This window comes from Thunnus albacares, chromosome 18 (genome assembly GCF_914725855.1).
Source record: "Thunnus albacares chromosome 18, fThuAlb1.1, whole genome shotgun sequence".
Taxonomy (NCBI): Eukaryota; Metazoa; Chordata; class Actinopteri; order Scombriformes; family Scombridae; genus Thunnus; species Thunnus albacares.
The window spans coordinates 16,534,880-16,656,687 of record NC_058123.1 but is presented as its reverse complement, the minus strand read 5'-3'; the positions used below and the strand labels follow the sequence as shown (position 1 = coordinate 16,656,687).

Below are 121,808 nucleotides of genomic sequence, written 5' to 3'. Positions count from 1 at the left end.
TGTTATGAGCTATGTGAGATGGGCAATTAACTTTCAGAACACGATTAGTGGGACTGTTCAATAACTGTTAAATGGAGTGGTGTTTTCCAAAGTTGATATTGGCATTATCTGCTGCATAGGCTGTGATGTGTCTAATATCCAGTTCATACTTTTCCAGACAGTTCATCAGAGTGTGATGTATGCCATTTGCAGTTTCATCACTGTCTTCATAAAAGTCAAGTAACTTGCAGTGTAGTATATCAGACACACAGAAATATCTCACACACACTGGAAACATTTTTCTTTCCCTTGTTTGAGGCATCAGCGGCAACTGAGAAATACACAGGCTCACCTGGCTCAAAATATCCCACACAGTCTTTGGTCCTAAAACATTAATTGTAATCATCTCAGCTTTCGTTCTTCCTAAGTGCATCTTCAAAATATTTAGTCATGAAACAAAGCACCGTTGAGCTTAACAAGACAGTCGGTGCTGTTGTAACTGAGTCCATGTTTAACCATACGGTACATATAGGAGGCTTCACTTGCTACAATTTTGTCATTTTCCACAGTAGATGTAGAGAATACAAGAATGCACCAATATTGCTTGCACCTTTAGCTAGTACGGCCTTCTTGTGCGTTTCTTTGGAAGTATGCTGAGTGAGGTCATTCTCACCTCCATGGCCAATTGAGAGTTCCAGACGGCATAAAGTAAAGCAGACTCTTATCGAGTTGCCGCTGACAGGATTAACCCACTTCTTTTTTGCTTCCCATTGTTTGTTGTAGCTACACAGTCTTTTCTTTTTTGCAGGTTTATCCATATTTGCACATGCTAAACCGACTGAACAACACCAGACATCATCACCCGTGGCGTGATCCGTATGCCACTATTTTTTTTATTCTGTTGCTACTGCTGTTGTTTCAGACCTAGGATCTGTAAGAGTGCCTTCTATTGGTGATTACAGAGTAGCAGTCAATATAAAGGAGGTCCTGTATGGGACAAACCAATTTAGCCCAATATATGGGACGTCCCTGCTCGTACGGGACAGTTGGCAACCCTATCAGTTACCTCAGCTTGGGTTTTTGAACAGAAAGCCAAATGGAGGACACTATCAAGTTACATTATGGGAAATGTAGTGTTTATAGAGCTTGACCTGAATTAGTGACTAGAAGTCATGGTTTCTTGTCACCTGCTGCTTCGATTCTGACCATTCCTTTTTTTAACAAAGTCCCCCATCTTTATAGAGCTGAAATGTGTCATTTCTGGGGTTCATCTTTAAGCAAAAACATTTTCTGATTCCCGGTGGGCATTTTTCAGTATTTTCTGACATTTTAGTGACTAACCAATGAATGAATAAATCAACTGATTACAGCTCTACTACTTTAGTGTTCACATTTTTACATGGTGTATGTGTGTGTTTCTGTGTATGTGATTGTGTGGCAAAGAAAATAAGACAAACGTCCAAAGAAAAATGTAACGAAGAAAGGAGAGACAGGAAAGTCACTTCAAACTGATCATTCTAACAAATCATAAAATATCACAAAGTTTTATTCAAGTAAGATTCATCAAAAGCTTTGGAGTAAAGATAGTTTCTTTCCTTGTATATAAATATAACAAATACATTTTTCCTTTAAACAGCTGGTTCACTTTAAAATTGTAATATTGTAACTGATATTGATTTAACAATGAGGGCAAGCAGGTTTACTTTTTATTTGTTTTTTTGCTACAACTTTCATGGCTTTTATTCCTTATCTATCAGACAAGTGGTATGAAACACAAGCATACAGTAGGTACAATGCTCTAAAGCAGAAAACAATCAACAGAAAATGTGAGAGAGAAATATGTTTATCTATGCGAGAAAACAAGACAAAGAGTCTACAGCCACGCTAGCAGCTCTGTGAGACTGTGAGAAGAAAAATGTCACAAAAGTAAAGAAGAATTCAACATTATCTAGCACTAAAGAAAAACTATTATTTAGTTCACATCACATGCTATGACATCAGATTATTCCTACTTTTTTTCTAAATTGGGAGTATTTTAAATTATAAAATGTATTTCTAACAATTGATTTCATGAGTTATATGTTTTCATATGCAGTCCTCTTCATTGTCATTTACAGATTGTCTTTGCTGAGTTGCTGTTAATGACTGTCTTCTCTTAATAGCTGAAAAAAAGAGAATAAAAATCACTATAAGTATCAATGGAGGACACTAGAAATACTTGATACTGTTAGAGATGAACTAAGACATCATACTCACGTTGACATGTGACATCCTGACACGTAGGCATAGTTGCCAGTGTAGCGAACATCACAGCGCACTATGTTGTTGCTGTAGTCTGACTCTGGGACCTGATAGCTCGGATTTACGCTGATCTGTGGAGAGACAACAGAGGTCAAATAACACAGCAACAAAGATAAATGTAAACAGCACGTGAAACGTTCTTGTGTTAATGTGATTCCACTGAAGTGTAATTCTTTTAAAATGGTTCAGTGTCTCAGGAGGAGGCTAAATGTCATCTGTTATTTCCAACAAACCTTGAGGACATAGTTTCCAGGTTTCACATCTGTGATGTCAATCCACTGGCAGTCGATGTCTGCGTTGTAGGTATCATAACATCCTGGGCTCAGACCCTGCACATTAGACACCATCAATAAAAACATTATATAAACAAACAGACTTCTTATGAAATTTAAGGCACTTACACATATAGGACAGAAATTGTAACTTTAAGAAAGATTTTAATATGCTAATACATTATAATATTTACTGATAAGAACAAAAAGCTACTAATAAAATATTATATTTTTGGATGAAATGTCAACAGAAAGGAGGAAAAAAGAAAAAAAAACAAGAAAGACAAACATCAGCCAGTCAAAATAAAGAAAGAAAAAAGGGGAGGAAAAATAAATCATGTATTAAACAACTGATCACAGAAGTTCAGGCAGGTGGGATCATCTTACAGAGAAACAGGAAATCATTAAATCACCTTTGGCTCATGCAAGAAGGAAATACTAAAGCTGTTCTGTAAAAAAACGGCCACTGCAGGAAAAGATCATTTGACTCTCAGGTCCTCTCAGCTTTTCAAAAACTCTCAACTCAAATTATACGGCCAGGCTATTTTGGTAAGGTAATTCAATGAAATTATAATCCTTTATTTATATAAATGTCCAACAATGCATCATTGCAGTTTATAGTTCTTTTCCTAAAAGTGAACTGGCTTTATTTTGCAAGAGTTATGATACTATCTGGTTTTGAGACTCACTTTATCTCTCAACTGGTGCAGTTCCCCTTAAAGGTGCAGTGTGCAGAATTTAGTGGCCCCTAGCAGAACGGACTTGGCAAAAATGTAAGTAAGTAAAACATAAGTATGTTTTTGTCTAATCACCTGAAAATACGAATTTTTGTTGTTTCGTTACCTTTGAATGAGCCGTTTATATCTACATAGGGAGTGGGTCCTGTTCACAGACCCCACCATGTTGCAGTACCATGTTTCTACAGTAGCCCAGAACAGACAAACCAAACTCTGGCTCTAGAGAGGGCCTTTCGCATTTTTTGCGAGTTTGCAACCACCGTAGGTTCTCCTGCATGCTTGGATGGGGAGGGGGGTATTCAGTTGGTTGCAATCTACAACCTCACCGCTAGATGTCACTAAATCTTACACACTGGTCCTTTAAACCTTTACCACAAATTGTTCCACCCGCAGAACAAAACAAGAACATGTTAAAGATTAAAGCTCTAAACCTGCAGTAACTAATTTGGCCGCTTGGGGACAGCACGATGAGCTGTACACAATATCAGCTGTCACAATATCAGATTTTCACAACATGATTATCGTGGCCAAAAGAGTTCATGATAACAATGTTACTGCGATATCTATAGAATATTTGAAAAAAAATGCTATCAGTCAAATCATCTTTAACCTTGTTTATAGTGTGTTTTGCCTCTTTTCTGGCAAAATACAAATATAGGGAGGTGGAAAGAGAGTGGGTAATCATAACTGTACATACTACAGAAATTTTTTATTTTTCTAAGGGTATGTCTAAGCGTCTTCCAAAAAAAGGCCATTTAGAGACACAAAATAACCCCTGCTTCAGAGTAACTGAAGCATAAACACATTATAGTGCTTTGTTCCCCTGTTGAAACTATACCTTGTGCATATAAAAGAGTCAAAACAAGTGCTATGGTGGAAAAGCAGTTCATATAAAAAGTAAATCACAGTTAACTATTTATATTTACATAATTTCTATGTTGTGGCTTTATAAAAAGCAATAAAGCAGCATATGGTCATTTTTGGATTTTGAAGCGCCAGTCATCAGCAAAATCTGTTCCTATTGGCTCGGTCTTTACATGAAAGAAGAGGGGCAGGCACCAACTTTCAGCATGGACTCTCATTGGCTATTGTAGGCTGTGGACAGGACAGGGAAGCTCCTATTGGGTCAAGTGAGGTGTCAATCAAAAGGTCAGAGTTCAGCCGCCATTTTGATATGCTGACGTTTACATGCTAGTGCCAGTTACGATGAAGAATACGTTGGAAGATTAGGACATCTGCTGGCTAATTTAAAATGATGCAACAGCCATTCATGGATATTTATTGATGTAATAATGTGTTTTGGACTAAATATTTTACTGGATTGGATCGACTGGACCTTTGCCAATCTAATAAGACTGTTTTTGTCGGAGTTGTATCAGTCAGTGGAATAATATAAGATTTCATAGGTGAGTAGAGTGAATTTTGTTTGTTTTATTGGTGGTCTGACAGAGGCGTTGATTGTACCTGCTGTTGTGATTGTATCTTGAAATGGTTTGCATTAATCGAATCACAAGAATCTTAGCTTTCAAAAGATGTGTCGCATGAGTATCCACTTACAGACAGGAGTTGTGTACATAGCATAGTTGTGCACTTAACAGTGTGACCGCCCGTGGGCGGGCCGATGGAACATTAAGGGGTTTTAAGAGGTGCTAGATTATTTACACAATATTATCATGCGTGTATTATTAACATGATATCAATATTTAATTTTTTAAATATCACGGTTATCATCAATACCGGTATGTTGCGACACCCCTAGTACACAACACTGACATATTGTTACATTATAAAATTGATATGGTGGACATCCAGCATCCAGTAAACAACATCAATTTGGTGTCGTATTTCTGCTCACTTGTCGAATAAAAGTCCAATATTTACTCTCCTTTAAGCTCTAGTTTTGGTCTCCACCAACTCATGAGGAAAATATCTAGTCTTTTAGCAGCTAAATGCTCCACTATTTTCACCAGCAAGCGGCTAACTGTGTCTGTTTGTTGTTTGGTGCTGGGAAGGTAGTGTACTGTGGGTTTTTAGAGCTTGTTTTCTGAAAACAGCTGCCTGCTGCAGCTGAAGATGACACTGATGAGAGCAGTGAGAGCGAACCAATGAGCTGAAAGAAGCTAAGACACTCAGTAGAGGTGAGAGGAACTGCAGAGTTAGGTGATGATAGACCTTTTTCACAGCAGATATTTTGACTTGGCATGACAGGAAAAGCACAGGTGTTAGCAATAATATTAACGCTGGCTCAGTTCTCTTAGTAAGTCATGACAGTGTGACAGTGAGCCAGAATGTGCTTTACCAGGACCCTGAAACTGAAGCAGCTAAATGGAATTCAGCCATCATTTATTTTATTATTTACACCTTTCCTACTGTGACATGTCAAAATGTCTCATGTGAAAAAGGCCTGTTCACTACAAATGACACCTCTGACATCATGCCTTGTCATTTGATCTATTGTTGATGTAAATTAATTGATTGGTGAAGATTTAAAGGCAGTAATAACAACTTTTCTACAGTTATCTTTTAGACCTGGGTATGTGCAGTGCAGGCAAACCGCCTGTAGTAGCCATAGTCACAGGATGTGTCCTCCAGGCAGAAGCTGGCCTTGTGGCCCTCGGCCACCGTGTGCTGAGTGGTGGCATCCAGCAGGTCGTAGTGGCTGAACTCATCCATGCTGTGGAAGTGCCTGTGGATCAGCAGCACAGTGTTCAACAACGCCAGACATTTTTTTTGCCTTCCGACACATCAATCTGGGACTTTTTTAAAACAATCAGACGCTGTTTGTCATGCTGAGAGACCCACCAGGGATTGTTTCTGTTCCTCAGCTGTATGTATATTACTAGTTGACATCTAAAAACAATTTGTCAGACATTCATTGGTGTTCACTGAAATGGCTGAAATGCTGTGGCTGAAAACATCACAGGTGTTGGTTATCATGCACATGCAGATGCTTTCACTCTGTTATCTAAAAAACAAGTTTGTTTAAGGATACAATAACAGCCTGGATTTCAAGATTAGCTGACTTTGAAAACACTGCACAAAATCTATACAGTCTACATCAACAGTTTATTGGATCTCTCCCAAATGTGCTCCATCTTGGGGATTAGCACAGTGGATTGCTTGTTTCACAGCATAGCTATGGACTGAGGTAGTTTCTGTGGAATCAAGGAACTAGGCACCTTTCCATAACCCCAATAAAGGAAAAAAACACCAGCAGTTTTCCTTTTTGGCTCATTATCCTTAACACACACAAACGTTTTTACAGTGTCTGGCTTTGCGGTTGTAAATTTACTGAATTCAAAGGTCATGTGAAGTTCAGTCACATCATCTGGTGAAAGCCCAAAGAGGTTTTCACTGTCTTTATGTAGAGACTGTAAAAATAGAAGATTACATCTTTAAAAGTCTAAAGATACAAATAGAACTCGTGTTAAGATGTCCCTCCTGATATCAAATCCTCTGCAAAACAGTAAAGCAGCCAAAAGTAACACAACTCTGGTTCAACAGGGGGTGCCATACCACAGCTGCAGACTGGAAAAGACAAATTGTGATGATGATTTTATCTACACATTACTGGTAAAGAGAATAACCCCACAGATCTACATCTGACGTGTGAAGAAACTTTTCTATCTTCAGGTCAACCATGTAAAAATATGTGAATTAACACAAGAGTTAAATATTCAGATACAGCATGATTATCTGACATGTCTCTCAAAAAATTCTGACTTCACTTTCAGAGCAGGACTCTCAGATTGAGTCCAGATTTAAATTTTATATTCATGCACGACTTCTTCATGCAAATTATTCTAATCGAGGCCAGCATGTTGGCTAGTAAGAACAAAGAGATGCATGAGAACTGCCACAAGTCCAAAAGACTGTTTCTCTTAGTGATTGTGGGAAGCATCCGCATGAAGTGTCATTATACTCACTGGTGACAGCTGTGCCACTCCCAGGAGTAGCGTGGCCTGCTGGGGAGGAAGTCTGCTGTCCCCTGGTTCTTGACTCTCTGGGGGAACCTCAGCAGCATACGGGTGTCATAGTCTCTAACATTGGCTCTATAGGCTGAGCTGCAGGAACAAAAGCAAAGGCAGAACATAAAAACACAGTCAGAGTGACGTCACTAAGATTGTTTTTCCTTGCCACATCCCCTCCTCCGAGTGGAACAGACTTTGAGCCTCTGAGTGAGGGCAGTCTACGCATAAATGGTGGGTGGAAAAATAGTTTGTCGGCGCGTGTGTTTGGGTTACTTTTCAATAATGTGTTTACCATTCGGGCTTTCTCTCCTCGGGCAAACTATGATTAAACTTTACAGAAATCTCACCACTCTACCCCTTCAGCCATCAGTGGTAGGATTCGGTTAATTTTACCTCATCTCATGGTTCCACTAGGAAGCCTTCACCCACAAGCACTTTAGGTGGTTGTTATGGCTCAAAGCTCTCTGAATCACACTCAGACTTGGCACTAAACCCTGTTTTTTCTTCTTTTTTTCTCTCCCTCCCACTAGATTAATCCTGACGGCAGTCTACCTTGACAAACAGTTTTCTTCTGCTGCACATCTCAGGTTATACATTGGGACTCTCTGGGCATAAGCGGAGGCTTGAATGTAGTATGGGTCAGGTACGAGATCAGGAAGACCTGCAGAAAAACAGCAACATAATAATAGTAATAGGAGCTCAATAAGACAACGCATAAAAGTAATCGAATACACTGACAAATAAATTACTAAATCAATCATTTTTCACATACAAAGAAATACATTAACAAATGGCAAAAAGATACACACATGCAGAAATGTAGAGATAGGGAGGGACAAGCTAAATCCCTAAACACACTAAGTGAGTGACTGATCGAGTGTGAAGCACTTTAGCATCATAAACACCACTTTATGGGTCACGTCTATCTCATTACTGACTTAAATGCTGTTTAGAGAAGACTTTCCCCATTCTCTTCCCACACTTACCGTACTGATGATAACGTGTGCCATATCCAGGTCTCGATCTCGGCCTCGGTCTCTCGTACACATCATAATAATTGTAATATGGATTATCGCTATCAATGGACTTGTAGGGATCGTAGGGATCATCACCGACCATCATGTCTTCTCTCCTGGGCAGAGGCGGGCTGACAGTGACCTTTTCCTGGGTGCCATTGGTTCTGCGTCTCGGTGTCTCACTGGCGCGATGGTGATGCTGGCGGTTCTCGTGCCCTCTCACAAGCCTTTGGAGCGCGGGCGTGAGCGGATGAGACCCCGGCCGGGGAGGCTGCTGCCGCTGCTGCTGCTGGATCGGTGGCTGGCTAGAGGTGTCCGGATGTCTCACGTCTGCATCGCGGATGATGGTGACAGGTCGCGCCTGCACTTGCTCCTGAGGTGCGCCCCTCCGCCTCGGTGGCTGGTACTCCGAGCCCTGACTTAAAATGCTAAAAATCTTGCCGTTGTGTGACCACTGTAGTGTCTGCCGGAGAGCCGCTCTTTGGTTATTTCCTTGTGGATTCCCCGGATTCTGAGATTGGGCAGCTTGCAGGATGAAAACAAATAAATAGACGCATGCATACGCGTAAAGTGGCGTGCCAAATATGCGTAATCCCATCATGAATTCAATTAAAGGAAAGTGAACGTGACAAAGCGAAGTATTTCAAATGATCCCGGGGTCGCCACTTGTCTTTAACTTAAATATCCTTCATCTCCATTTGAAGGATGTCCAATGAGCAGAGAGGAAAAGCTAAGTTTATATGTATCCGTGTAAAGTCATATCGTTCTGCTCCTGCAGCCTGCAGATGCGCCCAGTGAGATGATGAAGAAGAGGAGGAGTTCAGCATTTGGAGTTTCTGAAGCTGTTATACAAGTCTGGTGCTGCTGCTCATATAACCACTGGATAGCTACGTGATGTTTGATCATGCTCAGCCAAGGGTGTTTGATAACTGCTCAGGCTGGCCCTTTGAAAGGTGGGGACTGGGTGTCAGTGACAAGTAGAGAAACTTTATTCCTGCATCACAAAGAGCAGATGCGCATTTTGACTAACAGCATTTATAAAAACAGTCAGAGTAACAAAAATACATCTTCCTTTGTTTTGATTGCATATGAATAATAAGACCCATTTCCCAGAATTTTGCATATTGTCTTCATTTTTTCTTTCACTTCCAGATGAACAAAATGTCATGATAAATAGCTTTTTCCCTGACTGCTGGATGAACTCCCAACCAAATTGCAACACACCCTGCCAGAAGTCTGTACACTCGTCCACTTTCTCATAGGAGGATTTCAGAAACCTAAACATGACTCTTTGATGGCCCTGCAACATTTCAGGTTTTTTTTCTGGGAAATCATCTCCCACAAACTCCCCTCCGCCCCAGCTGTGCCTTAGTCTTGTCTGCTATGGAGTTTTACTGAAAACGTGAAAGATTCATCACATGCATCTCGCAGTAATCTTGTATAAAGTCATAATTAGTATGTTCTGAGCAATAAACAACATGAGACTGTGGTGACACTTGATATCTGTATTACTGTGTCTGGTGGCAGACTGGCCGCATTGACTCCACACTCCTCTCTTGATACATCTAAGTCATTTGCTGCAGCCCCGTCAATTCACCGTCCTGGTGTTAACACCAGCACTATAATGCATAGCTTGGGAAACTAAATGCAAGGTTTTCATTTTCCTCTGTCTAGAAAACCAGTAAATTCTTTCATGCATCTACGCAATTGACTGCAGGGTGGCTGCTGCTAAACCCCAGCAAATTGTCATAGTTTCACAGTTTTTTTTAAGCAGAGATTTTTGATTACATCAGAGGAGTTTTCAGATATTTCTTCATTTAAAAATGGAGCCAAAGAGAAACAGAAAATAAAATAAGGCAGCAAGAGATTTTCCCAACAGACAAATACAGGACAAAATCATGTAAATATCTTCTGTGATCTTATAACAGATCAGTGACAGTGTCCCATATCAAGACACAAGGGGGCAGATGATTGTAACATTGGAGTGCTGCCTGACATCTTCTTATCAGTATCTGAGGCAGTATATCTGTCTTTTGGGAAGAGCTCTTAGATCATAGTCTCGCCTTAGACAAAGTATACACGCGTTATCTACATGTATTTATTTCTTCAGATTTAGTCTTTTTTTGTCTGTGACTATACACTAGTACTCTGAATCCATTACTGGAAAAGCACAAATAGTGCCAAAACCATAAGTAGTTGCTGATAGAAAGACAGAGACACTGTACAAACCACACAAAGTCAAGTGGCTCTGTCATTACCAACATAATACCATTTGGATCAATTCATTTTTAATGAATGAATTCATTTTATTTATCCAGGAGTATCGCTAAGAGCAACGCTCTCTTTTCCAGGAATGTTCACATTCACACATTTACACCTGGAAGCTGCCCAGTCAAATATGTCTGTGTAATCGTGAGCAGCTCCACCAGAGCAGTCGGGGTTAAGGGCCTTGCTCAAGGGCACCTCCATGGTGTTAATGAGGCAAGTGCTGCTCTTTCACTTTCCACTCAGATTTATCCAGCCACACCTAGGATTGAACAGGCGACCATCTGGTCACAAGCTGGTCTTTTACGGTGTCAGTATACTTGAACTGAAGTGCTTGTCGGACACACACCTCTTCGATGTGGAAATTGGGAGGGCAAAGTCCTGCAATTTTTGTAACTCTCTGAAAATAACAATCTCACAATCGCATCCACTTCTCAGTGATCGGTCAGGTGTGTGTGACTGAGAAATTAGACAGGGTTTCTCTCTCAAGCTCTCTTTTTTCTTTCATCACACTATTACTTCTGTCACTCTTTGCGTCTGTAAATGAGTGCAACATCATGAATGTGTTAGAGGAAAGACCGTGTAAAAGTGTTCATCATTATCCTCATTTGAACAATTATCGTGTCCTGCTCTTCTCTTTGTCCTGCCTTTGAGTGTGTCCCTCCAGAACAGCTATAAACACTTTTTCCTTAAGGTGTAACTAGTTCATTTTGAGCATGCCCTACTTTTAAACCACCACTGCTCCATAAATGGATGATGTTTTACTATCACTGATTGGTTCCTTTAAGAACACACAGTTTTATGCCAAATTTGAAATATTCCTGGCTATTTCACACAACAGATTTCCATCTGTGCTGTTTTTTGTTTGCTCCTCTCACTGACTTGACGCAGACTGGACGTACTTCTGTGCACCAATCAGGACTTCATCAGGACAACATTTGGATCTAAATCTGAGGGCAGTTGTTTGCATCTGTTACTGAGCCACTGTCAATCAGCCACATCCACGCTGCTCAGATGAAGCAAATACTTTGGATATTTTAGAAAAAATTTAAAGGTGCCCTGTGGAGTTTTCTTGTAAGATTTTGTGAGTTTTCATTGCATAAAAAAAGGGGGGCCAACTCATAACTTCTCCATTGCACTACAATTGGTGAAAAAGGGAACCTTTAACTTTGATTGTTGCATATTTTCTTATATAGTAAATACAGGTATTTTAACATAATAGAGAACTACTTTAGAGGTAACCCAGTTTTCAGGGACTTTAAAAAATACACATTGTGATGGTGATTTATTAATTAAATCAGACATTTAGGATTCTTCTCAAACTCTGTCTAAACAGTAGCTGAAAAAGAGATCAAGAACCAAAAGTGAGACTATAAATACTTCAGCTTGTGAGAATGGGCTTCTATTTAATGGTAGAGTATAAAGTGATTAACTCGTGCTGTAAATTACAGTTAAGCCAGTTGTATTGTTCTTGGATAATAGAGGGCATACAGTCACGTGCTACATTGCAGCTTGTGTAAGCTGTGGGGGTGAATATAAGCCAAGTGGAGTTATATGAACTCCTGAAAATGTCTCCTCCCTCCAGAGTGAGGATGCCTGTAACTCATGAATCATAGATAAACTAGACTTGAAAAAAGAGATATAATGGAAAGAACTGACAAAAAAATGATTGACCTACACACTCTTTTCAACATCAGCAATGAATCTAACTGCTGTTTTGTAAATGTTTCCTGTTTTGTCTTCAGAGATGCCTCCTAGCAGTTTTACTTTCAAGTATTTGTCCCCAGTATAAAACAATTAATGTACTTTTCTTGGCCAAGGCACCGTCGTGTTTTTGCTTTGAGGATGACTAACATACACTTCTGTGATTCTGCATACCAACTTTTCCTCCAGAGAGTGAAAACTATGTGCACATGTTTCTGGATTGCCTGCTTTTCTCTTTTCCCTGGAACACCAGACAGACAGTCAGAACCAGCTGTACTGGGTCACTGATGTTTTTTGCTCGTAATTCATTGAACTTTCTTCATGCAGGGTCCTCTTCTCTCCAGTGAGGGCAGCATAGTGCTCCCTTACACACACACACACACACACACACACACACACACACACACACACACACACACACTCACTCACAGCTCAGAGACACATCTGCAAGGAATTAGCCGAGTTCTTTTGTCCACGTTGCTAGAATTCACCCGATTTTTTGGGCACTTGATCGAGCTTAAAGAATTTGAATAAATCCACGTCTGAGTTGCACAATAAGGAGGGAAAATAGTGACAGGGCCTCCTGCATAAGACACGTCATTGAGTAAAGAGGAAAAAAAAGATCTCCATCCTTTCATGTTGCTAAATTTACCATAAAACCAACACCAATTTTTCAGTGCCATCATTGAGTCAACATCTGGCAGACATTTGTCATTTTGCCTGAGACGTGAAACCTACATTTAAGCACTTACAGCAGCCAACGTCTAGATTTAAGCCAGATAGACATATTTTATTAAATATATTCTTATGGGCATGAAATCCATCACTGCTATGGTAGAGGATCGACTCTGCTTCACATTTGGTAGCTTTGTTTTTGAAGTTGAGGACGTAGTGCGTTTTTTCGCAAATATATGGCGTTAATTTGAAAATATGCGCAATTTTTTTTCATGCGTATATGATTATGTATTGCCATCTGAGCACCATGATCTCATCTAAGTGAAACAGGACCACACACATCTATCAAACCATCCAGTGCAAGGCCTGCTTCCTCTGATCTATTCCCAGGACACTTCTATCACATATCTCTATGTAAAACTCTACAAGTACTATCGCATGACATCTCTGCTTCTGCTAATCTCCTTCACAGTTTGTTTACACTCTTAGATGCCCTTACATTTCCTCCTAATAGCAGATTTCCCCTAGTTTTTTTTTTTTTGTTTAAAACTCAGCCTCATATCAGCGAGATTCAGTTCAGCTGAAAGCTCTATGATAGAAACAGACAATTCAAATATTTTCTCCTCTTTTATAAATACTGGGTTTCCATTACTCTTGGTTAGGGTCCGCACCACACTCTCACACACATACACACACACACACACAGAGTCTGGTGGACTACGTGGCACTCTGCACATACACTGTACACTTTGCAACCAGGAGGAGGAGTGCTTCACCAAGACACAACCGAACAAACTTAACATTGTGCTGTGATTTACAGATGTCCTTGTTTTTTCACTCCCACTATCTCTTCTCATCACAGCCGCAGGGATGTAGACGGAGATTCCAGTTAATCCAATGACAAAGAGATTTATTTGTTCTTCTGTGACTCTGTGCAATATTGCAGTCTTTATTTCCAGCAGTGATTTATATGTCTATTTTCCATAGCAGAAGACCATAGCAGAATAAACAGTGTGGCTATGTACACATAAATCACATTTCAAGCCTTGAAACTCCAGTTTTCCAGTCTTGTATTTAAATGCTCATATGCTATGGTGGTTGGATCTTCCTGTTACATTTAGAAAGTTACCATGTGGAATGATGTGATTTCTAATTTTAATGAACTGGCAAACAAACCACAAACTGCACTGTGTCTCCTGAGGAATGTTCTTTAATGCAGCACTGAGTCTCTTCAAGTTAAATGAAAAGACTGTTTATTATTTTCTTCTGCTCACAGATTGATTCATGGAGTTTGGGATTTCTTGGCCAGGTGTTCAGGCTGCCCTGTACCTTATCACTGAACTAAAGCATTAAAGGGATATTCCACCAATTTAGTATTGCACTGCCATAAAGGGAGGGGACTTGTGTGAGAAGTATTAAAGGAAGAATGATCAAAATTGAAGCAGCAGAGGCAGCGATATCCTGACTTTTAATTCCCAGAATGAGCTCAAGCTCCAAAAGTGCTGAATCCTACATTTCCCATGATGCATATAGCATCTTTCATTTGATTCTTCCCACCTGGTGAATGCCTGTGTCTTTCAAACTTGACAGCATCAGTTTGTAATTCAGTGTTTCTGTTAAAAACATTTAGTCTCCAAGGCCAAGAAGTGTTTTTTTCAAACTTCTGAAAGCTCCCTCCAGCGCCACAGAAGATATTATACAACAGGCTTGTTGTTGTACGCCTCATGACCAGTAGACTGATCTTGATGTGTAAAATCAGTGGAGCTCCCCTTTGAAATATCAGGTAAATCAATTAGAGAAAATCCATCAAATGTCTAGATTCTTGTAGCATTGAAATTAAAAATAAGACCTTCAGTCACTTAAGCAACATGTTTAAAATGATTAAACAGTATAAATGTACATAAAATCTTACATAAAATCAAAGTTTTTCACCCAGCAGCAATTAGTATAGAAAACATATTCACAACTCCTAATGTAGTCTGAAACTTATAACTTTGTGTTTTGCCTTGCTCTTTCAAGGCTCAGTATTCAGAATGAACCAGTTATGTCACATTTATCATTCTTTTTTTGTTGTTTAAAAAAGAATGAGGGCTCCATCTACAGGAGATATTCAGAACATTAAAATCATTTTTACAGACGATTGCACATTGTTGTTACATTTTGATTACTGAAGACAATGGTAGAAATAACTGAGCTGTTTTGTTCAAATTGTAGAAACACATACATGGAGCTAAGAAAACGGTGTAAACTTGTAAACAGTGTAAACTATTTTCCATTTGTACACTATCTTCCTGTGTTTTTTTTGCACAAATGGAACTTAATGCTCTGTATGTTTATCCTTATGTGTTTCATACTGTGTTAAAATACTAAATAAGACCAATTTCACAGCAGTATATTACATTTTGGGTAGTCTTCTCCTCTCTCTTCTTGTGATAAACATACTGTAAGATGTACATGAGATAATTCTTGATGTCTCATAATAAGAACATGAACACACTATTTGTTGCAGCACAGTTTCTTTATTGCATTCAAAATACAACAGATAAGAAAGTTACAGTAAAAAAAAAAGCCTCACAAACAAAGCACAAGCAATATTTTCAAGGCTCACATAATTTTCATCAGTGCATAAAATATTCATAATAATACTGGTAAATCCCACCATTAAAATTGGTAACTAACAAGTTCTCTGTCCAATAGACTGCATGCTGTAACAGAGTGTAGGCATGATATAACACATTTGTGGCAATCATATTTCATGTTGATTAGGCTACTTGCTAAAGCTATTGAAAATTTGTTTGTTCTTCAGTAAAATGTAAAACATTGTTGTATGGTGTGCACTAATCTGGTCCAGTGGGCCCAAAGAAAAAGTAAATTGTTAATAATAGACATTTGATATTACCTGAGTAATTAGAGAGTGAAGTTCAGTGCAGAGTGGCTGAGTAATGAAAATAAACGTGGTTGTGTCACACAGTGAAAAGCAGGTGTCCCGAGAAGAAGCTTTTGGGGCTCAGGCCTGAGGTCTCGTCACTTGATCTCCCCTCTCCAGCCGGAGCGTTGTGTCCCCTGATGACAAGTAGCGGCCTCCCTGATACACCTTGAAACCGCGAAGCACCAATTCTTTGTTACACCACAGGTCTACACTTCCTGCACCGGTGAAGGATGTGCAGAGGAAGCTGAACTTATAGACACCAGGGATGATGCATGTGAATACACCTGTCTGTGTGCTGTAGTGGTTCTGTTTGTTGTGGATAACCTGACGGAAACAAATGATTTTCTCAGAGGATGGATTGTACTCGCCCAGGCGGATGGAGAAGGCAGATTGTGGCTGTATGGCATTGATGCTGACTGCTGGTGATCCAGGAGGGCCTCTCAGGCCAGGGGGTCCTGCGGGATCTGTAGAGAAACAAAAGTAAAGATTACTTTAAAATATTGTAAAACGTACAGCTTATTGTAGGTTTGTCACAATTAGGTTCCGTCTAACTACCCACATTTTCACCTTTGATCTAATTTGATAAAATAAATTGATTGATGCTATATTAACAGTTATTTGTTTGCTAATGAATTCCAAAGTCACATTTATTTGTTACACTGACCTGTAATCTTTCATTTTTTCTGTTTATTCTGTTTTAAATCCATTTTTTCTTATTTTTATATAGTATTTTATTTCATTCTTTTAAAATCATATTTAGGTGCCCTGTGTTTCTTTTATTTTCTTCTCTTAATGCCTTTTTAAACATTTTAAATTCCCTTGTGTTAGGCCTATACAAATAAAATTGCCTTACTTTGTGCTGTCAACATAGAATATTTTAAAAGACAAAACTGATGACAGTTTTGCACTGATCCAAAATATGGATGTCTCTGCTTCCATATCATGAACAACTCTAGAAAATTTTACCCATAGTTCAACTGGTTGCCAACTACTTTTTAAAATGATCTTTTTAAAGCTCCTGAGGGTCTTGATCCCAGCTGTATTTTTGGTTAACCCATCTGTTAACTCATCTATAACCCTGTGCTTATAATTCATTATTATAATTTGGCACCATCGTCATGTTCTAAGTAAAACTGATAAAATAAAAATTTAAATGACTGTGACTTGCTATGGTGTCACTATGTGTTTAGTTTTGATATTAAATAAACATTCTGAGCTTTTTATAAGATATGCAACAACATAATAGATGTGCAAATGGATGAACACACTACCTCATTGTCCAGGGGTTCCTGGTAGTCCACGGGGCCCGGAAATGAATCTGCAGCCTGCATATCAAGAAGAAGTATAAGTTAAGCTTATTTACCCATAGTTCAGCTGGTTGCCAAAACTACTTTTTTGATCTTTTTAAAGCTCCTGAGGGTCTTGATCCCAGCTGTATTTTTTTTTGCTAAAACAACCTGCAAGTCTAAGCTGAATAACACTGTTTGTGTAAATCTATTTGTTTAAAAAGTAGACTTGCAAAATCCTGCTGTTAACTCATCTATAACCCTGTGTTCAATGACTAGAAATTTTCATAAATGTGTTGTGCTAAATGAGAAGTGCTTTGTTACCCTTTTAATTTATTTATTATTATAATTTAGAATCATTGCCACGTTCAATCATTGTAAAACTGATAGATAGAAATGAAAATTTTAACATCTGTGACTTGTTATCGTGTCAGTATGTGTTTAGTTTTGATATTAAATAAACATTCTGAGCTTTTTATAAGATATGCAACAACATAATAGATGTGCAAACGGATGAACACACTACCTCGTTGTCCAGGGGCTCCTGGTAGTCCACGGGGTCCGGAAATGAATCTGCAACCTGCATATGAAGAAGAAGTATAAGTTAAGCTTATTTACCCATAGTTCAGCTGGTTGCCAAAACTACTTTTTTGATCTTTTTAAAGCTCCTGAGGGTCTTGATCCCAGCTGTATTTTTTTTTGCTAAAACAACCTGCAAGTCTAAGCTGAATAACACTGTTTGTGTAAATCTATTTGTTTAAAAAGTAGACTTGCAAAATCCTGCTGTTAACTCATCTATAACCCTGTGTTCAATGACTAGAAATTTTCATAAATGTGTTGTGCTAAATGAGAAGTGCTTTGTTACCCTTTTAATTTATTTATTATTATAATTTAGAATCATTGCCACGTTCAATCATTGTAAAACTGATAGATAGAAATGAAAATTTTAACATCTGTGACTTGTTATCGTGTCAGTATGTGTTTAGTTTTGATATTAAATAAACATTCTGAGCTTTTTATAAGATATGCAACAACATAATAGATGTGCAAACGGATGAACACACTACCTCGTTGTCCAGGGGCTCCTGGTAGTCCACGGGGTCCGGAAATGAATCTGCAACCTGCATATGAAGAAGAAGTATAAGTTAAGCTTATTTACCCATAGTTCAGCTGGTTGCCAAAACTACTTTTTTAAATGATCTTTTCAAAGCTCCTGAGGGTCTTGATCCCAGCTGTATTTTTGATGCTAGAACAACCTGCAAGTCTAAGCTGAATAACACTGTTGGTATAACTTGATTTGTTTAAAAAATAGGCTTGCAAAATCCTGCTGTTAACTCATCTATAACCCTGTGTTCAATGACTAGAAATTTTCATAAATGTGTTGTGCTAAATGAAAAGTGCTTTGTTACCCTTTTAATTTATTTATTATTATAATTTAGAGTCATTGCCACGTTCAATCATTGTAAAACTGATAGATAAAAATGAAAATTTTAACATCTGTGACTTGTTATCGTGTCAGTATGTGTTCAGTTTTGATCTTAAATAAACATTTTGAGCTTTTAAGAGGACATTCAGCAACATAAAAGATGTGCAAACGGATGAACACACTACCTCGTTGTCCAGGGGTTCCTGGTAATCCACGGGGTCCGGAAATGAACCTGCATCCTGCATATCAAGAAGAAGTATAAGTTAAGCTTACTTACCCATAGTTCAGCTGGTTGCCAACTACTTTTTTAAATTATCTTTTTAAAGCTCCTGTGGGTCTTAATCCCAGCTGTTTTTTGGATGTTAAAACAACCTGCAAGTCTAAGCTGAATAACACTGTTGGTATAACTTGATTTGTTTAAAAAATAGGCTTGCAAAATCCTGCTGTTAACTCATCTATACCCTGTGTTCAATTACTTCTACTACCTCGTTGTCCAGGGGTTCCTGGTGGTCCATGGGGTCCGGAAATGAACCTGCATCCTGCATATCAAGAAGAGATAAAAGTTAAGCTTATTTAGCCTCATGATTTAAGAAATTTCTCAAAATGTGCTTGCATCAGTGAACCATGAATGTTTTCTTTTGGAGTAAGGACCCCTTTCACCAAGTTAGTGACAAAAAGTTAAGAACAACAAGTGTTTGCATGATCTGAATGCGTAATTAAAGGAGGTGTGGCTTCATTGTGCTGTTGAAATGTGAATACCACTTGTTAACACCAACCTGTGATCTACTGACTTCATCACAGTTATCATCACCCGGGCCTGCAAGGTCAAACACCACATATGAAGAATGATTTTCATATATACAGGTGATAGTATATATGAAAGAATATATAGTGAAGAAATAAACAACCCATGTTAAACACAGAATGAAAAATATAGTGGGTGACAAATGAGTGAATTTGTGAATGTTTAGAGCTCCCCCTGCAGCAAAAATGTTTGGCCGTGTGATGTTTCACCTGAGTTCCCTGTACATGGTCTCTCCCTCCAGGCCGCCAGATTCAGACCGGGGATGGAGGTGCAGCGGGTCCTGCGTGTCTGAAGGTTGAATACGTCTCTGGGGACGGAAGTGATGGCGGTGTTGTCACAGATGATCTTGGACAGGGAAGCACTGGACAGGGTAGACCTCTGTCTCGGAGTGAAGACACCCGGGTTCAGGTACCACAGCCTATTTCAAAAGAAGACATTTATTTTGTGATAGTGTAATCAGTCAGCAGCAGACATTTGATATAAATTGATAAAATAACTGACTATATCAGACAAACATTGAAAAATGTATATGTTTGAAAATGAAAGAAACAAAACAAACAAAACAAAATGTATTAGTTGACATACTGACCTGTCACCTTGGCGGATATTCTTGAACTGGTTTGCGATAAGACAGGCAAACAGAGGCCCCACACGGCCACCGCGGACAAACGGCTCTGCAACACCTCCCAGCCAGACATCGATATTGTCAGGTGTACCGTAGAGCTGCAGAAGTCTGCGGGCCAGGTTGCTGTTGTTCAGAACCCGACCAAGCTCTACCTGGTTCCTGGGCTGTGACAGGCCACAGAACTTGCGCCAGGCGTTGTAGCCTAGTGGAGTGAACAACAAGAGCAACAAGAAGCATGAGGATAAATGAAACTTTAAGCAGAAAATTCAAAGTCTGAAAATCAGTGAGGAATGTACCAGGCAAGCCATGATCACGTCCCCTCTGCATGTTGAGAGAACCCAGGTCCAAAGCCATTTCCATCACAAACTGGAACAACCTCTCCCTCAGAGCATCAACCATCATATGATCCTGAGTGTTCAGCTTAGCAGGACGGTCAATCAGACCCCTCAGCAGAGGGTCAATGCCACCTGGAGAGAAAAAACAGTATGATATATTAAGGTGACAGTTTAAGACAGAGTGACTCATAAGTTAGATTTTTTTTTGTACAACTCACCCTCAAAGATGATTCTCCAGGGGGTAAAGAAGGCCTTGAACAAGGGGACATTAGGGAACTGACGGTTTTCTCTGAAGTTGGCATCCAGACGGGACAAGAACGGCTGAATGGCCAAGTGGGCGAAGCGGTAGGCTGCTGTTGCAAAGACATTGGAGATGCTGGGGTCAGTGTTGGGATTGTAGCCTGGGTAACGGCCAAGCTGTCTTTTCATTGCTTCGTCACCCACAATGTGTGGCAGGTAGTCCCGGAACACAAACACCTGATAGACACAGAGGGGGGTTTATTATTGTTTATTCTGTATGACACATACTTTGGAGATGAAAATATAAATGTATATGCTTAATGATTCTCAGGTTTAGCTACCTGTGTGTAAGCACCCATGATCTTGCGAGCCTCTTGGTAGAGCGTCTCACTGTCCCAGTGTGGGTTTAATCTCTTTAGTTGTCGAGCCAGGCGGTTATGCTCGCGCAAAAACAGTGTGTGGATGGAGGTCAGAGCGATGTTCTCATCCACACGGGTATCACCTTAAGGACAGAAATGCAGCAGGCATCAAATATTATCCTTGATCAGAGGAGTTAATTTCCTCTTTAGATTCAGATGTTTGGCACCTATTTCTATTGTGAGTTGTAAATAATAAATTATTTAGTGAATTCATTAATACTTTAGTAAATAATATAGTAAAAACAATATCTGTATTCATGTCTCCCCTAAAATATTTTGTTACAGAGGTGGCTTGGTCTGAATATTTCTGTGATTGCACGTTGCTACTCATGAAGGTGACACTACTCTATAGAGTATATAGACTACAATATAGTATATAATTGACTATTTATAATATATAGTTTAGAAAATATTGTAGATCCAAGATGAAACTAACAGAGGGGCAGGACAGAGAGAAAAAGGTGCAATTGCAAATCCGTCTGCTACTTCAGCACCACAGATAGCGCCATGGATTTATCAATACACAGCACAGTTATGCTACTGATATTTCAGAGCCATTGACTGGGCCATAGATTCTAACTTGCACAAATCTCAGTCAGATAAAGGATCAATGTGTCAGACCGACCAGACTAACATATTCAACTAAACAACCTCTCTATCCCTGCACTCTCTCTGCTACTAGGGGATGGAGAGGGGGGATGGAAGGTTAACAAGGAGGTTGCATTTTGGTCGTTTTGCTAACAAGGGGGATGGCATATCCCCTCATCCCCCCCTCATATCGGCTACTTGCCATAAATTAGAAAAATGTAGCTTGCTTTCTCTTTTTAATTAGCTTAGTTAATTTACTTTTAATGGCCCGACAGTTTTCACCAGAAAAAAAAATGTTTAAATGCTCAAATGACCTATGTTTACATTTCCAATAGCAAAGACCTGGAGGTCAGGGTGCATGGCTGTGCATGCAAAATGTGTGATTTTGACATCAAAGATAGAAGTTCACATCCTGTTTCCTACCAACAGTCAACCTTGATTTCTGTTGAAATCAAGGTTTCCTAACCTCAACAAAGTAGATTTAGATGCCTAAACGTAACCAAAAATACAGGGCAGCAGATCAGAAAAAGTTCATATGGATCATCGTGAAACGGCCATTAGATATGAAGACTCTCATATTTCTTGCATTATTTTTTTGAACAGTTTGAACAAATTATTAAAATGCACACTTGATGGATTATTATATTGAAAACTACCACCATGATTTACCAACATTTATAACTGCAGACCTGATGTCTTTTTTATAAAGTGACAAAAACATGACGCTTTATCAAATATTTATTTTCTAATAAGCCATCAAGGCTGTTATAAAGGTTAATAATTCATCAATAAAGGATCATGGTTTTCTCACTTTTTTTCCAATCATCAAGAAAATTTAGACAGATGTTATGCTAGAGGAGGCACAACAGTTTTTTTTTCACAACCTGGCAACTCAAATTATTACTATCTACTAAACATTAATTAAGTATTATTTATAAAGCCAAGATGACTGACCTGCAATGAAACAGGGCACTTCTCTGGCATTTGTGCTGTTGGTGACTCTTCCGCGAGTGGCACACATTTTCACCTGCATAGGGTGGAAGGGCAGCAGCTCACGCCCGTTGTCTGTGAAATTTGTATTCACTCGCAACAGCCCACCATCCCTATCGAGGTCACGAAGAAAGAGGGCAAGCTTGTCCTCAGAGCCGTAAACCTGGCTGAGATCCAGGAAGGCTGTCAGGGCATTGATCTGCTCTCTCTTGTTGGGCTCTCCGCCAAAATTGTAGGCTGAGAATCCTGTTCCACAAACAGGGGCTGATCTAAACGAAGGGATGCAGCTCTCTGGGCCTGGGGGAATACGGGGGTCATTGGGAGGAATCTGTTTTTAGGAGACAGAAGTCAAAAGGTTATGGACAGAATCTTTTAGTGAAAACAACATCCAAGTGTTTGGGTTTGAGTTTGAGTTTTGACACCAACCGCGATGGGGATGCACGGCTCAGTTCGCTCACAGCTTTCATCACAGTTCACCCCATTACTAAAGGAGCGGATGCTGGGGGAGAAGGGCGTGAAGGTGAGATCGTGGTCGTTCCACTGGCCAAACAAGGTCACCATGTGAGTGAATTCTCTGTCGCTAACCACACCTCTGTCATTTGTACTGAGGATGTTATTGGACACTTGTCGGACCTGAGATCAGAGCAGAAATGGTTGGTTTCAATTCATATCAGTATTTCTCAATAAAACTGTCTTTTAAGCGACTGTCATCAAGATCGTACCAGGGGGAGCAGGAAGTTGTTGATCCTTCGGTTGTTCCATCCTTTTGGTTGGGAGATGCCATCGTCATATTCAGCAGGCAGCCAGCGGCGGAAGGGAGTGTTGGAGGCTCCGAGGCGAGGTTTGTTTCTAAAAGCGAACAAGAAATGTCCATGTTTAGAAACACTGCTTGAGAAATCCCAGAAAAGTGGACACATCTTCTGCGGTGAATGGCCTAAGACATTTTGGTGTATTTCACAAGCATTTTCTCTCAAAGTAAGCACTGTTAAATCTAAGAGATTCTGTCACAAAATCAACCAATTCTTGCCAAGTTGCCCTTAATTAAACACAAACTTAACTTTTTTTCCTAAATATAACTGGAAAGCAAAAAGTCAAAACAGGTGACCAAAATGCAGAAATTTAGGAAATTAAAATATGCCTGGTTAAGTTTTTTGAGAAAAGAATTTAAACTTAAGGTTTCAGTTTACATAAAAATAATATTTGCATGTAAAACTGTATGTATGATGGTGTTATAGCAGACAAAATACAGAAGCAAACCCTTTTCACTCTAACATGTTTAATATAAAGTATGATATTCAAGTATCTCTTACAGGTTGTTGCAGACGCTTGTGATTGTGCGATACTTGTTAATGTTTTGTGTGGTACGGCAGGATGGAATTCTGGTTCGAGCAGCACATCCAGTTATAGCGGCAAGCCTTTCCAGGTCCTCTGTAGTGAGCAAATCTAAAAGATTCAGAAGACACATTTAATGGGTTTCCAGTGTGTATGCATGTCTGTCTAATTTATGTCTAGTCCTTAATTACAGCTTTGAAGTGCTTCACAATGCCATCTTTATGAAAGAATAAACCTCAGACCCTCAACCAGAACCAGGAAAAGTTGTCACAAAAACAATATGTTTGTGTGTGTCTTTTTTTGTTTGGGTGCTGTGTGCCGTGTCTGACCTGTTGCGTTGAGTGAGCGTTTGTGCACATGGTGCACCCTGTCGTGCACCAGACGGAGGGTTTGTCCCATGTAGTCTGCAGATCTCACAGCTGAGCGTGTGTCTCCACGAGGCTGCTTCAGGAGACGAAGAATATCTTGAGGTCTCACCACATCCCTGCGGACTCGACGCAGACTCCTGGAGGAGAAAAAGTCACACAGTTGAATACTTAAGTCCTAAATTGTGGTCCTAATGGAGGTTCTGTAACTTACAATTACTGAGCTACAGAGTTACTGTAAATAATAGCTTGCCTGCCAAAGAAAAAGCTTTTAATTTTACATTTATGCAGAATTAATCTGACAAATAATCTTGTTTTTTACTCTGTGAGATGAAATGAAGCCTTAAAATGAACTCACTCTTCCCTGGAGTACTTGTATGCATCATCCACAATTTTCTTTGCCTCCTCAAAACAGTCTTGAAGGAAAGGACTGCCGAGATATTTTCCTGCAAAGAAACAACGCATTTAACCAAAGGATTTGAAAGTTGACTATACATTGATGTAACACAGACAAATTCAGGTATAAATAGAAATTAGAAATGTGTCTGCAGTGTGAACGATGTAGTCTACCTGCTTGCTCGGCGTGAGCCGGCACCAGGCAGATGCCCAGCAAAAGAAGGACAGAGAAAAGCATCTCTGAAACAAACAATCAAACACAATTTATTAGCACTAAAACTACATTCACTGCATTTGTTAAGATGCACACACAAATACGAATAAAAATCTATAAAGCATCCAAACAAAGAAAAAGAAATCTCATTACCTGTGCCAGTGAAGGTACCTGTGAAGATTGCAGATGATCTTTGAGATCTGGAGTATGCTGTGTTGTCCCGACCTGTTGTCATTCTTTTTTATACACTGAGGCCTCGCCCCCCTGGGTTGTCCAGGTGAAGTCACAGGCGGTAAAAAACAGTTCCTTGTTCCTTGTCACTTTGCTGAGGGAAATCTTTTGTTCTTATCAGTTATTGTTTTTGGTCAGTTGATAAGAGATATGTTCTTTATTATTTAGAAAACAATATAATAAGGCACATAACAAGTGCTACTGGAAGTGGTGATAATGGACATCAGTAACAGTAACAGTGATGATATCAGTTTGTTAGCTTTTTAGTATTTTAACATGAAGCTATATGAATAAACCATACTCTTATTGATTATTATAATTTTAATATAGATGTGTTTTTAAGGACCATTACAGACAGATTTTAGAAATAATGTTGTCTACTTTTTTGCATTAATCTTCTAGCCTTCAAGCCTGTTTTTTATCGTGAAGGAGGTTTGGACTGTTTTCTTATATTTTTTAAATTTGATTTTTTAAATTAATTTAATTTAATTGGTTCTAGTATTTTTCCCCAGAGCAAATAGTCTTAGGAGAGGTTTTATTGTTGCCTTGTTCATTTTTGTTTTCATAAAGGGGATTAGGACAGTGTTGTGGTGGTGTTTACTCATCTGTTGTTGCCATATTGCCACTGTTACCACACAGAAACTGATAAACTTGAGAAAGTCAGTGAGAAGAGGAAGTCATTAACACTTGTTTCCAATGATAAAAAATACTAATGAGCACAGTTTACCCATCAGTTACTTTGAATAATTGTTGGAGTGCAAACAAGTGTTGATGATGTAATATGAGTGAACCGCAGAAGATTTCCAGTGTTCATGTACCCTGTGCCTGTGCAAATGGCCATTAAGTCTCTTGAATCTTGAGTTAATCCATCATTAGCCTCTGAGTAAAATCCCTAATCACATTTTTATTTACTTTTTAGTGAGGAGTTCAAAACAGTTGTGTATTAACTAAAGGTGTTAGTCACACAGGAACACAGGTAAATAAGTAATAGGTTGTGTGAGATATGGTTGCACAACAAGGAAAAGGAAAGCCAGATATACGGTTAAACACAAGTTTACCTTGAAAAAGTGTTTGGGTGTGGAGCCCTGTGTCTGAGGTATTTATATACAATGGTTTTTTCACAGTCATCACACAAAATGGTCATTGATAATAAAACAAGGAACCTGGAGGTTTGAGAAATGAGCCCTTGAAAGCCTGGCATTCAATAACTAACTGATTGTTACTGATAATGTGAACAACTTATTTGTGGGCCATTCTGTCATCATATAAGCCCAATACACTAAAAACCCTTAAATAACCTCTAAAAAACACCATTACAAATTAAATGACAGATTACGGCAAAGTGTTCGGGATTCTATTGTTAACTAGTTCAGACTACAGGATCTCATTGGGAATTTGATTTAATTATGACTCTTCTGACTGCAAAATTTGAATCAGGATCCTAAACACCCTGCAGATTGATCGGACATCCCACCTTGGCCATTGTTTAAACCTAGTGAGGTGTAAAAATTATTTAAAGAAAAGGGAAAGGTTGGGTGCACACTGAAATGTGCAAACTCCCCAAAAGTTCATTGATGCAATGTTTCGACCTCTGCCAATTTGTATGCTGTGTTTGTCCTGTACCTGAACCCACTATGTGCACACTATCCACCCTTTTGACTTCAAACTTATTTACAGACAAAATTTTAACTAAAATGGTTTAAAAGGAGACACAATTAAAAAGCTGAGGAACAAGTTGCACTAAAGTGAATACAAGTGATTGACAGTGAACATGATTCTTTGGTTTCTTCTCATGTTAAGGGAATTTTCATGCACCAGAAAGACTATTTTTAATTTCAGCAGTTTCAACATGAGATTTCAGTTTGTCTGCTTGCACAGGAGAGTTGCACTAACCGTGTCCAGTTCCTCTTTTGAAGGAAGTTCAAGAAGTAGAAATTTACAGCGATGGCTGAAACATTGTTGGTCAACTTCAGGATGTAGCAAGAAATCACATTTCACCAGTGAGATGGTTGGTGAGCGTCCGCTTTCTTGTGAACTTGTTGAGAAATTTGACTTTTACAATCAAGCAACAATTCTGTACAGACAGAAGCAGAAACATTGTATAATTAAAAACACGAACACCGGGTTTTAGCAGTGGCAATAAACAAATACTCCATTACAAGTCCTGCATGAAAAATCTTACTTAAGTAAAAGTACATAAGTATTAGCAGTAAACTATACTTAAAGTCTTAAAGTAAAAGTACTCATTTGGTCCCTCTGACTGATATATCATTATATATGACATTATTAGATTATTAATTACTGAGGCATCAGTGTGTAAGCAGCATGTTACTGTTGTAGCTGCTGGAGGTGGAGCTAGTTTGAGCTACTTTAGATACAGTTAGCTAGTTTAGCCCAGTGGCTGCCAACCTAGGGGTCAGGCCCCTCTAAAGGGTCACCAGATAAATCTGAGGGGTCATGAGATGATTAATGGGAGAGGAAAGAAGAAAAAACAAAATACTGATACATAAATCTGTTTTCAGTTTTTGGACTTTTTCTCTAATCTTTGATTTTTGGTGAAATATCGGATCACATGAACATTTATTGAAATGAAGGCATGTGAGAAGTTTAGAGGGAAAAACCACTATTTGGTGCAGCTGTTAACAACTCATAGACATCTGAAATGTGACTCCGACTACACACTGCTTTTTGTTAGACATCAAAACCTAAAAAGACCACTGGTTTCATCTTTAACAATGTGTTGTATTTTAAAAGCTTGTCCGTTGTGTCAAATCTTCATCTGAAAAGTAACTAAAGTTGTCAAATAAATGTGGTGGAGTAGAAAGTACAATATTTCCCTCTGAAATGTAGTGAAGTGGAAGTATATTCTCAAGTAAAGTACAAGTACCTCAAAATTGTATTTAAGTACAGTACTTGAGCAAAACTACCTAGTTACTCTCCACCACTATCATTTAGTGAGGCAGAGCGTCAACAATGCCTTATAGTGCTGTTGGTAATAAGAGTAATTCACCCGGTCCAGGAAGCAGAGGTGATGAGTCATTTGTGCCATTTATGACAACAATAACTTTGTATACAAGCCGGTTTAATGCAGACCTCACCTTTTCCATGAACACAATAAGGAAACTGTGAAATTCATAATGATGGCAATAAATTCAAGGCATCTTCGCCCAGACTGACACGAAAAGGAGTTTCCCACATGCAGGAAATTTAATACTACACCAAAATTGATGTGACTGTAATCAGTTTCATTTAGTCACTTTAATTAAACCCCATATAAAAGCTAGAAAAGAAGAGCAGGAGCTTGTGTCCATCCATGTACATCACTGAGGGCTTTATGCATAACATCAGTTCTGTCGCAAACATCCATGTATAAAAGAAACTTTCTGCTTCCTCATTTAACAGACATTTTGTCTGAGTTTGTCTCACCACAACGATCAAGATCAACAGATTTGAGCAAGAGCTGATGGCAGCTGTCTCAAACAGCCAGGAAATGTTTCATTTTCAAGATGGATATTAGGGCCTTTATAAGCCATTAAACAAACAGCATTACTTATTATGTTTGACTAATGTATAAGGTTATGTAGGTCACGTGTAGGTCATGTAGAGTCTTGCTAAACTAAAAGCCAGTTTGAGGAAACTGTGGTCATATCTTTCTTTCTGTTCTTCATCTGTATTTCCTTTTTTGACACAAATTCATAGGCCAAACGTGGAGACATGTGCACAGCCTTTACACTTCACATGCTTCATTAACTTACTTATTTTTTCTATAAACTACTAAATTACAGCAAATTAGCAAACGTATACATGTACCTCAACTTAAACTTCCTACAGCCCTTTAACCTCAGTGCTTCTAGGTTTCATTCCTAATTTGAGAGACATAATATCTGCGTGACAGGACATCTGACCATTAGATCTGAAGTTATTGGGTTCCTCTTCTCCTTCTCTACCTTTTTTTATGTAACTGAAAGTTGTGGGAAGACTTAATCCTTGACTGGTAGAGCTACACATATATTCATCTAGGCTCGTGGGATTTTTTTAACCCTTGATGAATGATGAACTGGTACAAGGTAAAGGATTGATTTAATAGCTTTTTACACACAAAATCCACTGAAATGTCAAGTGAATATTTCAAAAACAACTCAGGCTATCAGCAAATTATGTTCTGTAGTGTCTGTGTGGAGTTCCTATGTAGCTTCAATATTTGTGTGCATATCTAATGTAGCTATTTATATGTATAATTGGATTATTGCAACAACAAGCGTAGTACATGTACAAAAGGTATTATTGGACATACAGCAGACGTTTGTTGTGTATGTCTACAGCTTTGCATATTATACAGAATAAGTTTTCAAGTGTGTATCATTAGTGGGACATAATACAAGATGCATTTTGTCTTTTGTACAGATATTTTTCATCATAAAAAAATAGGAACTATTATTACTGAAGCCTTTTCATGGAAAGATTTTGCCTGGAATTAAGAGAAACACTTTTTTACTCATGACCTCTTCCCTGTTACAGTCATTAATAGAGCAGTTCAGTTCAGTTCAGTTTTATTAGACATATGTGGGTCATTTGTAGTCATACAAGGTCAAGGGTACAATCAAATGTGTTGGACAAGAAAACAGGTCAGCTCAGTAATACGAACACTAGTCGTATAAAATATAGAATATAAGATAAAAAATTAAATAAAGATGGGATGAGATATGAATAAAATATAACACTATATACAAAAAGAGATTTTATGTATGAATGTGAAAGTGACGAGTGTATACAACAGTATTGTGCATTGGGTATGTAGCAGCAGTTTCAGTAAGTTTATCCACGTCATACAACTGAACACGTTTACTAATGTGAAGTTACATTTTCACCTCTGGCCCTTTTAACATCTGGATGTCTGCTTTCCAGCATTGATTCAAATCAGTCACACAGAACAGAAGTTTGGTCGAAGCACAGAAACGTGTGTCGATTAGGTGGATAAACTCATGTAGTATAAAATTACTGTAAATAATGTATCATGTACAAAAATCAAGCCTCTTATGATGATTTATAATCGAGCAATTAAAATTCTAGACAGAAGACAATAAGATCATATCACTGTCATGTTCTTAAGAAATTAAATATGTTACGTTTTGATAATTTTATTAAATGTGCTAACCAGGCTCCTCATGTGCTCAGTGACATCATGGTATCTCTCTCTCAGGGTTGCAGTAACAAGAGGTGCGTCTACCGGGAATTGTAAGGTGCTCTCTCGTAAATCCTCACTTGGACAGGCGGCTTTTTCTGTCCTGGGGATCAGCGTGTGGAACTCCTTACCCATAGAACTCAAAATGGATCATGACTGGGATCATTTTAAACTCAAATTGATTGTAAAGAGGGATCATTGGTGTAGATGTAGTCGTGAATGATCTGGTGCTTGTTGTTCTATGAAATTGTTATTGTATCATTGTTTATGTTGTGCTGTTTTGTATGTATTTTCTTGTTGAGTTTTGTGTTTTGTGCTATGTGTTATGTGGCATTGGTTCATGCTATATGCTTGTCCCTGTACAAATAAACATTAAAAAACATACAAATAGGTAGTAATTTCTTTGTGGTGATTGGTGTCCACAGCTCAGTCAAAAACACTGCAGACAAAAGGCTTCAATGTCTCCATGTTCAACTGTAGGTGAATTACATTTTGCACAGAAGCACTTGTTATTCACCTGGAGAATATGAGCTAGCTGTGTAAAATTCGTAGCAGGGGGGAAGCAGCCATGTGCAAGATAAGCTATGAAAGAAAGACAAAGAAAAAGCACAAACATGTAAGGTGAGGAGGAAGAAACTGACAAAAACGTTGCAATGTGTCATGGAATCCCGCCCACTCTGTTGATATCTCCAGCCCAGACAAAATCCGCCCAGTACTCCAGATAAAAAAAAGCAAATGGGGGTCAATGTGCCATTCATTGAATGTTTTTTGTTTGGCTGTTGGGTGAAAACTGACAAAACAAACCACATCAAAACTCATGCAAGTCAATGGGGAAAAAGAGAAGAAAACACTAAGAAGGGAAAACAAGTGTGTATTTCCGGAAGTTGTATACAACAACACCTGTTGGTAAAAAAACAGTTCCACTCATTTGGCACCCTAGGCGACCGCCTATTTGACCAATGCCGCGGGCCGCCCCTGCTTCAACGGGTCTATTTTTATTTCCATATTATAAAAATAAAACGTGCATCATAAATGCTTATTAGGCAATGCAATTCTCTGTTGTAATGTTTAGTGTAAAACAGACACACTAAAGACTTTTGAATTAATGACACACATACTCTGCCATAAACTACTGGTCATAAAGATAAGCATGTGAAAACATGTCTGGGAAACCTTAAATCAAGATAAAAATAGCACCACTTGACACACACGTGAGGTTTTGTTTTTTTTACTGCACATTTACTGTTCAAGTCAACAACTACAATCTGACAGTATTCAACAAAACAAAACAAACAACACCGGAGGTTTATCTGTTTTCTAAAGAAAATAGTGCTAACGTAATTACATGATTTCTGTATTAACTATTGTTATACAGATAATGATTCAGTGGCTTTATTTGTATGATGGACTTTGTTATAATATGATTTTTGCTGAAACAAAAAAGAAGATTGTCCATATTTCTTATAACAAAATGGATTCCCTGATTGATTTCATACTTCGTAGCTCATTCACTAATGCCAGAACTGACTCTTAGACTTCAGGACTTACTTTAAAAGGGTCCCATTACAAACATTTCATTAATGGTTTATAACATACTATAATGTAGTTAAAAGCAAATATAAGGACATTTAAGTGTTAATTAATGACTGTAACCTGTCCTATGAAGACATTTTATATTATTACAAATGTATTATTTTGCCATTTATTATCTGTATATACATCAATCTCCACTTATGGGTGCCCACAGGAGGAGTTCTAGTTATTGACAAATACATTAATAAACACTTATATATTCTTACAATTTCATTATAGTGTGTTTTCCCCAGTTTCAATGTTTGTATACTGCTTATAAATGCTAAATAGGGGACTTAAAGTAAAGTGTTACAGAAACATGTTAATTTAGATGAGAAGTGTTTATTATACTCAAGAGAATAAAGTTGATGAATGAAAGAAAAGTGAAGAGGCAGCTTTGTTATTCTTAGACCCTCATCATGTGGGCCTCAAATGTAAAGTTTAGCCTGAGGGTGGCGCCAGAGAAAGCAGCCATTTTGTTACATATCAGAGACATACTAGATATATTCTGTACAGTACATTTAGGACATCTCAGATGCAGCTTATAAGGCATAGCTTTATATTGCTGGACTCTGTACAACTTTCTGCAATATAAGCTGCACTTTATACTTAACTTTGATCTCTGAGGCTGAATGTTAAGATGCTAAACTTAACATTCCCACTGTTAGCATAATAAATATATGTGAAGGCAAGACAAGTATTGAATATTAACATGCTGACATTGAGCATGTAACATCTGGCATGCTGGGATGCTAATGTTCAAATGCATTTACTAACGCTTCCATTTGAGACACTGATAATGTCCACAGAATTTTAATAATAATTATCAAACAATGTTCTGTTATGTCCTCAAGGAAATGGATAAAAAGCAATACAGTTTTCAAAATGTTAAGAGCTGTGTTGTCAAACAGATACTTTTAACAAGCTGGTTTAATAACCCGCATCTGTGATTTGTTGACATTAAGAATAAACCTAAATTGTATGACTTAGGACTGCATTGGTAATGATTGTTCTTGTAAATATGCAGACAGGTTTTAAGTTCTACCACTGGCATCGGCGGGTGAAGATGAGATTAAACAAAAAGCTTTTGAGGAAATCATATCTTACAGACACAAAAGCAGAACAAGATCGACTGGGTAAGATTGACATTTGATTTGCCACCAGGCTTTCTAACAATTACTGGCAACACGTCAGTGATCATACCTGACATAAGTCTCTGTTATACTGATAGTAAAGACTGTTAGTATGAAAAAAAGCAGAAAAACAAGACCAAAAAATAATGTACATAGTAGAGTATAATAGTGAAATAAACAATGAAAATGTTAAAGCGATAACACAAGACTGTATCTTTAAGTGAGATAATGAAAGTATATTAATAGAGGCAGCAGAGGATAGTGCTTCAACATGAGCTACGGGACATGAATCAAGACACATGGTGAAATGTGCCAAAAGTTTGGTGAGCATTTCTATGGAAACCCAGCACTAATGGTAAATGATCTCTTGATGTATCACAAGATGTCTGTTATAAATGTCTGACCAGTTAATCTTAACACAACTAAACCTATTCTACAGTATAATGGCCAAACAAAGGCTTGTACTCTATAAATCATTAATTAAAATAATTTATTTGTATCCTTTTGGACAGCATGTTTAGTTCAAAGCACAATTTATTGTTATTATTTATTATTCATTGTATACTAGCTGCATATGATTATTCTAGATATCCTAGTAAGACGCTACAGAATCAACTTTTACACATTTACGTGTGTTCTCATAACAACATTTGTAAATATGATAAGATCTGTTTGATGTAAGGACATTGGATCTGATTGCTACACACACACACACACACACACACACACACACACACACACACACACACACAGACTTTCTTAACTTTCAAAACATTTTATAATTAAAGATGTGAAAACTGCTGCTGGATTTAAACCATGGATATCCCGGGGCCTTGTTTTCCTTCATGTTATTTGAAATTTGAAAATAATTTCAAAGGGAAGTGTATGTCTGTGTCCTGCACACTGGGCACAGTATGAGAGCAGGAGCAATAAAATGGAAGTTGCATTAAAATGAGATGGTACTGACCTACATCAGTGGGTGATTTATGAACGTTTCTGTAGACTCTGATTGGAGAAAGTGCTGCACATGAGAGTAGATACTGTGTATATATGTCAATGTGTAATTTGTCAAGTGCCCCTCAGGTTGGACTTCAACACCCGGAAAATGTATTTGGCTCATTAGTTTGCTTCAGGACAGAGATAAAACTTAGAAAAGGCACGTGACAATGCCAGGATATCAATACCGTGGCACACTTCCATCAGCCTTCCTGGATTAGAGATTGCACTCACGACCTTCCCAGATTTGGTGATATAGTTCAAGGGCTCAGTTCCAGTGCCATCCAGTTGCTTAATTAACCCAATCTGCAATGTCCACGTCACCGGGTTACACTAGGTTAACATCACAGCAGCTTAGTATCAGGAAGCCAAAACAAATAAACTCCAAACAACAGCAAACCAAATCCTGCCTTATTAAGTCTGCTCTCATTGACATAAATGGAGTGGACGAAATATAAAAAATATCTCTCAACATAATGTTATTTTATAATGTGAATGTGTGCCCTTTATATAAAACCTACACAGTATGTCTCAGCTGGAATGAACCAAACTATAGGATTTGATGAACGGACACTTTATTCATTGTATATAAATGTATAAATGCATCTGTGTACACATAAAACAAAATTGTTTACATTTTTTGTACTTTGATTCCAGACACTGATTATGAAACTTTGTAAACAACTAATATTAGCTTCCCCTTTGACCGCAAGATTAGAGAAATGTAAACAAATAGCTCCCTGTAACATACTGGAATGAGGTTTTTTTTTTTATTTCAACTTCTATTTTCCACTATGAGCTGAACTCAGTGTTCCCACCAGCAACTAATTAAAACTGGACAAGCCATGGATGCTGCCCATCTGTCTCACTCAGCCTGAATAGCTGTTTTGTGACATGACTGACTGAAATGTCAAAAATTGCACCTATGTAGCTAATACATACCTTTATTTCAGAGAAACCTCACAGCCTTCCTTGATATGCTCTGTGATGAGCTATCAGACCCTTTTGACAAAGTCTGCAAAACAAAGATGATACCAGTGGTTACTGGCGTGATCACTGCTTATCTGGTAAGTTGCAGGCTTTAATGTTTCCCAGTATAATATTCCTGAGTCCTGTTGTCTTTGCTTTCTGTATATTTCTGATTCTTTTGAGAGGTTTGTCCTCAACAAAGAAAGTGTTCGATCCCTCTCTTTGTAGAAATCACAGTCTCCCTGCAGATTCCTTCACTTCTGTCACTTGGTGTCTGAAGATGATCTATTGAAAGAGGTCAGTTAGCTAAAACTTGGAGGGAATATTTGATAAAAGGAATATTAACTGTGAAATTATAACATTTTTATCTCTTTGTGCTTAACTCCACCTGCCATTTCTGTCTGTCAAAAAAGGAGGACCCCACATGCCTATTCTTCGAACGTATTATCAAATGGATGGATCTGATTGAAGCAAATCACATTTTCGCAGTGAAGCAACACATTCGTGAGCACATGAACAAATAGTATCTCTTTGTCCTGCACACCCATACAGACACTTTACTTCCATCAGACAGCACTGTAGACTGTGTGTGTAAGATATGCAGGCTCACTATTATCTTTATTTTACATCCTGTTCTTCTGCAGGACATTCTGACTAAGTTACTGGATGAATTTTGTCAAAATAATCCCGACCATGCAACGTGTCAGGTATTGGACACCAAGGATCACAAGAAACTGGTGCATTTACTCTTGAAAAAAGCCATGCCAAGGATCACATGTATTGCTGTCTGAATGTGTTAGCTGCAGGAGGCACCTGTAGGTGAGTCTGATGATTTTCATGATCAATTGCATAAGAGATCAATTATTTTTTGACAAATTAATCGTTTAGTCTATTGAATGTCAGAAAATTGTGAAAAATTCCCCTTCACAATTTCCCAGTATTGAAGGTGGTGCAAATCCTCACATTTGAGAAGTTGGACTCAGTGAATGTGTGACATTTTTGGTAGAAAATTTATTTCAGTTATTAATCAATTATCAAAGTTGTTGTCAAGTCATTTTCTGTGACAACTATTGCACTACATGTGTGCAGTTATACAGATTTATTGCCCTCAAATGTGATGCAAGTATACATTAGTAGTTAGTATACATGTAATTTTTCAAGCAAAAATGGCAAAAAAAAAAATCAGATTCCAGCTTCTTAAATGTGTATATTTTCTGATTTTCTTAGTTTTCCTTGATAAAAAAAACCAATATCGTTCATTGAAGACTACTACTTTTTCAATTTATAGACCAAACGATTGATCGAGAAAATAATTATTAGTTGCAGCCCTGCTCTCAAGGTGGAAAATGTTAAGATAATGAAACACAAATTTAATAGATCATAAAACATATTATATCCATGCTCCTCTTTTCAGGGTCGGACTAAAAGTATGAGTCAACTTTGATGCCCAGATGGATGATCCAGGTCTTTCAACATCAAACTGCAAATATTTCTGTTAGTGCTCTACAAAGTGGCATCTTGCCTTGTAATTATTTCACAAGTTGGTACTGATTTAATATCTTACTGAATTTGTCATTTTGCATCATATATTTTGTCTACATTGAGTTGCTTAGCTTGACAAAATATTGTAGACAAAAAGATTATCTCAGGTAAAAGGAATGTTGAAAACATACTGTATGAACACATTAACTGTAACAAATAAACCTTTTAAACAACTATTCTGTGCACTTAGTCAGATTTTTTACTAACTATGATTATGAATTTAACTTCTTTTCTATACATGAATTATGCCAAACTCAATCTATGAACTTCTCAGACCATGATTTTAATCATTAGATGGATTTGAGGTGAATTCCTTTATACAAAAAGATGCACATTACTGATCATGTAAAGCTGTGTGTAGGTACGTCAATCTACATGACTGCTGTAATTCACCTGTTGTTCACACAAACACACACTGTAAGTAGTGAACTACTCTTGTGGTTTTATGTCAAGAAATGTAAATACCGCCTGAGGAAGTGATCATTTTTACAGCCTCTTTCTACTGTGACCAACTTCTGGCTTCATGTCCTCAGGACATTTTTTATCTTAACATTTTCTCATTCGTTACAAAATCCACTAAATCAGTTTAACTGTCGTGCCAATCATTGGCATTAAATCTAATTAATCAAGTATGGTTTAGAAAGGATAACTGACTGATACAAAGTAACACCAAACCTGGAAAGTCAGCCATTAGATTTTATCTTTAGACTTTATGCCTCTGACTTTTTTGGGGGTTTTATTCATACTTATGTATTTTGACCCAGTAAGTCTACAGATTTGCTCGCAGCTCTGTCAGGGTTTGAGCTAATGCTAACATGCTAACATCTGCTAATTAGCAGTAAACACAAAGTGCAGCTGAGGCTGATGGGAATGTCAGTATACCTTTGCAGGTATTTGGTCAAAGTATTACATTACTGCAGTTCATCCTGAGGGGGACGGCGATTTCTCAGCCAAATTTCATGGGAATCCATCCAATAATTGTTGAGACATTTCAGTCAAAACCATAAATGTCAACCTACTGATGGCACTAAAGGAGAACTCAAGTGATCACCAAAGTCTATCGGCTTCATCCTCTTGGGAACATGGATGTCTGTAAAAAATTTCATGACAATCAATCTGTTAGTTGAAGTAAAATGGTGGTGTGCTAAATGGGTAAACCTTAGGATGCACTTACTGTACTAATAACACTGCTTTTGAAGAAAAAGGGTTGAAATTTAGGAAGACGGGAGTCATGAGTATATAAAAGAAGTTTCTTGATGAGATGTGAGGTGGCACTTCATGTTTAGTCTATTTACTGATACAGTACAGTGGAAATTCTGGAAAATTGAGGGTGGTTTCAAAGCATAAGGATCACATGTCTCACTTGTGTTTCTCAAACTAAAACTGAGATTAGAAATCAGCCTGTGGTGCTGTGAAACATTTATTAGCTTCAATGTAGGCAATGAGTCGTGTAGATGTAGAGAATATAATTTTAAATAGTACTGGTAGAGAGAATATGGAGCCTTTTTCACTATAACACCAACTCTGATTGTATTTGATATTTAATTGATATAATTCAGTGAAGTGGATGATATTTACAGATAAACTGAAAAATATATCTCAGTATTCACAGCTAGAATGCACCAAACTATGGGATAACATGATATGACACAGTGCAATCATTGCATATTTTAAATATAACTACTGTACAGTACATCTGCAAACACATCTGAGTCTTTAAAATAAATGATGTCAAGTTTTTGTACCTCGGTGTGAGGAACTGAAAATGCAACTTGACTAATATTAGCATTTTGAGAGGCAGAGAAAAAAAAAAGTTCCGCTATGCTGCAAAACAAATCTTATCATACTGGCCTGAGTTGGGTGGGGGCTATAGGTGGCTGGAGGATCCTGTCAAATATAAGCTGCATTTTTCTGTTCCCGGCACAGATCTGAGGAGGGAAGGCAGTCAACTAAAAACCTGAGAATACGTAACTGATGATGGCCTCATTCCAGTTTGCATTACTTCTCTTCATTGGTCTCCAAGGCTGTGGTAAGACATTGGAAATATTATTAATAAGATGATGAATTCACTATTTGAAGCATATAAGAAAAATGTCAAATGATGCTACAAATTACAATAAGGATGATTAACGGCAAATAATTTCCCTGCAGCTCTGACTTTTAATATCAATGGTTTGGAAAATGATGCACTGAAAGCAGTAAGTGATGATTTTTGATTTTTTTTTATAACAGTCACTGTCTTTTGCATTCAAAACATGAAAAAAAGATAAATTGTGCATGTATCCTACAGAAACACAATGTATTAAACAACAAATATTATTTCTAGAAACAAACATAGGGGTATCACCCTAATTCCTGGGTTACTATTTTTTGTGTATATCAAGTACTACGATTGTAAAACAATGTGTTCTAAACGGCCTATTTTGGAAGTATAACAACAGTGTTATGTGATAATAATGGTGAGAGTGGAATGATGGTTCAGCACCATTATTCCACTCTTTAAGAAAACGTTGCAATTATTAAAATTAAAAGTGATGCAACAAACGTAAGGAAATAGTGTTGACCTCTTATAGAGAACTAAGATTTTCGTTTCTTCAAAATCAGGAAGTTGATCGTCTCTCGAATTCAACGTGACACAATGCCACTTTCAGGAAGATCAAAAATATACCTACTCTCATATGCTTTTTCTAATGTTTCAGTTTTGAGTCTAATTGAAATGACGCAGCTACTAATGAGATTCTTCTGAACATAACATGTTTTCAACCACAGAAATGATCGAGCATCATTCACAAATGTATCTCATGCACACATTAACTTAGATTATGAAGCCTGGCACATGTGCATGATAAAATCAGTTTAAGGAGCTGATTCAATTTCAGTACGTGACTCTGACTTTCTACTCAGACTGATGACGCCTGCCAGGACTGCACCAAAATATTTGAACTCCTTGCTGACCTGCTTTCCAATGCAGATCTCCAGGTGAGTACAATAGTTACCTGAGCAGCAAACACATTCCAGAGGATTATTTGCTCACTGATTGTTATATTGTCAATATCCACATTGACAAGTCAAGATTAAAATACACACTGTGCAATCTCAACGGCTTGCTAGTATTTGTCGATGAATAGTTTTCACTACTGTAAATACAAAAAAACCCACTTAAAGTTCCTGGAATTATTTTACACCTTTTATCAGCACATTCTACTCATTCAGAGATGTAAATCATTTGTAATCAGTCATGCATACATTGATATATATCACACTTGAATGCACATGCACAATAAAGGAAAGGTCCCTTTTTCTAGGTGGTACCACACACCACTTCCTATTTTCTATCTTGAACTAAAGTTGAAATGAAATTTACTGTAAGTTTCAGTTTCAGTCAGCTCACCTGACCTCAAAGATCTGCTTTTCTCTGAGCCCAATCTGGTCTTTGGGGAGTCCCATCGAGTCCAAAGAGAGAAAGCTTTAACTGGTTAATTTCTATGACCATGAGTAACTATTTTGAGTCACACATCATACAGGAAGACATTTCACCACTCTCTTTACGCTCCATTTTGGTGAAAACTGTGGGTTGGAATTGGGTAGCTGTGAACAGAAAAGAAAAAAATACATCAGTTCTGTAACATTTTATCTACACATCGATTACATTGAAACCATCAATTACAGGACATAAAGTGTAAATGTACTATGTATGGGGGGGAAAAAAATGACATTATAAAGGTAGAGCTGAAACAATTAGTCGATTGCCAGAAAATTACTCAGCAGCTATTTTGACAATCAAATAATTGTTTCAGTCACGTTTTAAGCAAAAATGACGTCGTTCTCTAGTTCCAGCTTCTCCTTTGTGAGGATTTGCTGCTTTTCTCTACTTTATGTCATTGTAAACATTGTAATCTTTGGGTTCTGCAGACCAGGTTTTTGTAGTCAGATAAAACCAGACATTTGAAGATATCATCTTGGACACTGTATTCTGAATTTTTGTAGACAAAACAATTTATTAAGAAAGTAATCTGCGGATTACTATATAATGAAAATAATCATTAGTTGCAGTAAATTATCAACTTAAAAGCATTTTTTTAAAAATTCAAAGTCTAAATCACTGTCAGATCTTGCTGTAAACAGTGTTCATGGCTACAGGGACCACTGGGGGTGGTTTTAGTTAAATAAATGATAATGATAAGACATTACGAATTAAATAATCATATGAACAAATATATAAATTAACCAATAAATTGTGGGCTTAACAAATTACCAAAAACCAACTCATAATCATGACGTTTTTTTTATTTTAGTAGTTGCAGTGCATTTCTACACTCAGCAAGCACTTTATTAGGAACACCTGTACAATCTAATGCAATACAACAGCTTCTGCTTTATGTTTATTATTGAGGTTGTAGTGGGTGCTGGTGGTTTACTGGACTCCATTATATTGAAAAGTGTCCCCCTCATGTATGTTAATGGGGTAAACACAAAGTAGAATTATCACAAGTGTAAAAGCTCGTATTATTAAATTTAATTTATGGCAGAGCTGTTGCAATTGAAATGGTCTTTTGCAAATGTCTGTTTTTACTTCATGTCATCAGTCATCGCCTTCTCATCTCTCAGTCAATCAAGCTCAACAACTTCAGCCAGCTAACACCTGTTGATAAGTCTACAAAGCCTTGGATTTTTTATTTTGCATTAAAGTAGCTTTTAAAATTCAGTTACCTCAGCAGCTTTGTGAGTCTACAGATGCCCCTCAGTAAGAGAAAGACACAACTCTGTGAAGAGCAAGAGGAGTTTTCTCTTTGGCTTCTCTGGTTTAAAGGCACTAGACAGATACCCGTCAGATGGCGAGCTCAAAGATGACATGTAATTGACATTGTTTGTCCACTATCTTGCCTACTGTCTGTTTGACTTGATTGTAGTTGGCAGAGAGGACGATTTTGTCAACAATCATACTCTTGCTCAGTGTTTAGATTTAAGTAGTGGTTCTTACACCAACTCATCCATAACAGGTCCACTGTCCTGAAGACCAACATTAAAGACCTCCTTTTATTCCAGAAAAAGATCATGGATGGCATCGAAAATCTGTGTGACCACCTGCCCGGGCCAGCCAGTACTGCCAAACTCTGTAAAGAAGAGGTGGAGAAGATGCTTCCAGTGGCCATCACCTTCATCACTGGTGCTGTAGTAAGTTGCAGGCAACAATAATATCAGGAGTAAAATAATAATGATGTGTCCTTCACTCTTTGCTGTCTGTGTACACCGCATTTCTGATGCTAGTAAGAGACTTAACACATAATCTCTCTTTCGCTGTAGAAACCAGCAGAGATCTGCAAAATCCTTGGGCTCTGTGGTTCCTGTGAAAAGCAGAAAATGCTCAGCTATTTTGTCAACGAGGCCCTTCAGGCTGCTATGACAAACCAAAATGTCAGTTAAGTACAGCCAAGAGGGACACATAAGAAATTTTAAATGGGAATATGCCCCAATTTTATCTCTCAGTGCTTAACACTCTCCCACTCTTGTGTTTAATTTTGTCAATCAGGCGCTGCCCACATCACAATGCTCCTTCTGCATTTTTCTTGTCAAGACTTTGGAGGACTTGCTGCCTAAACAAAGGACTGAGGTGAGTCACACAGCAGCAAAGGAACATGTACACGTGAACAAACACAGTATCTCTTTGTAACGCACACCCACGCAGACACCTAAATGCCACCAGACAGCACTGCCGACTTTGTGGACAACTCTTGTTTTACATCCTGCTCTTCTGCAGGGCGCTGTGATCAAGCTGCTGGAGGAGATTTGTCATATCGTGCCCTCCTCCTACCGAGCTCAGTGCGAGTCTGTCATCGGCAAGTTTAGCAAAATGGTGCTAGACGCCATCTTGGGCTACGCCACCCCTCAGTCCATCTGCGCTCTCATCCACCTGTGTAAAGGGCAGGAGACGCCACTTGTAGGTCAGTTGACACAAGTGCCTCTCCTTCAAAAGATCGTGAAAAAAGTCAACACATTTTCTAACAGCCCAGTGTTACATTTACAAATTACTCGTTGCAGCACAGGTGTAACTGATAACATGAATAACAGCTCTGCTCCACTTGTAGGCCGTGCCAGTGAGCACATTTTTACATTTTCTAGAAGCCAGAACCAGCAAATGTTTACTTGATAAAGGATAAATTAATCAACTTCTTGCATGTATGTAATCAAGACAGAGATCAGACATGAATGGGACACCGTTCTGTCATTTAAACTTTCATTTCAATGTCTTTCTCTCTCTCTCAGACCCGTGCACCTTGACGACATACAGGTGCAGTGACTTCAAGACTGCTGTCAAATGTGGAGTAAGTAAACAGCTATTAAGTTATAAAGTTGTTCAGCTTATGAATGCTCAGCAGTGATCTCATTTCTACGTACGTCTACTCTATGCAGACTGTGTTCTACTGTCAGAGATTCGCCTGGAAGCCCCTCAACTAAAACACGCTCTAACGTGTTAAGGTAGATGGAATTTTGTGTAACAATTTTGTGAAAATTGAAATAAATTAAATTAAACATAAACATTCAGTCCCATATAAAATATCTACAAATTCCTCTTTTCAGGATGGGACTGAAAATGTGAGTCAACTTCAGCGTCCCCGCGGATACCCCGGTCTTACAACATTAACCCGCAAATATTTCTCTTAACTGTTTGATTCCTTGTGGCTTCCTGTTTGATAGTGCTTATTTCCCCAAAGTTTTTTTTTTTTCCCTTTCAGATACTGATTTAATATTTTACTCTACTTTTTGATTTTTGCATTGGATATATTGTTTGCACTGAAATGAAGGAAAGCAAGGCTTAGCTTGACAAAATATTACAGACAAAAGGATTATTTGAACTTTGAAGATATGAAAGCTTGGTTCAAAAGGTCAAATGCTTAGTATAAGTAAAAAGAAAAAGAGTTTCACAATAATTCTGTGTCCTTGATTTTTTGTACTAACCCCTATTCTGTACATAAAGATTTGATGACTGTTGGCTTTAGATGAAGTTTCTTTCACACATTCAGATGACCTCTGGAGATTTTCTGAATGAATGTTAAATGAAATGAGCATTAAATTGGCTGCGAAACATCACTGGATCTGAGTGGTCCTCTCACTTTAAAGTAGCACTACAACTATTTTCAAATTTATCTACTGTACATGCATTTGTCACAGACTGGAAACATTTGTATTATTTGTTGGTAGGCTCTATTTACAAGTCTGAATCACGAACCTGATAGTAATAAACGTGATAGTGGTTTCTGAGCTTAAACCGTAACATTTGAGGTTTCAAAGTAGTGAAGTGAATGTGTTTTCAGCAGTCATACACTTTAACACATGCACATTAGAGGTTGTGAAAGCCAGATAAGACACTTTTACTTCAACTTGAGGAAGTAATCCTTTTTAACAGCGCCTTTATAAGGACACCCACCTCTGCCCTCAAGCTTTACTGTTCCTCATTTTCACCATTTTCTCATCAGTTGTTGCAAATAAACTCTCAATATAAAAAGATCATTTCACAAAATTAAAGGTCATAACATGTAAAGTATGTTTAGATTAACTCATGCGTGTGAATTTAATGCGGAACCACTCAAATCTGCTTTATAATGATACAAAATACTGTACACAGCCAAAAAAAAAAGAACATGTGTGAAGCAAGAGTGCAATTTATTTGAAGGGTTTAAAAGAGAAGCTCAACAACCAATCAGACTCCTCAGTATGAACTATTGAACAGGGTATAGGAAGAAAGTGGGGCAGGGGGATCAGTAGGTATGAAGTCAGATATAGTTGGGGGTATTGCAGAAAATGAGAAAAAGGCACTTTTACACATTCAGCAACCACACTGACAACTCACTTCTAATCGTTTAAAAAATAATAATTTAACAGAGAAAACGTGTCTCCTCAAAACCTCCACAAGAGACCATGTAAACAGGCTGGTTTCTCTGTACAACACCAACCAATCATCTGTCCCGTCTGCGGATGTGATAGAAGATGCAAACATATTGTGTAAAAAAAAAAAAAAAAAAAAAAAATCTTTGGGAGGTCGAGTCATTTCACGTGATGATCACTGACACCATGATTAGGATCAAACATACTCTCAGCTCTCAACTCTGTGGCTCCCCTGAAGTTTCTCTGTAGTACACTGAAGGAACCACAAGGTGATGCCAAAAGAGCCAAACTATAAAAATGAGATATCAGTGTTACCAAAGTAGTGGTGAGGAGGGGGGGGGGGGGGGGGGGGGGGAGTCTAGTATCAGTGTTATAGATGTATATGTTGGGACACAGTGCCACCTAGCTTCATGCTGAAAACATTGCAGACACACTTAACTGCACATAGCTCAGATCAGAGACCAGCTGTGGTGAATTTAAAAGTGAATAACAATCTCACTCAGGCTTGAAGCCAGTTTAGCTTAAAATCTGCAATTATATTATGCAGATACACATCCAGGAGTAAAGCCAAAGTGAAGGACAACTTGGGAAGCATTCAAAAGGCATATATACTGTGTATCCACAACTTCTTAGGTTCAAATCTGGCCAAGGCCTCATTCCACTCTTCATATGTATTTCCTGAAAGTAAACTCTGCAAAAATATCTTTAAAAAAAGGACAAAGAGAGGAGTCAAGAACCTTGACATACTCCGGTTGTGTCAACTGAACTAATCAGGAAAATTTAGACTTGTGCCATCTATCACCCATGGTTTAGTAGACCAGTCCTGGTGTAACGAATGAACAGGTTTTTAAAAACAAATAAATAAATAAATTAAAAGAAAGGCTTCAGCTGCAGCGTTCATTCAGGAACCACTGTACAGCCCAAGAGAAAATGTGCGATTCCAGTGGCAAATTCAAAATCTACAAGCGTTACGTTACATATCTGATCCCGCATCGTCATCTGTACAAAACTGACTACTATACCATGTCTTACATTCACTATGCTGACTGAGCGCTGCCTCTTATGTCTTTGTCTTGGTCTGTCTGTGGCTCTGCTCGTTCATTTTCCACTTGGGGGTGCAAGGTGAGGCAGAAGGTGTTAGGACCCTAAACATGTACGACTACAGTAGGTGGAAAACCGTTTTTAGATACAAAAACTTGTCACACATTTTTTCAGTTGTCCTTCCTTGCTGGTCAAACTGTTAGGTCCCACAATAGTCAAACACCATTCTATAAATTATTTCAAGTACAGTGTCGCCATGGGATAAAGGCAGCCCATGCCCAAAAGGCCACTGAGTCCGGGTTTCTCTGTAGCTACACCCAGATTCAGTCTCAAGAAGGCTGAGCGCTGTACCTTTATCTTGGTCAGCAGAACATTGACACATTTAACATCATTTGGAACATTCACATGACATTTAAACCAACAAAATAAATTACAAAAATGGAGTGATTTCATTGTGCAGCCCAACATAACCACAAGGTCATTAGCAGCTTCTGACTTCTCTGTAAAACGTCAGAAAAAAAAATGGCCTGAAGGGACAGCACAGAGAAGGAAATTAGCAGATTTTATCTCGCTCGACAAAGTGTATGCTCAAATCAGACAACTGGCATTTCTTCTGAACAGAAATGTAAAGCAATCTTCAACCTTATTTGTGCCATCAAATTTGCAAAAAATGGAAGGGGAAGGGGGAGGGCTGTGAAGAGAACAGAGTTGATGTTTTTGTGATGGGAAACCATTATTAGCCCAACGAAGTTAGGTGGTGGGAAATGACATAAAGCCATTAAAGAGAAAGCAACAGAAGATGCCAGCCGCTTGTCATTACTACAACTCTATAGAGATTGATTTAAAATGGAGAATACTGGCAAAACACCATCATTACTGGTAAATACTAGCATGGTCCTGTTGGACATCTGCTATCTAACAGTTAGTCCACTCTCTAACAGAAACCAGACGACCATTAATTATGCAAAAATGAGACAAGCCACTAGGATACAGACAAATATGAGGTGGCAGCACTGCTCTAAACCGTAAGCACAATTTCTCTCATAACTGTATGTCTAAATAACATGTCTGTTCCATTTTTGCCTTGGCATCTGAAACTGTTGTTTTCTCTTCAAGGATGTGGAAAATACTGAGTACTGAAGGGAAAAGGGCATCTTTCCATTTAGTAGAGGCTGTGGTGATGTGGCTGTTTATGAAGAGGGAGAGAAAGAGAAGGAGGACGGAGGAGGGAGGCAGACAAACACATAGGTTTCTCTGTAGTACACCTAAGGCCCACTGGGAGAATAAAGGAGGGGTTCAGTATTTGAGGTTCTTGGGCACCTCCCATGAAAAGACATCACGACCAAAGTGACCATAAGCTGCTGTGCGCTGGTAGATGGGCTTCTTCAGGTCAAGCTCCCTGTGACAGAAACAAAAAATATGTATAAATAAGCAAATAATCTAAAGCTAAATTAATTTTGTAAAAAATAAAAATCTGAAAATGCCAACAATGGGAATATTAACTGCACAGGGGTCATCAAGCAATATTTGTTGGCAAAAATCTGAAAGTTGACACCACATACTTCACGATAACTCCTGGACGGAGATCAAAGTTCTTCCTCACAATGTCCAGCAGCTCCTTCTCGTTCTTCTGGGAGGTGCCATAGTGGAAGATGGAGACAGAGAGCGGGTGGGCAACTCCAATAGCATAGGCCACCTAAAACAGTTTACAAACACAGTTTAAGCTCACATATTAGAAGTTGCACAATCCTTAACGTTTTTTCAACACTGAAAATGTTTATAATTTCTATTCTGGATTAGAAAAACAACAAAAAGAACAACTACAAACATGAATTCAAGTGAAAGGAAATATGAAAACTAAGACCAATAAATCAGACAGGGTAATCTATCAACATCAGTTTACCACAGATAAATCAATAACAGCTGCCATATGTGAAAATGTCAGTACAGAAAAGCCAAAGACATGTTCAAAGTGATCTAGAAACAGTGTCTCCATTGCATAGTACACAAAAAAGCACTGACAGATGTATTCTTCAACTGTGGCCAATATATTGTTATTTTTAAACTCAAATATCAACATCAGCCTTCAAAAACTAGCATCAGTAAGTCTCTATTAGCAATGTAAGGTCTAAAAAAATACAATGCCCAAAAAAATCTAATTCAGAACAGAGGAAACTAAGTAGTAACGCACACAAACAAACAAACCAAGGAAACTAAACAAAACCATTTATTTGCTTAAAACAATACACCACCCATGTTTCCTTGCTTTGTACAATTAGACAAATCACCTGCAGGCTTGAAAGGCAGTTGTTTAAAGTTGGTAGTTTTCTGTTTCACAGTAAACAGCTGCTGTAGTCAGTCAGAACCCACATTAATTACAATGTACCGCAATGACAACATGTTTTCACAGCAGGAAAACATACCAAAACATCTGAAAAAATTCTAATCGTGACAGGCTGGTGCGTGAGCGTTTAATGGAAGCTGACCACAGCTGCTGCTCTTTGTGAAGTAGGAAAACTATTAATTTCTAACAGCCACGTTCAAGCCTTTTGGGAGGAGTATCACTTTAACACAGTGAACTGTACACTCACCTGGACCAACACACGCCTGCAGAGCCCAGCTTTCACCAGAGATTTCGCCACCCAGCGGGCAGCGTAGGCAGCAGAGCGGTCTACCTTTGTGTAGTCCTTTCCAGAAAAAGCTCCCCCTCCGTGGGCCCCCCAGCCTCCGTAAGTATCGACAATGATCTTACGCCCAGTCAGACCAGCATCACCCTGTGGGAAGTTACAGGCATATTACCCAGAGGACTTTGAGGGCTCGGAATAAAACTGAGAATAACGTGTTCAATGAAATTTTAGTCTAAATCCCCCAAACGGTTAACAGATGCAAGTTGAAATTTTAATTTGCTGAGGTGTTTATGACAACTAAAGAGGGACAGAGAGATGTTAAAGAAGTTCTGTTCTCACCTGCGGTCCCCCAATGACAAAGCGGCCACTGGGCTGCAGGTGATAGATGGTGTCATCATCAAGGTACCCACTGGGAACCACAGCTTTCACCACCTGTTCCTTCAGACAATGACGCATCTCATCCAAACATACACCTTCATCGTGCTGCACGGAGACCACAACGGTGTGGACACGCAAGGGCACCATGGCGCCTCGATCCTGTCTGTACTGAACAGTCACCTGAAGGACAAAAAAATATATAATAAAGAATAAATATTTAACAAGAGTTTAAAGTTTGTTCCACTTAAGATTTGTTTTACTTCCAGGGTGTCAGAACCTTTCACGTTTTCACAAATACATTCAATACGGCTTGTAGAAACACACCCTTGCCTTAAGTAATCTATATAATTGTTAATTATAGTTAAATTATTCACTGGTTTCAATTCTTAAATGTGAGGATTTGCTTTTGCTTAATCAATAATGAAAATAATCTTTACTTACAGCCATAATGTTTAGTAGTAGCAGTATGTCTTTGCACACCATTTTAAAAATTTGGACAAAAACAAATCGAGCCCAGGAAGTAAGAAAACCTGCATTAATAGTGTTTTATCTTGTAAGTAAAGCAGATGGACTGAGTGGATGTGGAGGCACAGTTTCCTTGTCTTACCTGAGTTTTGGAATCTGGTCGGAGCCATGGCAGCGTTCCATTTCGGCGTAGTTCAGCCATTTTGGCATTCAGCTTATGGGCCAGGATGATAGTGAGAGGCATACATTCCTCTGTTTCATCAGTGGCATAACCAAACATCAGACCCTGTGAGAGGTGCAATATGATCAGTATCAAATTACAGCATGAATAGAGGTCAAACTGATCACAAACTATGTTACCATCACATTTCTGGCTCAAAGTTACCCAGCTGTGGAGGATAAATAGATAGATAGCTTGGCCAGACAGGTAGAGTACTTTATTAATCCTTAAGGGAAATAAAAGTTTTACAGCAGCCACTTGACATAAATCAAATATTAAAACAATAAATGTAAAAGAAACAAATACAATTAAAAGCTAAATTATATACAATAATTAAATAGACTAACTGAAATATTAAAAAATAAATAAAAATAGAAACTACTACTTCTATTACTATTTGCTGAGCATGCACTGTTCAATGATGTTAATATATTATAGTATAGTACACTGTACATTAGTGCAAGGAATTAGAAAAAGATACACAAACATAAATGTTCACACGTATAAACCATCACTGACCTGGTCACCGGCTCCCACATCCTCTTCTCTGCGATCCAGGTGAACACCCTGAGCGATGTCAGGCGACTGCTGCTCCAAAGCCACCAGCACATTGCAGGTCTTATAGTCAAAGCCTGTGGGATGGGACAACTCAGCCTCAGTGAACTGTTTCACATGCCGATCCTCACCCTTTAAATATGTGTAAATTCTCTGGCAATTTCAACTTAATCTGCCTGAATCACGTGTGAACAAACTACATGAATCAGGTCTGTTTAGATTTGTCTCTTCATCCACGTACAATAGTACAACATCAGGAAATGAAGCCATTTAATTAACTGTTGTTGTGGAGCTGAAGACGTTTCCTCATTCAGCCAAGGTGGCATTCATTGTAGCAGTTTTGTAAGAAGGTGATGCACACTGGACCTCGGCATTTTTCCAGGAATCTCTCTGGTTCAGCCTGGAGGGTCAGAGCATCCCCTTGGGGCAGGGGTATTACTGAGACAGGATGTTTGAGCGCCATGTTTTCCTGTTTGCATTTAGAAAGCTGCTATTGTACAACCTCCTTTACATTTTTCCCCAATGACCCAATCTGGGGGACAGGACATTACGTAGGAAGGGCAAATAACCTTCGGTGCCTTTGTGACAGGTAGCCTGAATCTTTTAGGATATCAGCTACTTAGGCTGTGTAGGAAATTCTCTATAGTGTGTCAGATGGCAAAAACCACAAAACTATCTCAGACACATCTCAAGTAATTACTCACATCCGTCTTTATCTTTATTTTTTGCTGCCTTTGCAATGCATGATGGTACTTGGCTCTTGGTTAGTGACCATCAACCATTGTAACGATAGACAATACTATCATTACTACTATTAATCTGGAGGAAATGCCTAACAATCCATGTAACTGATGAAACTCTTTAGCTTAGGTTGCATGTTTGTTAATGTCTTTAACTGCACAAAGCTCAAACTGAACTCACAGTTTCTTAATCTCATTACTGTACCTTTGGAGGAGTCGTCGTAGCCAATATGCTTGACTGCCTCCCTGACGATCTTCTGGTAGTCAACATTGGCCCTGGAGGTGATCTCCCCCGCCAGAAGGATCATCCCCGTCTTAGCTACAGTCTCTGAAAACACAATGAGTGTGAGAGATGAGAGTCAGACTAAGTAAAGTAGGTCATTAAGAATAAGGAGGTGAAGGTGAATTGAGTACACTGGCTGACACACTGAAGCAGGTTTAAGTAACATGCTGACAATTCTTACATTTGTGTTTAGAATAATTATACTTGATCGACATTAAGAAAACTTGTTAACTGAGATTTTGATACAAGCAACACAAGTACTAACAGTATGTTAATTTAAAGATACTCTACGTTGATCATGTACGATGAAGCAACAACATTAAACTTGATGCAGGATGTGAACTGTTAGTCTGACCAGTAGCTGCACGATGTCCCACATGGGTATGTTCTGTTTAAAGGCTTTGTAATCTCATTGATATAGAGGTATGGTAGTGTTTAACGCCCTGTATCACTAGTTTAACAGACTGTCTAGCCAACTAGAGCTACAATGATTAATCAATTAGTTGATCAACAGAAAATAAATCCCCTACAATTTTGATAATTGATGAATGGCTTTGAGTCATTTTAAGAAAATATTCTGGTTTCAGCAAATGTGATAGTCAAGTGATTATCTTCTATATCTTCTATGAGTCTATGGACTATTTGTCAGGACAAAAGACATTTTTGGTTGCATCGTGGGCTTTGGAAAAGGACGATTGACATTTTTCACCATTTTCTGACATTTCAAAAAAGGTAAAATAATCACCAGTTGCATCTCTAAAGCCAACATCTCGTTCTTCCTCCTTATCCCCTCCTTCCTCAACTTCATGCTCCAACACTTGTCACTCATTTTTTGACAAGCAGGTCTACTTTGTTAAATAGCCTAACGCTGAGGTAAAGCCCCAAAACAAACAGCAAATTCAGCTAATTTGCAATTTAAACATCCAGTCCATTAAAGATTCTATTTCAAGCTTTCTGAAACCTGAGAGCTTTTCCTGCTTTCATCACCTGCAGCTCTGATGTATTCGCTCAAAAATTAAGGTGCCAGAGAACACTATAAAAATGATAAAAGAGGACTTTCAGCTCCTGAGTTTAGTTCCTGGGGCTCCTTAGTACTTGGCACAATTTGATTAAAATGGGGCTATACTCCACAGGAACCATAAGATACATAAGAAAATATTTCTCAACAGAGGAGAGAAAAGATGCAATAAATAACACAAGTGTACCTGGTCAGATCCAATTTTTTCTTTTGCCAGATGGCTCAGATTGCAAATGCATGTTTCAACAATAAATTAACTGTCACTCTGTAAAACACCAGCCCTTCAAAGACTTACCACATGCTACTTTGGCATCAGGGTCTTGTCTGAGGTGTGCATCCAACACGGCATCACTGATCTGGTCACAAATCTTATCTGTGGAATAAAACATAAGTATTATACAGAACTCTTGTCAACTCTCATCATGGTTGTGCCTCAGTTTTTCTTATGAGTAAATATGCACACATTGTAGACGTATTACGTCTTGATGGATTATCCACCAAGCTGAGCTTCACTACAATCAAATGGTTTACACTCTTGGCAACAGAAGTGTTATTAGGTTGTTGGAAGGACAGGTTGTTTTACGGATTGTTTTACTGGATGTATTCCAGTTTTTGATCAACTGGAGCATTAACTGTTTCCATGCAAGACTAATAAGAACATATTAGATTCATTTTATTCGAGTTCAGAAATGGCGCATTTGTTTTACAATGCTCATACATACTAACCAGAGTTGTGTTTTCATCTCTGGTGTTTTAAAACCCAGATAGTGCTAAAACCTCCGATTATACTGTGATACTGAACTTGCACCCATTTCATGATGTAGCTTTTTTTTTTTTTCTTTAAATCAGAGTTGGTTTGACATAGTTTCAGTTCATTCAAAGTATAACCAAAATGGACAAACAAAACAAAACAAAGCAAAAAAAAAACAGGCTGACAATAGCATAAAACAGTCACAAAGAAGGTGTGGTGTTAAAATTCAATGAATGCAAACTTAACACTTCCAGCATTAAAATGACTGATTTCTAGAAATTATTTAAAAATATAGTCGCTGGTGGTACCTCAGTCGGGTTTTAACATAAGACAGAGTTGGCCTGAATCTACATTTGGAGTTTCTTTGGCATCTTTTCTTTCTGCAGGCCTTCACCTCACAGTGAGGGATCCATAATGGTACAGACAGCCATCTCATGGGCGTCTACAGGTCTAATGATGACTGATAAGTGATGATCTGAACCTCACTGAATAGTAGTTTCCACACCGGGAGCTCTCCTTCTTGACAGTCATTCCCTCCACACACTCATTCAGGACTTTGTTACAACATCTCAAGGACAGCTGAAGCTGTTCAGATGCGTTAATACAAAAGATTTTATTCTTTTCTTAAATACAAAGTGTAAAAGAACACTTTAAAAGATCATTATTTGTATCAAACTCTGCAGGTGCTTCTACTGTCCTGTAGCTATAAAGTATGTGGATGTGACTACTTTACTCCTACAGTTGAGCAGCAGCCCCTGCAGTACCTATATTTAGGAATACTGGTAAGCCTATTATCTGCGGCAATGGAGCTGCCCCCACTGCCCCACTGTAAGACTGAAAACTGCAGTGTATTGTACTACAAGCTGTTGAAAAGCTCTGTAATCTAAACGTTGTTTGTGACTTTCCATGTCAAGGTGCAGTTTTTAAAGCTCAACATGTGTCACACTATATCTGTGTTCTTCTGAAATAACAACATTTCATTGTTAATTGTAAAACAACAGCTTTTTACTTGCTTATGGGCAGATTTTAAGACACTTTAATGAAGGCTTGTCAACTGAGAAATTTCTTTGGACAGTCCAAGGTTCATTCTACATTTTTTATACAGTAGTAGTTTAATACAGACAATATTAAGGTAATTTAATTCTGAATGTGGTCTGCCAAGTTACCTGGACATTTCTTACATTGACCAGATAATAACAAGCCTGAGCACATGTCACATTAATTAGTTAGTAGACACTGTAATGATGCAACACACAGGGACTTTACAACTGCCTGGGGCCCCCAACTAAAAGGGCCCCAAACATCTATAGAGTTATTATGATGTTTAGATATGAAAAATATTGAATTATGTTACTATTCTGACTTATAATACCCCGAAATAACTTACAAAAGGCCCCCAAAGAACTACTACTTCAGAGGAAAACGTTGTCCCACTACGTTTACCTGACAGATAATTGTTACTGTTTATGTTGCAGATTCAGATTTCCCTCACAACATATAACAAATAAAATATGATGCATTATTATGGATTAAACTATCCAGCATTATGTACGAATTAAAAGCTCCACCTTGAACAGACATTAAGTAAATTTAAGTACGCTGTGCTAATTACACCTCTCACCCGCTTCACTTTTAAAGTTACTATGAAGAACTTTCATTTTGTGTTGATTTTAGCGCCCCCTGTGGACAAAAGCAGTGGTGTTTTCCCAGAGTGAGGACTGCATTTCCCATGAGCACCCCCATCTCGTGTTGTAAAGATCTTGGCTAGCGCGTGCATTTGTTTTGTAAGCGAGTGAAAGAAAGACGCTACTTATTTTTAATACTATTTTTCTTTTTTAAACACAACTGTTTGCAGGATGCATAGTGATGACATAATCTATCTATTTGTAGCTATGTAAGATTAACAATTGTAATACAACTTTGTTGTAGTACCGTTCATACACCTAGGTTACATGTAAGGCTGCATTCACCACCAAATCCGGCAATGTGGCACCTTCCTGTAGGGTTGTCCTTGCTACACTGTCACTTGCTCTAGTCATTCACTCTCCAGCTAGCTCGACCATCGCTGCTCTCTCTCTAGACAAGAAGCCTAACTTTACTTCTAATGCTATCTAATGAAGAGAAATGTCCCCCTCACGTTGTAGTAGCGTCTTTGCACTACCCCGTGCTACAATGCTACATGTAATGTAAACATAGGCTCTTCCAGTCTAAGTATCGTAAATTGTTTCATCTGATGTTGTGGGGAACCCGAACTGCTGGCAGGCATTTAGAATAACTATATAGAAATAGCCAGTCTTCTTCCTGATGGTCTTGTTTGTTTATTTTGGTCATATAGCATCAGAGGCATCATGAGACTGTTTCATAACAAGTTAAAGGTTGTAGTGACTTTAAATATAAATCTACATACAGGACCTCTATTTTCACTATGTGGTATTTATAGTTTTAATTAAGGAAAAAAGTTTTAAGTACTTCTTCTACCACTGCCAATACCAACATTCCCAGTTAGGGTGAAAATAAAGCAAGACGGCATTTGAATGGGGCCCCCAAAGTCACTAAATCCGCCCCTGGTAAGGCAGTATGGTGGTTAAGCTATCCTGTCTGAATAAAATAAAGACCAATTACGGTTATAACCGGCTGCATACACAGCTACTGTGGGCGTATATAGACAAAGCATGTTGTGAATTTAACCGTGAGGTTATCTGCATGTGACTGACAGGCACCAACAGTCTTTAACTAAAGTGATGCAGCTTTAACAGCTAGCAGCCGCTAAAGGTGCCACTTAACTCCCCCCAAAATGAATTTCCTCAGCCTAAAAAGCCTATATATGGGTTGTTGTTGGGTTATGGAGGCTAACCTCACACTGTGTAGACCCACTTTTTAACAGAGCTGCCAGAGGTACAAAGAGGATGACTTAGTGGACAGATAACAACATGCCCTTGTTTGAGAGGCTAACAGGCTGCTATCAGGATAATTATATTGGTAAAAAGCGTATATTATCTCCCACAAAGACAGCTACTAGTTAAAACTTACCGGGATGCCCTTCTCCGACTGATTCAGACGTGAAGAGGAAGCAGTCTTCATCAATGAGCGAGTTGTTATGGAAACCGTTCAGCTGACCGTTCATTTTTTTAGCCAATAAACACGCTGTTAGCACACAAGCTAGCCGTTCAGATAACGGGTCCTGCTTTACAGTTCAGTGACAGCGGACGGGTTTTCAAAAAGCCTTTTAACCCAAGGTCTCCTGCTCATAAACACACACACAAAACACAACACGGCCACGCTGCTGTAGGTTTGAGCTCACCCGGTGGAGTGCACGGTGGGTCAGACTGACAGCTGCTCTACTTATACGGCTCAACAACTTCTCCAGACCCCTCAAGTCGTGTCTCTGCAGCCAATGTTGCTGCTGAGCACAGACCATGTGGTGCAGATGGGCGGGCTGGAGAAGATGCCCCTGAGGTGAAACTACTAAAAACCCCTCAAGTGATGACCACCTGAACAGCTGTCTTATGTTTACATAGTAAGTGGCTCTAACTTTAGGACATTTATAGTCCAAGAATTCAGTTTTTACACCTAATTGAAGAACCTGTAGAAGACAGAAGTATTTCACTATTTATTTAGATAGATAGATAGATAGATAGATAGATAGATAGATAGATAGATAGATAGATAGATAAAGCAGGTAAAAGAAATAAATGCAATTAAAGTCTAATTTATATACAGTAACTATACAATAACTTGGTACTGTGGAAAAACCCTGAAACACTATAATACCCCACTACCTACAAATTAAATATATTTATTTTAGTCTAAAATACAAAATGTGCAATTCATTTCACTCACTACTGTATATCTGAACAGGCTGTATATACTGTACATAAGCACCTATTATATGTATATAAATTAACTAATTAATTCTTTTTTTTTTTTTTTTTACCATTTAATATTTATCTCAGCACTCTTCACTTCTTTGCAATATTTGTGTCCTGTTTACAGTTCATAGAAACTGTTTCACCTGTATGTAGTTATAGTTATTCTTGTATGTGTAAAGTATACTCAGCCAATAAAGATGATTCTGAGCTAACTCAAATATAAAAAATAAATAGAATAGAAACATTGTTTATGAATTGTCCATTGTCAGAATTGAATGTAGTAAATATTAATACCTGAATAATCTACGCAAAGCATATACATATGATAACAGCGGCATATATAGACAGTACCCAAATGAGTCAAATCAAATCAATATCCTTTAAAATAAGTCTTTTTAGTGCCAAATTCTATCTTTTTGTTATGATCCTTCCACCGCAGCTGAGAAAACACTGTCCGTCAAGACACAAAGAGGGAATTTTATACTAAAAGGACTGTAAAGGTGGAGGATATCCGCTTTATTTGACTAACTCAGACGGCTGAAGGTTCATATTTGCTTTACATAAACTTTTAAATACATTTTTGCACAGAAGGAGGCTTGTGGATTTTATCCCCCATCACTTACACTGTAAGTGCATTAGGAAGGGATCTTCTAATGGTCAATATTTACAGGAGGAATGATTACCGCAAGGAAAACCTGTTTCAGTGCTAATGTGGGCACCTGAATCTATCCTTTAAAGTTTCAGTATTGAACTTATTTTAAGGATTTTTAAAGACCTGAAAAGGTGAAATTATTCAGTATTTCACAGGATTTATCAGATTTATCCCTAGACCTCATGGTATGTGGATAGGGAACCACTGAACCTCCATTTTCTTATTTTAAAATCATACCAGGAAATATCTCATCCACTACCAAACTTAATAGAAAGTATTTGTTTCTGCTCAACATGTGGATTGCAAACCCTTAGTGGCAGTTGTTTGAGTAGATTTCCACTGATGATGCAGTTGACACCAGATGCCTTATTTTTGGCTGTCTGTCAGATAAAAACTTATTATTCCTGCAGGGAATGATTGCAGCTTGTTGCGCCTCTTCTCCATGGTGTCTGTCTTTGGTTTTAGATCCACTCACTAATCCAAAGAGTAATTATCTTGATTACAAACATCAAGGCAATCTATAAACTGTGCACACTAATCTGTACCTCTGTAGAAACCTCAAGATGTTCTTTGTATTGATTTGACAATTTTCAGATTCCTTCATTGCATCTATCTGTGACACAAGTTGTTTTCTATCTGCTGCTGTCCTGTATCAAAGGTTCAACTTATAGACTTTCCATCCAGACTATCCCATACATACAGATGCAAAGATGGGACAGAGTCATTGTTTTAAGCCAGAGGCACGTGTCAGTCTTGGATATGAAATCCTAAGTCAAGACCAAAAGGTCCTAAACAGGTCATTGTCCACCTTTCACTAACTTAAATGCCATTTGAAACTGTTAAATTCTAAAGATTGTTAGATTTTACCATTTAAAAGCACAATAATCAGAGCTATCTTGGCATGATGTTACTGTGACACATTTGTAATATCTGAGCTAAGTGTTTTGCATGTTCCCATTTGCCACACTCACACATTCAACATGTATTTTTTTATCTTTGGGGTTGGGGAGAATATAAAGTCTTTCCAAGTCAAACGCCTGAAGCCCAAATGAAGTGGTGAATCATCAGTTTTTTAAGTTTGTCAAGTCAAATATACGCTTCTCCCCGTGTGCGTGTATAGTGGTGTTTATCCAGTAAACTGTATTTTTTTCGGTTGTTTTTCAGTTTGTTCTTTTTATTTGCACATTCACACAATCAAATAACAATGTTTTCCTTGAAGCAAAACCTGAAACACATTAGCCTAAACATCCACTCACTGAGCTCTATAGAACAGGGGCTGTATTCACAAAGCTGCTAAGAATAAGACCATTGATCGAGGATTACTTTTCAAGTCACACAGTCACATATAAATGGTAGATTGACTGAAGTGGTAAAATGCTCTTTCGCTACTCTTGGTAACATTACATTCAATTTATGAATACAGACCAAGAACTATAGAGTTAAATTTTTACACTATATTTCACACTTTTAATTTATGGTTTAACACATAAGCCTATACAAACACCCCCCCCCACACAAACACACACTCACACACAGCCACAAACAAACACACTCTCTCTGTTGTGGACTTTGATACCATCAATACTTCAGATCCAGGGTCCTTACTTTGATACAAGACTGTTTACATGGATCCATATTGCTGTCAATAATAACTGGTCACATCCGCCACAGATTTACTCTGACTTTGGTTTCACATTCAATATGTTTGTTTACGTATGATATAGCTTATGAGTCTATAAAAGCACTTGTCACTGGGAGTCCAGACACATCTTTGACTCTGAGATACACACAGTGTATGAGATGATGGTAGATTCAGAAACAGAGAGCTGCAGGGCTACAAGGCGGAATGTTTGCAAACTACATTACCAGTCATTAAATGTGCTGCTTCTACGAGCACAGTGACAGTGAGGGGTCAGATCAGACTCTGGATGCATGGGTATTGCCATCGTTCTCCTCACTGAACCTCCTTTTTGATCTATTGATGTTTTATATTCTATGAAGTGTCTGTTTCCCCTGCTTTTCCTATCTGTTTGACCCCTGTGGGGCTAACCTGAGCTGGTCTGTGTTCCCCTAAGATGGCAGCAATCAGGGCCTCTGGTACAGTGACGCTGCCACCTGGAGACACGGGGCTTCGGGGACTGAGTGGGCTGATGGTGGGAGACGCAATAGCGTCAGGGGAGACCAGTCGCTCCTTCTTAGCGGCAGAGCAGGGTGAGCGACTACGTGTCTGGGCATCTTTGGAGCGGGGGCAGAGGCTGAGGCCCTGCAGGGACGGGAGGGGTTTGGATGAAAGAGCTGGAACAGCAGGGCTGCGGCTACGGCGAGTGCTATGGTGGTGTTTGCTGGTTTTAGGGCTCGGGCTGCGGGAGTCTGGAGCCAGCAGAACCAAGGTGCTGTCATCCTCAGAGCTTAAGTCTGAGCTGTCGGAGCGCCGCGCGGTGGGGCTGTGGACTGGAATCGTGATCTATTGAGGATGAGAACTAAATGAGCGAAGGTGCTGAAAGGTTACACTATACATGTATGGTCACATACAGTCACTATGTGCACTTTTGCACATAAGTACTGGAAGTCCAAGAAGAAAGTTTTAGTCCACACACTTATGGCCATGTACACACTACCGGTCAAAAGTTTTAGACCACCTCTATTTTTCCAGTTTTTATTAAAATTTACATAGTTTAATGTCTCAGTGTAGAAAGAGATCATGGAAGCCTTTTATTTAACAAAAGTTAAATAGTAAACTCCTCCAAGTAGCCACCATTTGCAGATATAATAGCCGAACACACTCTTGGTGTTCTTTCTACAATGGAAATCAAATGTTGTTCCCAACACTGTTGCAGAAGTTCCCACAAATGTGTCACACACTCTGTCCAGTTCATCCCAAACCAGCTCGATGACAGTGCTGGCCGTTCCATGACTTGAAGACTACTGTCTTGTTCTTTTCTTCTAAGGTAGTTCTGACAGCCGGGAGGTATGTTTTGGATCATTATCTTGCTGTAGGATGAACCCATGACTAGACGTAGACCAGAGGGTGTTGCACGGCTCTGCAAAATGCTGTGGTAGCCCTTTTGGTCCAGGGGGCCGGTCATTCAAAAAGAGCCCTGGACCATCAGGCTTCCTCCTCCATGCCTTCATACAGACACCTGTAGGAACTGTTTGCATCAACTTTCAAGGCTTAATTTACATCCATCGCTAAACTTTTTTTTTTATTATTTCTAGCAGTTTACCTCTTACCTTTGTACCATTTAAGGTTATTCACTGGACTTCTGACCGGTAGTGTACTGTATATACAGTGCTGCTTGAAAGTTTGTGAACCCTTTAGAATTTTCTGTATTTCTGCATAAATATGACCTAAACGTGATCAGATATTTACACAAGTCCTAAAACTAGACAAGGTGAACCCAATTAAACAAATGAGACAAAAAAACATTTTTTTCATCTTTTTCATTTATTCATTGAGGAAAATTATCCAATCTTACACATTTGTGGGAGGCAAAAGTATGTGAACCCTTGCTTTCAGTAACTGGTGTGACCCCCTTTCCCAGCAATAACTTCAACCAAACGTTTCCAGTAACTGTTTATCAGCCCTGCACATCAGCTTGGAGGAATTTTAGCCCATTCGCCCTTCTTTGCATGAACTACATGCTTCAGGTCCTTCCACAGCATTTCTTTAGGATTAAGGTCAGGACTTTGACTCAGCCATTCCAAAACATTATCTGTCTTCTGCTTTAACCATTCTTTGGTAGAACGACTTGTTGTTTAGTGTCGTTGTATGACCCACTTTCTGTTGAGCTTCAGTTCACAGACAGATACCTTGACATTTTCTTGTAGAATTTGCTGGTATAACTCAGAACTCATAGCTCCTTCAATGATTGCAAGCTGTCCTGGTTCAGATGCAGCAAAGCAGCCCAAAACATGATACTACCACCACCTTGTTTCACAGATAGGATAAGGTTCTTATGCTGGAATGCAGTATTTGCTTATCGCCAAACAGAACGCTTCTCATTCAAGCCAAAAAGTTCGATTTTGGTCTCATCCATCCACAGAACATTGTTCCAATCACCTTCTGGCTTATCCACGTGGTCTTGATCGAACCGTGTACGGCAGCAATGTTCTGTTTGGAGAGAAGTGGCTTTTTTCCTTGCAACTCTGCCATGCATACTATTGATGTTCAATGTTCTCCTGATGATGGACTCATTGACATCGACTGTAGCCACTGCAAGAGAGACCTTTAGTTTCCTAGACGTTACCCTGGGGTCCGTTGTGGCCTCCTGGATTATTACACGCCTGCTCTTAATGTGATTTCTGTTGTCCGACCACTCCTGGGAGGGCAACAATAGTGTTGGATGTCTTCAATTTGCATTTGATCTGCCTGACAGCCGACTGGTGGAGTCCAAACTCTTCAGAAATGGTCTTGTAACCCTTTCCAGCCGAGTGAGCATCAACAACTCTTCTTCTAAGTTCCTCAGAAATCTCCTTTGTTTGAGCCATGACACACTTCAACAAACCTATGCTGTGAAGCTCAGAGTTTGACGGTGAAGACCCAGATTTCTCTTCTTTTAATAAGGCAGGGCCTCCCAGACTCACACTTGATTGCCATCCCATTGATTGGAACACCCAACTCTAATTTCCCCTTCAAATGAATTGATAATCTTAGGGGTTCACATACTTTTGCCATGCACAAATATGTAACATTGGATCATTTCCTCAATAAATAAATGAACAAGTGTAAAGTTTTTGTCTCATTTGTTTAACTGATGTCTTTTTATCTAGTTTTAGGACTTGAGTGGAAATCTGATCATGTCTTAGGTCATATTTATGCAGAAATAGAGCAAATTCTAAAGGATTCACAAACTTTCAAGCAGCACTGTACGTACATCCTTCATAAATATACCATAAGAAGCAGTGAGATAAATACTTTTCCTCTGAATCTTGTTACCTGAATGGGTGCTGACAGTCCAACAATGCTGTTCATATTATTACTGTAGTAACCCAGGATGTATTCACAATCATCTCTTGGCAAATCCTCCTCTGAAAATGTCACCTGGTGGAGGGAGAAACAGAAAGAAATTAACCCTGAGTTCAGTTGTGGCACAAAATAAATGCGTGAGTTTGAGTTTCTGGCACACCTGTGTCACATGCTCTCCCTTGGCCCACACGTATGCCTGGTAATCTTTGTGATGTCTAAATCCAACCTGTGCAGAAACAAAGACATTATGGCCATAAGCAAATTTATCTCAAGCTCATTGAGAGAATTTAATTAAAACTCTGCTCTTTACCTTGTATATCGCGACCCAGTCCCATGAGCTGCGCTGATAAGTTGATGCCACAGTGAACCTGACTGTGGCATCAGAGACTTTACACCACTCCTTGTTCACCTGCAGCTCCACCAGTGGCATATCCACCTTGAATGGGAACTAGAAAAAAGAACGCAAGGCATAGAAGGAGAAATAAAACATAAGCAAGCATAAACAAACACAAAGAGAGATGCCATTAGGAGATTTGGTTGCAGCATATTTGAGAAAATGTGTAAAATATCGTCTCACATGCAGTGTAAACAGAGCAGAAACAGGCTTGTGGTCACTGATGGTGTAGCCCATGTGACTTCGGTACGTGTGCTGCGTCACTTTAGTTGCCCCACCCAACCACGAAGTGAGACCCCGCTGCAGTGCTGCATTGTGGGTAGGAACTGGGGAGCCAGTGCGACGGAGGCGCCAGAGGATGCGATCTGTCCAGGCTGGCTTCCTCTTCTTAGCACTGACAGAAAAGAAGCGAAAAGGGACAGATGGTCATCGTTTTGCTTTATAGACAAATAAAATCTGCTGATTGTCATGGAGACACCTGAACAAACCTGGTGTCGTACGTGTGAGTGCCCACATCAAACTTATAAGTAGGTGGGAATTTTAGTGGTCCCTCCATGAAGCCTTCCAGGATGGACTCTGTGTTTTTAGCCATGTTGAGCTGCAGAGTAAAAAAAATGATGGAAAAAAAAACAGAAGAGGAAGTCATTCAGCCTGACAGACTGTTGATGTTCCATTTGTGCTACAACGCCCTCTGTTGGTGTGGTCGGTGATCAAAAGACAAACAGGTGGTGTAAATCTTTCCAGAAATATCCATCTGTCTCTGTGAATGGGTAAACGTTTTAAAATGCTGAAGGTGACTCACCTGATCTCGCTCCCACAGCAGAGGCAGCTTACTGCTGTCGATGGCACATTTCACCACATGGATGTCATAGTCTTCAATGCGGAAATTTAAATCCCCAAACCAAAACACGACACTGTGGACAGAAAAAAACAGGCCCTTCATGTACATGAAGAAGCAAGTAGAAATCCAAATAAATAAACTCATGCAAGATTCTGAGATAAATGTAGCATTTTGTTGGTCAAATACAGTGTTACTTGTTACACATGAAAGGTTAAATAATAAGGCTTTAAGATCATGTCATATGGCCTCCTAAGATGCAGCTGAAGCAGATGTTGCAATTTCAATCTTAAACCTTAAATCTGTTCACAAATTAATTTGTGCATTTGTGTCATTAAACCATTGATTTTGACAACCGAGTGATGGTGTGCACCTTTTTATGGGTGTAATATGTACAGGTAATAATATCTAAGAATCACGCCACCCACTCATGGTCCAGTACACCAGTGGCCGTCCCTCCTTCAAACTGCTGGTGCTGCAGGATACTCTCAAAGTCCTCCATCCGCTGCTCCAGGTTCCTCATGTGAGCTGGCAGGTGACAGTTGAGGAAGCACACCGGGTGGCCAAATATTGTCATCCTCGCGCTGACACCGCCTTTGTTCCCCTTTGAGTGATGGAAAAGGGCAAAAGGAGGACACAGGCAGAAATTGAATCCTTATGCTTAACATCTTTAAAATAAAATTAAAACAAAACCCTGGCATGTATCAGCTGCATCTGTGCTCTGGGACAAGGTCGGGATGGTTTTTTTTCTGCCACTGAGTCACAGAACCAGAAAACCAGACGGCCTGCTGCTGCACTGACCTCAAAGAGAAGGAGACTGCACCAGCAGCAGCCAGGGGTGATGCTGACATCAACACGCATGGGACGGTCACACACTGACATACACACCCACGCATGCACGCGCTTTGCTGGCAGGAAGCCATCCCCTCTTCCCTTCCCCCCCATCCCAACAAACCCACTGGCACAAACCCACCACTAATTTTGTAATAAATCTCAGACAGCAGCTCTCTTCAATGCGTAGCACGTACCCAATATCCCCCAAGTCCTGTGCGTGTACTCTCTCTCTGCACACCTCTGAGAAATGGAAGATGGCAGAATTTAGAGAAGACCAGCAGCAGCACTCCCTGCATTCGCTGGGATGCCACCTAAACGAATAGGACAGATGAAAATATCAGTTACATTTATAAAATACCTTAATTACTGAATGTCTTATATGAGCGGCAACAGACTGAACTCCTTACTGACCAAAACATATCCAAAGGGACTGAGTGTGTCCATGCAAAGCTCGGTCCACTGGTCTGAGAAAAGAACATCCTTCAGCCGCTTGTTTATCATGGAATTTACTTCCTGGAGTCTGAAGAAAGTAGAGAACTATCATTAACAAGCAAAGAGGAAACGGTAATAGAAGGACAGTGATAGGTAACAGGAGGGGACGGATCAAACTGAACACAGATGACTGAGAGAGTGAGTGGGCACTCACGGCTGTCTCTCCGTCACTGCTAAGCCTGGTGGGAATATTTGCTTACCCGATGATAAACATGTCAACACTCCCATCTGAAACATTTGGTCCGAACAGAGAAGTGATGTCATCTGGCGGGACAGCTGAGCCCACGTTCCATGTGACGATGTACACCCTTTCAGAGGATAGTGACAGTGGAAATGCCGCATTAGGTTTAAGTACTATATACTGTAAGGCAAAAGAGAACATAATCTGTGCTGTAATCCTCAGAGAAATAGCTTTCGCCGCTGTTTCTGTATATAGAAAATAAGATAAGCACAATTAAGTACCTCTTTGTACCTTGATGATGACTAAGTATTCTGTGTGTGTGTGTGTGTGAATACATAGGAGAGAGAAAAAGAGAGAGATGGAGCTAACTGTCCTATCAGCCAGACTATTTCATTACAGAAACACGTCATTGGGGCCACAACTAATTATCCTTTAATCTGTTGATCACTTTCTCAATTAATCAATTAATAGTTTTGTCTATGTCAGAAAGTAGTGAAAACTGTCCCTCAAAATTTCCCAAAATCCATGTTGATGTCAGTTCAAATGTCTTATTGTTCGACTGACAGTCCAAAATACAAAGATATTCAGTTTACTCTCACATTAGACAAAGAAAAACAGCAAATATTTACATTTGAGAAGCTGCAACAAGCAAATACTTGTCATTTGTGCTTGAAAAATTAATATAAAGAAAGTGGCCAATTAATTTTCTGCACCCTTAGCTTCACAACTCATTACATCTGGATTGCTGATTTCTGCCATTAAAAGAAAACTGTTCTATTAATAGATACACAGATACGAAGATAGATTTCCAGATCCTGAGGGTAAATTTGCAGGGTCAAATGATGAATTTAATGTACCATGAAGGTCTTTTTGAATGTTTTAGCACAATAACTACAAATCCAAACCATATTGTAGGTTTTTAAATTGATTTCCTTCATTCCAGACAGCCATTTGTTTCCATTCATTTCAAAAGAGAATGAAAATCAACTTACAACAACCTGAAATTAGGTTGAGATAATCCATCACAAGGAAAAGTCACCTTCATTCACTTGTTTTTGTCTTTTGTCTTGTTCTGTTATTATTGCATGTTAATGCAGTTCTGAACACAAGACAACTTTCCCTGTTGGTGAACGGCAACATTTTAATGTCAGAAATGACAAAAACTTTTCAAAATGTCCTTGTTTGCTTATTTTTTGTTTACAGGATCTAATTTCCAGAACACTTTTCAACAGCAAATTCTTCATTTCTAATGTTGGACTATTGTTTAACAGCCCTCCAAGTCCAATTTTAAAACAGAAACTGCTCCCATTTGTATTACGTGGTGACAAGGCCAAAATCCTGTCAATAAAATACAATAAATGTAAAATATACAGGAAATAAATGTAAAACATAGAGGAAATAAATGTAAAATATAGAGGAAAACACAATCAGTGAATTATATTTTCCATTCAAGTTGATTTTCATACGATGCTGAAATGAATGGAAATCGATTGTGGCCTAAAAGGAAGTTTCTGGGATAAAACATCCAAAAATCACCAGAATGATCCTTGATATAAAATCTGGATCAGGAAACATGTCTTTGACAGTAGGACGTTCAGAGGTTGCTCCCATCTGAAGACCTTCAGGCATATTTTATCCCTCATATAAACACTGTTCCACAAATTTAAACCAAGTAGCCTTTGTTTATGAGTGAGGAACAAAACAAAAGTATGCCTCTGGGAAGTCTGCCAGCAGAATGTGGCTGTGTCACTCTGTCAGGATCATAAAGCTCTTAGTGAAATTTGAAGCTTTGATTCATGTGACATGGTCTGGCATACGTCAGTTTGCTTACAGTAACTGACTGCAAGACGGCTTCTGCAAACTGAATTTAGACAAAACAGGGAACGATATTCATAATTATTTAAAGCCATGTTTGAAACGGCACAGCCTAAGTCATCTAAAAATGTTTTACCTGAAGTCATTGTTATCTCCACTTGTCTTTTCAGACTGCACTTGGCTCTGTGTGGTGCTCACAGGTGAGGGGCTCCTCTGTGGCTGAGGACTGAAGCTGGGTTTGGGGCTAAGGCTGGCATTGGGGCTCAGGTAAGGCTGAGGGCTGTGGGGACGTTGAGGACTGTGAAGAGGGAAGGAGGACTGCGTTGGGGAGTGCGGCAGGACGTTGGGACTCTGAGGTCCTGGGATGCAAACTGGAATCAAATCTATTTCCTTGGAGGGTTCTAATGAGATTCGGGTCGGCTTTGGAGCAGGTTTAGTTCCAAGAGCAGTCGGTCTGGGCCGACTTATACTAGCCAGTGTTGCTGGAGTGGATCCAGACTTTGCATGGCCTGACTGCATTTGATCTGTCACTTTCATAGGTGCAACCGCAGCCTGAACTGGGCTCAGTCCAGACTGTTTCTTGTGCACCTCTGATGGGCTGATGGGAGGCGGTTTCTGGATTGCGAGCTGTGGAGGTAAGACTGGACCATTGAATGCACAGGGTCTGTGTTGCACTTTGGGACCACAAGGGTCTGTGCTGATTTGTTTCTGCTGCACGTGATCCATTAACCTGCAACAGACAATATGTGAATAATTATAACACAACCTGATTCTTTTAAGTGTTTGAGAGAAAAGACATTATGAGATTTAGTGTAGCTTACATAAAAATGAAACAAGTGGCTTTTGTGTTCTTTGCCCTTCACAATGTCGTGAACCTGTCTTCACTTGAGGTCACAAAATCTCTAAATTAACCAGCGTGTCCTTGATGTTCAGGTGAAAGAGTACAAAGGATTTGCCTGCACTGAGCGGAAGCTGAGAAAATGCATCAAATTATACTGAGCACCTGTCCACATGATGGTCCCCAAGCGTCACTGATGATGATGTTACCATGAGTTGGCAATTGGGCTGAGGAACTAACTTTGGACCTCTGTCCTGGATTACATCGCTGTTGCCTAGCAACGTTAATTAGCCCCTGACCCTTTTAAAAATCAAAAGACAGAATTGTTGGTAGTTGTTACGGAATAGGATCGCAATTTAAGTGCTTTCCTTTCTCCTTTTCCTACATACCCACCAGGGAAACTATGTACCATGAGCTCAGACAGACAGATACATGAGATGGGACACACAGCTGCAGATAATGGAGCACATCAGACAATGTCAACAGATACTATAGGTCCAAAGGTAGAGGATGCCTGAAAAGACAGGACAAGGGCCTCCCACCATTTTGTTTATCTGCCCTTCCACACAGACATTATACACCTCTTTCAATTATTCATGATATGCAAATTGGGATCTGTAACAGAGAATTTCATGTGACCACAGTAGTATCCCTGAAAAAAAAACAGCCCTAAGTGATGGTGACCAGACATGTTTGCATTAAAAAAATCACTTTAAAAGTAAAGTCCATGATCCCGCAGGTCTGATGAATGATAGCTCCATTATCTACAAATAAAGAGGTCCACGGAGCATAATTTTACATGCAAAAATAACAGAAACACGTAGCTGCGGCGCACAGACCTCGTGAAAACATCTGTCTTACCTTTCATGCGTTTTCTCTTGTTTGTTTATTTGTTTATTTAATTTCCAAGGTGAACCGCAAAGGTGATCTCACAAATCCACAGAGAGGAAAAGCATCAGTCACCTTTCTTGTCACGCACGTCAATCAACGCTAAATACAGGCGAGAGTAAAATCGATGTATGGTCCAGAGAGAGAGAGAGAGACAGACAGCCTGCAGGAGGGATGAGACCCCGTCGGTAACCGGGGGACAGCGAACGTCTCCGTCACGGTGCAGACCGCGCAGCAGCCGGGCTGTCAGGACAGGAGGCGGTCACGCTTGATGTGTCCGGACTCTTGCATGCTGATGTTTGTAGGACAATATAGCGGGACAGCTGATTATACCTCATCCTACTTGATATCAGTGTCTATATGGCAGCGCAGTTGGCCGGAGCAGCTGTGCACTTCTTCGGCCAGCATCCCGCCGCATGTACCTCCTGCACACCGACCCATCACGCACACTCACAGTGCACCTCTCTCTCTCTCTCTCTCTCTCTCTCTCTCTCTCTATCTCTATTTTTCTCTCTGTCTCTCTGTGTCTCTATGCACTCTGGGTAAAACATATGAGCACCTGGGGGCGGGCAGGAAAGGCACAACAAAATATCAGTTGCCAAAGTGCAGCCAGACAGAAATAACTGAGCATCTGTACTAAGAGTGACGCACTGACATTAGTGCGTCACTGATAGGGAGAATTGATCAGCATGCCAATAATTAAATTTCAGTCTGGCAAAAGCTACCCTATGTGCTCAGGCTGTGACATCTTTCTAACAGCTGCAGGAGGCTGTGCACTCCAACAATTTAATGCAGTCGATAATAAAGTGATCCAGCAATTAATACTGTCTCTGTGATTTACATTAGGTCAGAGCTCAAAACATGATTATATTGAGTAGAACTAGTGAATTAGTTATAGCTAGTTGGTGAATAAGTGAAGCTTAACATGGTAGGAAAAAAGTGATGTGTTTAATGTTTTAACTGAATCATAAAATAGAATAAATTCATGTTAGAGAACATTATTATATTCTGTTAAGTTAGAGTAAAGCTTAATAACAGACTTAAACAGGTGTTAATGTGTTCGACAGTGGTTCATTGGCTTTGCACTTCAATGCCACTGAAATTCTATCTGTACAGTTGTATTGTTCTGCTCTGCTCGTGTACTTACCCATAATGGCATTGTATTCTTATTTTATTTATTTATTTCCCTGTTCTATTTTAAACTCTGACACTATTTTCCTTTGTATTCTGATGCAGCTGCTGCTGCAACATCTGAATTTCCCCCCAGGGGTTTTTAGTTATGATGTTGTGATAAAATTAATCAATTTAAATTTTCAACTGAACAGCAACAGTCTGAAGCCTAATAAGCTTCCTGAGACTTGTGTGTGTTGTGCTCATTATATTGTTCTGATCCCTGATATACAAGGACTGGGACAAAATTTCAGGCACATCGTATAATATATTGCAGTGAGGTGCTACAAAAAAACATTTTACAGCCTCAAAATGACCTTATTATTTACTGCAGGGCTGTTTGTAGTCCTACCAAACATTCACTATAGCCTGGACTGGCCTTTGAGCCAGCTTTGTGATTATGATAATAGTAGCTGCAGTATGCAACCTCTGTGAGATACACATTAGGTACATAAATCATTCTGCACATAAAGGGTGCATTGTGTCAATAAACCGATTAGAAAAGCTAATGCAATTAATTTAAGGAAATCTATATATCCCACATTCACACAGCATAAAAGTAAACCATGAAGTAAGTGCTGCACAAATAGCTGACACTGTAACCTCTGTTGTCCTTTCCTGACTAAATAATGGATTATTCATTCATGCCTTGACACAAAATGATTGTACTATTTCTATTAACTGTCAGTTAAAGCTGTTATTTGCCAAGAATTACTTGAAGAAACTGCATTTATAAGATACATGATATTTATTAAATGTGTCTTTAACACTTACACACTCAGGCCAGCAGCAACAGCATCATCATAAAATACGTTCCCAGATTCTCTTTGGCTCTGACTGGGATTAATGCAGATGTGTAATCTCAGTGGAATGTACTGATCCTAAGCTCCAGCTGTCCACTGAGAGCACGTAGAAAGTCGCTGCTAACGCACAAACCAATGCAAACGCTACATATTAGGCACTGTGGATTTATACATTCAAATAATGCATCAGCTGGAAACAACAAATACTTAATCGTTTACTTCATGGTAAGTCAAGCATCATAGACAATGAAAAAAAGTGTATAATATTATCTATCAGACCTCAGCTTGTGCTAATGTGTGTATTATTTGCAGAAATAGAAATCACATCCAATCATGAAAGCTAGAGTCGGCCTTCTCAAGGGTCTATGCTCGCTTCTTGGTTTTGACCAAGCCCTTTTCCACCAGGCAGCGGTAGAACTCCTGGATGTAAGTGTACACACACTTCCAGTCAGGCTCTTTCATCCGGACTAAATCGTCTGCATCCAGCAGAGGGGGGCAGCCTGCCAGCCTCCTGCAGAAAGAGACAGAGAATGTGTCACTGAAAAATGATAGCAGACAATGACACAGAAAATATGTCGTCAGAGGTGTAATGTCACTTTGTTCTCAACTGCAGGGCACTGCTGGAGCTGGAGCTTGCACTAGACAAGACACATCTGTGCCTTCATATATGGAATGAGAGCTTACTCTGCAGTGCTGAAAGCCAGCTGGAAGTTTTCCCTGGGCGCATAAGGATTGAGGATGGAGTACTCGAACGCATCAGGGAAGAAACGGTGCACCAAGGCGCAGAAGGCTATGCCATCTCTCCAACTGGAGGAGAAGTTCTGGATGTCTACGCCCTGTCAGAAAGGAATCAGTTGAGAAGAAATAGTGGCAGCCATGGAGACATAAGGGCCAGAGCTATGTATAGCTCCATAGAGCAATAATTCACAGACAAAGTGAGCCAGGGCATATTTACCTCATATGGCTCTGTTTTGGCCCTGCACCAGTCCAGAAGCATTTGTTTGACATTTTTAACATTGGGTGCTGTAGAGGAAGGAGATGTCGGGGGTGTGGCTCCAGCTGAGCCAGCCTTGCTGAGGAGAAGGAACAAAGATACACACCGGATGTGCAGAAAATATGCTATGTACAAGACAAGTTTTTCTTTTCTTTTTTGGTGAGATAACAAAACATACAAGAGACTTTACTTTGCAGCATTTGGTCTCTGATTACATGTTAAGACACACACTTCAGTAGAGGCACCACATGAATAAGTCCTAGCTGAATTAATCTATATAACATTAGGATTTACCATATAAATATGTAAACAAATATGTAAAGTTTGGTGGCTGTGGCTTCAATGTAAGTTTCAAAAATGGTGTTGCATGCAAGGCCAACATTATGTTAATAAAATCATTAATTAATTAATTTGCAAAAAGAAGCTAATTTGCTCATTTAGTGGGCACGTTTGTGATTAAATGACTGTTCTATCTGTTCATAGTTATTTTTTAAATCCTGTTTAGTATAGTTTATGAACCAAAACATGCTAAAAAGATCACTTCTTAAAATTGACCGTAACAAATTTTCACAATCTCTGCCACTCTCTCTGAAATGTGACTCACCTGCCCACTGTCATGTTGAAGGGAGTGGAGGCTGATGGAGACGGCAGGCCTGACGGCTCTAACAAGATGCAGAAAATCAAAATAATATCAAGAACCTTAAGGAGTAGAAATTAAATATGAAGTGCTATGTCAGAGAGCATCTTTATAAATCAGGCTTACTGTTTTTTGGTGGCTGCTGGTTCATGGACGCTCTTCCTATGCTAACAACTCCACTTGTTGTTCCTCCTTTGCTCAGACCCTGCTGTTTCAAGTCCTGCTGCCTGGACCCTCGCTCCTGCTCCCGTTTATCTGATGAGGGACGGTGTAGAAGTTTGAGAATGAGCAGAGCATCAAAGGAAGAATGTCACTTTATTAGACGGTTATGTCCCGCATGAGTGCAACTCCACTTTTACCTCTCTTTTTCTTGAGCAGGTCCCTTAACGCAGCACGAATCATTCGCCTCTGTTCAAAATCTACTGTACTGTCCAGCTAAAATGATAAAACACAGGTTAAAAATAGAGACAAATCAAAGTAACTGCAAAGCTCTCCATAGCCTTAAAGATATATTTTATTTAATACTTTATGATACGTCTTCACATAAACTCACATGTGTAGCACATCTAAAACCAAATACCAAGTTAGCGCATTACTCACAGCTGAGAACAAGTCCCATGCATATGTAAACAAGGCAAGTGAAGCCAAATGACATCACCCTAACTTTTCAAAAATAAGACATGAGAAATCTTCAGGCCAGCAAACACAAGAGGCTGATTTATATTTAACATTCAGCAAGATCTGCAAGAAACCTTAAACCAAAAAAAGGAAAACTTTCCACAGTGTCAAGTTTTTAACGCACTTCCTGCTCTTAAAAATCCTTTTGCACAATATTAGATGATGAGATTTTGTCCAGATTTCCCATACACAACAGTTGCATGACAAATATTTACTAACCATCTTGTTGAGAACCTCTTCATCCTCAATAGCAGCCAATTCTTCACTGGTAAACGAGCCAGAGGGAATGTTGGGCACTGCTGGTCCACCGTCAGGTTTTGACTCCATGTCTGAGGAGTGAATCTGGTTAAATCATGTGAAAAACAGCCCAAGATACACATTTCTTGAGTGTATTTCATAGGACAAGGACTGAAAGACAATAAGTATGCATAAAGACACACTTGTGAGACACCTGAAAAGACTTGAACTTGGACTTAATAATCCAAAGTTTAACATTCACACATGATTGAAAATATCTGAATTATTTAGACAGACCAAACAGCACAAACAATATTTGTTTACACAAAAAATGTGCAAAAGTCTCAAACAGAGCATAAAGACCACATCTGTTGTACCTTCAGCCTGTGAAGTCATTCAAATATAAACAGTTATGCGAGTTTAAACAGACATAAACTATTACCCCGTGCAAAGAAATGTGTTTGTCTTATTGCAGTACCCCTCATTATAACTCAGCAACATGGCTGAGTGCAGCACAGAAGGGGCAAGAACACGTACAAATATAGTAATGTAGTGGAATGAGACCATTACTGAGAGAATCTGATAACAGTATGTGCTCTGACACAGGGCAAAGGGGGTTAAGTAAAGCCCTAATGGCTCAAGATAAATTAAATAAAATGTGGAAAAATAGAAATTCAAATGAGGGATTGGTGGCTGTTGAGATGTAGTGTCACTCACCTGTTTTTAGGATCAAACTGGTGTGTCTGGTGGCAGTCTTGGGGCTTCTTGGGAGTGTTCAGTGCTCCCTTCCCCTCTCCTCAGTCCTGCTTCAAACTTGTGTGGAGAATGTGGCAGCTCAGCCCTGATATCACACCTCACACCGCAGCGCTTCATAAGGATGTACGTTTGGAGAGTGAGTGGAGGTTGCTTACATGAACCACCCAAGATGGGAAGGAGGAGGAGGAGGAGGAGGAGGAGAAGGAGGAGGAAGAAGAGGAGGAGGAGGAGGAGGAGGAGGAGGAGGAGGAGAAGGAGGGAGAAACAAACATATCAGGTCCTGGTCCATCAGTCTCTGTCGCCTTCAGTGGAGTCTCGCCGCCTCTTGTCACTGGATCCAGGATGATGTCATGTGAAAATTTGTGGGCCAATCTCGCAGCCAAATTCGGTTTTCGGGCGCAGTTTTCACTTGATCACATTTTATTTACTGAGTGCTGCTTGTTCAGTAGGGAGAACAAAGGGTTAACAAGGACAAAAAAGTGAGGAGCACTGCCATATTCAGGCAAAAAAGGCTGACCAGTAGCACCCTGTTTATAGAAGTGGAACAGTTTCTATGAGGGAGAACAGACAGACATACATGCAAACACATACAAACACACACATCTGGAAGGAAACAACATTAGCAAACTACTCTTCAACTTCAACAGTGATCATTAAGTGTTTAAAAAGTTAGATCAGATATACTGAAGGAGCTCAGAAATCAGGAGACAGATAAATTGCTCCACCAAGTGGTGAAAACTTACAAGTGCTTCAAATTAACCACACGTATGATGACATGCTATCACTCAGTAGGCCTTTTCCACAGCAGACAATATGATTTGTCATATTAAGAAAAGCATACAGGTGTCACTAATGACATAAATGAGGGATCTGTTATATTCTATTGTTCCAGTGAGTCATGACAATGAGCCTGAGTGACCCTGAAACTGAAGCAGCTAAACTGAATTCAGTCATTAATTTTATTATTAACACCTGAGCTTATTAACGCAGGACTTTCTACTGTGACGTTTAAATGTCTCTGGTGAATAAGGTTGGTCCTCGTTTCTGGAGAGGCATCTAGTGTGGAAATGATTAGTCGAATGACAGAAAAATAATCAGCAACAATTCTAATAATTGATTATTAAAGACATTTATTAAGCAAAAATGTTGAACATTCACAGGTTCCAGCTCTCAGATGTGAGGATTTGCTGATGTTTTGCTGTGTTATATCATTTCAAATGTAATATTATTGAGTTTTCTGCTGTAGATGTCACCTTTAGCTCTGTGAACTTTGGCTGCATTTTTTTCTGTTTTCAAACATTTAACAGACAATTAATATAATAAATTAAACTTTTTTTAGATACAGATTATAAATATAATGATCAGTTGCAGCCCTAAAGGCAACTTTGTCTGTAACTCATTTTACCATCTAAATGTATTTTCTGAACATTTCTGAAAGATTTTATGCATGAATGTAAAATTATTCACTCACAAATGTGAAATCTTTTATAGCCTCAGTAAAAGAATGCCCTTGACATTATCTAAAAAAAAACAAAACAAAACAAAAGGTTTGAATTAGCCCCAAACCAAACTTTGACACAGGACAATTACAGTAGGTTTTGAATTTAATTGAAATATAAGGAGGTGTAACAGTGGAGTCTAATAACAACGAACAAATAGGTTTTCTTATAGTTTATTGTATCAGTCCATTTTTTTTCAAGCAACTGCAGATCATGTATATATGCATTGCCCAATGTCTTTGCCCCTAAACAAGAGCACCTACGGCCGCTGTTGGCATTCAAAGTTTTATCCAAACAATTTGACAAAATGACAAATCAAATCACTCCTTGCTCATCTTTGTCCAAATAAGGCATATGAGGCAAAACATTTCATTCTTAAACAAGTCGAGTTTTAACCAGCCATTTATGACTATAAAATACATAAATATAATAAAATAACTATTTACATCCAACTAGCTTTGCAAACAATCAAAACCAGTATGTACACAGGAACCATAGGCTTTGAAGGCAGCGTCTTTGTACCTTTGTCAGTGCAACAGTTGCTTTGCCCCATTGCTCGTAATCTTCTCAACATGATATCCATGAGAACAAGCAGCCGAGACTTTAACTGAGAGTATAAATCTAGAGATGACTGCCGACGATGTGTCTCAAAAATCTGTTGTTTTAAAATATGCTGACATCTGTGATCAGATCTCTTTCTATCGAACACAATAAAATCCATCAATCACACGCTGAAGTTTTATTGTGGTTGTTGAAAAGCTGTTTGATCTCAGTCCAATAACTAATAATTAATGAACCTAAGAAGTCCTATTTAACAGTTGAGGTATTCAATAATGTAAAACCAGTAAAATGATACAGTATGCTGTATATAATATTTAAACCTGTAACTGAGGACTGCTGACAACACCGGTTATTTTTAAATATTAAAACCAACAAAGCCATTCATCGAACTCCAAAATAAAAATGTTTTTTTCACTATTTTCAACTGACTGGATGTGTATGAAAAGCATCTTAAATTTAAATTTTCATTTCTAATATGTAATTTTATGAATGGCACCCTTAAAATGTTAAATCCGTGACACATCCAGTAAAATATTTCAACATCTTGTTAACTGCTGTGCTTATGGCAAAATATGCAGAAAATGTGGCGAATGTCAACAAAAAAAAACAAACTTTGATGTATGGCTTTGTTGCTTGTCGTCTTGTGAGAACTTATGGTCTCTGACAGAACCAGTAGAGCGACACAGTGTAACTAAAAGAGCTTTCAAAAGTGAACATTTGGCATACCATACATGTAGGAGGGAATCCCAGACCTCCTGGATCATTTAAGATGCTTTCAGGAGCAGCAGTAGCGTGCAGTCGCCTGTCTAATTATACCTGACTTCTCTCTTAAGAGAACAGGTACAGGAGGGACTAGGGTTGTCTAATATTACATGTACGCATGTGCAAGACACTTCAGGACCAAAATCTACAGCATTACAAAGCCAGATTGCTATGGCCATTCAAAAATAAATATTTTCTTCCACATAAATATTAAAAAAGGGGGAATAAAATATGTTTCATCATAAAATAAAGTCAATTAAATGCTTTTTAAAATACTGACGGAAAACATAACACTGTCCAGCAGAAGTCAGTTTTTCAAGCTGTGCTGTACTTTTTAAAAAATGTCATCCACACGGAGGGATAATTTAAACTGAAAGAGAAGACACTGGTTAGGATTTAAGATATAACCTTAAAGGACAGCTCAATGTTCTTCTTCCTCGTGTCTTCCACGGGGGAAAAAGACAGCTCAAATTGAGTGACACTCCTTAGAGAACTTGTGAACCTAATTATCGAGGTATGCTGCAGTGAGCGCACTGTTGTAAAAGATGGAAATAATTGGACTAATTCTCCAGAGACCGTCTTACCGAGCTGGTATGAGAACAAAATCTAGGCCCTTGAGTGGGAAGCCACACCGAGGTTCAGAGGGGGAGGACAAAACACGAGCTCAGACCTCTTATTAAATGTGTGCTTCAGGAGAGGAAAAGAGGCATTGCACAGAAATGTTGGCTTTGTCCAGAAGTTTTAGCCCTACGACAACCCCACAGTCCATTTTTGACAAGCTTCCCCCTTCACATACAACCAAAAAAAAAAAAAAAAAAAAGAAAAAAAAAGAAAAGAAAAGAGCTGCCAAAAAACCCAGTTCCTCACCATGACAGGACCAGGTAAATGTCAGGTAACAGTACCGTTAATATATATATATTTTTAATACAAATTGTGCCCATTCAGATTTGCGGCGGAGTGCTTTCTAAGTCCCGCCCCCCCCTCAATGTCCCATGAGTCTCTCCGCAGCCGACAATATCCACGACCGCCACCCGAAACATTGATTAGAGCCCTCTGCAAATGAGAATATTTTCACAGTGGAGTAGTAGGAGTGACAGTGTGAATACCTCGTGAGGTATCAAACAGTTTAGTGTGCTCATGCATGCATATACCGCTATAGGCTATGTATGAGTGATATACAGATGAAGGAGAGAATTTAACCATCATCGTGATAAATGAAGGAAACCTTTTTCTGCATCTGTCCTCTCTGTGACCACAGGAGAAGTAAATTGGCACAGTGAGGAGAGATTTCAAAAATTGTACCTTATAAGGTCACACTCCCTCTGTTGCTCTTGACTACTTAATGATACAAACAGTAGAAGGCTATTATATCACTGTATCTTTCACCGTCTCATTCTCTCCTCCATCCTTTCAGTTCAGTCTGTCTTGTCATCCTGTTTCCCGTCTGTTCTCTGAGGATGATATGTTGGTTCAGATGCACTAGCTTTGTCCTCCCCGCGCGTAGTGTCAAACTCCGCCTGCCCGGACCCTTTCGCTTTGGCCTTGCGTGCGTCCAGGTAGCTGACGATGAACTCTGAGTTCTGATAAATGAGCATGCCGGATAACGTCAGCACGGCACCGGCGCAGCTGAGGGTGGACAGCTCACTGCCGAAAAGCAGCTGAGACAACAGCAGGTTCCCCACCACGCTCAGGTTGCCGAGGATATGCAGAGTGACAGCGGAGGTGAGCGTGATGACGCAGCAGCTGGCCAAGTTGTACATGACTGAGCCAAGACAGCTGAGCAAGATGAAGACCCACAGGTGTCGGTCGTAATGGAGCGGCGACTCCAGCAGAGCCCAGTTCTCTAAGGCCAGAGCCGCCACAGCTAAGATGCAGAAGCTAGGAATGGACATCAGGTAGAGCAGGAACACAGAGTTGATTTTCTCCTCCTGGAGTAAAATACCTGAGTAAACAGAGAAATATATGCAACAGTTACAACCGTGACACAATATTTATGTGAAAAACCTGTGAAAATTGAGGCTTTGACTGGAGAAAATAAAAAGACTCGCTCTGCTCTACCAATGTGAGCATGTTCCTGTGCTTTTCCATCATCCAACAGCTAACAGAGAGCTTTGTTAATGGTCTGATAGCAGGAAAATTGCAGGGAATTATGCAAAACACCTGTTTGGAAAGTTATGTGTAATCTGCTTTGCTGTCTGGACATGTAGGAAGCAAAACACAACTATGAAAATTCTTGATGTTTTAGTAAGAGCTCAGACAGCTCTAACATTGTTCACACACTATAAACACTTAATTGTGTTTAGTGATATACGGTGTCAAAGCTGTAAAAAGTCTTTCAACAAAAAGACATGCAGGACCAAAGTGTGTTGGAGAAAACTTATGAGGGAAACTGTTACAACAACAAATGAGGGAGGATGAAAATAGCTTGTTGAAACATGAGACAACATCGTCCAGCTAGTTTGGCACCTCAAAGTTTAGCCATGATTAAAAATAAAGGTTAGATGTCGTATCAGTGTACAAATTCTGCTCCGAGTGCCAAAGAAGGACAGAACTTCTCCTTCCTTTATTTAACAAAGCAAACAGGCAACTTTCTAAATACATTTGGAGTCCTGTACTGTTTGTTACCGGGCACTAACACTCCTCTCTTGAAAAGCTTGCCACTACTCTTCCAGGTACAAAAGTATGTTACATTACAGACCTCTGAGCAAAACTGAACATCTGCTTTTGTGTAAAAATTAAAGACAAGGCATCTGGATATTTTTAGAAGCTCATTACTTTCTTTTTTCCTTCTCTGACAACTTCAACATTACGGAGACTTAATGATATTAGAGAGCCTGATCAGTTGCACACAATACGCTCATCTGTGGTGGAAACAGAAACCGACTTTAAAGCAGAATACCTCCCTGAGAACAGCGGATAAACGAGCACACTGGATAAATGTAAACATCATGACATCAATTCGAGAGAGGAATCTGCAGCCTCTTTCCGAAGATATGTCGAATTAAACTTCTGAGAACATTCAGGTTGTTTCACCACATTTTGTCTTCTTTCTGCTTAGGAAATATGTTGTAAGCTAGAAATACCACCCTGTGGTTGTTTGCCTCCACCTACCAGTCAAATTGCAGTTTACATCCATGTCTGTCCAGACTCATAACATTTGTAGTGAAGACTTTGAAGGAACGTAATAAAAAGGTATTAAGTGTATTTTCCTTAGCAAAAGTTGTAGCCATGACAGTAGACAAAGTTTCAGATATGGATGTTGCTGCAAAGAAGCTACAAATACTAAAATGTGGATGCTTCACACACATCCCGGCAGCACAGAAGATCTAAACAATCACCACAGTTTCATGGAGGGCACCCAAGATTAATGTCACCAATTCAGTATCCGACCAAATGTGAAATACGGTCACAATCTCCCCTTCTGTTCCTGAGTTATGGCGTTGAATAATGGCCAGAAAAGTGTTTTTGCAGAACAATATGATGTCACAGTGAAGCTGACCTTTGACCTTTTGGATATAAAATGTCAACACTTCATCCTTTTATCCCATAAGACATTTGTGTGAAACTTTGTCATAATTAATATATGAATTCTTTAGTTATGGCCAAAAAAGTATCTTGGGACGTCACAGTGACCTTTGAACACCAAATTCTAATCAATTCATCCTTGAGTCCAAGTGGACGTTTATGCCAAATTTGAAGGAATTCCCTCAAGGTGTTTCTGAGATATCGCAATCAAAAGAACGGGACGAATGGACAACCCGAAAACGTGATGCCTCCAGTCACGGCTTTCGCTGGCACGGGGGCATAAAAACGGAAACATTCTTGGACTGCAGCCAGTCCGATCCATTACTGAACAAGTGTTTCTGACCCTTCTCTATTTCTTTTGGAATTTCTTGAACACAGTTGTATAAATAGCTTATTCAGAAAACAGAAACGTGGATTGAAAATAAGAGAAAGTTTAAATAAGCCTTCTCAAATCTATCAACTAGCCAAATGATGACAATGACATTCAACTTGAGCTACAACGATTATTTGATTAGTTGCCGACTATTAAATTACTTGCCAACTATTTTGATAATTGAGTCATTTTTTAAGAGAGAAAATGTCCAAATTCTCTTATTTCAGCTTCTCAAATGTGAATATTTTCTGGTGTCTTTAGTCTTCTATGACAGTAAACTGAATTTTCCATCCATCCTATCATTTGCTGACCACCAAAAACCAACATAAACAGACAGACACGGCAGATCAGGGTTGTGTAGTCACCGGGATGTGTAGAAAGAATTGCTGTTTGTATCATGTTCCCTAAGAAACCAGAAAATATGGCTCTGTGGGCGTGTTACTGAACTGGGCATGAATCACTGAGTCACTAAAAAGTTCCAAAACCGCAGACTGCTGTGGTGTCCGAGGAGAAACACTAAAATACCCTCTGATGTCAGTGGCATGATAGTTTCCGTAAAGTTGTAAAGTCAATAGATACAACCAAATCCAAATAAAACTGTTTCAACAGTCTAAGGTGACAAACAGTGAACTGGGTGACACAGGTAAACTTGTACTTACTCTGCTGAATGGTCTTGACACCCCGCAGCATAGTCGCTGCAAACACAAAGAAGCAGCCAGTCTGATCGAACTGGACTTCTCCCATGATGCTGAAGGAGGCGCCCAGGCAGATGGGCATCATGGCTGTATATTTGAGGATGTGATGCTGCTTGCCCAGGATCAGCGTGGAGATAGCCAGAGTGAAGAGCGGGGTAGTGGTATAAATCATTTGTGCAAATGACAGCTGGACATAGTTCAGACCCATGTTCCCAAAGGCGATACTGGCACAAAATGTCAAACTCAACAGGAACACCTTACACTTTGCGCTGGGGGTCAAGTCCTGCTCTCCAGCCCCTCTGTGGCGTATCACTTGCAGCTTGATCAGCCCATAGTCCACCACTATGGCTGTCAGCATGTGCAGAGCTGACAGCAGCAGAGGGTACCTGAAGTTGTAAACGGCAAATATCCATTTGTTGAGGCTGGAGATGGTGGTGCCGGTCACCAGCCAAACAATGACAGCTGACAGCAGATGGAGCATCTCTGCGGGTGGCCTCCTCCTGCCTCTCTGTTGCAGAGTCGCCTCGCATTTTGAGAAGCCATCGGCGTTGATCATGTTCGTATCATTGTCCTCTCTGTAAGGAAAACACATGTTGAATCCTCAATCCTCTCATATCCCAACGTGACGCATAAGCACACCGGCACGATTAAAAGCTACAAATCGTGAAAACAACCTGCGACACAGCTGTTTTTTTCTCTCTTCTTCTCTGCGGTGCTTAGCCAGTCTTTTGTTGTCAAGTTAACCAGCGTTTTTTTTCAGCACCGCCTATAGACACGTGTTTCTATTTTGCATGACGGGTTGGTTGTGTAACGCACCCCTGCGCAGGGAAAATGACATATGCTGGAGCAGGAAAGGCAGGCAGAGGAGAGGACTGAGAGGGGAGCGGAGAGCTGTTCAGGGCGGGCTGGAAAAAACAGAGCGCGCCTTCTCCACGACGGGGACGGATGGGATTGGTTATTATCCCGACAGCCAGTCATGGACTGACGGTGACGACTCGGTGTGATGCACCAAAAACACTCGGCGGTGTAGTAAACATCATGGGACAACCTAGGTACTGTATGTGCCTGTAACTCAATATATTCAATATCAAGCAGCAGCTCACTAATGTTATTCACCTCGCTGGTTTAAAATAGCAGCTTACTTCACTGCCTGCGGTGAACTTGTGATTCCCGTTCCCACTGGAGCAGAGAGAAACCCCTGAAAACCGTGTTGTCGACAAAACATAAACTCACCTGTTAGCTGCCGGTTACCATTTCATTCATGAGCGGCTTTGAAGTAACGTCGCTTTATGTCAAACAGCTGGGCAGCTCGGTAACCGTTAACACAAAGACAGAACAGTCCTTTGTCGGACAAAATAAACGGAAAAAAGCTGACCTTTGCCGTGGACTGAGCTGTCACTTGACACCAGAGAGATGAAAGTCTTTCTCTCATGCTACCGCTGGCTGGCGGTGCTCTGTTGTGCTGTGAGGAGGTAGCGCCTGTAAGCTAACGTTATGTCAGCTGCGAAAACAAGCTAACTGCCGTTATTGTTAATGTTGTTTTTTTTTCATAGGATGGCGAAGTCATGACCCACCCTACTCTAACTCTGATTGGCTTATGATGATATTCTCGCCCTTACCCTAACCAATCACACTCCTCATGCCTAAACACTAACCAATCTAACCAACGGAGGCAACGAGTACTAGCCAATCAGAGGCAGAGTAGGGCGGGTCATAACCTCGCCATTCTAGGAAAAAAAAGGACTTACCGTTAGCTACACAACTGCCGTCAGTCACATTTTCTCACGATATGAGCGTCATTGTTTTTACCTTGTTCTTCGACGAGTACCTTGACAGCAGTGACACAATCTGGCAGCATCTCCCAAATCTCCGTCCGTCCGTCGGTCAGTCATCCAAGCTGAGGCGGTCAAGCACCTCAGTGTCATTGGATGGTTTATTTAAAGGGCAATAACACCAATTTAGCTGTGGCTTGCTTAGTGCATGCTGCAATCTCAATGCAACCTCATGATGAACCAATGAAAGTGCTGAATAGTGTTTCTGCCATCATATAAGGTCTCAAGGATGAATTAGGAAAAAGTAGGTGCATGAAGGTATAATTTGCAAAATGCAAATAATTAGCTATATAAGATGCAAATGTTCATCGTCTGTGGTTAAGAAACAGCACAATATAGCGAAAGTAAAACAAACATCACCTCATACTGCTCAGTGTTCCTCTAGACTGTGACAAAATGGAGTACAATCATAAATGAAAGTTTATGGACAGTATAGATTTAAAACTGAGTCTTTTATTTATTGTCAGATGAGAGGTTTCTGGCTGTTTGGCTGGTTTATTTTTCCACTTATGACAGCAGCTAATATTCAACTTCACCCCAGATCAGAGACACTGTCCCAGGAGAAACTGATTGCTGGCTTTGAGGCAGTGTGAAAGTCTTCTGTGTGTGTGTGTGTATGTGTGTCATATGTCCCTTGTGATTTACAACATTTCAACAACACTAGTTTCACAGTAAACAACAGCGTGGTGACATCTTTATGTTTTTATTTGAGCTATAAAATGCAAAACTTTTTGAGGTCATTGGGCACAAACGGTGAGTTCACATCATGTTTCAGTATAGAGTCCACAAACAATTAGCTAGGTGAAGAGGCTTCTCACTACAGAAGTGCTTGAGCACTCTAAAACCATGCATAGCTATATGTTGCCATGGAAACCTTTAAGTTGATGTAACATGTATCATTACCTGCAGGTAAACATAACATTGTGCTTTATTCGAACAACACTTTATTTGCATCATCAATATTATATATTGCATCCTATAAATTCCTAATTTAATTTCCCTCAACATCTCATTAACTGGTATACAATCTTCACTCTTTAATGTTATGTATACACAAGTAGAGTTTAAATAGTGACCAGAATATGAATGTTCAAGTAATGTGAAACAAATATTTTCTTACAGTGATTATAAATGAGGTGATTCTATATAGTTATGTATATTCTTGCTATATACAGGCCAAAACCAACCAGGCAGTCATACAGTACATGTGCATCATGCCCTATTATATAGTACACAGTAAGCTTTAATCTATAAATAAACAGATTATTACTGTTTATTAAGAGAATTTATATTTACTACTCATGTACATCAGTGCTTGCTTGCACACAAAAACCTTAGCAAGTGTATTGCTAAACCTTTCCTTCATTGTTTTCTGGTCCTAGACTGTATAAATCTCATTTCTTTACAAACTATCATTCAGTTCATACTGTTATTAAAACTTTTTTTGCGCTGCATAAAACACCTCTCTGACATGGGAGTATTTTCTTCTCAAGTGCCTGTGCAGTTGTGTAATTGCTGACACAAAGATAAGGATAGAAATCACTCATAGAGCTAGCCATTTCTGATTATTTTAACTAGGGGACACAAATTTGTTGCTACTTACTGGGATGATAAACCCTGATTTTAGAAGTTTAAATAGCAAAAATAAAACAAAAGGGAAAGCTGAAGTATTCAATACATGTACTGTAAATCCCTTTAAAAGAAATAAAAGCCTGTCAGATTTCTATAATCTCTACAGAATCTCAGTTTGGTTGAAGTTGTTAGAGGGATTTACTACGTCATTACATAATTAAGGCTAAAATTACCATCAAGCACCAATATAATCCTTTGTTGAAGAAAATCCCCCTAGTTTAGCAGATTTATACTTCATTGAAACTCCCATTGTTGAGTCTGAAGATACTTGAGGTGGTACTCCAGTGATTTACTATCGCACTTTCGTAAAACTTGGAGAATTGTGAGAGACAAAAATAAAAAAGAATGGTTAAAATAGATACAGCAACAGGCAGAGATATTCTGACTTTTAGTCCCTAGTATGGGTCACGCTTTAAAAATGCTGAATACAACTTTGTAATCTCTAAATCCAAACCAAGATTCCTCACGTGATGTCGCTTTAGTAATTTTCTTGGACAGTGAAGACATTATACAACTGTTTTCACAGTCTGTGTAGTGCTCTTCATTACAGGTAAATTTACTGTAACATGGAAAATTGGTGGAGTGCCCCTTTAATGCAAGCAGAACCGTAATTTCAAGATCATGTGGGGGGAAAAGCATATAAAACAGCATGGTGTTCTCAGTTAGCTCTGTCCAAAGAAAATAACAACTACCTTGGTTTTTACTGGCCTTTTAGCTGCTCTTTAAAGACCTGTCAGAGTGGAATATAGCTGTAAATGTGCCAAGATACAGTTTGTGCAATCTTAAGAAACAGAGTAGTAAAAATCCCCAAGAATCAGGAGGGATCACTAAATGAAGTTCTGCTGTGAAAATGTCTTTTAGCGCAGAAGAATGCTGTGTCCTGCAATGGTCCTTTAAAAGCCTCACGTCTCCGTCAGAGCCCAGCATGCGGAACATGTTGTTCCAGCTTTGAGAGAAACAAGACATTCAGTCCTCGCACCAAAACATCTGTGGCACTCCTTGCCCCCAAGTTATCCCCACACACACACACACACCCAAATGAAACAAGTTTGTTTTGGCGCTGAATGTTATCTTCTATTTTATCTGTAAAGCATAAGCCATATCTTTCACACCCTCAACAAACACACATACACTCATGATTTCTCTACAATGCTGATTAAGCACACCCACAACACACACAAACTGAGGCCATGCACTCGGAAAACACAATTATAATAGAGCAGGAGAGAGTAGATTAGTAAGTGGAAGCAGGAGCTTTTTTTTGTGCTTGAAGTTCAAGAAGTGGCGGCTACTTTCAGTCGCTGGCTCACTCACTCACACACACACACACACACATGCACAGATCAACTGTCCACAACTCGGTATCCTTACATCACGAGGAACCACTCAGCCTGTCTGATGTCACGGTGTGAGGGGAACTTTTGTCCTAGAAGATCTCGGGGCATTGGCTCCAGTCTTGTCTGTCTTTGGCTTCCCAGTACCCGCCCCTGTAGATGTAAGTGCTTTCTCCTGTTGTATCATCTGTCCTCTTCTCAAACCACATGGGCTGGTAAACCTCGATGTCTTGCCCTGATGACACAGAATCATATTTTCTCATTATATGTGTACTATTTTCCAGAATACCACAATGTCTTATTTTCTCCTTGCACTCTAAATGTTGCTCCAGAGTACCTGATTATTGAGATAAACCTTCACAGACATAGCAAAACTTCATTTTATCCCACACACCAGCTGTAATCTGGCTTGTCAATTGCTGACAGATCTGCAGTTGTGGTCGATTGTTGGCCCTTCCTCCACTAATTATGACACATCATCAGGTAATAACAAATGTCTGCATAAAATGTCATGGGAATCCATTTGATAGTTGTAGAGATATTCCAACAAAGTGGACCAAAGCGGTGGACTGACTGACTGACTGACCAACAGATCCATGCATCATTTGACAGTGTTGCATGGATGCGTGGCAGTAACCTGTCTCCCATGACTTAAGATGGGCACACCAACACCACTCATAATACAGTGTATCTAAAGTGGTCAACCCATCCTCTTTGTTACAAGTAGTGGAAATGCTGTGAAAGAGATAAAATTCAGATCCGCTATCATCCTCCTTGTTCTTCTTGATTTACGTTGTGCTCACCTTCCTCCAGTGCCTGATTTGCTTGCGCTTCTCTTTTTTTCCTCTCCAGCCTCTGACGCTCCTCCAGACGCTGCTTCTGGCCGTTTGCTTCATCCCACAGACCCACCTCCATGAGCCGCTGGTCTGGCCGCAGACGACTGTCAGTGGGCGCAATACCCTCTTCCTGCTCATTCAGAGTCAGAGCCAGGGAGGAGAAAAAATGCATGTTCTCTGCATTATCCCTAAAAAGAGCAAAAGACAGAAGAAACAACAAAGTAAGACAAAAAGGTCAAGGGAAATGGGGAAGGACAGATCACAAAGGGGTTGAGATGGCACATTCAATCATCAAGATGTGGTAGAAATGTGTTATTATAGATAAGATAAACATACGGAAGAGGATATTTCTTCCACAACAGTTTTGGCTGAAGAGTCTGATAAACTGTCTTCTGTTTGCCCTCAGAGTTTCCGCATCCTTGGCTGCTGTCCACTATTTTGGCACTCTCCATCTTCTCATCCCAGGTTCCTGACAGGATGTAATGGGCTGTGCCCTCTCTGTCCTCCACCACTCCTGTCACCTAGAGAAGAAGACACACAGGAAGAGATCAGTTACTGCTGGGCACTGACACATTCACACCTGGGTACTATGTTCATTTTATTTTTTTTTTTACCTGTGTTGTTGGATCATATTAAACAGAACAAATGTTTTAGGGATGATCTTTCTAGGTTTCCCTTTAGCTGAGGAATCAGTGACTTCAAGTTCTTTCTGACTAGATACTGACACGAGGTTTGTTAATCATATTAAGAGGAACCAATTATGGGCAACAGAGATGCTAGATTTGCTAAAGCAGTGGCTCATGTAACTGTAAACCTTTGCCTTCTGTCAAGTGTAAAATATGTGTAAAATCTGTGAAATGTGAATTAAGACAACAAACAAAGATGCTAGCTGTCTGTTTCTTATATGAAACAACCGATTACAGAATGAAAAGAAAGCAGACATACTTTACGTGGGACTTCTCTGGAGAAGTAGCTGTAGGGGGAGAATTTGAGATGGCAGGTGTCCTTGGTTGTGTTGTTTACTATGTCAATGTCGCCAGACTGCCAACGGCAAAAGACAGGAAGACAGCAAGAAAAACAGATGTGACTTAAGTGTACGATGACCCAAATTACTTTTCCTCAGTAACACAACCCATACACACACACACACTCCTACAAAAAATGAGTTTCATTTCATTTCTTTTGTCCTTTAGTGTATTCCCAAACTGTTACCATTTCTGTTACCTAATTCAGTTCTTAATCATTATTTGAATTGTTCTTAAAAGGTCATTTTGTCCAGAATCTAGTATAAAAATATCAACGCACTTACACGTAAGTACAGAGACAGGTTGTGTGTTTGACAGCTTCTATGTACAACTTCCTTACACATAATGCACAGCATGAAAGAAACTCACCTGATCAATCCAAAGTTTCCCTACAATAATATTGTGCACCGTCGAGGTCACTTTGCTCCACACGTAGTGGTTTCCACTCGAGTGGAACTGCAGGTGAATGTTTCCTACAGTGAAGAGGAGGACATACTGACATCAAAATATGTAAGACAAGTTCTGTAATCACTTAAATATGGTAAATCTGATTTTTCTAACAGATGTTTGCATGTATTCATACATCATATCTGGCCTGTAGTAGCTTTTACACTAATATATACTGACTGTCAGCATGAACTGCATCAAAGTTAATTCCAAACTTTTACATGTCTCCTACCTAATGGCACGACAGAGATATATTTCCCACGAAACTTGCTATCAATAGTGATATGCTGCCACAGAGTCCATCCTCGCTGTGATGTCACATGGTGGGCAGCAGCTGGTGGGTGATGACTGACCTGACAGTGGATGTTATCAGCTGGTGTCAGTAGAGGCAATGTACACATCATGGTGTATTTATATTTTTGCTTTTCACCACATCATCATTTTATGTTTGTCTCACCTGCTCAGAGATGGACCGATAACCATACTCGTCCAATCGGTCCAGCTCATATGTCTCCCCCAGCAGAGGGTTGAAGGGCTTGGCTGTGCGATGGACTGTGGTGGAGTAGGAGGAGACAGAAAAGGCAGCCACTAGGCACATCTGCTCCAGGGAGGAGTCGCAGCGAGCTGCCCGGTCCAGAAGCTCACTGTACTCCAGATCTTCAGTCAGACGCTGAAGCATCGACAACGGCTCATTGAAGTTTACCTGCAATCACAGAGAGAGAGAGAGAGATTTCTTGTATGTAACCAGACAATTCCACATTTTGAATATACATTTACTTAAATTCACATGTAATTAAAACCTATATTACAGCCAATTTGTGTGTTTTGCATTTACAGGCATGGGTATCTTGGACAGGTCTTTTCCTATACAGTTCTTCATGATGCTCCACAGATTGAGGGAATAATTAGGTTTGTCAGGAATACGGCTGCGCCTTGTTCTTCGTAGCTGCATGTGGTTTGTGCCTGAGGTGTCCTGAAAAGAATAAGACAAAACACAAAGCTTTAGATATGTGTGCAAGAAGTGCATCTACGTGAGTATAGCAACAACTAGTGTGAGCCTGGCAGCCTGAAGTGATTAAAAGGTTACATTTACTGTATTAAAGTCCAAATAAAATCACATTTAGTCAACCTTTTCACAGTCAAAAATAATGTCAATATTAATTTCAGTTGAACACAACAAGCTGGGGACCTACATTCTCGTTGTGAGTCCAGTCATTGGGCACGACTCCGCTCATCATACTCTGATTACTCCCTGAGCGCCTGAGAGAAAGCAACATACTTCAAACACAGTTCACAGTAATTGTGCTGCTGACTGATTTAGAACACACACACAGCTCTGAGATGACTCTGTATAGACATGATGTCTCACTTGTGCTTTATGTCGCCAGTAGCAGTCACAGTTATGAATGCAGGTGACTCTTCCATGGCATCAAAGAACTCGGCCTCATCATTCTCATCACTCGCATCCCCCTCTTGAGACCTCTCCACACCTATACGGTGACACAAGACAAGGAGATTGGTAAAATGAGTGTCTGTATATATATATATATATATATAAATATTACATATTATTGTACTGCTATACAGGGGGTTGCCAAAATTACAATAACAATAATACACAGCAGCTAAATAAACCTTACAACATCATAGAATAGTCCTGCAGTAAATGTTATTGGAGCTCATAGTGTTTTAAATTTAGACTTGATTAGACTTGATTAACATTCCTGAAGTAGGAATGAAGCAGAAAATATCTGGCCCATTTATAGCCCTGTAAGCTGCTTTATGTTGCCGTATTGGAATGTGAATGGAAACTTCATATAAGAATCACTTGTGTTTTAAGTTTTGTAATTGTGATTTAAGGAAGTTGCTGAAAATCATGAGAACATTTGAAGAACAGAAAAACTGCTAAGACAAGGAAGGAAGTCTAGAGTGAAATTAACACCTCTGACAATCTCAAACACAAATATTGTACACATCCCTAAACTGCCAGTTTAGGGACGTGGTTTATTTCACTTTGTCTACCCTTGTAGATAAAGGCCCCAAAAATTGAGATATTATAAGTCTGATTGAGCCACGTGCTAGAAATGAATCACTGCTAACATCCAGAAGAGGGCCACATTCGTTTCTGTGATATTATACTACACACTACACAGTGCCTTCCCCTCCACACTACATAGAAGAGCGAGGATGACAGGAAGAGACAGAGAGAGTGATGTATCTTACCTGTATATGAGGTGGGATTCTCCCTCCAGGCTCTCTCTAGGTTGTTATGCTGTTTGGCTAACTGTTCGATTGTCTCCTCCAAATGGTGACGTTGTTCTCTCTCATACTGCAGGGCCTTCTGCCACCTCCGGCTTTGAGATTCTGCTACGTCCAAAAAGTCACGACAAGCCTGAGGTTTGAACACACATGAAAAAATGCAGGAAGAAGAAACCTCAAGATGCATACGCTCATCAAAAGAGGGTTATACTGGCTGTGGCTTGTGACGTGTGAACTCACATTGATCATAGCATTGGAGGTTATACGGAAGAGAGTTGCTCGCTCATTAACTGCTTTCACTTTGTCTGTGCTGTCACAGGACCCACGGAGTTCCTCGAGTTCGCTGAGAGAGCGCTGGAGGGCTGCGCCGTGCTTTCCTATCAGCTCATTACAGGTGCTCAGGTCATCTAGCTTGCTGGCCAGACTCTTGAGCACCCCTTGGGTTAGGGCTCGGTCCTCCTGCTGTACGGGGCCTTCATCTCCTGAGTCATCTTCTCACAGAGACAAAGAACACAAATGACATTGTTTACAAGAGATATACCATCATTAGAGGTTATTATGTCTGAACAGTCTGGATGAAATCATATATATTGTAGTAAACAGCACATGGGAAGTGAACGTCCTTTCAGACAGATTGAGAAAGATATTTTAAATACTCCAAATTTAGACTGAGACGAGTCGAGTCGAGAGAGAGCATTAGCGGGGAACGGATGGAGGAAGATAATAACACTTCACACCCTGAAACCCACCACACCCCTTCCTTTACAAGATCGGAAAGCTGTGAATGAACACGGTTGCCCTGGAAACGGAGTCCTGTGCAATCAGGAGGCTTGGCTATTTTTAGTACTAGAGGGAGAAAAAAAAAAAGATGACGCACTACCCTTTTCCTCCTTTCTTTCTCTTTCTCTCTCTGCCCCACGTTAGCAGGAGCTGAGCCATCAGTCTCAGGGATTTTAGAAGGAGGGAGACTGGACTCAATCAGACACCATAAAATAAAAAATGATGACATTAAATTCCTTATTTACTTGACCCCTACAGTTGTCAGTATCCTCTTAAATTCTCCCCTTTTAGCCTAAAATTCAGAAAAACAAAGCTTCAAAGTTAAACAAAACATTTTTCTGTATATCATATATAATTTTATACACGTTTTCTTGTAATTTAGTCTGACATATTTGGCACTAAACCTTGATCTTAAATAGATCCTGGAGCTTTGAATAGAGTTCATAATAATGGACATGCCAAAGCTGGTTGGAGAGAGGGTAAACAAACAATGCGCTATTAAACACTTTTAGTGGAAAAAATACATCAGTTTGAAAGAGATCCTGGATTCAAGTCACCTGAAAAGCTCCACTGAAATGAGGATAAATTTAGATCGTAGGTGATTATTCCAGACAGTCATAAATGTCTTCACAAAATGCACAAAAACCACGTCTCCATCACATGCAACGCAACTTTTCTAGGTCAAAACATTTCTTCTCTAAAACAGATTGTGTGAGTAATCTGAAAACTCCCGAGTATGTTGACTGAATCTAGGCCAGCGTCTACATTGCCCGCCATTACCAAAACAGAGACAAACTACTACTCTCTGTTAGAGGGGAAAAGAAATAAAAACAATCAGGGCAAACTGGATTAACAAAGTCTCAGGAGGAGAAGATTAAAAATGAGAGAGTGAAAAAAAAAATCCTTCAGGCATCTGTAATGGTTTCATGACCCATATGCAGTAGAGAGAACAGGATCTCACTTGAATTGTAGAGTAGATTGTGAATTTGAGAACACCTTTATATGGAAATACACTTCCTCCTAGACCCACAGTCACATCCGTAAATAACGTAAATGAAGGGGGATGGCGTGTTGGCCTAGTCTGTGTATTAATGAGTTATTTTTCACACAGGACATTGGAGAGCCTGAGACAAATTGGTGACTCATCGCTGAATCACTAAAACACACCCACAGGTGATAGAGAGAGCACCAATATGGACACAGTGTGGGAGGAGAGAATCAGAGTGGGGATGCTTTGTAAGCTTCTGCAATACAGATGAAGCAATCAAAGTCCGACAGTAATATGCTGAAAGCTTGCTGTGCCACAACCTGAGCTGAAATGTTTTCACCATCCATCTTCCACCCTCTGTATTTAATGGTTGTCGGAGGGGATTTGAATTTTGTTTCACAACATAATCTAGCAAAATGAAACACTTGTTTTGGTTATGTGATATCTATTACAGGAGAGGTGCTTGATAACTTCTGCTGCAACATCCACTTAATCACTGCTGTTCTAATCCACTTTTAGCCAATTAATTGGCCCCTCCATTATTGCCACTAAGCCGATGACAAGAGGCTCATGCAATAATAATCTGTAATCACATAACACACACACACACACACACATCACCAAAGCACACAGAGATTTGTGTTTGTGCTTGTATGTTAAAATAAATTAGTTGTCCTGATTTAAATTTGGTGGAGCATTAGTGCAGCAGTATTATTAAATGTTTGTTTAAGAATAAGACATTAGATGAGGAGGATATTTACATACATAGCTTTGGAAAAATTATAAATCTAGGAAAGATGTAATTACACAACTAAGACGAAACCCCCACAGTAACTTCTTTTCAGCACAACACAACAACTGCTGAACCATGTGGAACCTCAAAGATAGTAAAGCTGCTTAAAACCATCTAAAAATGGACTCAGCTATTTAAATCCTATTCATTATTTTTACAGGAGCTCCAATCACTGCCAGTTTCTAGTAAAAGTAAAGTCAATTTCTATAAAATGACATACATTGATAGATACAGTATGAACACACATCAGTCATAGTCACCATACGCTAATGTGGTCAGAGTAACAGAGAACATTGATTTGCATCTTGCAAGTGCAAAGCTTTTACTCAGAATTAACGGCTGCTTAAAGGCACATTCCTCTAATAATCCTGAAGCAAGTGAGACAAATGTGGCACGTTTGACTGAGACCGACTATTAAATATTGTTCTGTTTTTCTGCGGTCACTTTGAAAACTACGGTACCATTTTGTTAACTTTAAAACAAATTCTGTCCTGTGAGAAATCCAATCAGCATATTTACACAGACATTTGCACAGTAAAACACTGGCCACTGACAAACTTACAGTACTCCACAAGCTTACACACACAGCGACAATCACACACATGCATGCAAGCAAACAGAGCTGCACACAGCTTCTATTGAAATTATTATTCTGTCATTAGTAAAATAATAAAGACATTACTTACAAGATGACTCTCAGTGAAAAGGCTGCACCCATCTCTCCCTATTGTCCACAGAGTGTATGATGAAAAATATTTTTAATGAAAATCCTCACACCCTTCCTTGCTCTCTCTCCTGCTACCGGAACAGGAGGAGGAGTCTAAAGGAAGGTCATTTCATTCAGCTCTCGCTGTCGTCATACAGAACAAGACAGGGAGGGAGAAATGAGAGAGTGGGAGAGAGGTGGTAGGTGCATGTGTCTTGTGTGTGAGTGTGTACATGTGTGCATGCACATTTGTGCACAGAGAGAGGGAGGAAAGGAACCCACTGCGCATCTTCGCTCGAGCATCCACAAGGTGTAAATAAGGCTAGACAGGAGCGAACACAAAATGTCTGTCTGGCAATAAGACACAAACATGTGCTGAATGCAGGACATTATATTATGTTATGTTATGTTATGTTATGTTATGTTATGTTATGTTATGTTATATTGTGTTATGTTATGTTATGTTATGTTATGTTATGTTATGTTATGTTATGTTATGTTATGTTAAAAGTGAATATTGAAAGAATGACAGCTGAAGGACGTCATGAATAAATGTAAATTTGCATTAGCTCAGCCTGTTTCCACCTTGAACAACACTGCCCTCTTGTGGCCTGTTTTTACATAACACACACACACACACACACACAAATGTGTATTTAGGTAACTGGGTCTTGGTTGTATGAGCCTGCATTCAGGATGCAGGACTGCATTATTTTTAACATATTGTACTGTCTGAAACATATGGGCCACACAGAGTATAACGTGTGTGTCTCACCGGAGTGATGCATCAGGAGAGTGGCACTGGCTTTAGCTTGCTGCAGGGCTGACACCCATCGCTGACACTCTCCCTCGGAAGTGGCCTTCAGGTGGTAGCTTCGGCCCCCGCTAGTTAACACCATATGGCAGGTGTCACCCACCTCGATGTGTGCGGTTGCCAAGGGAATGGTGCCCCGGCAAGTGTGCGCCATCTCTGCCTGAGTCCTGAGGGAAAACCAACATGGACACAGTTGTTAATAGTAATGTATAATAGCAGAGGAATTCAGCCTCTTTGTTCATGTTCATGTGTTCCATTTTAAAAATGGGACAGCTCTGTTTTTGAATGGTTTCAAAGTGGTCTACTGTTAAAATAGCATCAGGTCTGTGTCAAACGATCCAGCTGCAATGATAATATGATAAGCTTTTTCTCTAGTGACAAGCTCTGGACTATTTATAGCCTACGTTTCTCCAGAGACAAGCTTTGTACAATATGTACTGTAGCCCTACTGTAACACTTTGACCTTTAATCTTATATGATTATGGGCCCTTTCATACATATTTCGAGGATTCAAGGATTTATTTTTCATATGTACACAGGTTATATATGTAGTGAAATGCAATGTGGAATGCTCCTGCAGTTGTGCTACATATCATCATTAGTAAAAATAAATATAAAAGATAAAAATTCAAGACAAAAAAAGAGATTTATATACTGTATGTAAAAGAGTAAAATGTACATATGTTTAAGTGTAAAAAATGATTAATTTCACCTATAATTATAATGAATTTTTTGTTTGTTTTTTTACAAAGTAGTTTAGTCACTCATTATGTTTAGTACATGAGTAGCAACATACAAAACAAAGAGATACACAGCGCATTTTATCACATTGCATGACATGTCGTCTGTGTAAAATGATTAAATACATACATGGGATAACTGCCATAATGAAAATTTAAAATTACAAACAGAACAAATATGTCACTCTTCATCAACTCCATTTATCCAGAAACTTCGACTTTGACCTGTTTAACAGGTTAGTTTACTAGCTATTTATTTCTTTATTATTGTGAATAATATTTTAACTATCTTATTTTAATAGAGGTAATGAAAGGCTCTTTTAAGGGGGCTTGTTTTGTTCTCCCTGCATTATTTATCATCGCTGTATAGAGAGTAATGTAATTTCTTTGCAGACACATAACACTGAAATTCAACTAAGCTGTAACTAAAACAAGTGGTTCCCAAACTTTTTCACGTCAAGGACCCCTAAACTTATACAAATCAGACCACAGACCCACATCTGATAAGATTTTGTCTCAGGGTCAGATAAGATTTATGCTTTTAGATGTTTTATTATAGAAAATGTATCAGTGAATTTGAATGTCATTGTGTTACTTATGGATGGAATTATAGTGTAAATAAATTAACGTTATTCCTCTTTGTTGGAGACCATACTGGCTGGAGACCCCCTAGAACACTCGCAAGGACCCCCCAGGGGTCTTAACATAATCTTGTATGAAATTGCATGAAATGGGTCAAACTAATGTAGTTCTCCTATATAACTATATGTACACTTGTTAATTTTTAGTGTCATTATTATTCATAAGTCATGACTCGTCATTTTTCAATTTACAGCTAAGCTATGACTCTTGTTGCTAAGCTAGTAGTCATGGTCATCATTCACGACACTCCCTCTTCTTCGGCCAGATGACAGATAAGGTAAAAAGTTTGATTCCCCATTTAAAAAATAATTATTTTCAACAAACCTCTGTCAACATAAGGCTAATAAATTTAGTCATTATAAAGTTTTTATGAATATATATAGCGTTAAGCTAGCGTTAAACGGTGTCGGGTCGACCACCAACGGCCGCTGTAACCGTTAGTTACCGTTACCTGTAATAGGACAGCAGGCCGTTACTGAGGACGAACCACCGCCTCTGGTAGCCCTTCAGGTAGTTGGTCCATTTAAAGAGCCAGCCTTTGCAGGCATCCACACACGGGAGATGGATCCCCGGGAGAGTCGGCGAGGGCAAACTCTTCACCAGCTCGTTCATTTCGCTCCTCTCGGTCGGTAACGCTACTCCCAAAGGGGGGGATGGACGGTGCAGTTTCTGTGGAGTTACCGTTAGCTATCTGCGTGTGTGTGTGTGTGTGTGTGTGCGTGTGTGTGTATGCGTGTGTGTATGCGTGTGTGTGTGAGCCAGCTGCACTGCACTGTATCCTCTGCTAAAAGCTACAGTTAGCTTGCAGCTGTTTGGAGAAGCTGAGTCAGTGAGATAGTTTTACGTAAAAAAAAAAATCTGACTAGCGCGCAATGTTTTAGCTAGGATGAAATAACAAACCACATTATTACACGAAACTATACGGTCGAGTCTGCACTTTCACTGCGCTGTAATAATAGAGCCTGTGGATGTGAGAGAGGGAAGCTCATGATGACGTCCTTATTATAGGATCGTAGCATATGCAGGTTTCTGTGTGTGTGTGTGTGTGTGTGTGTGTGTGTGTGTGTGTGTGTGTGGTCCGGGTAGTCCTCATGTTGTGGGGACATGAATTTGTTTACACAGTAATGTTGAGGGGACTCGCCTCCTTTATGGGGACAAAAAGCAAGTCAGTAATATAAATAATTAATTTTAGGGTGAAGAATTGGTTTAAAGTTAAGGTTAGTGTAGGATTATGTTAAGGTTATATGAAGGTTAGGGTTAGGCATGTGGTGGTTATGATTAAGGTTCAGATAAGTCTCCAGGAAATGAATGTAAGTCAATATAATGTCCTCTGAAGTGATGGAAACATGACTCTCTCTCTCTCTCTCTCTATCTCTCTCTCCTTGTGTGTGTGTGTGTGTGTGTGCGTGTACCAGTTATTCCTCATGTTGTGGGGACATAAATCTGTTGGCACATACTGCATTCACTGCGATTTTCTATCATTTCAAGACCATGTTTGAGGAAGAAAAACCTACCGCCTCAAAAAGAAAACATGGTTTGGAGATTCATTCTTTTTATCAAGACCGTGACAAAAAAGTTAGAAATTGAAAATTAGCTTTACGAATTGATTTTAAAATCAGAGTTTTGAGGAAAAACATTCAGGTATCTGAGAGAAGTTTAAATGATGAGATTGAAATTCAAATTTTAACAAGGCTCAATGATGAATTTTCAGAAAAAATAAAAATGAATTAAAGCTGATGATCAGGCCCTTGCTCCTTTGCTCACGTTGGGGTCGTGCGGCAGTCGAACTACACCGCAGTTGAACTGCTCTTATTGCAGAGCAACACAATACAGCAATACATTTACCAGAGGGCAACTGACATGTATTTACATATTCATGAATATTGGACATTGCATGTAGGAGATAAGTATCACTTCCTGTGTCCATTTTGTGGCACTAGAGAACACCCATCAACTACACGTCATGTTGCTGTACGTCATGTGTAGACCACACCATGTAAATTTCATGTAAATCAGATGATGTTTGTCACATAAGGCTGACTTCCTTTTGTAAGTAGGTGGCGCCTTGACTATGACTCAATATTGACATGTAGATGTGTTCAGGCCTGGACTCTTATCAAACATGAGAAATTTGGGGCAGATTGGACAATGTAAAGTGGAGTAACAACAACTTCCTGTTTAATGCCCCAAACATGTTTTGGGTGAAATTGACTGGCACGCCACACCAAGGGCGTTCAATGAAAACTGAAAAGCTTTGCAATTTAGCATCACAAAGGTGTTTAGATGTAAAGTACCAAATTTTAAGACATTTGGGCTAAATCTCTAGGAGGAGTTCCTTAAAGTACAACACCCGTCAATGGCTTCACTTTGCAAAAAAAAAAAAAAAAGCAAAGTTGATTCAAAATGGCTTACTTCCTGTGGGGCTTAAGGTGTTGCTCCAAGAGGCTCTTTGTAAGTCTAGACATGAAACATGTGCCTACCAAATTTGGTTCATCTAGGTGAAACCTAAACATGGGGGATTCAACATTGAAATTTCATGGGGGGCGCTATCGAGCCATTTTGCCACAACCATGTCCAAGATCCATAAAACATGTAAATGTTCACCACTTCTGACGCATGTACAAAGTTTCAAAAATTGTGATTGATTTGGACAAAAAACAATAATTCTTTGCATTACAATAATAAAAAAGAGTGTAATGGAGAAGCAAAGCTCTGAAAGACTGTCCATCAGTCAGGTGAATCATCCTGAACTTCTGTGAATCCAAACAAAACTAATAAATATGTCATCATTAAATAAGGAATAAAAAAGTCCTTAGCCAATATACTGTATATGCAGACACTGAAAACAGTCATAAGTTTCTCACTGGAAGGTGAAATCAGTGACTTTCAATATGCTGTTTCTCACTCTTATACTTTCCTGCGTTTTTCGAACCACAACTAGTGTGACATTCAATCTCAGCAGCCACAGATGAGCAGAAAGAGAAACCAAATGAGATTTGAAAGTGAGTGTGGAATGAACTCTTGTCTCTCTCATGGTGTTCTGATTGTAGATAGTCGAAGATTACTATTCAAACATTACAGTTATCTTAAGAGACCCTTTCACCCTGTCACTTAAAAACATTTTTTCTTTTAATTTTTAAATGTTAAATCTCTGTTGAGCTGTTCTGGAGTTCTGGAAAAAAAGTTGTGTATTCATGTACCACTTATTCAGATGTTATTTTAAAATTACACAAGTTAAAGCTACTGAACAATATAATATTCAATTAGACAATAACAAGCAAACATAAAATTGATCTGTACTAACTAACACAGACTAATCTGGCCATAGTTAAAGTTAACTGGCAACTCTGTATTTTCATTTTTAATCAGTTGGTAAGTGCACAAAAACTATTTTTGATCTATAATCGCTTTGGAAATCAAAAAAATGCTGGCATTACCTTTTCAGATGTAAATTTCAACTGAATTCACACTGGAAACGTCACTTGGTGTTGTGAAGTGCAGCCTCACAGAGCTGCTTAACTGTAGACTCTAACCCAGCCTTCCTTGTTGAATTAATGATAATTTTTTTAATCATTTAATATTAGTTTTGACGTCAGTATTAAGAGGAGTTTGTTAAAATACAAAGCCTGTCAATGGCTTCACTTTGTGAAAAAAAATGCAAAGTAGGTTAAAAATGGCTGGCTTCCTCTTGGACTACGGGTGTGGCTCTGGCTCCAAGAGGCTTTTTTAAGTCTGGAGATGGTACCTCTGCCTACCAAATTTCGTAAATCGACATCAAAATTAAAGGTTGGGGCTTTGACATTGAAATTTTCTAGGGGGGCGACCTTGAGCCATTTTGCCACATCCATGCCCAAGACCTATACTGGCCACTTCTGATGCATGTGTAAAGTTTCCTGAGTTTTCGAGCATCAAAGCAAAAATACTCAAATTAATTAGGAAGTGCTGAAGAGCCAAAATGCCATGCCCAAACCAAATTTTTATACTAATTAAAGCATTTATTAGTTTGAATATATACCTATGCAAAGTTTCATCAGTTGTTACGCATCCTAAAAGCCTCATACATGTGTTCATTAAATGAAGATTGAGGCACGAAATCCAAAATGGCTGACTTCCTGTTGGGTGAAAAATTCTGAAAAAAAAGTGTATTATGTGAAGAATGATGAGAGCAATGAACCCACTGGATTTCATAGACATAAAAGAAACTTTGTCACAAGATGGCCTTGTGTTTGGGGGCGCTATGGAGTCCGCTGGCCACGCCCGAGCCCAATCACTACGGAACTTTTACAGAACAATTTGCGCCAATTCTGATGTGTGTGCAAATTTTTGTGAGTTTTTGAGCATCCTAAGCCCCTCAAAAATGTAATGGAATACTGTAATAACAATAATAATAATAATAATAATAATAATAATAATAGCTTCAAAAACAATTGGTTCCTCATACTTTCAGTGCCAGGGACTGTTTGGCCCCTGGTACTTTTGTGCTCGAGCCCTAAAAAAAACATCTCTGGTATTCTGTCGCACTGTGAGTTTAAAGCCACTAGAGGACACTATTGCTTGATTTGCTATGCTGACTGTTAACAGCTTCACATGTAGTTCAATGTGCATGTAATTGCTATTAGTCTTAGATTAAAAATAAATTGACTGGTGTCTTCACAATGTACATATTAACACCATAACATACGTATATAAAGTCCACACAAACAAGTCACTTTAAGTTATTGTGTGAATGTTTCTATTCTGTATTTCTTCTGTCAACATCACCAAATTCAAACATGAAAACAGCCACCTCAGAGTAGAATAAATCAATGCTACCATAACCCAACTTCTCCATAAAAATAGAAACATTTTTTTACTGACAACATACAGTATAATGGAATAAGTAATTGTAGATAATTACTTGTTGCCTAATTAAAATAATAATTGTGTTGTTAACAGGATATGACTCACTATGATGTACATCTTGCACATGAGAGTATGATATCCCCTCCTGTTCCTGCTCCATGATGATTTAAATTTCATACAAAAAAATGCACATAATGCTTTTATGACTTTTACGTTCATGTCTTTGATTAAAATGCCATTTTAAGAGCATTTAAGACCCCCTGAAGCCCAAAAACTTGCTGACACTTGCTGACATACTTGTCTTCTTTTGTCAATTTCTGTAAAAAGTACAATAATGAATAGCAGAATTTCTCACCAGAAAGTGAATCAGGTTTAGTATGAGAAGAAGTTTTTATGGGAAAGACAAAAGCTCTGGACTGAAAACTTTATATACTTGTTCACTGAGAGGCAGCTGATCCAACCTAGATTCTGAAGTTAGAAGTAATGGATTCATGATTATTTAAGCCACTTATTGTAATTAATTAACACTTTTACCACCAACATTAATGAACGAAAGAGCTAAAAAAAAAAACCTGCATTGAACATTAATGCTTTATTTGCTTGCATTTCTTGAAACCTTTATTCAACACATCAAAATGGTAAAATATTAGACTCTTATACAGACAATAATTTAAATAAATACCATGACTAATTATCATCAACAAACGCAATAAGCAGTATCATCAGAGAAAGACCTAAGGCCTCTTAACTTTTTCTGGAGTATTTGCTATTTTTCTGTAGATTACAGGGGACGTTTAAATAAATGCATTAATAAGTAAATAAGCAAACAGCTAACAGTTGATTATTTTCATTTGGCATCATCACAGTTATCAGTGAAAACTTTTAAGTGTACAATCATTTCTGCAAAGTGCTTTCTTCATTATTTGTCAGAGAAATATTGAGGATTTCGATGCCTAAAGCTTTTCTTTCATCACATGGAGGAGCAGTTTTTTAAAAAACTGCAGAAACCCAAAGGCATCCCCTTATCATCACCAAAAGTAAATCTCTATGGCACTACATCAGGATGCTTGATATGGTTTTCAGTAGATATTGGTGTAGATATTTGAACTTTACATTGCACTGTATAACTGTTTATTTTAAATACCATGTAAATAATACAAAACCAGTGTACACAGCACAATGCAAACTAAATTTAAATTCACCCAACTGGTGTGACGAGTAGTGTTGAGCCAAATCTCAACGACAAAATTAAATCATCAACAGAAGAAGAATTTTGAACCTCTGTGTATTCAGAGGTTTGCTGGGTAGAGTAGTAAGGCAGTCAGCACAGCCGATAACATTTTAAAAATTGTCATGGTGAAAAACATTGCTACAAGAGTGAGTTTCCATTGTCTTGAAGGTTTGTTGTCGTTGTCACAGTGTGAATTGTTCCGACTTCCAGCATCCCTCCCGATCATAAAGTCTGCTTCCGCTCAAATCCGACACTTAAAGCAAGCCGTCTTGCTCAAAAACGGAGGGCAGAAGCGAGAAGTCGAAGGGCAAAAACTTGACACCGGTCCCGTGGTAGAATTTGTTCTGAAACTCCACCCTGAAATCAAAAGGTCAGGCAAGCGAGAGCACTTTAATGAAGGTATAATAAATGATGAGCAAGGTGAAGGTGAAATGGAGATAAATAAATATCACAACATTTTTAAGTCATTGGGCCTCATGCAAGAACCACTTGTACGAACAGATTCATTCCTAAGAGGGACGTACGAGTGATTCAAGAAAATGTGCGGCATTCATCGGTTTCCTTGTAGTTGTAATTTTCATTTAGGTATGAATGAAATGTATGAGTGGTCCCGACCTTTCATACGAGACCTGGACGGATAGTCTCTGCCTTTCTTCACAAGGGGAAAAACGCTTGTTTGACTTAGAATTATAATGATTTAATCTGAATGAATTTGGAGTTTAAATATGATCAACTAAAATAAAATATACAACTAAAACAAATTTGATGCAAAATTGATATTCTGTTCATCATATTATCATCTTCATGGCTCATGGTGTCATCTTCTGTTGCACCTGACAGTGTAACATCACCTACTGTAGGCTATAACAGCCTATTCTCTCGTCTAATATATATGTGATCCTCACATCACCTTAAAATTTAAATTTCATGCTGCCTTACAGCATAGGAAAAGATTTAAGCTAAGCCCATTCTCTTGAATGAGAAGGTGTGTCCAAACATTTGACTGGTACTGTATATGACAATTTAACAATAGCTACGATTCAAGACAATATCTGGCCTCACTGTACTGACAGCTCTGAAGAGATTGTGAACTAACTAAGACTCACCAGTGGAGGCGGAGCGCATGGAGGAACGCTGATAAGCCTTCCATGACCAGCAGGATGGACACGGTGAGCGTGGCAAAGAGGCCGAATACAGGGACTAAAAACGCCACGCCCACTCTGGTGGTGATCCTTAGACCCAGACGCATCACCATGGCCCACAACACCTCTGACAGCTCTGAAAAAGATAGAAACAAAACACATAAAGACACACAATATACAAAAACACATTAAAAAAAAACAAATTAATATCAAAAAGGTGATATGATGTGAAGCAGAATCAAAGGTGTGAAGACAGCTTGTGGTGCAAAGATATTTTCACACACAGTGATTGCACTTACGGGCGTGAGCCAAGCTGAGCGCCCAGAGACGCAGGTAGGATGCTGTGTTAGAAATGCAGCCCAGGCAGTACTCTATGGTGTGAATGGCCTGGTGCAGGAGCACATCCGCAAAGTCAAACTGTAAAACATTTAAAATTATTTGCAAGTTACCCCATTTACACAATCAAAAATGAAGGTCAGGTAATATGGCTTTCCTGTTTTAATACAGCATATAACAGTATTTTTGTATTCTAAAATTTACCAAAAACTGCTAGCGTTCAGGTTATTGAATTAGCCTCACAACTGATTCTTTTCTATTGACCTACTTTCTCTCTTCTAATGTGCAAATACAGCACATACTGCATAAACACAAAATGTCGCAGAAATATTTCAACTATAAAGGCAGGAGACTTTGGTGTCTCTTTGACCTCTTTGGGAAGAGCTTCTCTGCTGGTCATTTCATCAAGTCCCTCCTCTTCATCATCTTCATAGGATGGTGCTGTGGAATTGTCATCCTCACTCACACGCCGCACCCTCTCATAACCCTGAGGGGAGAAATCAGTGCTGTTTTTCATAAAGAAATAAACTAAAAACCGCTTAGGTTGAACAAATTCGGCACATATGCCGCAATATTTTTGACTAGACTTACTCTGCGTCTGCCCAGGCCTTTGCCTCCACGATACATCCAATACAAGAAAAGAGGTTTTCCTAACAGCAGCACAGGAACTGACAGCATAGCTATCACAAGTAGGAAAATCTGCAGCCCAATCTATGGAGTCAAGAAAACGCACAAAACCACATGCATTTACAAGGATCACAATACACTGAAAACAGACAATAATGTCAGATGATGTACTGAACACACACCTGTCCTGGGAACAGAGGACTGATGTTGTTCCCCTGCATGACGAACATGTTGATGAAGTGGATGAGGATGCTGGGAGCCTGGCTGGAGTCTCGTGCGCCAAAAGCCAACCACTTGTAGAAAATCATGAAGACCAGGTAGCCAAAGAGACAGAGCAGGAAGAGCAGCTCAGGAAGAAACAGCAGATAGACGTTATATTTCTGTCGGAAGTGCCTGAAGGGAAAGAACAAAGTGCGGGGATAAAGAAAGTGGTCAGGCAGCGATTATAATCTACCTATCGATGCTTACCAAAACCAATGAGGGGAGATTGTTTTTAAGCAATAAAACATAACTTGTGGTTATATATAACATGTATGTAACTGTATAGTCCTTGTAAATATGATAGTTTTATGTAGTAGTAGTAGTAGTATGTAGTGTGGTATGTAGTTTTATTGCCAGATTAAATGTTTTATTCGATTCTAATTTAAGATATTTTAGTATTTGTAAATACATTGTCTATGTGTGGTGTGGAAGTGGCTACAACTGAATTGTATAATGACAGTTCAGATGAAAAAAAGAAAATAAATGGGTAAACCTGATATTTTTCCAAGGCAGGCACAAGGCCACAGCTGAGTGTTGTGGAGTGGTGCACCGATGCCAATATTGTGCAGTATAGCATGACCATTAGTGCATTATTGTAATTATACCACAGTTTCATTTGTTACATTTATGATTGGCTTTTGAGACACCTATGATTAAAAAAAGCTGATATTTCTTTATTTTACAAGTCTCTTAATTTCATTTTAATTTCCTAGCAAGTCCTTTGGTAAGAATTATGTTACTTTGTGTTTATTATAGGTAAAATTGAGAAAATGTTATGTGGCAGTTCACACAGTAAGATTGATTTCCAGAGGGGTTTTCTTAAAAGAATTCCTGAAATCCTGATGACTGACAAGATCCCTTTAAAACTACCCAAAATATATATATATTTATTTGTTGGAAACTATTAATTGAACGACATCTCATTTTACCAAGAAATACTAAACATATCAGTTCCTCTCTAGTAAATTATTAGAAAACTATGGGACCTGTGACTTAAGTGTTACCATAAAACAAAGTAAAAAAGTTCAGTTACTGCAGATTCTGTCAAAACTATTTGTTTTATAATATACAGAAATAATGCAAAGCATCTTAAACATTACTTCATGCTGTGGTCGCTGTCTTTCTTGCATGATTTACAGTCAATTCTGTGTCTTTCATTAAACATCATCTACTGCTCACTGGAGGCTCATTAAAATACTCAACGCCAATAAATTTGATCACGTCATTATTGTTCGTTTTTTGCCAATAGAACCACTGATATTGGTGTGTGAGGCCTCTCTGGCAATTATTGATCGGTTGCTACGTTACAAATATGAAAAGAATTGTACTAGCTGTAGTGTTGTATCAGGAGATCCTGGCACAAATAAAAATAGCTGTCAGCAAACCAAAATGCAATGGTGAATGACTGTTGTATAACAAAGGATAGATAATTAAATCTACAGCTTTACTCCATCGGCCACTCTCAAATTCAATTCTATTAGGTCCACATGTTGATGCCTGGCACTGATAGATGCTCATGATGTAAGTACATAAGGTTACTGGCAGGGAATTTGAGCTCGAGTGACTCACAAATGATTGAAGACACTCAACACCACTCCGAAGCTCATGTGGATAACGCCAATGATGACTGACATCTTCATCTTATAGGAGTTTAGGAAGGACAGCCGGTTCACTGCCATGTTCCATATCTGTTGCAACATGAAGAATCATCTCAGTGAAAACTACAATGACTCAATAATATTGTGACAGCAGTTGTCTAAGTGCATTTACTCACAGGATCAATGCCAAATGGATACGGCCCACTGAAAACACCACTGACATTGGGGTCTAACGTGAGCAAAGTGTTTGTTTGAAGCGTTTTGTTTCTGCAATGGAAAAAAAAGATACGTATCAATTAAAAAAGAAAAGCACATAAAAATAATATGGTAAACAAAAATGATGTATCTGAGTGTGTATTTCTGTTAACTCACGTCCACTGCTGACTTGTGAACATAGCGTTGACACTCCAGCCAGAGCCAAATATATTAAGAGACTTGGAGAAACAGTCGTTGTAAATGAGCCCAGTGTAGATGGAGAAAAGCCCCATCATTAGGATGATGTAACGTCCGTTGAAGAACGTCATCCATATCTGAGCGGAGCAGAGACACAGCTATCAGCCAAAACTAATTTACAATAATCAGACTCTGCATTTTGGATGAGAGGAACAACATTCCAACCTCATTACTGGATCGTTTCTTCTTCTGCGTCTTTTCCGTCAGCACCATCCACAGCGCAAAGAGACTCATTACCATCCCGTGCCCCAGGTCGCCGAACATCACAGCAAACAGAAAGGGGAACGTGATGATGGTGTAGGGAGCTGCCAAAGAGAGAAGCATATTACATGTATGTACTCTTCCAAGGCTGCACTTAACAAAGAGACACTTTCACATTTTTTCTTTACAAGACACAGTATGAGTTCTTACCTGGGCTTACCTCGCGATAGTCCCCCACCCCATAAGCCTCCACAATGCTCTGAAACCCAGACGTGAACTTATTCGTTCTTAACAGGGTAGGTGGAGTGTCAGTGCTTGGGATGCGGTTCACAAAGGATGGTACAGTGGCATCACCTTTTCTCTGATAGAAAAAAAGAGGAAAGAATTTAAAGAATGACACTGACATCAGTACTGTATCAACCAGCAGCAATCAGTAAATGTGGATTTAAAATGCACACAAGAAAAAAACAACTTGATGATTTTTGGAGCTCCCATCTGGCATTTCATGTTGTTCAGATTCTATTTAATATCAAATATTCACAGATTTGAGTAACTCTATGACCAAATGGTTTTCATTTGCACATTCTGGGTAAGAAATATAAATATATGCAAATGAATGCAAATGAAAAAAAAAACATGAAAGAAGAAGAAACAATAAGCAAAACACATTAATTGAGTGTAGCAGGACTTTAAGGGTGCAAAAACCTTCTGAACAAAGGTTTATTCTCTTACCCTTCTATCTAATGTGTGATTAAGGCCACGCACGTAGTCTATACTAATTGCAAATACTACTTTGGCTTCCACAAATAGTAAAACTTGACTGCTTAAAACTTGTTGTGTCAAGAGTGACTGCTTTGATGCCTTAAATCAAATGCGTTTTATTCACAGGTAAACAGACTAATCTCAGGTAGTCGTGCAGGAAATGTGCAGCTGTGATATAACTGCATTGTCTGGTGCGGTTTGTCTGTCTGTGGAGATTCTCAGTCATCTAGGTCATGATACATCCAAAAGAGCTGAGTCAAGGGCAGCTGGACTTGTTTTAAATTGAGACAAATTTAAATTTAGTTTTGGCTTACAGAGGACTTACTGAAAATATGAAAAAAATGCTGCTGTGATTTGAGCCTTCAGTGTTATGTAAAGGTTTATTAAGCACAGTGTCACAGTGAATAAGAATTATTTTTTCCCAAACAACAGATGAATAATAGCGACAAATACACACAATCACAAAATTATCAGCTCTAAAACCAATTTTTATATAATGCAGTTTTTACTCACCGAGCCTTCTTCTAGTGCCCCCCTCAGGTTTGCCAGGTCACTGACGGGACACCACACTTCAGCAATCAGACACTTGTTGGTAACATCGAAGCTGCAGAGGTTGAGGATATGATAGATTGCCTTCATCTTTTTCACCTGCACAACCCAGGTATATGCCGACTCCGAGGCCTTCTGCAGAACCTGCCTCAGGTAGTCCTCGGTGCGGTGCAGCACCTGCAGGAAACTCCAGTTACTATAAACTCACTAAGAATGAAAGTATAGTGTGTTATATGTTGTTCCTGTCTGGATCAAAAGCCCCAAGGCCGTAACAGTCCTACATTGTTAAGATCTTGGATGCGTGTCCTTAAGCTGTCCAACACATCTGCCCTCTCCTCGTCATTCTCAGGGTGTGGATAAAGATGGCAGTGGTAACTGAGGACAACAAACAGAGACAGATGTGTATTTTGATGACAAAAGACAATACATGACATTTTGTCAGTCTGTGTTGATGTCATTCTTACCAATCACAGATTTTCTGAACTTTCTGCCCAATCTGGTCTCCCCAGAAAGAGATGAGGAACACAACACTTTTGCTTATCTCACCCTGAAACAACACAGATTAGACAGGTTATTACTACAGTCCTACAAAAAGTAATAAAACTATTTAATTAATACTTATTTTGGCTGATACATAAGTAGGATGTACAATACAATTTTCTTCACATGCCATCTAAATCCTGGTCACAGAATTTTACTTTAAATCCCCATAATTTTAAATGATCTCATTATTATTTCCCTCTTTTTCTCAAAGGTATTTCTCTACAACTGTAAGTTTTCACGACAGCGATCAAAGTTATTCATTATTAAGTTTCACACTCAATGACTCAGCAAATCTGCTTCATCACAACTGTGTGGATGTCGTTTGATCAGATTTACATAAGCGACATAAGCAAGTCATCATATTTTCATTCAAATGTTGCTAAACTCTAATTGGTTCATGGAAATCCTTTTTCCAACAGAGCCCTGCACCACTACATACCAGTGAGAAAAGGAAGGACAAACAGAAATGTGTGAAATAACCAAAACTTAGGTAGATAATTGTGTTCATATAGGACCCCCTCGCTCATAGTAAGAAGTGGACTGAGAAAACAGGTTTTCAGGGGCTTTAAAAAACTAAAATAAGTCATTCCTGTTATATGAAGTACATATTTCAACTCACAGTATCGAGATCAGCGAGGTTCTCATCCACTTCTGTGTAGCTGAGGATGGTGTAACCCTTACAAACTCGCCATAACATGCGCTCGAAGGCCTCGACCTTCACCCGTTGGATAAGACCTGAAACAAACCTACAACCGGGAGAGATCAGATTAGATTTAGGACTCATTTCTTAATGATAGTGGCACCATACACACTGTTATATGGCTGTAAAAAATATATACTGCAGCTCACCCCAGCTTTGCTCCAAGTCTTTGCATACCGGTGCATCCTGTCACCGAGTCTGTCTCCATGGTGGGGAATTCTTCATACTGGGGACCAAGAGCCTCATGCTAATTATGAAAAGGAACACATTTCATTCATGACAGCTTACATTAACTGCTCCTAACATGGTTGTACACAAAGCTGATGTGATGTTCACACGTTGTGATGTTTAGTCTCACAAATCCCTGTCTGGCATAGACATCATTGAAGCTCTCCGCTGTATCCCTTTTTTAACGCGGCTGCCTTGATGTGTCAGGTGCTGCTTGTAACGGCTGCATTTTGACCATGTCATTAATTAAAAGTCAGCACCGGTTCCACCTCTGTCACCCGGGGAAACGAAACACGTCAGCGACAAGAAAACAAGATGCCGCTGGCGACTTGAGGTGAGGCATCCTGCCTGAGATGCAAACAGAGTTGGACTGGGGAATGCGGTATGTGACAGACTGTTGGTGTGCGTGACAAACAAGATGCTCAGCAGATGAATAGAGATAACACTCACTCTCGAGCGGCTGTGTATAAAGGTCCGCGTGATCTTCAGCATGTGTGTGTACTCGGTAAGCTCCAGGAGGTTCCTCCGCAGCTTCTCTTTGTTTCTCGCCACCTCGCTGAGCTCCATCTCCAGCCTCTGAAGCTGCTCCTGAACATCACCACACATCAAACACCAACTTAAGTCTGAATTCAGCAGCAGGATAACCTGTTCAGTAAACCTGGACAGCCAAAAATCAACAGTCATTTTAGGTGGAATCTCAAATTGCAGCATTTGTCAGCTATTAATTAGTTATAAAAAGGACATATCATGAACATTTCCAGATCTATATTTATATTCTGGGGCTCTACTGGTGTATCTTGGCATGATTTACAGTTCAAAAAACTTCTTATTTATCTTATGCAGCCCCTCCGTTCAGCCTCTGTCTGAAACAGGCCGTTTTAGCTCCTGTCTCTTTAAGGCATCCGATGAGCCCACTCTGTTCTGATTGGTTAGCTTCCAAAGGCTATGTACACAAACAGTAGTGGTAAGGTTTCACTTCTTTTTCTCGTTCTTTACTGAAATGTCAACATGTTCAAGCCCAAATCCGATCCGAAACATGTGAGTGGACAACATGAACAACACGAAGAACAACCTTAGCAACAAAGGCTGTGGAACGGATGGCTGTTTGTGGGCATCTGCGAACAATCTGGTGTCATCACTAGGAGGAAGTAGAGGTAACTTTGCAAACAGAGCATCAAGAGCAGGCTGAAGGGAGCATTTTTACATACGTTCACCTGAAGTTTTGGAACTTTGACAATGTTTACCATCAACATTTGACATCATAACAAACATTACATACATAAATGTACAGAAAATTATATGTCCGCCTTAAAAGTATGCACAGATAGATGACAAATCCCGGTAATTATCATATAACCTAATATGACCCATTGTAGTAGCAGTATTTGCAACAGTAATTTAGTTTCATAATTTTTCATGCTGTAGTTATCATACATAGATAGACCTCAGGAGGTAAATTGCATTTTTGAAGCAGTCAGACAAGAAACAAAGTAAAACATACAAATTGAAATTTAAAATAGGATATAAAGTATAAAAGTAGCACTCAGTAGCAAAATATAAAGGATAATGAAAACTAAATGAAAAAAATAGTATAAAATATGTGGAAAGTGCACAATCAGTGCATTTACATAGACACTAGTATTCACATTATGTGTTGTGCATGTATGTAACGTCATAATCTAGTTACAGAAACCTGCATGACCCCTTATCCCAATTCTTAGAAACCTGAACATAATGAAATACTGAAACAAGGATATAACAGCCTGTAAACAACTCATCCAGGTTTCTAATAATTCTCCACCAAGCGTGCAGGAGTGTCCTCGACTCCTGTTATGTAGCAGTTAGTCCAAAAAACAATCAATATGATTGATAAATGATGTAATGATGGGCTACACGCCGAAATGAAAGTGAAAATCTGATATCAGTAATGCAGAGGATAAATGTTATTGTCCTCTTCCATTACTGATGATTACATGGAGAAGCTAAAACCAGCAGAGTGCTAAATACAGGCAGCTGAAAACTAAACAGTTATTTAAACTCCTGCTGTGCAGCCAAAATTTGTTCAAACCTTCTGACCTTAACAATAAATTCTAGCTGAGATCCCAAAGTTTCCAAATATATCCAAATTTGGGAAAACGTGTATAAAAAGACACACAGGACATTGAATATTTCCATTTGATGAACTGGTGCAGCCATAAAAAACATGTCCTCTTGAGTTTTAATATTTCACTCAGTGTAAACATCATGTAGCTTTGATGAAGAGCTGGAACAAGATGATACAGTATGTGACACTGACAACCATAAAGTTACTTGAAGGGGAAAATGAAAGGAAACTGGATGTTGAAGACTTAATATAGAAGAGTTGACGGCATGTTTGCACCACTTTAGATGATCAAAAACCTGAATAATGTATCTACTTGTATGCAGAGATATGAATAGCCGAGTTTCTCTAAGTTCCATCATAACATTATATCCCAAATATGATCAAAACCATAGTAATTGGTAAATACTAGTGTGCATTGAAAAACTTCATTTTACACTATGAACAGAGTACAAAGTTGGCGCTTTTGTAGTAAAATTAGATTCAAATGAGAACTCACCATGATCTCTAGGACTTGTCTGGGGGGAGGTGCAAGTGGACTCTCATCCTCCTCAGGAACGGCTATACGAGCCTTTTGAATCTCCCTCAGAAGGTAACCTGTCCACAAAAACATGCTCTTTGTTTGTTCTTTGGTAATAACTACTGAAATGTCAAGAGAAAGCCGTGTTTGCAGGTAAATCTAAATCTCTGAGAGACTGCTTTGCTAAACACGATCATGCAGATAATGCCATCCAGGTTTCGGGCTCTACTGTACCCACACGAATTATCCCAGGTGCTCTCTTACCCAGAATCCTCTCCATCTCCTCACATCTCTTGATTTCGCTGACGAAGCGACGCTGGAATGAGCTGACACTTGGGTTGAGCTGAAACCAGAGGAGCTTCACAGGTCAGGTGGCTCTAAGCTACAGCATTAGACAATGCATGTGCACTAACAAGGGTTCATTGTTTTCAGTATTGTTAAAAAACTTAATTCATCTACACCTTCCTCTACCCAGACCAGGTGTAGTGTGGGGTAACTGACTTAAAACATTAACACATTATCACTGTATGTAATGTTGAAATTGACATCAGAGATATGAAAAGTATCTCCTCATGCAGACAGACATATCTATACAGATTTTTTCACCCAGTCTTTACATTTTTTTTCCAAACTGGACTGCACAAGAACATTTAGGCCTATTTATGGAGTGGATCCATCCACCTCTCCTAAAGCATATGGACTCAGAAAGAAAAGGTAAAGTAGGTGGTGTAGAGTCTATTTATTCTGTCTTCGTTATAAAAAAAACAAACAAACAAAGAAATAATTAAACACAAAGACTTTAAACTGTTTGTGCATCATACTTACATCTCGAAACTCGACCAGACCCAGCTCTCCGAGCTCACTGATGCAGTCATATTCAGAGCCGGACTGCAGGAACAATTGCGCCAAGCACATCTCCTCACTCCGAAACACCATCTTTATCTGCCAGACAGGTCTCCTCCGCTGCTTAATAATCCCTCTGCAGCTCCTCTGAACCTACACCAACAGCCGTTCACTATAAACGAAAATATAGGACATCACAGAATGCTACGAGCTCGTGCGTGGCTCTAAACCCCTTAACCAATTAACATCCGCACGAGGATTAATTATAGTCCATTAATATTGACGATTTTCAGAGGGAGAATTATCCTCATTCTGGGTCTTGTTGTAACGCCGTTTTGTCTCCTCTCAAAGCCGTCCGATGTCTACTGAATAAACAATATGAACACAAAGACAGAAAGCTCCGTTATGCACCTTTTGCACCGAACGATCACGGAGAAAGGCGTCATCCTGTCGGCTCTGTACCTTAGACACCTGTCATTAAACACGGCAACGACGCAACACAGGCCAGACAGAAGGCAGCAACAGGCGAACCGAGAGATAAATCATCAACCGGCCACGTAGACAAATTGGGCTAAAAGCGGCTTCACACGTTTAAACATAAAAGCCCCAGTGAGAAATAGGCTACGGCCTTTATTCGCACTACGTCGCCCGGCAATTGACACAGATTGCGTCTCCCGGTTGCCAGGTTTGTCGCATCCTCTGAAATGATCGTCTGATCTTGATTTAGAGGAGGGAGGTGTTACAACGTGGACCACTATGATTTGACGGTAGACAGATGCATACGACTACATATAACAAATACAAAAACAGACTGTCTGTCTGTAATTATGTTAAACATCAATTAATTAGTCAGACATTTAACCTGGATATAGGATTTCACACCAACATCATGTTATTTGTTGTAGCTACTCAAACCTAAATTTGCTTCACATACTGAAGTATAATGTGCTAAAACAAAAGACTGGATGAGATGTAGAGTAAATAAGTAAATGAGAACTGTAAAAAAAAGAAAAAAGAAAAAGATTAAAACACAAATTTTCTGTTAAAAAAATTATAAATGTAATTTACTCACATTTATTTATTTGTTTATTTTTGGAATAAAACCTGCTATAGTAGCCTATACATTTGGGGTCAAAGCAGCTCTATTAATTCCTTTGTCTCGTTTTAATTTATGCTCGTGAATGGCAACATTTTTTAAAAAGGGGGCTTAGTTTACAAACCTGGCAACCAGCGCATCTTCTTATTCAGTTCCATCACTGAAAGCGGGCCGACCATCTGCTCCTCTTTGTGTGTGAAATCCTTTATTTAGGGGAGTTTGGGGTTTTTATATTAAATTTAGCATCATTATAAATATTCCTCATCGATGCATAATTAATATATTAATTTAAAAGACCCGTAGATCACGTGTACCGGTGTCTTTTTTAAAGAGACCCTTTGGCTACATGTGTTTCAGCGGTAAAAATACAAGCTGTAAGCTATAATGTGAATAAACACAAATGTTACTGAGGGTTAGAAAAATCTAAGCTGTTCATTTTATTTTGATTTTTTTGTTAAATCAGGCATTTAACAAAAACACGTTTATGCTTTGTGTTAAATCCACACAGCTGCAAGTGTTAGTGTTAGGGTTTCAGTGATCCAGTGGTGGACTCAGGCTGTCTGGGGGCAGGGGTGAAAGAATATAAAGGACACCTGATACATTCAGTGGGCCCAATCAGCAGAGAACAATGATGCATGTTTAGTAAAAGGCTACATCCCCAATTAAGATTTTATAGGGTTACTAAGAATGTAAGGAAAACAGTTCTGTTTTTAAAAGGATTTACTTTTTAAACATTTATTTTGCAAACATCTCTGTAATAAAACATTTTAAATGTTAATTTGTCAAACACATCTGTAGTTAAAACATGGAACTATTAACACTTTGAGAATTAGCTGTTTTGAGAAGTCTTGTCAGGTAAGAGAGAAGCAAGATCACTGAAATAAAAGGAGAAATTCTTTTGGCCATGAGTTTCTAAATGGTTACGACCTCGTTATAGTCAGTTGGGATCAATGGACAACAGCAGAAGATCTGAGAGCCTTCCTTCTCCACATCTGCCTCTAAGCTGCGTTTTGAGAAGCTTCAATGTTTGCCCAACTGATGCAGTTGCAGTGAGTAGCACTGTACCAAAATCAACTGAATGGAATAAAGTCAGCTGTAACAACTACACAATATTTTAAGGGTCCTTAATTTTCCTGATGATCAGCCTACCTAAGGGATGCATTCATTTCTAAAATAATGGCCATCTAAAAGTCTAAAATAACTCCAATGTAAGGGCATCTTGTAGGGCAAAGTATCTCATGTCCTTCACTGGAAGGGCACTTCACCATGTTTTTTGGTCACTGTGAGGGCACTCATCATGGCATCATGTTATCTCCCCTCGAGGGCACTCAATCCCTTTTTTCATTAAAAAGTAACCCAATTCTGCACTTCGGGGAACCCTAAATGGCACTTTTTTTCGCTAGAAGGGCACCTGTACAGAACCTCCAGATTACTTCTTTACAATGGCAACTCATAGGGCACTACATTACATCTTGTGGGGGTACTTTACAGGCCACTATCACACTTTCTTCCACTGAAAGGGCACCATGAGGGCACGTCATTCCAGATTATCACATATAGAGGCACTCTATAGGGCATTCATCCTGACTTACCCATAACTAAGACAGCGATAAGGGGGATAGAGCCTAGCACAAGCTTGTCACATTATGTGATATATTTTAGTTTATTGAGAATGGCTCTTGGTCTAGGTTCAGAGGAGCTGCAGAGGGATTATAAGGCAGCAGCACAAGAACTTTAACTTTTTTCTTTTACTGATGTAGATCCTGGTTGCTTTTAAAGTTGATGAAGATAAGTACAAATATTTGTTATTTTGATTCTAAAATATACTTGGATAGTTAAAATAAGTAGGTCTACAAGTTTTTTTGTTCAGCAAGGAGAGAAATAGGACTCCTTCATCACAAGTAGCATACTTTTTTAAGGTACTTTTTAAAATACTTTTTATACATAAATTGGTGTCTTTGCCAAGGATAAAAATAAACAGAAATTTTCCTTTTAAAAATATAAATGTAATTTACTCACATTTATTTTTTGGAATAAAACCCACCATAGTAGCCTATACATTTGAGGTCAATGCAACTCTGTTAATTCCTTTGTCTCGTTTTAATTTATGCTCATGAATGGCAACTATTTTTAAATATGGGGTTAATTTACAAACCTGGCAACCAGCGCATCTTCTTATTCGGTTCCATCACTGAAAGTGGGCCAACCATCTGCTCCTCTTTGTGTGTGAAATACTTTATTTAGGGAAGTTTGGGGTTAATAAGTTAAATTTAGCATCATTATAAATATTCCTCGTTGATAAATCATTAATATATTCATTTAAAAGACCCGTATATCACATGTACCGGTGTCTTTTTTAAAGAGACCCTTTGGCTACATGTTGTCATATTTCATGGGTAAAAATACAAACTATAAGCTATAAATGTGAATAAACACAAATGTTACTGAGGGTTAGCAAAGTCTAGACAAAGATGTTCATTTTATTTTTTTATTTATTTTTTATCAGGCATTTAACAAAAGTATGTTTATGCTTAGTGTTAAATCCAGACAGCTGCAAGTGTTCACAATACAGTAGGCTGCATTTACAAAAGACGCTTCTGTCTTTAAGGACAGGTTCACAATTCACATAAGTCTGTCTTAAAACTATAGTCAGGTGCCCAAATGAACACCGACAAGTCTTTCTTGTTGTAATCATTCCTCCAGATCACAATGACCATTAGAGGATCCCCTCAAAATGCACTTACAATGTAAGTGATGGGGGACAAAATCCACAGTCCTTGTTTTTGAGCAAAAATGTATTTTGTTTGTTTCTTTATCTGAAGTTCATGAGATGATTATATTGTCACTTTTAAGTCCTCAGACCTTGAGCCAGTCTGTTGAGCTCCTGCGACAGAGCCGTGACTGTGTCCAGGATCCGTTGCTTGTCCTTCTCTTCTAACCGAGCTTCACATCGCTGAGCGAATTTATCAGGATGCCACAGCGCTTGCTGTTTACGTAGCAATTTACGAAACAGCGGCACGTCCTTTCTGTCCACGCCGTGCAGCATCACATCCACCATCTCCTGCACCGTCCCTTGCGGCGCTGGCCACGGGATGTCACTGTAGCTCAGCTTTTTGCTGCCTTCTGAAGAACCACCTTGGAAAGTAGCTGCGCACCTTTCATCGTATCGACGCTTCTTGCCCTGCCGAGTCTCTTCCTCTTTACGTGCTGCTCGTGCCAGATACTCCTCATGTTCCCTCTGCAGCCTTTCGTGCAGCTCCTTGTTGCTTTGCTCTTCTCGCTCTCTCTCTTCTTTACTCTTCCTCTTTTTCCACCCAGAAGACGACGCTGCCAGTCGTTGAGCTTCTGCGTGTTTTTTATCAAAATACTCTTTTCTAATACGATCAGCCCAGTCCCCAAAGTCTTCCTCATCGTCATCAACAGGAAGAAAATCATCAGCTGTGAAACAAATACAGCAGTGTTATTGTCAGAGGAGAAAGTCAATATAAAAGTCAGAATTAAAGTATGAGTTTCAAATTTACCGTCATAAACTCCAAAGGTTTCACAGAATTCATCCTCGCATTCACCAAACAGCTTCTCCATCCACTCTCTCTCAGGGTCCACTTCAGGTGGACGGCTCATGTTCGCTGCAGTCTGTGAAGAATGTAAGTAAATGATATGTAAATATGACAACCACCACAGATCACATCTGATGCTAAAGAATCAGACTGTACCACTTTTTACATGTTTTAGTCCATTTTCTACAAATCATAAATATTTCAAAACTATTTTTAGACGTTTTCTCATGTTCGAAGCAGCCACTGGTTTTGATATATTTGTGTGTGATATTAAAACCTACTTAAAGAGAACTGAAGCTGAAACTCTGCTGGTATGATGTGTTCTGACATTAGAGATTCTGATATCTCATACTTTGGACATTCGCAAATTCAGTTTTCATAGAACCAACCCTGAAAGACACTCAGGACATGAATGCATCGTACCAGGAGTCTCATTTTTATATGAATCTGTCTTTTCATAATGGCTACTTGAAAAGTACTTAAAAAAATCTAACATAGTCCAGTATACTTGGGATAGTGGTAATGAAGATGCCACTCCAATCATACATGTATGTTTCAATGAAATGTGAGATATCAGATGGTAGACGGTTTATGGGAAATAGACTGATGACTTGACCAAATAGCGATAAGTAAGGTGTAGTTATAAGGCGTACAGTCTGATCAATACTAGATTTTTAAAAGCTAATACTAATTGTAATATTTGATAGTTTTTAATATCTCAGACATTAGCCGAAAATAAAATTCTCTGGGGGTCAAATCTGGACCAATTGATTAATTGTGAAAAAAAATCAACAGATTTATCAATAATGAAAATAAGGATTAAGAATAAAGATTTGGATGGCAAAAAAAGTATCGTCAGTATCCCCTTGGGAAATAAAATGGTGAGAAGGAACATTTATTTATTACGAACCTTACTTTTAATGGCTAAAAAAGGATTGCAATCCTGTGGTTGCAGCCACAACCTCCAAACATGAAACAATGGCAAGAAAAGATTATTGAGGTGTTTATTATTGAAAAGCTGAATATACTATACTATGATACAGCTGAAAATTGACATTTTTATGGATATATGGTCACCATGGATATTAGCTATGTCAAAAAAAGAGCTAGAATATAGAAAATTGTATCTTTTGTATTTTTATTGTTGTCTAATTTTTTTTTCATTATTATTTTGCTGTTGGTTTAGTATTGTCTTCAGTTATGATGTCTCTATTTCATTAAGTTTATATATAATAATAATATATGTAAGAGGATGTGGAGATGTTTATGTACTAAACTATAATGAGTGTTTGAATTGTATGGCAGCAATAAAAAGTTAAGTAAGTAGAAAGAAAATAATCATTAGTTGCAGCCCTAATAGCATGAGTTTAATATCTTTAAATTTATGAGTGTTGATATGACAAATCAAGCAATTTGATAACATCCCGGTAAATGTGGGCATTTTTTTTTACTCTTTTCTGATATCTTATGGACTAAAATCGACAAAATAATTGACAGATTGATTGTTAGTTGCAGCCCTACTTTTTTAGTAACACCTTCACTACACAGTGTGTGACTATATCTGTATCTAAATGTGTAACCTACCTCTTTGTTTTTCATCCAGTTCAGCAGGTCCTGAGGTGTGACTCCAGCACTGTTTGAAGTGTTTGTAGCTTCTGGACAGCTCTCTCTGAGAGGCACAACCAGGTCATCAAAGGCTAAAGAAAACACAAAAGTCAACATTTTGAATAAAAACGGTTAAAGGCTAATAATTCAGTAAAAACTTGCCTTCCTCACCTGTTTTCCCGTGTTTCAGAGCCCTGTTAGCAGCTACATGTAGCGCGGTGTCTCCTCTCCGGTCCCTCTGGAGAACATCGGCTCCGTGTTTCAGCAGCAGCCGCACAGCAGCGTCGTCTCCCCGGCAGCAGGCCAGATGCAGCGGGCTCCTCTGCCTCCTGCCCTGGGAGAAGTTCACGTCCAGGTCGCGGTGCTTCCGCAGGTACGACTTCAGCTTCAGCAAACGACCCTCATCCACGTATTTCCATACCCGCTTCTGTTTGTGAGACAACGACATTACCTACAGTTGTTGTCATGTGTGGCTTGTGTCAGCTTCAAAAAGGCTTTAGCATTATTAGCATAGTTAGCTAACCCAGTCCTTCCTTTTTGTAGTTCCGAAGCCAGCCGCGGCCACGGACACAAAAGTTCCGGGGACAACAAGGTTCCAGTGTTGTCACTAGGTGTCAGTATTGACTATGTTTCTACATCAGCCATTAAAGGATAGATAGATAGATAGATAGATAGATAGATAGATAGATAGATAGATAGATAGATAGATAGATAGATAGATAGATAGATAGTAGGGCTGAATGGTTTTGAAAAATATCTAATTGTGATTATTTTGACTGATATTGCAATAGTGATGTGATTTGCGATATTAGAGGTAATGATCATTTTTACAACATTATTCTAAGCTTCATTAAAAACATTAAAATTATTATTTTTGCGGGGATCTGTACCAAACAAAGATGTTTTCTTAAGTCTGTAGAATATGATGTGTAGGCCAGGACATGTCTGCTGCATGGCAATATTCAATTTAAAATATTTTAACAGACATTTCACATTTCACCTTTATTGCACCTCCTGTGATTTGAAAATTGCATATTGCGATTTCAGTAAAATTTCAATTATTGTTCAGCCCTAATAGATAGATAGATAGATGTGCAAAAATGCATTTCAGAGTTTATCTGAAGCTTATATGAGGCTTCAGCAGTCTGAGTTAGTCATATCAAGTGGATATCTGCCACATTTACAGTCTTTTTAGCATTAAATTCCCTCTTTGTATTTTCTCGGACAGTGTTTCCCTGTTGAGCTGCGGGGGAAGTATAGTAACAAAAAAAGGGACTTTTACACTAAAAAGACTGTAACGTTGAGGGCATTCTACTTGATTTGACTAATTTGGACGGCTGAAGCCTCATATTAGCTTCAGATAAACTTTTAAATACATTTTTACACAGAAGGAGGACTGTGGACTTTGTCCCCCATCACTTACATTGTAAGTGCATTATGAAGGAGTCTTCTAATGTCCAGTATGATCAGGAGGAATGATTATGGCAGGAAAAAACAATTTCAATATTCATTTGGGAATGTGTTGTTTTAAGACAGACTTGAAAAATTGTGAACCTGTCCTTTAATTAATAAATAAACCCTCGTTACATGCCACTTTTCTTGATTCAGCAGCACACTGCAGCTAAACAGGATGTCCTGAAATCGAACATGCACTCCCTCCTTCTTCATAGAATAGGAGAACAAAGCACCACTATTCATCCATATGTAATTAGGCTTAAAGAAAAATGGAAATTTGGCACCACAGTGATGTTCCCCATAGTTTTAAGACTCTGTTTCCATCTTCTACATGGCTGCTTACTCAGTATTCATAAGCCCTCCCTGCTCTCTGTGGGCTTCTGTGCCTCAACTCTCTTTTCAAAATGCCACCTGTGAGGAAGCTGCCATGTCAAGAGGTCATCTATGGACATTTTTTTCACGATTGACCGTTTTTTTTTTTTCTAAAACCATAATGTGATAACTTAAACATAAAGTGCATATAGGCTACACAATCATGCACAGTCCAGTTCTATTTCATAGTATGTCTTTATTCTGATGTTTTATGACTCAAACTGCGTCACTGTAGTGAAGCAACAGTTACAGTTGCCTGAAAATGTCTTACTGTAAACCAGGAATATGAATATGGGAGGGATGAAAAAAAAAGCACAACTTCAATTTTGACAAATTGATTTTTACTGAGAGATTTTTTTTGATGATACTTCTGAATTGCTTTCCAAATCTCTATTTTTTTCAGCAATTCTTAAATGAAACCACATGGCAATTCAGTCATAGATTGTGAGCCAGACTTTGAAAAAACAGATTGCAGATGCAAAATTTAACTTTTAGTAAGCCTTAAGCCCACTGTGAAGAAGGAAAAATCGAGTCTTACTCATTTGCACTGCAAGAGTAAATACAGCAACATGACACACACATGATTAAGTGAACTGACCGGCAGCAAAAGAGGAGATGGACAAAATCAAAGTAACGCCTAACACAAAGCAACACAGATTCAGAATAAAGTTGGGTACCACTTTCTGATAAGGCACCCTGAGTTTAAAAGCATTAATTAATGATTAATAAATGATTTACTAATGCTTTATACATCATTTATAAGCCATTTATAAGGTTGCCAGGTTGTGAAAAATCCCTCCTATCTATACCACCATAACATTTGTTTATCTAATTCTTCATGAAGACACTTCTGATGTACTGTTCATAACCACTTGCCTTCTGGAAATGGCTGCAGGGCATCCAGACTAAAATCCATTAATTAACAATTTATTAATGCTTAAAAACCCTTTATAAAGGTGCATTATCTGAAAGTGGTACCTAAAGTTTATTAGTCTAGATTGCAGATTCTCTAAATACCCTTGAGGAACTTAATTGTCAAAAATA

General features: G+C 39.0%; 10 protein-coding genes across 25 annotated transcripts; 1 reads left to right on the top strand and 9 right to left on the bottom strand.

Moving 5' to 3' along the window:
• Positions 1 to 1,507: 1,507 nt before the first annotated feature.
• loxa (lysyl oxidase a) lies at positions 1,508 to 9,217 on the bottom strand. The gene is made up of 7 exons (XM_044334459.1): positions 8,247 to 9,217; positions 7,813 to 7,921; positions 7,216 to 7,353; positions 5,819 to 5,975; positions 2,514 to 2,609; positions 2,236 to 2,351; positions 1,508 to 2,141 (listed from the first exon to the last, which is right to left on the bottom strand). Exons 1-7 carry the CDS (start codon positions 8,875 to 8,877, stop codon positions 2,135 to 2,137), a joined length of 1,254 nt encoding a protein of 417 aa, XP_044190394.1. The 5' UTR covers positions 8,878 to 9,217; the 3' UTR covers positions 1,508 to 2,134.
• Positions 9,218 to 10,792: 1,575 nt separating this feature from the next.
• Positions 10,793 to 25,091, bottom strand: mpx (myeloid-specific peroxidase). 8 transcript variants are annotated; one of them, XR_006398916.1, is made up of 20 exons: positions 25,024 to 25,085; positions 24,831 to 24,896; positions 24,619 to 24,706; positions 24,225 to 24,400; positions 23,874 to 24,006; positions 23,286 to 23,412; positions 22,990 to 23,196; positions 22,528 to 22,891; positions 20,908 to 21,068; positions 20,545 to 20,803; positions 20,288 to 20,458; positions 19,956 to 20,193; positions 19,576 to 19,784; positions 19,338 to 19,378; positions 19,047 to 19,100; positions 18,747 to 18,800; positions 18,203 to 18,256; positions 17,121 to 17,174; positions 15,949 to 16,313; positions 10,793 to 10,803 (listed from the first exon to the last, which is right to left on the bottom strand). XR_006398916.1 is itself a non-coding variant. In XM_044334508.1 (20 exons), the coding sequence occupies exons 2-20, from the start codon at positions 24,892 to 24,894 to the stop codon at positions 16,290 to 16,292; spliced, it is 2,532 nt and encodes an 843-aa protein (XP_044190443.1). In that variant the 5' UTR covers positions 24,895 to 24,896; positions 25,024 to 25,091; the 3' UTR covers positions 16,192 to 16,289. The 8 variants fall into 8 exon arrangements, 7 of the variants coding, with proteins under 7 accessions (XP_044190446.1, XP_044190444.1, XP_044190443.1 ...); XM_044334508.1 differs by lacking the exon at positions 10,793 to 10,803 and adding an exon at positions 17,662 to 17,715 and having other exon boundaries at positions 16,192 to 16,313; positions 25,024 to 25,091; XM_044334511.1 differs by lacking the exons at positions 10,793 to 10,803; positions 17,121 to 17,174 and adding an exon at positions 17,662 to 17,715 and having other exon boundaries at positions 15,420 to 16,313.
• A 13,265-nt stretch (positions 25,092 to 38,356) lies between these two features.
• On the top strand, positions 38,357 to 43,584 carry LOC122968614 (prosaposin). Its single transcript, XM_044333973.1, has 10 exons — positions 38,357 to 38,524; positions 38,647 to 38,693; positions 39,400 to 39,474; positions 41,542 to 41,670; positions 41,800 to 41,910; positions 42,026 to 42,106; positions 42,254 to 42,437; positions 42,760 to 42,818; positions 42,907 to 42,972; positions 43,075 to 43,584. Exons 1-9 carry the CDS (start codon positions 38,470 to 38,472, stop codon positions 42,949 to 42,951), a joined length of 786 nt encoding a protein of 261 aa, XP_044189908.1. The 5' UTR covers positions 38,357 to 38,469; the 3' UTR covers positions 42,952 to 42,972; positions 43,075 to 43,584.
• Positions 43,585 to 44,140: 556 nt separating this feature from the next.
• Positions 44,141 to 55,871, bottom strand: mat2aa (methionine adenosyltransferase II, alpha a). Its single transcript, XM_044333972.1, has 9 exons — positions 55,488 to 55,871; positions 52,002 to 52,079; positions 50,611 to 50,733; positions 49,630 to 49,742; positions 49,033 to 49,176; positions 48,387 to 48,605; positions 48,012 to 48,194; positions 46,983 to 47,116; positions 44,141 to 46,819 (listed from the first exon to the last, which is right to left on the bottom strand). Exons 1-9 carry the CDS (start codon positions 55,579 to 55,581, stop codon positions 46,717 to 46,719), a joined length of 1,191 nt encoding a protein of 396 aa, XP_044189907.1. The 5' UTR covers positions 55,582 to 55,871; the 3' UTR covers positions 44,141 to 46,716.
• Positions 55,872 to 58,138: 2,267 nt separating this feature from the next.
• On the bottom strand, positions 58,139 to 68,940 carry LOC122968929 (phosphatidylinositol 4,5-bisphosphate 5-phosphatase A). 2 transcript variants are annotated; one of them, XM_044334470.1, is made up of 13 exons: positions 68,198 to 68,939; positions 66,635 to 67,228; positions 64,703 to 64,810; positions 64,422 to 64,530; positions 64,205 to 64,321; positions 63,605 to 63,780; positions 63,141 to 63,252; positions 62,827 to 62,936; positions 62,522 to 62,732; positions 62,255 to 62,392; positions 62,105 to 62,170; positions 61,915 to 62,019; positions 58,139 to 59,442 (listed from the first exon to the last, which is right to left on the bottom strand). In XM_044334470.1, the coding sequence occupies exons 2-13, from the start codon at positions 67,222 to 67,224 to the stop codon at positions 58,972 to 58,974; spliced, it is 2,313 nt and encodes a 770-aa protein (XP_044190405.1). In that variant the 5' UTR covers positions 67,225 to 67,228; positions 68,198 to 68,939; the 3' UTR covers positions 58,139 to 58,971. The 2 variants fall into 2 exon arrangements, with proteins under 2 accessions (XP_044190405.1, XP_044190406.1); XM_044334471.1 differs by lacking the exon at positions 58,139 to 59,442 and adding an exon at positions 59,460 to 60,118 and having other exon boundaries at positions 68,198 to 68,940.
• Positions 68,941 to 70,150: 1,210 nt separating this feature from the next.
• smtna (smoothelin a) lies at positions 70,151 to 73,698 on the bottom strand. Its single transcript, XM_044334472.1, has 8 exons — positions 73,461 to 73,698; positions 72,726 to 72,835; positions 72,188 to 72,263; positions 71,955 to 72,083; positions 71,796 to 71,853; positions 71,153 to 71,270; positions 70,882 to 71,033; positions 70,151 to 70,708 (listed from the first exon to the last, which is right to left on the bottom strand). Exons 2-8 carry the CDS (start codon positions 72,831 to 72,833, stop codon positions 70,561 to 70,563), a joined length of 789 nt encoding a protein of 262 aa, XP_044190407.1. The 5' UTR covers positions 72,834 to 72,835; positions 73,461 to 73,698; the 3' UTR covers positions 70,151 to 70,560.
• Positions 73,699 to 75,155: 1,457 nt separating this feature from the next.
• Positions 75,156 to 82,869, bottom strand: slc35e4 (solute carrier family 35 member E4). Of its 4 annotated transcripts, none has more exons than XM_044333217.1 (3): positions 82,724 to 82,869; positions 80,879 to 81,489; positions 75,156 to 78,263 (listed from the first exon to the last, which is right to left on the bottom strand). In XM_044333217.1, exons 1-3 carry the CDS (start codon positions 82,837 to 82,839, stop codon positions 77,737 to 77,739), a joined length of 1,254 nt encoding a protein of 417 aa, XP_044189152.1. In that variant the 5' UTR covers positions 82,840 to 82,869; the 3' UTR covers positions 75,156 to 77,736. The 4 variants fall into 4 exon arrangements, with proteins under 4 accessions (XP_044189152.1, XP_044189154.1, XP_044189153.1 ...); XM_044333219.1 differs by lacking the exon at positions 82,724 to 82,869 and adding an exon at positions 82,148 to 82,647; XM_044333218.1 differs by lacking the exon at positions 82,724 to 82,869 and adding an exon at positions 82,290 to 82,647.
• Positions 82,870 to 83,433: 564 nt separating this feature from the next.
• Positions 83,434 to 96,783, bottom strand: osbp2a (oxysterol binding protein 2a). Of its 3 annotated transcripts, XR_006398784.1 has the most exons (15): positions 96,194 to 96,783; positions 94,322 to 94,527; positions 90,520 to 90,773; positions 90,244 to 90,412; positions 89,390 to 89,510; positions 89,214 to 89,280; positions 88,856 to 88,993; positions 88,478 to 88,723; positions 88,253 to 88,373; positions 87,943 to 88,046; positions 87,494 to 87,589; positions 86,885 to 87,069; positions 86,516 to 86,736; positions 85,750 to 85,947; positions 83,434 to 85,324 (listed from the first exon to the last, which is right to left on the bottom strand). XR_006398784.1 is itself a non-coding variant. In XM_044333214.1 (14 exons), the coding sequence occupies exons 1-14, from the start codon at positions 96,352 to 96,354 to the stop codon at positions 85,805 to 85,807; spliced, it is 2,232 nt and encodes a 743-aa protein (XP_044189149.1). In that variant the 5' UTR covers positions 96,355 to 96,781; the 3' UTR covers positions 83,434 to 85,804. The 3 variants fall into 3 exon arrangements, 2 of the variants coding, with proteins under 2 accessions (XP_044189149.1, XP_044189150.1); XM_044333214.1 differs by having other exon boundaries at positions 83,434 to 85,947; positions 96,194 to 96,781; XM_044333215.1 differs by having other exon boundaries at positions 83,434 to 85,947; positions 90,520 to 90,770; positions 96,194 to 96,779.
• A 4,378-nt stretch (positions 96,784 to 101,161) lies between these two features.
• Positions 101,162 to 113,372, bottom strand: atp6v0a2a (ATPase H+ transporting V0 subunit a2a). Of its 3 annotated transcripts, none has more exons than XM_044334300.1 (21): positions 113,091 to 113,372; positions 112,662 to 112,851; positions 112,101 to 112,179; positions 111,816 to 111,913; positions 109,666 to 109,803; positions 109,137 to 109,234; positions 108,907 to 109,033; positions 108,209 to 108,291; positions 108,026 to 108,119; positions 107,709 to 107,921; positions 106,644 to 106,794; positions 106,398 to 106,537; positions 106,152 to 106,309; positions 105,956 to 106,046; positions 105,751 to 105,869; positions 104,103 to 104,313; positions 103,885 to 104,004; positions 103,664 to 103,780; positions 103,257 to 103,374; positions 102,922 to 103,093; positions 101,162 to 102,172 (listed from the first exon to the last, which is right to left on the bottom strand). In XM_044334300.1, exons 2-21 carry the CDS (start codon positions 112,770 to 112,772, stop codon positions 102,070 to 102,072), a joined length of 2,541 nt encoding a protein of 846 aa, XP_044190235.1. In that variant the 5' UTR covers positions 112,773 to 112,851; positions 113,091 to 113,372; the 3' UTR covers positions 101,162 to 102,069. The 3 variants fall into 3 exon arrangements, with proteins under 3 accessions (XP_044190235.1, XP_044190237.1, XP_044190236.1); XM_044334302.1 differs by having other exon boundaries at positions 109,137 to 109,213; XM_044334301.1 differs by having other exon boundaries at positions 112,662 to 113,372.
• A 3,144-nt stretch (positions 113,373 to 116,516) lies between these two features.
• nfkbil1 (nuclear factor of kappa light polypeptide gene enhancer in B-cells inhibitor-like 1) lies at positions 116,517 to 119,479 on the bottom strand. The gene is made up of 4 exons (XM_044333732.1): positions 119,109 to 119,479; positions 118,917 to 119,029; positions 117,297 to 117,408; positions 116,517 to 117,213 (listed from the first exon to the last, which is right to left on the bottom strand). Exons 1-4 carry the CDS (start codon positions 119,383 to 119,385, stop codon positions 116,624 to 116,626), a joined length of 1,092 nt encoding a protein of 363 aa, XP_044189667.1. The 5' UTR covers positions 119,386 to 119,479; the 3' UTR covers positions 116,517 to 116,623.
• Positions 119,480 to 121,808: the final 2,329 nt, after the last annotated feature.

What these genes read in the sequence shown, in the direction of transcription:
- LOC122968614 (XM_044333973.1), top strand. Translation starts at nt 38,470, where the DNA reads ATGATGGCCTCATTCCAGTTTGCATTACTTCTCTTCATTGGTCTCCAA. An exon ending in CATTGGTCTCCAAGGCTGTG is followed by an intron (nt 38,525 to 38,646) that starts GTAAGACATTGG and finishes ATTTCCCTGCAG; the next exon opens with CTCTGACTTTTAATATCAAT. An exon ending in GCAGGAGACGCCACTTGTAG is followed by an intron (nt 42,438 to 42,759) that starts GTCAGTTGACAC and finishes TCTCTCTCTCAG; the next exon opens with ACCCGTGCACCTTGACGACA.
- nfkbil1 (XM_044333732.1), bottom strand. Translation starts at nt 119,385, where the DNA reads ATGTCGTTGTCTCACAAACAGAAGCGGGTATGGAAATACGTGGATGAG. An exon ending in TCTGAAACACGGGAAAACAG is followed by an intron (nt 119,030 to 119,108) that starts GTGAGGAAGGCA and finishes TGTTTTCTTTAG; the next exon opens with CCTTTGATGACCTGGTTGTG. An exon ending in AACCTTTGGAGTTTATGACG is followed by an intron (nt 117,214 to 117,296) that starts GTAAATTTGAAA and finishes TTTGTTTCACAG; the next exon opens with CTGATGATTTTCTTCCTGTT.
- LOC122968929 (XM_044334470.1), bottom strand. Translation starts at nt 67,224, where the DNA reads ATGGATCACGTGCAGCAGAAACAAATCAGCACAGACCCTTGTGGTCCC. An exon ending in ACTGGGTCGCGATATACAAG is followed by an intron (nt 62,171 to 62,254) that starts GTAAAGAGCAGA and finishes GTTTCTGCACAG; the next exon opens with GTTGGATTTAGACATCACAA. An exon ending in GACTGTCAGCACCCATTCAG is followed by an intron (nt 59,443 to 61,914) that starts GTAACAAGATTC and finishes CATCCTCAATAG; the next exon opens with ATCACGATTCCAGTCCACAG.
- atp6v0a2a (XM_044334301.1), bottom strand. Translation starts at nt 112,772, where the DNA reads ATGGTGTTTCGGAGTGAGGAGATGTGCTTGGCGCAATTGTTCCTGCAG. An exon ending in CTATCGCGAGGTAAGCCCAG is followed by an intron (nt 106,538 to 106,643) that starts GTAAGAACTCAT and finishes TCTCTTTGGCAG; the next exon opens with CTCCCTACACCATCATCACG. An exon ending in AGAAACGATCCAGTAATGAG is followed by an intron (nt 106,310 to 106,397) that starts GTTGGAATGTTG and finishes TGCTCCGCTCAG; the next exon opens with ATATGGATGACGTTCTTCAA.
- loxa (XM_044334459.1), bottom strand. Translation starts at nt 8,877, where the DNA reads ATGATGGGATTACGCATATTTGGCACGCCACTTTACGCGTATGCATGC. An exon ending in CACACGTTATCATCAGTACG is followed by an intron (nt 7,922 to 8,246) that starts GTAAGTGTGGGA and finishes GTTTTTCTGCAG; the next exon opens with GTCTTCCTGATCTCGTACCT. An exon ending in CTGGAAACTATGTCCTCAAG is followed by an intron (nt 2,352 to 2,513) that starts GTTTGTTGGAAA and finishes GTCTCTCCACAG; the next exon opens with ATCAGCGTAAATCCGAGCTA.
- mat2aa (XM_044333972.1), bottom strand. Translation starts at nt 55,581, where the DNA reads ATGAACGGTCAGCTGAACGGTTTCCATAACAACTCGCTCATTGATGAA. An exon ending in GACCAGATTCCAAAACTCAG is followed by an intron (nt 48,606 to 49,032) that starts GTAAGACAAGGA and finishes TTTGTCCTTCAG; the next exon opens with GTGACTGTTCAGTACAGACA. An exon ending in CGTCCAGGAGTTATCGTGAA is followed by an intron (nt 46,820 to 46,982) that starts GTATGTGGTGTC and finishes TTTCTGTCACAG; the next exon opens with GGAGCTTGACCTGAAGAAGC.
- slc35e4 (XM_044333217.1), bottom strand. Translation starts at nt 82,839, where the DNA reads ATGACACTGAGGTGCTTGACCGCCTCAGCTTGGATGACTGACCGACGG. An exon ending in GGTACTCGTCGAAGAACAAG is followed by an intron (nt 81,490 to 82,723) that starts GTAAAAACAATG and finishes TTTTCCTTACAG; the next exon opens with AGAGGACAATGATACGAACA. An exon ending in TGTCAAGACCATTCAGCAGA is followed by an intron (nt 78,264 to 80,878) that starts GTAAGTACAAGT and finishes CTGTTTACTCAG; the next exon opens with GTATTTTACTCCAGGAGGAG.
- mpx (XM_044334508.1), bottom strand. Translation starts at nt 24,894, where the DNA reads ATGCTTTTCTCTGTCCTTCTTTTGCTGGGCATCTGCCTGGTGCCGGCT. An exon ending in ACAAGCGTCTGCAACAACCT is followed by an intron (nt 23,413 to 23,873) that starts GTAAGAGATACT and finishes GTTCGCTTTTAG; the next exon opens with AAACAAACCTCGCCTCGGAG. An exon ending in CTGGAGAATCATCTTTGAGG is followed by an intron (nt 20,459 to 20,544) that starts GTGAGTTGTACA and finishes TTTTCTCTCCAG; the next exon opens with GTGGCATTGACCCTCTGCTG.
- smtna (XM_044334472.1), bottom strand. Translation starts at nt 72,833, where the DNA reads ATGGAGTCAAAACCTGACGGTGGACCAGCAGTGCCCAACATTCCCTCT. An exon ending in TTCAACATGACAGTGGGCAG is followed by an intron (nt 71,271 to 71,795) that starts GTGAGTCACATT and finishes CCTTCTCCTCAG; the next exon opens with CAAGGCTGGCTCAGCTGGAG. An exon ending in CCAAAACAGAGCCATATGAG is followed by an intron (nt 71,034 to 71,152) that starts GTAAATATGCCC and finishes CCTTTCTGACAG; the next exon opens with GGCGTAGACATCCAGAACTT.
- osbp2a (XM_044333214.1), bottom strand. Translation starts at nt 96,354, where the DNA reads ATGAACGAGCTGGTGAAGAGTTTGCCCTCGCCGACTCTCCCGGGGATC. An exon ending in CCTCCAATGCTATGATCAAT is followed by an intron (nt 90,413 to 90,519) that starts GTGAGTTCACAC and finishes TTCAAACCTCAG; the next exon opens with GCTTGTCGTGACTTTTTGGA. An exon ending in GGAAACTTTGGATTGATCAG is followed by an intron (nt 87,590 to 87,942) that starts GTGAGTTTCTTT and finishes TGCCGTTGGCAG; the next exon opens with TCTGGCGACATTGACATAGT.